At 39.7% G+C, this 144179-nt stretch overlaps 5 protein-coding genes and 1 long non-coding RNA gene across 21 annotated transcripts; 2 read left to right on the top strand and 4 right to left on the bottom strand.

The window, feature by feature from the left end:
• Nucleotides 1-10521: 10521 nt before the first annotated feature.
• rce1a (Ras converting CAAX endopeptidase 1a) lies at nt 10522-24784 on the bottom strand. 2 transcript variants are annotated; one of them, XM_046380709.1, is made up of 9 exons: nt 24687-24784; nt 24370-24601; nt 22575-22677; nt 22313-22396; nt 19481-19559; nt 19061-19228; nt 17421-17492; nt 17230-17292; nt 10522-16225 (listed from the first exon to the last, which is right to left on the bottom strand). In XM_046380709.1, exons 2-9 carry the CDS (start codon nt 24549-24551, stop codon nt 15996-15998), a joined length of 981 nt encoding a protein of 326 aa, XP_046236665.1. In that variant the 5' UTR covers nt 24552-24601; nt 24687-24784; the 3' UTR covers nt 10522-15995. The 2 variants fall into 2 exon arrangements, with proteins under 2 accessions (XP_046236665.1, XP_046236664.1); XM_046380708.1 differs by lacking the exon at nt 24687-24784 and having other exon boundaries at nt 24370-24680.
• Nucleotides 24785-30530: 5746 nt separating this feature from the next.
• peli3 (pellino E3 ubiquitin protein ligase family member 3) lies at nt 30531-59882 on the top strand. 2 transcript variants are annotated; one of them, XM_046380371.1, is made up of 7 exons: nt 30531-30806; nt 42538-42735; nt 47789-47918; nt 51078-51179; nt 54263-54487; nt 56508-56696; nt 58739-59882. In XM_046380371.1, the coding sequence occupies exons 2-7, from the start codon at nt 42563-42565 to the stop codon at nt 59336-59338; spliced, it is 1419 nt and encodes a 472-aa protein (XP_046236327.1). In that variant the 5' UTR covers nt 30531-30806; nt 42538-42562; the 3' UTR covers nt 59339-59882. The 2 variants fall into 2 exon arrangements, with proteins under 2 accessions (XP_046236327.1, XP_046236326.1); XM_046380370.1 differs by having other exon boundaries at nt 30532-30806; nt 42535-42735.
• Nucleotides 59883-66254: 6372 nt separating this feature from the next.
• On the bottom strand, nt 66255-77739 carry rab1ba (zRAB1B, member RAS oncogene family a). Its single transcript, XM_046380372.1, has 6 exons — nt 77394-77739; nt 74162-74234; nt 73982-74077; nt 71262-71357; nt 70519-70650; nt 66255-69542 (listed from the first exon to the last, which is right to left on the bottom strand). Exons 1-6 carry the CDS (start codon nt 77405-77407, stop codon nt 69348-69350), a joined length of 606 nt encoding a protein of 201 aa, XP_046236328.1. The 5' UTR covers nt 77408-77739; the 3' UTR covers nt 66255-69347.
• A 145-nt stretch (nt 77740-77884) lies between these two features.
• On the bottom strand, nt 77885-97039 carry si:ch73-40a2.1 (tyrosine-protein kinase receptor UFO). The gene is made up of 15 exons (XM_046380369.1): nt 96800-97039; nt 96298-96359; nt 95175-95793; nt 92351-92506; nt 91663-91995; nt 90929-91118; nt 89010-89095; nt 88263-88376; nt 86746-86826; nt 86567-86659; nt 85113-85234; nt 81127-81236; nt 80664-80823; nt 80346-80482; nt 77885-79339 (listed from the first exon to the last, which is right to left on the bottom strand). The coding sequence occupies exons 1-15, from the start codon at nt 96930-96932 to the stop codon at nt 79015-79017; spliced, it is 2721 nt and encodes a 906-aa protein (XP_046236325.1). The 5' UTR covers nt 96933-97039; the 3' UTR covers nt 77885-79014.
• LOC124054405 lies at nt 81668-85016 on the top strand. Its single transcript, XR_006842371.1, has 2 exons — nt 81668-82947; nt 84077-85016. It is a non-coding gene; the product is annotated as an uncharacterized LOC124054405 (long non-coding RNA).
• Nucleotides 97040-101765: 4726 nt separating the features above from the next.
• ehbp1l1a (EH domain binding protein 1-like 1a) lies at nt 101766-142915 on the bottom strand. 14 transcript variants are annotated; one of them, XM_046380354.1, is made up of 33 exons: nt 142559-142902; nt 134521-134578; nt 134220-134315; nt 134047-134100; nt 133621-133799; nt 133359-133501; nt 132607-132666; nt 131876-132109; nt 129547-129711; nt 128763-128963; nt 128457-128624; nt 127393-127608; nt 127130-127189; nt 126931-127036; nt 119947-124149; nt 119791-119856; nt 119414-119608; nt 115328-118527; nt 115186-115240; nt 114447-114653; nt 113581-114129; nt 111112-113127; nt 110689-110869; nt 110425-110591; nt 110244-110292; nt 109609-110121; nt 109470-109521; nt 109232-109269; nt 108929-109040; nt 107189-107288; nt 106356-106429; nt 105110-105224; nt 101766-103665 (listed from the first exon to the last, which is right to left on the bottom strand). In XM_046380354.1, exons 1-33 carry the CDS (start codon nt 142660-142662, stop codon nt 103572-103574), a joined length of 13830 nt encoding a protein of 4609 aa, XP_046236310.1. In that variant the 5' UTR covers nt 142663-142902; the 3' UTR covers nt 101766-103571. The 14 variants fall into 14 exon arrangements, with proteins under 14 accessions (XP_046236310.1, XP_046236311.1, XP_046236312.1 ...); XM_046380355.1 differs by having other exon boundaries at nt 115186-115237; XM_046380356.1 differs by having other exon boundaries at nt 128481-128624.
• Nucleotides 142916-144179: the final 1264 nt, after the last annotated feature.

Below are 144179 nucleotides of genomic sequence, written 5' to 3'. Positions count from 1 at the left end.
CATCTGTCGGCGGAAGCTACAACAGCAGGATTCACAATGAATGGGAATGTGAAATATGAAGTTTATTATACTGCAAGAACATCCATCAGCTGAAGGACAAAAGTTCTCTGTGCTTACTTGGAATATCACATGTAGTTTGCAGCCAACCATGATTGAATATGTAACAGGAAAATTCAAAGGGCTGTTGGGGACATCTTCTGTCCAGTGAAAAATGAGCAATATTTACATATTTATAGCATTTTTAAATGTGGGAGTATGAGGTGTAATCTTAAGAATTTTAACAATTCATTGATATATTTTATAGAAAAAACATGTCAGACTCAAGAGCAGAGAATTTTTATATGTCTTAAAAATAACTTAAAGGGATGTTAGTAACTAGTAACTTGCCTTTATGATGAGTTATAATTTCTGGCTGATAGGCAGTGTATCAGTTTAAATCAATGTTGGAGTATGGAAACAAAACATCACAAAAAAGCAGACTGATGTTCTTTGCAACTATACAAATTCAATTAAAAATCAAACAAGCTCACTCTGTCAAAATGAATCAGCATCTCATAGCTCCAAATACATTTATTGTTAATTATTATTACTCATTAAGTACCCGAACTGCTCTCGAACGTCACTGACTTCCTCCTCTGCTCCCATCACGATTACCATGGCTGATAGATGACACTGTCACTTGAAAGTAAACAAATATCTTTTTGGTGCACTTGCTTAAAATGACTGATGGAAGATTTTGGTGCATACGAGCAGGTCAAAATATCTCAACATCTACTTCATAAATTAGTAAAACATTTTGTTCAGACATTTCCCATGGTTCTTCTCTCTTGAGCCACAATGATCTATATTGTAGATGTTCTTTCTCTCTGCCATGGTTGTGGTTTTGCAAATAGCTCTACTCCTCTTCTCTCCCTTGATGATCAAATGGCTACAGGTACTGGGAAAAGAGTCCGCGACATGCTTGGAAGGCTCCCACTCAAAGGCCTCTTGCAAGTAATCTTTCCATCTGTCAGCCTGTCAACTCCATCAACACAACATACTTGGCAGTCTCAGAAAACAGATCATCCATCTGTACATCCATTTTCTATACCACTTATCCGTCAGGGTCAAGGAGCTGGTCCTATCAGATAACAGATCACGTCCCCCCTAAAAACCTTGCTTTCACTCTGCAATTCTGTTAATGGGCATGACTCAGTCAGAGATCGGCACTCTGGCATCATTTCTGTATGCTTACATTTCTCCACTACAGAGCAAAAAAATCAATGAATTCACTTCTTTGTCATGTGTTTGTAGAACTACAAACACATGACAAAGAAGTGAATTATTATTTATGTGTAGAATAGCAACTTTGCTATTCTACACTTTGATACATAAATATATGTATCTTATTGTTGTGTGATTACTTACATAATCTTTATTTAACAAGGCAAGGCCAATAAGCCCATAAGTCCATCCATTCATCCATTTTCTTTACAACTTTACCTGTTCTAGGGTCGCGGGCGAGCTGGAGCCTATCCCAGCTGATAACAGGCAAGAGGTGGTGTACACCCTGGACTGGTCGCCAGTCTATTGCAGAGCCAACACACAAAGACAGACAATCACACACTCACACCTAGGGACAATGCAGAGCAGCCAGTTAATCTATTATGTATGTTTTTGGAACTGTGAGGGGAAGCCAGAGTACCCAGAGAAAACCAACACAGGCACAGGGAGAACATGCAAACTGAGAGGTGACGATGCTAACCGCTGTATCACCGTGCCGTCCGTCCATAGGACCAATTCTTATTTCCAATTGTGTCATAGAAAATGGCAAAGCCTCTCAAGGAAAGGGGATAAGATACTAAAAAACAAAATTTAGATGTTTCTAACACACCAACTCCTAAATATGGAATTTTTCATCATAAAAAACCCCAAATAAGGCTTTAAAATAACATAAACCAACCACAATAGATGTTCTAATACCTTTACTGGTCAAATAAATCAGTATTCATTCAGACTCCAAACCTGAATGTTTTCTTTCAGCCCTGCAGCCTTAATGAAACAGTGATGAAAACCAAGGTTACATAATAAAACCCTGAAAACACAAATCCCCATATGTCCAAGCTACAGACCTCATTTCTGCAACAAGTACCTGTCGTTCCACACTCTAATGAATTCAAGGGTCTGTGTATGACACTCAGAATGAGGTATGAGATGTATGGATGTTCTCTTCCTGTTCCAATCACTGATCGTCCTTCCACTTCATTTTCAACCAGAAGGATTTTTTTTCCATTTCAATGAACATGTGACATCCTTATTTATGTGAGAGGTTGGAGGCTTGTTATCCAACAGGAGTAAACAAACTCATAGAAGAAGACCTCCACACTATCTAATTTCAATTTAAAATCACAGGGAGAGACAAAGTCACCTATAGATCACTTGAATTTTTAATGACTTGTTTTGTCGTATTCTATGGTGACTCGAGATTTATTCTCAAATGTTTTTTTGTTTTAATGTGTGTTTATTAAGTTGAACTTTGGTTGTCATTGAGAAAAAAAAATAGAACATAATCCATTCATCCCTTTTCTATACCGCTTATCCTTCAGGGTCGTAGGGGGCTGGAGCCTATCCCAGCTGACTACGGATGGGAGGGTAAATAGAACATTAAATTATATTCTAAAATTTTAGTATGTCTCTAGAGTTGCTCTAATCAGCATTTTGTACAAACAATGCATATGAAGTGATTTTGCGTAATGTTAAAAGCGTTGCTTGTACTGACAAAGTCACAGAAAATTATCACTAACTAGCAGAGTTATCCTCTGCTCTGTGTGGATTTTTAGGTCCTTTCAGCTCATTGTACTGGTTTTATGGCCAACAATATTATTGAAAAGCTCTGATAAAGCCACTGTACTCTATACCTGCCCAGCTAAAGATCCAAAAGTGTTTACCAGTGAATTTGCCTGGCCATTGACAAAATGATTTACTTAGACTGATTGCACTTTTATTGTGATTTTGGATGGACTCTGGATTTTGTCTGTTCTTACTGCTAATCAATATTGTGTTATTTTGATAGTAATTTGATAAATTATGCTGAAATATATTAAATATTGGAGTGTGCAAAATAATTATTTTAAGATGTAGTTTACAAAGACAAATTTTTTGTCATACAGTGCATCAATTCCAACCTTAGAACTCCATGCACATTTATAAATAAAGTAGTGTGAGGTGGATCTCTAATAAAGCTTCTATCATCCTTTCATTGTGTTGCTTTAGTTTAGGAAACTTTAGCGCAGTGGGCTAAGACACAGAGGACGAGGTAAGCCTCGTCTTCGTGTATATATGCTTAGTGCCTCCTGGGATCATTGGAATTACACATTTTGGTTAGTTCTTCAGTTGTTTGACCTACCCTAGATCACAAGTTAGCAGCCCCAACAATCTGAGCCGCAGGAATTCATCAGAGGCACTTCCTGTCAGGAAGGCGAATGAACCCCAGTGGAAAGGGTCAAAGTCATCATTGCACCAGAGCAAAGATTCTCTCTAAATAAAAGCAGCGTGAATACATGTCATTCGTTCCAAGCCACTTGACTGTGTTATTTTAGGAACATTTCATGAGATGTTTGCTTTGCTAATGCAACATGGCACCTCAGTCTACAAAATAATACATATGCATCTATGCCAAAGTAAAGGAAATGTCCACAGTCATACTCTCAGAGTGTCGTGTATCACCAGGCCATGATATTCAGTGCATTTCAGGAACTGAATAAATTAATTTTAGGTTATTTAATTATGTAAAGTAATTAAGTCGGAATTTGCTCTGACAATTAGTTTGTCATTTTAAATGAAAAACAAAACATACAAATTGATAAATTCAAACAGGGTATAATAATCAAATTGAAACATTTCAAAGACAAAAACAGCAAAGAATAAACACAGAGACAACAGTAACATGTTTCAGTTCAAAATGTATTAAAGTAATGCAGTGCATCAGTGACAGTTCGGTTTCAGTAGACTCCAGATCAGTCTTTTTAAAATATCCAAAAGGTAGCACAAACCAAAGGTCTGGCTCCTCTGTCAAGAACCAACCATCCAAAAAAAAGTGAATCCACTCCAGATTTCACAGACAACAGAAATAGTAAATCCAAAACGAGGAAATAAAAGAAAAAACTGAAAAAAGTTCAAATAGTATTTACAATATTTACAAATCTACTCGCTGAACTGCCCTTGGTTGTTTGTAGAGTCGGGGTGGCGAGCTAATCAGTTGTTAATGGAGTTAGTCAATCAATTTCTTCCTGGCAGCTCTGACAAGCAAATATATTCGCTGGCAAGAATGGGAAGAAAATCCAAAGGCTTCAGGACTGATTGACTACACTGCGAATATGCTGACTTTACATAATGTCAAACTTGCGAACTAACCACACAATCACAGCGAAACACAGACATTAGCCTCACGCTCTTCCAACAAAGCAGCAGCTCCTTTCTCAAACTCTATCTTCCTTCAGGATATCCACCATTTCAAAAATTGGTTTGTTGTAAATGGGGCAAAAGGTGACTGACTCATGGCTGAGGGTGGGTCTGGCTTGGCTTCTGACAAAGATGGCGTACTGTAAAGAAGTGTTCCAAACCAGTCAGGAAGGTCCTAAATGCGCAAAAGGGACCAGAGTCTCACTTTTTCTCACTTGTCAGACATTGATATGCTTAGCTGAACAGCCAGTGATTTGTCAGAGTGATGCTCAATTGGCCCAAAAACTTCTGACAGCAGCTGACTAGTGCCAATGGTGTGGGACAGGATGCATAAACAAAGGCCGCAGACGTTCACCAATGGCCCGACATTGGACAACAGCTGAGCAACGGCCTGGTTTGTCAAGGCCTTAACACAACACAAATTACATTTGGGTATATTTATACTCTCAGTTTACAGAAGGCAAACAAACTTGGGGTTTCCAAACTACTATGGGAGAGTTCCTGTAAGAAATAAATAAGGTTCACGGCCCATGTCCTTCCTTCTCGCCTTGTTTTCTCCACTCATAGCTGTTAATCACGAACACAGAAGAGAACTAAGGAGCCTAATCCAAGCAGGCACACATTCTTTCAGCATAGTTTTCATCCTGCAGAGAGGAGTTATGACTATACACACACAAACAAGGGCCGTGTGAATGCTGTGTACCCTCTGGCCCAGTCTAATGAAACTGTGACCTAAGAGATGACTGCACTCATTTTTTTCTTCCTTTCCTCCTCTCTCTTTCACTCCCAACACACACTTTTACAACTCCAAGTGCTCAGCATGCTCTACAGTGTGTCCTGGATGCAGGAATTATCAGTTTTCACAGCAGATAGAATAACAAGCCTTAACATGGCTTGCCCTGAGATTGCACTGGTATGTAGTCATAAAGAGAGAGGGCTATACTCACATGTTAGATAGAGCCAGTGTGTATATTTGTGTCTATATGCACATGCTGAGATGGCGATAGACGGGTATTAATCAGAAGTCCATAGGTTAGCCAAACAGTGCTCATAGCCTGCCAAGTGGCTGCTATCACATGGCTCAGTTCCATTTATTTATTGAAATTTGGAGACGAGAATGACGCTATCACCAGAGAGCCACATATGTTGTGTGCAGTGAGAGAAGAGATAACATGAGGAGAGGACAGCTGAGGTGTTTCATTACAGAGAAAACACAGAGGGACAGAGATGCAGTGCAGATACAACACCTCTGTCGGATGATTTAGACCACCTAAGGTTTAGCCAATAATGACAGGTACTGCAGGATGGATTATCAAGACAGTGTTTATTGTCTGTGACCATATGAGGAACAGCAAATACGTTATTAAGATATGATATGGATTTCTTTAAAAAAAAAAAAACATCTACTGAAATTGAAATTATATATGTGTATACATGTGTGTATGTGTGTCAAACACAAAATTTCTATTTTATTATTTCTTAGAAGTCAGAGTCAAAAGCACAATAATTGAAGTTTAAAACCGCCTCTTTAAGAACAGGATAGAACAGGTAGAATAGGAATCAGAGCCTTTAGTTATCAAGATCCTTTCCTTTGGAATCATCTTCCAGTTCAGGGAGGAGGACACCCTCTCTACATGAGAGAGAGTAGACTTAAAACCTTCCTTCTTGATAATGCTTATAGTTACCGCTGGCCCCTACTAATGCTGCTATAGGCATAGACTGCTGGGGGATCTCCCATGATGCACTGAGCCTCTCTCTCCTCCTCTAACTCTCCTTCCACACATATTCATGTCCCATTAATGCATGGCACTAACTTGACTTTTTCCCTGGAGTCTTTGTGCTTTCTCGTCTCTCAGGTTCCCATGCATCGTGCCTGGACCTCCTGCTGTGGTCCTGACTACTGTTATTATTACTTAGTCATATTTCTACATTATTATTACTATTATTATTATTACTACTTCCATCATTATTATTACTGTTGACATAGTTTTTTTTTTTATATCTTTCCAGTATTCTGTTACTATTGCTATTGCTATGCATCTATGTTTGTGTGCCCCCCATTCTTCTTCATGCTTCTTTCTCTCTCTCTCTCTCTCTCTCTCTCTCTCTGTCTCATACCCCAGCCGGTCAAGGCAGATGACTGCCCATATAGAGCCGGGGTCTGCTGCAAGGTTTTTGCCTTCTAAAAGGAAAGTGCTTGCTTATGGGGGTTTTGTTGGGTCTGGTGGTTTGGTTTGGTCCAGACCTACTCTAATTGGAAAGTGTCATGAAACAACTTCTTTATGATTCGCAATATAAATAAACTGAACTGAATTGAACTGAAGTGATGTTTCATATTTTATTCAGTCATTCGTGCATGCATCTACAAAATTTCCTACAAACATACCATCAGACAGTACTCTGAACAGAAGCTCTTTATATTTTAAGATAATCAAAAGATACTTTTTTTATCTAGTCTTTCAAATAAAAAAATCATTGTCGGAGCCCTTTCTAGTCACTGCTTAATGAGATGAAATTGGTAATCACTGTTTTCTTAACTTGACTTTTCTCTCTGTGGTCTGTTGGGACCCTCGAGGGCATTTTAATTAGCTCCCTTTTAAATTTACCTTAAACTGTTTTCAACTGAAGGTGAGTAATTGTGACATAGAGATGGAAGCAAGAAGGAGATGGGGGGGAAAAGATATGGAGACTGCAGAGAGGAAATGGATGAGGAAGAAAAGGAGAAACTTCCTGGTGTGGAAAGTTAGAGGAAAAGCTAGAGGGTAAGAGAAGAAAAAGGAACAGCAGTAAATCAAGACAGTGCTGAAGGAAATATATTCACACACACAAAAACAGAGAAGATAAAGTTACAGTTGTCATGAATGTGTGTCCAGATTCATATAGTGCATACAGAGAGCTTCATCACAACAACAATGGTGCAACAACAATCACCTGAAGCTCAATATCGTCAAAACCACTGAGCTTGTGGTGCACTACAATGCTTCAAATATAGATGTTGCCACAAAGAAGCTATAAATTCTATAACATGGATGCTTCATATACATCTCTAAACCAGCAGCACAGAAGATTCAGTTCAATTCAATTCAGTTTATTTATATAGCGCCAATTCACAACAAAAGTTATCTCATGAGCAGGTCTAGACCAAACTTAAACTTTAATTAAGTTGTAATATAGAGAACCCAACATTCTCTTTGAGCAAGCATTTGGCGACAGTGGCGAGGAAAAACTGCCTTTTAGAAGGCAGAAACCTCGGAGCAGACCCCGGCTCTAGATGGGCGGCCATCTGCCTTGACCGGTTGGGTTGAGAGAGAGAGAGAGAGAGAGAGAGAGAGAGAGAGGGAAAGTTTAAAGGTCGACACCCAAGATTGTTGTCACTAACAATGTCAAAATGAAGTTGACCTTTGACCTCCTGAATGAAAATTTTCATCACTTCATCATTTTATCCTACAACACATTAGTGAGAAATTTCACCATAATTAGTGTATGAATCCTATGTTTTGTGAGATTACAACTACCTTTAACCATCACATTGAATGCAATTAGTTATCTTTGAGTCCAAGTGGGCAACCTCAAGATGTCCACACAGCTTTCAGGAAAAACATATATTTATTCTCCAGTAAGCTGCCCTCTAAGTGGATCCCTATAGAAAGCTTCCGACAAAGACTACTCCCCACAAACCCTACGGACCATCACAGGATAAATGCCCTTCACATTTTACATTTACATTTACATTTCCTCTGCCTTTGGGAGATGCATCTGAATTTTAATGCAGAGAAACTGAACACAGCAAGATGCTCTTTTACTGTTTTCTCACTCTCAACTCTCTCAACTGTCAATCACAAGTTTTTGTTCTCAGAAAAGAGTAAGTTTTAAAAATCCAGCAGTATTGAAAGAAGAAGAATAAACTGGTACACCTGGAAGTTGAAATGTGACAAGAACTGTGAAGTTCAAGCCATTCAAACAAACCAGCAATGTGTTAGAAAAGCCAGGCTACATTTGACAGTGAAGTCAGATGCTGTGTAACTGACATTACTGGGCCAGTTCATTGATTTTCTGACTTTTCTATTGTGCTATTGTTAGACTATATTTTAGTATCACAGATGTACATTTAAATAGTTTTATGACTAAAGTGACACTTCAGAAAGTTAACTATCTCAGTAGGAGACAATTGTTTGTCGACAGTCAGGTCTTCTAATGATGATTTCTTATAATAAAATTACTCAAGAGAATCTTGAGAAATGAAGTTATCTTCCATTTGCCATTAACCTGTTAGTGATGGTGTGGGTACTGACAATTTTACTTGTGGAATACCAAACTAGAAGATTGTCAGAGAATTGCTGACATTTATGCTTTCCAGAGGCTGAGCTCTATGACCTTTCCTGCAACCCACAGGACAAAATTCAAGGATTCAAGGATTCAAGGAGCTTTATTGTCATTTCACACAAGTAGAAACATGAGGTTGAACGAAATTAGTTTCCCTGGCCCCAGTAACCAATACATAACTACTATAAATATAAAACAGGACTAGAATGAAAGAATAAATAATAATAGAATAGAAAATATAATAGAATAAAAAAAATATATAAACAATGTCAGGGATGACAACAATATTTACAGCGGTATTGTGCAAATGACAGAGTAGTGCAAAGTTCTTGTGCAAGATGGCTGCATTGTGCAATGTTCCATGGGTGATGTGTGTGTGTGTGTGGTGTGGTGGGGTGAGGATGGGGTAGCAGCAGGGGCTACAGAGGACCTCCAGAGTTCAACAGTCTCACAGCTTCTGGGAAGAAGCTGTTCCTCAGTCTGGTGGTCCTGCTCTTGATGCTCCGCAGCCTCCTGCCTGAGGGGAGAGGGGCAAACAGTTTGTGTGAGGGGTGGGTGGGGTCCTTCATGATGCAGGAGGCCCTTTTCCTGCACCTGGAGGTGTAAATGTCTGTGGTGGTGGACAGGCTGTGTCCCACAGTCTTCTGTGCAGCTTTCACCACCCTCTGCAGAGACTTTTTCTCTGCTGCAGAGCAGCTGCCGTGCCGCACGGCGATGCAGGAGCACAGGACGCTCTCCACCACACATCTGTAGAAGGATGTCAGGACTGAGCTCCCCAGTCCGGCACGCCTCAGCCTCCTGAGGAAGTAGAGGCGCTGGTGTGCCTTCCTGATGAGGCAGGAAGTGTTGTTGCTCCAGCTGAGGTCATCCGTTATGTGGACGCCCAGGTACCTGAAGCTGGAGACCACTTCCACCGCTGTCCCTCCGATGTACAGGGGAGGACGAGGGAGATGTCTTCCCCTTCTGAAGTCCACGGTCATCTCCTTGGTCTTTTTCACGTTGATGCAGAGGTTGTTCTCTCTGCACCAACCCTGCAGGCGTTCCACCTCCTGCCTGTAGTCAGACTCGTCACTGTTGGCGATGCGTCCAACCACAGCTGTATCATCCGCAAACTTCACGATCAGGCAGCTCGGATGTTGTGCTGAGCAGTCGTGTGTTAGCAGAGTGAACAGGAGGGGGCTCAGCACACAGCCCTGGGGGGAGCCGGTGCTGAGGGTGATGGGGGAGGGGGAGATGTCGTGGATCTTTACGGACTGCGGCCTGTCCGTCAGGAAGTCCAGGACCCAATTGCAGAGGGTGGAGCTCAGTCCGAGAGCACTGAGTTTGTGGATCAGTGTCTGTGGAATGATTAGCAAAACAAAAACTAAAAGGAAAAAAGAAATTACAGAGCCGGGAAGGAGGTAATATCCTGAGAAAAAACTGCTGAAACTGAAGCCGTAAATTTATGAGAATAAAACATGGATACTCACACTGAAGTAGTAATTTTACGAGAAAAAAAAATATTTTCTCCTCTCCTCAAATTTATGACTTTATAATCTATATCTGAGCTTTTATTTCAGAAATGTATCACTTTAATCTTAGGAAATGTTTGAACCCAGTTCACAGTATGGATATATGTAGCTGATGTGCAGCTGTGCAGCCTATGTCACATAGTTGCTGCTGATAGTCGGCTGGGTGAAGGAGGGGGGGCAAACCCTGCAACATCTCGACAGGCAGACATCAATGTAATGAGGTATCAATTACAGCACAGACGCGAGGCCATGTATAAAACAACATTTATTTACAAATAGATTGCAGAGTGATTCCAAAGTTTCTGTAAAAGATTGTCATACTAAAACACAGTTCTGTAGTCTCTAACTTGAACTGTACAAGTGTGACAGTGAGCATAAAATACATGCACATATCTGAACACTCTGTTCCTCACCAAAATAGATCTGATTACAAAATATAGTGCTCAATATAAACATTTGCAGAGTTCTGTTTTGCCAGCTGACTCACTATTCGTATTTCACAAGTTCTGATAAATGCAATAGAATGGAAATTATTATATTCCTCTGGGTGTTGTGTATTAAAATAACAGAGCTGGTAAAACTTAGCAAAAATAGATTCTGCAGTCTATGTTGATGCTGCTCTCTGCATATCATTATGGATGTGCATGTTCTGCAACTTCAACAGCAAATAGTGAGCTGTCATTGGGAAACACTGGAGGCGGGGGAATAGTTTTTCTTTTTACAGCAGTAAAGGCAAAACTCATTTCACCTTGATTGTGTCTGAGGTCAAGCCAGTGACTGAAAAGTTTAAGATGAGGCAAAGATTAAAAAAAAGAAAAACAAAGCAAAAAAGTCATTAGATTTATCATTATAAGAAGGGGACAAAGGAGGAAAGCTTGGTATGTGCCTTTTTCATAGAAAAAAAACATTAAGCTATTCGCATTAGTTGCTTAGGGACAGCTTGAGCAAAGGGCTAAATGGATAAGACAAAAGGTAAAGGGCACAGAGGGCACCCTCGATATGTGTGGTTTGTAACAGGAAAAGATGCTGTTTCTACATGACATTAAGCATAGTTTGGTATTTCTGTACTGCAATTTCTTTAAACTTATTGGCTAAAACATACACTGATACCGATACACTGTACCCTTATATTCTTTAGATCAGCCTGGGCAGTTTGTCTCGTTCTATAGCATATGAGGAGTTCCTGTCTCGGCTACTGACATCACAAGCCTTGTCACAGTTAAATGGAACTTTAACTAACATTTTAGTTCACCGCTGACATCCACCACCCATCAGACAAACTAATATTAACTTCCCTCTGCAGATACAAATCCAAGACAAACATTCACTATGAGGAAATGTGTCCACGACATCTTAGTGTCTCGTTTAACCAACTGCAATAAGAATTTTCTTCAGGTCCTCAAAAATATTCCTATAAAGCTATACCAGGGACAAAACACATCAGCTAAGTGACTTAATAGTGATCAATGTCAGTATTATATTTTAGAACTTGTCTGTAATTAACGTTACATTTATTCATTTCATTGTTTCTATAAAGTCAAATGTCATTTTAACCCAACCCTGACCATATAATTTGAAAGCTAAACATAAACTATACCATAACCAGCTTTATCTTAAAGCCAAGCGTAAAGCCACAAAAACTCTCCACAACAGGACGTGCTGCTCTATAAGATGACCCACTCTTGTCTTAACATGTGAATAGAATTTATCCATCTGAAACTATAGTAGAGCAGTAAAATACTGATAATTTACAGGCAGCAGCATGAGAGGCTCTGAGAGAACAATGTGGCAGGCGGAAGGAGGTAAAACTTCTCAACAGTGAACTAACATCAGTGAGTCTCACCACAGGCTTCCTCTGCTCTGCATCAATCTCCTCTATTGGGCATAATTGTGTAGAAGCTAAAGGAAAAATAAGTTAGAGTGACTTAACTCTCCAGAGACTAATGACTCATGTCAACAGAACTGAGAGCAGCTCTGCCTCTGTCAAAGTGCTCTGACGCCCTCTGCTGGCAGCTTCAGGTAGGTGAGGTACAACTCCAATCACTTGTCCAAGTTCACTTGCCTGCCAGCAGTTTGTAAACTAGCCAGAATACACAGCACCTACACAGAATCTACTACTTTACGTGCTCAGTCAGATAAAATGGAGCCCCAAACTTTCCCACATTTAGGATTTATTGCTGAAGACTCAAGCAGCCCACTTCTTCACAGTATGCGTATAGCTTTTAGTGTTTTTGACATTCTGAAGTCCGCTTTGAATATCAACAGCCGTAACCTATAAATAACTTCAACAAGTGGTTTGAGAGGTTAACTGATCAATCAGTCAGTCTAATGAAGAAATGAGCATCTATTTCTGTAGTTCAGTTGTTTCACAGCAAGAACACTGACTAGTCAATCACTCTATAAAAGAAATTCAAAGAAAAAGCTCTAGAGGACAAGAATGTTACAAGATTTCACAGAAGTCAAATGCAAGCAACTCTAACTATTGGTCTTAAACAAAAAAAGAGCACCTAAGGAAAACATTTTTCTTTATTACAACTTGAGTCCATGAGTGATCCATTTTCTGAAGTTGAACTAAATGTTCTCTAAGTCTTCTCTCTTGCTTTTAGGAATTAAGAACAGGTGGATAATCAAGGATTTTTTTTTTCTTAACAAAAAAAAAAAAAAAAAAAAAAAGATTATCCTTGTTGAAGGTAAGTCTGTTTGCTGCCTTAAAAAAAAAACACAAGTACTTTACAGAACCATCACCACCTCAACCGGCTTAGGCCAAGTGAGGCATCAGAGGCACCACGAGAGAACGGAACATTAACACTACTATGTAATTAAAATGTAATTAAAGGATTGGCTATGCTGGTTTTATACTAAATAACTCTTTCACACTTCATCGTTTGAAAAAGTGACAGCCCTTATTGAAGATATCAAAGACCAGTGCAAATGGTTGTTAGTTCAACTAAAACAGCAACAAGTCTTTGCCCCCAGTTTGCTTATGGACTTTTCTTTCTGGTTTTGGCTACAATAAATTTAAACATGTTTAAAACTGCTGTAGCGTCCGGGACGCATCACAGCAAAGTCAAGACAAATCTTGGTAGCGCACAAAACTTGATTGTGTTTCTAAGACAGCGATAAGTGGTTTAAATGACTTGGTTAATCTGTGTGTGACTGATGATTGCTTGTATTAAAATAAATGCAATTTTCTCTTAAGCAGGTCATATGCTGGTGGCCAATTTCACCTGGTATGATTCGTCACTGTCTTGTCATTTCTTATACAAAGTCTGTGTACAGGTGTGAACAAAGTGACTTTTCCTGTCTCTGTGCTGTGGATATACAAGTAGCAGCATGCAATGTAGAGGCTGGAGCTTTCTTGCCTCTGTTAAAACACCTGAGTGTCGGGGTTTTGCGCTCCCTTCAAATAAAGGCAATATATAACTGAAGAGAGTGGGAGCAGTAGGCATATCACACCTTTTAAATCTACAGATGAGACAGCTTACGAAATCATAAAACCAAATTTTAATAGGACTGGCTGAGAGACTGCGAGCTCCTGCAGGGCAACATGTTTAGAGTGGATACACTGGAGAAACTGTTAGAAAGCGGCATATGAAACAAAGCTTAGATGCCATTCTAAAACCTCAAAGTAAACATCCAGAAAAACAGCGGGAGGATGATAACATATAACAATCTTCAGCTTTAAGACTGAAACACACACTGAGTGAAGACACAAGTGCAGATGCATCAGTCTATAATCCCTCAAATTCAGAAGTTGTAGCGTCAGAAAATATGGCCCATGAAAATCTACAGCTGTGAATTACATTAGACAATACGGACACAGACAGGTGCAGGCTCACACGTGCACACTAAAACGCAAGAAGAAGAAGAAGAAGAAGAGCTCTTTCTTGTTCTTCAAAGGGGGAACTTCAAACAAGAGCAGACTGATGGTTTTTCTCAACTGTCATGCTAGTTCAGGACTAAAGGACACCAGATTACACCTTACTTACACTTACAAGCATGGACAACCAGTCATTTGTGTTTGCGCACTTACACAGAGTATGTTTTAGGCATTGTGAATGGTGCCCCCACCTCACCCAACCTATCCCATCATCAACCATCACCAACGAAGCTACCAGCAATGAAATATGCAGAGATATATAAATAACCATTCACATGTCATACAAAATATCGACTGATTGCATCAGTTTCTTGACAACAGCCGAGTCCTTGTGTCTAAATTCATAAAATGAAAGACATTCAGCTTATGTGTCACTTGTTAAAAATAAGCCCATAACATTAAAAACAACCGGAGGTGGTGTTGATTGCATTGCTTTGACCATTTTATGTCATGGTATATTTTTCCTGTTTCATCATCACGCTAACTGTACTCCAGTTAAGCTACAACAGAGTTATTTGCAACTGAACAGTCCCAGACAGAAAAGGCTAACAATGTCAACATCTCTACAAGCCTCCATAGACCAGAATGCAATGCAGTCATAGCACATGTTGAGTTTTTAGCAAGATGACTCTCAACGACGTCTCCACTGGAAAAACGGTTTCTCCAACAACCCACTCTGCTGAAAGCAACAATTTCCATATCTTAGTAGGCCAAGGCTCAAAGGCATTGGAGGATAATCCTGCTTTATTACAACTTGGTTGAATTCTGTATTTGAATTCTGTAAATCTAACCAGGCATACCCCCACCTCTTTCGGACTCAGTGCTGCCAAAGTTTAGATCTGACCCCAGCCCTGTACAGCAACTGTTAGCTCACCAGGCTACTGTGACAAATTATATTTGAAAACTACAAAACTTGAATCCAAACCCCAAGCTTTACCCAACAAAATGGCCCCAACCTCAACCCAAACCCCACACTTGATCAAGACCAGTTTTGGCCATCATTTCTAATGCTGATGAGAAACAGTGAAATGACCGAGATGTGGACAAAGCAAGAGTTTATCCTGATTATTTAAACCAATTCATTGGAGGTTAAAGTGAAAGTGAGAGCAAACAAAAAGGGATGTTTCCAACAGACAATTTGGGTTATAATATTACTGTTTCCCTTCTAAGTCTGAATAATCAGGGGTTTGTTGAAAACCTGCCTAACTGGACTTATTTGTGATGCCACTTTGTTTCCAGATCCCTGCCATTAATGTATTATTACTGAATTAAAAAAAAAAACAAAAAAACAAAGAAAATTAAATAACTGCTAAAATAACACAAATAAGACTAAAGTTGTAATAAATCAGAATTGTCCTGGAGGCAGACTGAGTGGAAAATGAGTACACCAAAAAGGTACAATATGACCCTTCATCACAAATTGATGAAATCTATCAGAGTAAGAGAACATGAGGAGAAATTGTCCTTCAGTGTCAGTAAAACTCTAAAACCACTTGTAGAGTGGTCGCATGGGATTACAGCAGCTGTCCTACAACTGGACCATCTTGGGTTCGCTGCCTGCAACATCAAACCCTGCCTACTCAAAATGAGTGAGTCTGTGTAAGAGCATCAGCTGATGAACTGAAATATGTCATGTAAATGACTGACATATCAGACATCCATAGACCAAAAACGGCTACAGATTTCCACCTCTCTCTATGGCAACTTAGCCAACATGGCTGTTAGTGCTGTGGGTCCAAACTGGACCTGACCTGAACTCTAACTTGACAAAGAAAACACCTTCAGCTGTTTCACCAGTGAAAGGAAACTGAGGAAACAGAGTGAACGTGTGAGAGCAAGGATCAGGAGAGGCAGAGGGAGCTGGGGCTGGACGTGAGAGTGCAGACTGGCGTGAGGAGGCCATAGAAGGAGGGATCAGTGAAGGGGAATAGGAAAAGGAGGAAGAGGACAACTCCCAGCACATAGGATGAAAGAACAGTTATGCGATGGGGGTGCTCCAATGCTGTGCTGATGGCAGGGAAACCCATGTAGTTACAGAAGGAATGGCAGAGCACCGGCCCCATCAGGTGACCTGCAGGCCAGAGGAAGAGGAAACGTTAAAGTTGGACCACTTTGTCCCAAACCATTTGATACAGGATGTTCAGTTCGGCAAATGCCTTTTTAAGGCTCTGTGTGACCGGTAAGCCTAATTAATATTGAATTAGTTTGGCAAAAATTAACTGTAAAAATGTATTAACCGCGTAAGTGTACATATGGTAGGAACAAACAATAGTTAGAAGATCCTCTGATGCCCTTTAGACCATTTGTTCGGGAGCATCATGGGTTTGAGTTACAGCGACAGAGTGAACACTGTAAGGAGTGGCGTACTGGATGAAAGCTACGTTCTGACGTTGCTGAATCAAAGTTGGGAATGTCTCCGGAAACTCAAGCAAATACTCTTAACCATTTATGATGGTATCACACTGATGCTTCTTTTGGAGGTGGGGTGATTTTATCATAACCTGTGCTGGTCACGGATTCTAATCCCATTTAGAGCTGGTATATGGCTAATGCCCCACCCCCATCCCAGTAATAATTATAATTGCAATTGCCTAGTGTTTTTCTGTGAACTCATTTAAATCCAAAGCAACACCCTTGTATTTTAACATGTATCAAAGTCAGTTTTTCCTCTGGAAAACTACTTGTCCTCCTACTCTCCTCCCGATTTCTTAGAACCCTGATTCCCACAAAGTTGGGACACTGTGTGAAACACAAATAAAACAAAATGTGAACATTTTGTAATCTTTTCTGACATATACTCCATTGACAACAACAACAACACCATTTTTTCATGTGTCACTTCATCCACTTCACTGATTTTTGTTTGTTTTTGCTCAGGCCTTGACAAGGCTTGTTGGTAAACACAGTTTGTTTGCACATGACTGAATCCTGTATTTATTTACATTTCACGCAGTATCCCAGAATTCTGGGAATCTCAGTAGATCTGAAATGGTGCACCAACAGCCTTCTTCTGAAAAGTTTATTTTTTCTGTTTTGACAAACAGAAACTACATGAAAGCAATGAAAGCACCTCACCTGTTCTGATGAAAATGAAGGCAGTGTAAGCCCCAAACACTGCTGTATAGGAGAACTGGAACACTGTTACAGAGCAGAGAAACATGGCTCATTGTCAGCCTTCTACTGTTTTTCCAACACTCACAGTGTCATACAGTCACTGTGTATTCTGAACCTGTGGCCCATGGAAACACACTCACACCAGCTCTCACCTGCAGAGAGGAAGATTCCCGACAGCGTGCCCTGTCTGAACCTCAGCAGCTCGATCACATGGTGGAAGTGAGCTGCAAGGGACGCAACAAGATTGTTGTGGAATTTACACCAGCTTAGAGCTTTGTCCTTATGTCACTTGGATTCAGAACAAAATGTAAGAACAAAATAACATCACAAAATACCAAAACAGGAAAATAAGTGCTGTTTTACACCATAATGTTCTTCTAAAGTACAGTTGCTTGGGTCGTCATGTAATGCTACGAGATGTATGAACACCATCTGTTTCTTAGCATCCTTGCTATCATTTGGTAATTTGGCACAAACAAGCATAACTGTGATGTTTTATATTTTGTACATTACTTTGGAAACTAAGCTGCTTTGTTTTACACTTTTGCTTGTCTGGTATATCCTGCTGAGACTGTCTAAAGAGCATCAGGTAAACTGCATTAACATAAATAGATGCATTGTAAAATAAATCCGTAATGATAAAACCAACACTGAATGTCATGGAATAACGCAAAACCCTACAAAACATGCAGAGCTGATGGTAATGAGTACAAAAACACAGGCAGGCATCGCATGACCACAGTAGTGGTTATCGTCACAGCCCTAGCTGCTACCGCAACCTGGACTTGTATTTTTACTGTTCCTGGCAGTCACTGGTTTCAATTCATTCACATGTACACTACATACATATAGAAATAAACCAAAGTCTGTTGGGTCTGCGTTCACCTGAAGAATGCGCATCCTATATTCACTCTCTTTCAGCTCTACTTCTGGTCTCAAACTCCTTAGCTGCTAAATGCTACTCTGTGTTCACCATCTAGTCATACAGATTAATACACACTGGGATTATTAGACAAAAGAAAACAGCTTCCTGTTGCTAGAAACAGTAAAGTGGCTAAAAACCTAGAGAACTGCAGATTTATTTTACCACACAAGTAGACAACACACATAAAAGGCAGGTGACTTGTGGGACTTCAAGCTTGTCAGCACAAGTCAGTTTTAATTTATGCAGTGAAAATCATAAGAAAAGTTATCTCTAAACAAAGGAGGTCTAGACCATACTCTTTTAATATAGAGAGACCTAACAATCCCCCATGAGAAAACACAGGCCTCAGTCTCATTCCGCGTCTTTGCGATGGAACTAGAATGCCAACCAAGAACTTGGTTACATCAGCAAATTAATGCACATAATTTCAGCGCAACTATCACATATGTGGTTGGAACCTTCAACTGTCCATATACTTTATGGTAATCTAGTGCAGTAAAATTATAATTCACAACAAAAGCCAGTTTCACGAGTCTCTTAATTCATTTTCATATTATGTGAAAATTAATGGCAGCTTGCAACGGAAGGAAAAATGCTTCCAGGAATCTAAAACTGTCCAGCAAAGATCTGGTAGAAAATATGCAACTTGCAGTTAAGCTGCTAAAACTTGTACTGACTGGTATGGTCCTTCCTTTGTCTCATAGATGCTAATTATAACACAAACTACACATTAATTCTACGCTACGCATTCTTTTCTGGATTCACTTGAGCAGTACTATTAAGTATCATTATGAATACACTAAAGTGCCTCCTTAGAGTTTTAAGGTGGATAGCCTGAAGATAAAATGTGACACTGGCAGAACTCACCCACTCCAAAGAAGAGAGGGCAGGTGAAGATGGCAGTGGAAGGACCAGCACAGGGCATCAACATGGGCAGCATGCAGGCCCTGAACACCAACTCCTCTGTTAATGGCGCCACCACCTGATTCCTCAACCAGCGCATGTCACTGAAACACAACGTCCAGAACCATGGGTCTGCAGGAAGACAGACACAGGAGTAGGTCATTTCATCTGCTGTAGAGAAAGCTTTTCATCAGAGGTTGTCTTACACCAAAATAATGTGAATTTTGAGTTGTGGTGGAAATACAACAAACTGTAACTTAAGTTAAAACCTATGAAAAAGATCCCTTTCAGGACATCCTTGATATCCCCAATATCCTAAAAGGAAATCCCCGATGTCCTAAAAATCAAGAGAGAGGATGAAATCCAGCAAGTTGGTTGTCTCACCAAAGGCCACCCGAATACCATCCATGAAGGTCCAGGGACAGTCCATAGCCAACTGCATGAGAGGGCCCAGAAACAGGACCTGAAGCACAGAACCACACACATACAAGATAGGTTCGAAATTCAGGCAAAGGCTTTGATTTGGTTGACATGGCTTTTTTCAAGTAATGACATACAGTATAACCAGGATTACCACCTCAACGACTGTTCGAGAGCTTTGTCACATGGTCCAACAAAAATCACATGAAGCTCAGTATCATCCAAACCAATAAGCTTACGGTGGACTACAGTGGTTCAAATATGGATGCTGCTGTAAAGAGACTTCAAATTCTAAAACATGGACGCTTCAATCAGCATAGTTTCAAGGTGGACACCCAAAATTAGTGTCACCAGTTCAGCTGAATAAATGTGAAATATGATAACCATTTCCTATTATGTTCCTGAATTACGGTGTTGAATAATGGACAAAAAAACCTTATGATGAAACACTGAATCACTATATAATTTTTTTTCCAATTAGACATTTATGTGAAATTTCATCATTATCCGTACATGAATTCTTGTAATGTTATGTTATGGTTAAAAACGCATTTTGTGACATCACAATAACCTTACCCACTAAATTCATCATTAGTTCATCTTTGAGTCTTAGTGGACATTTGTGCCAAATTTGATGAAATTCCCTCAAGATGCTCCTGCAATACTCCGCTCACGAGAACAGGATGGACGGACAAGCGCAAAACATAATGCCTCCAGCCATGCATGTATGTTTCTCTCTCTCTCTCTCTCTCTCATCCTCTCTGTCCTGTCTACCTCTTCTTTCCCCCCTTCACCCAGCCTACTATCAGCAGGATGGTTCTCCCTTGCAAGCCAGGTCCTGCTCAAGGTTTCTCCCTGTTAAAAGGGAGTTTTTCCTTGCCACTGTCTGCTTGCTCGGGGGTTCAGGCTCTGGGTCTCTGCAAAGCATCTAGAGATAACTTTGATTGTATAAGGTGCTATATAAATAAACTGAAATTGAATTGAATTATGTTGTCACTGTTTGGCAAAATGAAGGCAACTGACCACATATAGGGCTGCAAGTAAGAACTATTTTTAATGACTGATTAATCTGCCAAAACTTTTCACAATTATTTGATTAATACTAAAGTCTTTATAATTCTATAGTGGTCTATAGTGGATGGGTGAAAAAAATCTGTGGAAAATATCGAAACAATGTTACCCATAGCAATTCCCTAGCAGCAGAAATGAAAAGAACATCTACCCAATAAGAGAGCATCTCATAATAAGGTCAGGATCTAATGATAATTAATGTTCTGCTTGCTTCTGCACATCCAAAAGGTTAGACACAAAGATCAGGTTCAGATAGTGAAAGTCTGAGTAAACCAGCTGTTCTCCTGATAAAGTTTAATCCTGTCTTTGAAGTTTGGCTCACAGAGCTAAATTTCATCATTTTTGCAAATGTAAGTTAATAAATTAGTTTAGAAGGATTTGAAATGAAGAAATGTGTGGACTGAGCTGAGGAACTATGGTTAATGTCTTTTCCAGATACAAGGAACAAGATGACATCATCTAGCAGGCAAGAAAGACAGAAATCCTTTAAGTCACACTGTTCAAATATATAACTATGAAATACAAATTCTGGGCTACTGAAGAAACATGGTGCTGCAGAGAAAGAAGAGAAACCTGCTCCCTTTGTAGATAAATAAATAATAAAAAGCTCATTCCAAGGTGATGTAAACAAAACAATTTATTCTCGGGTGATTATATGAAAATGTAATTGTGAATAGATCCCCCTAAATCCTACACATTGGACCTTTAAGTAAGAAAGGACTTATTTGAGTGGGTAGTGAGTTCATGATTTCTGTATACATGCAGATTTAGATGAACTCAGAGATCTGCACACACTTGGCACATAATGTACAAAAGGTGCAAGAGGTATTGGTGATACAGCCACTGATACGTGTATGCTTTTGGGATTGAGACTCTTCGCCTCACTGAAAATCGCCAAAAATCAATTCTAAAGCGGACTTGCAGCCAGAGGACGGCGACTAGGATGAGGGCAATGTGATGTCATCTGTTTAAACCAGTGAGAAGCCTAGCTGCTGCGTTCTGAACTAGTTGGAGGCAAGAAAGGGACTTGTGGAAGATGTCAGACAGGAGAGAGCTGCAGTAGTCTTAGCTGGAGAAGATGAAGGCATGGATCAGCTTTTCCAGGTCAGACTGTGGGAGAAGTGGTTTGGTTCTTGAAATTGTAAGCAACTGGATGAAGCAAGTTTGGACGATTTTTTTAATGTGTCTGAGTCGAAAATAATGCCTAGATTACTGGCAGTGATTTTTGGATTGGTGGAGAATGGGCCGAGGCTGATTGAGGTCTGAGATGTGGGGGGCTAAATAATAAGATCTCTGTTTTTGAATTGTTAAGTTGTAGTAAGTTTTGGCCCATCCAACAGTTGATATCACTAAGGCAGTCGACGGCAGCAGCTACGCTTCTCGGGTGGGTTTCAGGGGAAGGTATATCTGTGTGTCAACAGCGTAGCAGTGAAAAGACACATTGTGTCTAAGAATAAATGACTGACTTATAACTCTGAAGGGAATGCAATTTGCAGGAACTAGTGACTAAGAGCTTTAGAGCACCTTAACTGCATCCATGAGCTGTCCGTCACAGTCACAGTACAAAAACTGGCATCTTGATGTTTTTAGGACACCTGTACTGTCTCTTTCACCTCATACAGTATCTTGCCCCAACGCTTATTCTTATAATTTGAAAAAAAGGACTAATTTCAGTCCAGAAAATTGAATCATCATTATCATCATCACAAAATATTTGTTTCTTACCATGGTCAGAAGCAGAGGAAGTATGATGGCAGGAATGAGGCCTTCAAATCGCATCCCCATGAGAGCCAGTAATGATGGGCCAGTCTGACACACAAACACACACAGATAAGTCAGAAGCTAGACTGTTTAATAATACAACAGCTAATGTGTCAGACAGCAGTGTGATAGCATAAATACAGGTAAAAGTGTAGAAGTTTAATTTTCAGGTGTTAAAAGGTATTGTGAGGCAGAATGGTCAGTGGTTTCCAAGCTGTGGACTCACCTTGACACCTGTGAATTCTCTCCATGCCCACACAAACACAGGCGACAGGCCAGACACGATCAGCACACTGGTGAAGCGTCTCTTTATCACAGTGGGGTGATCCCTGAGAAGTTGAGAATAACTGCACTATAATCAACAACCGCAAACACAACTCAGGTTGCCACAGCAAAGTGAGCGGCAATAACTTAAAAAATAATTTAACCATACCAACATTCTGTTCATAAGCACAGGGTTACACCAAATACCATTTAAAAAAAGAATCTTAATAGTTTTACTGCTTTTTTGCTTTAAACCACCACATAACTCCTTGTTATTGTTATGCTACACTGGTTTTTGTACAAATCAGTACAATCAGTTTTTTTTAAACTAACCCTATTTGCAAGTGCAAGGTCGTCTGTGGTCTAAATTCCTTATGAACATCGAGCATTTAGATGATATCCAGGGTTTCATGTCGGTAAATTCAAGAAAAGCACAGAAATCACTAATCCTGCATAAATTTGGCACAGAAAACGCAGGTGTGTGTGTGTGTGTGTGTGCATGTACTGCACATCTGTAGGGCTTTATTTAACAAGCCTTCAATTTCCCCATAATTTCTCAGAATATTTCTAAATAGAACTCTGCCATCTGAATTATACATAAAAATTCAGCTGGCAGATTATCAATGTAATAAATTTTGATTAACTGTTTGTTACCTTGAGAATATCTTATTCAACACACAACAGGTCATCTAAACAGGCAAACGTGAAATTTGTTTACAATTAAGCAATAATTAAAAAATAGTTTTATTATATAACATGAACCAGAGAAAATATTACGAAACCACAGACCTGTAAAATAAAATACTCCAAATTTATTGGACCATTTAACTAAATTAATAATACAAGTCAGATCTAGTATTATTAGCCAATCTTGTAGCCGTACAGTGTTTTTCAGTAAAAGTGCACTGCCTCGTCTAAGATAAAGATCGTCTCCACTAAAGTCAGACATAATAAGTACTTTTTTATAAAATACATTAGGCCTGTTACGCTTGAGTGAAAACAAGCTGTGTCGCAACATTGCACAACAAAGTCGTCAATTCACTTCAACAAAAAGGAAAAAAAGCAAAAGTTTCTGTGTTCTTGCAAGTTGGAAAAGAAATCAAGACAAACGCCCAGTCGGTCACACTCAGGTACTGATTTGTGAGAAAACAGGTGCTAAGCAAATCTGCTTCCTAAGAGAAACTCTGATGACATTTGTTGTTTTAATTTTCATTGTGATTACCTGAGTCAGATAGTTTTGTTCCAAGGTGAAAAGCACTGATTGGTTTGGTTTCTCTGAATTAACAATGAAGCTGCCATAGCCTGCGCTCAGTGAGCAATTACATAGACAGGTAGGGGTTGGGGGGCCCACAACAAATTTCCCGTTTAGGCCCCCCCGGTATGTTAGTCCGGCTATGGTTATGCTATGTTGCTATGCTATGTCGAGGAATTAGTAGATACACTACAGGTCAAATAGTGGCGCGATTAGTGTCATTAAACACAATATGAGAAGTAGAGGGAACATGAACTTTATTTAATTATTAACATTGTTATTCTGTCACATATGTAATGTTCGTGACTGTAATGTAATATGTAATTGTTATATGTAATGTGTAATGTAATGTAACCTAAACGTCCATTGAGTGTCTACCCACAGACTGGTGGATGGGTCAATAATGTATGGCTGAACGCTGTTTAACGGAATCGCGTAGTAAAGAACAACAAAGCTAGGTTGTGCTTAACGAGAGCGTACGTATTACACCGTTACTTTGGTTTACCTCGGCAGGTCACTCCTCCACACGTATAAACTCCCAACATAAGAACAAGCCAGCAGCAGACAGGACAGCACTGACACCCAGCATAAACCATCTGGTAGCACGACGTCGCCATTGCTGTGTTTCATCTCTACTGTCAGAAGGTTTGGTGATAAATCCTCCTCCTCTGCCACAACGACTGCCATTTGACACTTATCCAAACAACGGCTCGGTACCGGGACGTTTGCTGGACCATCTAACAAGATAAAACATAAATCAACATGAGGTGTGAAGTTGTCAATAATCTCCTTTCTTTAAATGGGCTAATGTTGCTAGCTTACGTGCTAGCTTCTACGGCGCTGTAAATCGACGTCATCGTACGTTGCCCTATTTGTCTTCTTCCTTTAAGTTTTAAGGAAACTGATATTCTTATTGTGACAATATTGCCATCTTGTGGAGCTTATTGTCCTCACAGATGACTAATTGAACAAAATCAAACATTGATGGCCTGCTATAATTTAAATAAACTAACCCGAACCTGTCCATAAATTCCTCTAAGTGTTACCATTATTATCCTTTATTGTACAGACCCCAAGGGGGTTTTATGCATTGAAATCACCCACTTAAATCACCGGGGCACCTATTTGCTCCATATCCCCCTCCAACTCACTCACTTAATTTGTAAATAAGAAGTGTAAAAGTTTGTTTGCCCAACCATATTTTCCTCATAACTTTATTACAATGCATTCTAATGTAGACTAAACTTTCACCCTCTGGTACTTTGCATTTGGTCATAAATATCCCCCTTTATTTTGTTCATGTCTGAACATTAGTTACCTTCAATTTAGGAGAATGTACCTCTAAACATAAATGTCCTGCACTCTAATTTGGAATGCGGTCTAATTTGGAATTAGTGTGGTGCTCACCAGTTTCCATTACTATGTATTTATAGCCCTAATACTTTACCAGTTAAATTTTATCCACTATATGGACAAACATATTGAGAGACCAGACCATTACACCGACAGGGACTTCCATGACCTTGCATTCTAAATACATACAGCTATAAAAACTTCCACTCTTCTGGGAAGGCTTTCCACAAGATTTTGGAGTGTTTCAGTGGGAATGTTTGCCCATTCATGCAGTAGAGCATTTATGAATTCAGGCAATAATATTGAACTAAAAGACCTGACTCAAAATCTCTGTTCCAGTTCATCCCAAAGGTGTTGGATGGGGTTGAGGTCAGGGCTCTGTGTGGGCCAGTCAAGTTCTTCCACACCAAACTCATCCAACCATGTCTTTATGGAGCTTTGCTTTGTGCACTGGGGCACAGTCATGCTGGAATAGAAAAGGGCCTTGCCCAACTGTTGCCACAAAGTTGGAAGCATAGCATTGTCCAAAATGTCTTGGTATGCTGAAGCATCAAGATTTCCCTTCACTGGAAGTCAGGGGCCGGACCCAACTGCTGAAAAACAGTTCCATCCTAATCATTTTTGTCTATATAGAGTATTTTTCATAAGCAAATATTGATTCCTTTGAAAACTGCTTTCTTGTTTAACTTTCTTTGTCATTGTTTTTATTAGAATATAAACTAGTTTTATGTTCTTTTTGTCCATGGTTTTATTACTGTTTTTTTCCTATGTTTTGTAATCAGCATCAACTGATGATGATGATGGGAGGGAATTGTTTGAATCTCCGTGTTTTTATGGTGAACAAATGAAACCTTGACTCCCTTAGAACAATCGGCACATTTTATATATGATTTAAAATATTTGAATTCTTGGAGTAACCGCGGCATCAACTTTGTCATAGATCTTATGAATTAATTAATCTCACAAAAATTCTCTTAAATTCACAAAACACGTAATTTATCTCATTCCAGTCAAAATGCAGCCTGCATTCCCATACGCATGCTGCCATACTATTTAGTATGCCAGAGGAAGATTTAGTAAGTCTCAATTCATACTATGTGAAATCCAGTACCACAAAAATACCAGGATGTCCTAATGCATCCAGCTGCATTTTACAGTATGCAAACCAACATGCTTTTCTGGCTCTTCTGACCAACAAGCCTCAGTGCTGACTGAGTTCACACAGATAAAAGCTCTCTGACAGATGACAGAGGCTGAAATGACAGATTATTAATGTAAGTGCTACATATTTTTGTAACGTGTGTAAACATAATCCATAAATACATTGAGTCTAACTAAATACATTGAGTCTAACTAAGTGCAATTGCTTGTATTAGCAAGAGGGTCACAGTTCAAGGCACAATATTACAGCAAAGTGATATTTTCCAACTGTATGCATACTGCATGCATAAGTACTTTGTACTTTGTAAGAGGTGTTGCATTATATACTCAAAGTAAAGAGAAAAAGCATGCAAAATAGAATGCAGCAAAAGAAAACAAAAGATGTAGTTTGATGATGTTTGGGACCATATAAGTACACATCCACCCGTCCATTTTCCTATGCTTACCCACAGTTGGGTTGCAGTGAAAACAAGCTAAGCAGGGTGTACAAAACATCCCAGTCCCCAGCAACATTTTCCAACTTCTCCTGGGGATTTCTAGGAGTTCCCAGGCCAGATGAGATATGTAGGCCATTAAACAAGTTCTGGGCCATCCCAGGGGTTTCTTCCTAAGACCTGGAAGGGGAGCTTGCTAGCGAGTGTCTCGGATGCTGGCCTTGACTTTAGGGAAAACCCAAAAAATCTATTTGGGGTCACTGGTCCTAGGGAGATGGATTGTCACCCTTCTGATGGGGAGGAGGTACACACGGTGCAACTGGACAAACTACATATAGTTGGGCTCACTTCAACCCATATCAGTGGTTCTGGAAATAGACTCCTGAAGACGGAATGGACTCACTTCATGCCAAGACCTGGTAAACCCAAACAAGTAGTGAGGATGAACCAGCAACATCTGGCAGAGGCCCCTGTATATCATATCTTCCATTCCCACCTCCAGGAGAATTCTTGCAGATCCAGGAGACACGGGGTCCAAATGGGCCATGTTCAAAGACTCCACTGTAGAGGCACCAAAGAGCTATGGTGAGAAGCGCATTGGTGTCTGCTGCGGTGGTAAACGAAGAACTCGGTATTGGAAACCAATGACCAAGGTAATAACAATAACAAATGTCCATTCTTTTGTAGACATTTACTGTAGAAGTGCTACATATTATAGTTTTAAGTCAATTATTTACATGGATTGATTGAAAAGTACAGATGGATGATAAAATAAAATGAATGAAGGTTGAATTGGATTCAGTTGCTTTAGTCTCAGGGTCCTGGTGTTGTTCATGTTGGCTCACTGTCATACGTTGACTTGACCAACTGGAACTCTTGAATACAGGACATGTGAAGAAAAGAAAGACCATCACAATATGCAGTAGCTACTACCACAAGGCTGTCTTCTGTAGGTCCACAGATAAAAAGCACATTTGGAAAGACACTCTGATTCTTATAGACATTAAAGAGACATGAGACAAAAACTGATTAAATAAACTTAATATCGTTTCCTGGACATGACATGAAAGAGCACTTTCAGGACTTTTCATCCATATTGACTTAAATTTAAATTGAAAGCTCATCACATTTGAAGCAGCTTTAAACATTTACATAAGAATTACATTTTAATCTTATTACTTTTTAATTTAGTTATGCTATCCTTTTCATTACTAATACTCATAACAGAATATTTGATGAGAGTATAAAATGTATTTGTCTCTGTATGTATATAAATGTAAAATGTCATATTCATAAAGATTAAACTAAGTTTTTCTTCTTTTTTTTTTAGATTGGCTCGAACATAACATTGAGATATATCCATACACAGATTCACAGATATCCATAGATAGCTCTGTACATACTCTATGTTTCCTTACTCGAATCCAGGGTCTAAGAATACTGTACATGGTACAGATTGTAAAGTCCATTGAGACATTGTGATTTCTAGTTTTGAGCTATATAAGTAAAACAGACTTGACTTGAGCAAATATGCACTTAACAGACTTCACAATAGAGGTGAGAAATAAAATAAGAAATCAGAGAAACTTACATTTTTGTTTGTGCAGAACCCATTCTTTCAGCAGATGGCGCCAAAGTGATGAATGTTCAAATCCTATACACACAGTGGCATTCATTATGACTTAGTGATATATCTCATCAAAGGTAATAATCTGTATTTTCTGTTGTACTTTTTTCTATTGTAGGAGCGTGGTGAGTTCTTTCTTTCGACATAAATCACTGTTAGGAATCTTTGGACAGTAGTTGGTTGATGTTGAGTATTAAGCCTCAGATCCATGGCCTGGCCATATTCACATGCCAAAATATGCTGACTGGTATTATATAGAGTGCCTATAAAAATATTCACCCCCTTGGGTGTTTTCCCCTTTATTGCTTTTATAAATAGAATGATAGTCAATATAATTGAACTTTTTTTGACAAATATTTACAACCCCCTCCCCCCCGAACTATTCAATGTCAAAGAGAAAACAGATTTCTACAAGGTAATGTCTCAATCAGGCTTGCACATCTGGACACAGCAATTTTACTCCATTCTTCTTTGCAAAACTGCTCAAGCTCTGTTAGGTTGCATGGTTATTAGGTGTGAACAACTCTTTTCAAGTCCAGCCACAAATTCTGTATTGGATTGAGATCGGGGCTTTGACTCGGCCACTCCACATCATTCACCTCCTTGTCTTTCTTTGTGTGGCTTTCACTGTATGTTTCTGGTCATTTTCTTGTTGGAAAATAAACCTCTCCCAAGCTGAAGTTCTCTTGCAGACTGAATTAGATTGTCCTCCAGAATTTCCCCATATTTTACTGCATCGATTTGAACCTCTACCTTTACAAGCCCTCCTGGGCTTGCTGCTAAGTAGCATCATCACAGTATGATGCTGCCATCACCATGCTTCACCGTGGGGGTGGTGTGTTTGTGGTGTGATGATGTGCAGTGTTTAGTGTCAACCAAGCATAGCCTCTAGTCTGATGGCCAAAAAGCCCACTTTTGGTCTCATCGGGTCAAAGAACCTTCTTCCAGTAGATGTTGGATTCTCGCCTTCGGGCGAACTCCAGTTGAGAAATGAGTGTTCTTCAGCAGTAGCTTTCTCCTGTAAAGCTTTATTTGGTGAAGAACTCAGGCAACAATTGCTGTATGCAGAGTCTCTCCCATCTCAGCTGCTGAAGCTTTTAACTCCTTCAGAGTAATCATAGGTGTCTCAGTGGCTTCCCTCACTAGTCTCCTTGCACAGTCACTCAGCGAGGACAGCATACTCTAGGCAGATTTACACATGTGCCATATTCCTTCCATTTATTCATGGTGTAATTGTAGCCAGGAATACTGATAAAGCAGTGACACAGGTGTCTTATACTACAATTGTAGGACTCAGGTAATCTGGTTTCTCTAACTGTGGTGGTACTAGAACCAATTAGCTGGACCTCTGCTGAATCAGGTCAGTTACTTGAAGGGTGTGTGTGTGTGTGTGGGGGGGGGGGGGGTATTTATGAAACTTACTCACTTATTTTACATTATGTGTTTTTAATTGATTAATTGAGATATCTTTGTGGGAATCTGTATTCAGAAAATGCCAAATTATACTGGCTATGATTCCATTTATAAAAGCAGTAAAACAGGAAAACATCCAAGGGGGTAAATACTTTTTATAACAAACATACACAAATACAAAGTTCGCTCAAAGCCACAAATGTTGCAAAATAGACACAGTAAAAACACTGCCGCTGCCGCTGTGACATCAGTGTACCAAAACCTAAAGTTTTTCCTATCAGTGGCTCTGAAATGTTAAACATCAGTAAATTATTTAATAAATCCATTAGCCAGATTATAAATAATTTATATAGGATACCTTTCATTTTTTTTTATTTATTTATTTTTTTTAAATGATGAAAAGGCATCTCATGTTCCAGCCAAGAAGGGGTGAAGGACTTTTCCAGTACAGGTAGTAGCACAAGTAGTACAAAGGGGATATTGTATAAAGACATAACATAAGGCAACACATTTAAGAACACATTTTACCACTATCACTTAAAGGCAACACAGTATTCGTGTGGCAAGATTCTTTTTCTTGCGAAGCCAGAGAGAGAGGGAGAGAGGGGGAGAGAAGGAGAGAGGGGGGGGGGGGGAGAGAGAGAAAGAGAGAGAGAGAGAGACGTAGGCGTGACATCGGGCTTTCTGCTGTTATATCCGGGAGGAGTGAACGTGTCTCAGTCTCCGGTTTAACGTGAACGGAGGAGAGGCGATGCCACCGCTCCCGCTGCCCTGTGCTTCTTCTTCTTCTTCTTCACATCTATTCTTCGTCTTTACGCTTCCCAGGCCGTACGGGGATTGACAGAACCCACACACAGGCACACACACACACACACACACGCACACACACACCCAGAGGAGGATTTACACACAGATCCGAGCCAGTCCCGGACCTCCATTGGCAAACATCAGCGGGTACGGGCCTGTTTATCTGATTTCTCCCATCACCTGTTTTTATTCCAGCAGCTCCATCCACCAAAGAGCAGATGGTAGGAGACGCCAGCTGGTCTGCTGTTTGCTTTGCCTTTCTTCTAGAGAAATGAAGGAGGTTAAGGTCACCTTTTTTTTTATTTGTGGATTGTTGACTTTTTCAGCTGTATTCAAGCTGGCGTAAATCTTTATGAGGTAATTTGACTTGTAAGTGATGTCAGACTGCCAGGTGATGTAAATTAGGGCTTTAGCTGGGGGTTTCTAGCGGATTCTGTCGAAGCGGCTATGAGTCTTTTTATTATTTACCTCTACATCACTGCTGCTGCTGCTGCTGCGTGGTTACGAAGGGGGATGTGAGTTTGTGCGTAAGGAGGGTGTGTATGCGTGCTGATATCTCTCCTATATGTAACCTGGTGTGTGTTGTCTGTGCGGCGGAATCCCCTGTGTACAAACCCTGCCTGCATGCGTTTTAAATGGCACAATAGACTGGTTATGTCGCCTAAAAACAATTAATATAACAGATTTTTTTTTGCGTGGACACCGATTTCTCCTTTTCACGTTGTCAAGTGAAGCCTGTTTATGTCCAAATCCGATCAGTTGACTACAACATCATGACTTAATAGAGAGTAAAAGAAGTACGCGTCCATCCACACAGCATGGCCCTGGAAAGGAAAAAAAAAACGCAATCTGCTGCAATCCGCACAGTCAGAGCAGGAATAAGAAAATGAGATAGAGGCCATGTTTGAATCACCCTTGACCACAAATGAAGGCTTTCTGGCGCATTAACAATTTCATGTAATATTTCCCTGCTTCTAGATGGTTCTAGGATGCTTTCAGGAGGAAAGGGGTTTGGTGGGATGGTTAGGGGAATTAGTTCAAAATGGCTCACAACACAAAAAAAGTAGTAGCAGTGGTTGTATGTTAACCATGCAATCCAGGCAAAAGTGTTATAGTTTCCAGAGCAATGAGTCATAATTGAAGCTTGCTGGGAAATGAAATTAAAATTAGGCTGATGCTGGTTGTATATACGTGAAGCCAAAATATGTAACACCAGATGGTAAAGTCAGCGTTGTCCACCTCTGCATTAATGGATCAGTTTGTTAATTTATATTTAATTTAGAGATCATTTGTGTACTGCTTGTGTATAAGATACTGTTGGTCTTAGGTGATTTCTTATGACAGTTTAGAATCTGACTCAGAAATGGTTTGAAGGGTCTGTGTAACTTATGAAAGGAGAAATAACACAACATCTCACATGCTGAAGTTTGATATTTTGTGCACAGGTGGTCTGCCAGTCCTTCTTATTAACTGCTGTGGAGAACAGGTGAGTCCAAATGCCGTGCATAAAAGATGTCAGATGATAAAGAGCAAGAAAGCCCACATGGGATGAAGGTTTGGGTTGATGGATGAGTCTCATCCACAGGACCCAAATCTAAATGTTGTGGCTGACTAGCATCAGCAGGTTTGGGTCCGCTGGGGTGCGTGGTTCAGACCCCATGGATCAGACCTGTTTCATCACATCCCACAAATGCTCAACTGGATTGAGATCTAGGTCGAACTCTGTAAAGAAAAAAGATGTTCCATATCATTCACTTGGTTTTTGAGTCACACATGAAATGTCATTTAATATACATATTTTAATCCAAACTATGATATTTTCCTAAACTTAACCAAGTATTTTTATTCTCTAAATTTAACCAGGTAGATATTTTGCTAAAACCTAATCAAACTACAGCCATTTCATAACACTAATCACATGTTTATTGTTGTTATCATGGTGATGCCTATCGACGATGATGATGATGAAGGTCACCTGAATATGGATCTATTCTCCACATAAGTTAAGGGGAAGAACTGGTATATCACCTGCGTGCAAAATTGGATTATGCGCTACACACAGTTTGAAAGTTTGAAGTTGTGTTATTTGTACGCAGAATGAAGAGGCCAGTTTGAAAAACTTGTGTTAAGTTGCAACAGAATGCAAACATTTTCCATTCAATACGCTCAGGTGTTTTGATGCTGCTCTTTCTTGTTCTGGTATTACCAATAGCTTATGATGGTTAATGTTAGCTGATGTTATGATGCATATAGCTGTGTAACTGATATTATCACAACCATAGCTCTTCTGTGCTTCTGATACGCTGCTTCTGACTGCTGACTTAAAAGGTAGTTATATAACTGTTTCTCACCCAACATATTGTGTTTATTCTTGAGTTCTAAAAAACATGTTGAAAGCGTTTCACTTCCTCACTAACATTTCAAAACCTTTACATCTGTAGTTTGCTAGCTAGCAGTCTTCTTTTCTGTCCTTAATTGTGATTTTTCTCTGTATTTCAGCCATCAAGTGTAGATCATTGGAATGGTCCAAATCATAAATTGTGTTATATATATTCTTGACACAGTTAAGGAAAAAGGAATTCACACTTACAAGAATCAGAAGAATCAGCTTTATTGACAGTATATATATTTTTACATATATTCTGTATTTGACCCATCCTTAGTTGAACACACACATGCAACACCCGGCAAATTACATGCAGTGAAACACACACAGGAGCAGTGGGCAGCATCAAGCGCCCGGGGAGCATATTGGGGGGGGGGGGTAAGTGCCTTGCTCAAGGGCACATCAGCTGGCTAATGGAGTGGGGGGGGGGCATTTTTTTTCGCATTAATTACTCCACCACACCCAAATTTTTCCTGCCCGTCTGGTGGGGGAATCGAACCGGTGACCCTCCGATCACAAGCCGCTTCTCCAACCTCTAGGCCACGGCTGCCCCACTTGAAAAACTTTTAGCATTGCAATTAGTGATGGTTATTTGTATTTACAGTAAATCACTAATGCTATCTGTAGCTGTTGCAGTAGCTTAAGTTGCACTAGTTATAAGACCAACAGTAGTCACTGTAGACTCTTTAGCAGTAATAGTGTCAGCGATATTAACAGTACTACATTTCTGGTAGTAGCAGTAGAAGGCTGGTGACCCTTGCATTAGTAGTAATCAATAGCTACTTAAGAGTATCAAGGGGGATCAAGGGGATCAAACTGGCTATTTTATATATGACTGCAACAAATGATTACTTTCATTATGGAGTATTTTGGCCATTAATCAATAGATTGTTTGGTTGGTGGATTCTTTTGATAAAAAATTGTTTGTTGTTGTTGGAATGATGAAATGGTTTTACATTAAATATGGCTTAAATAGTATTTAACTTAGTTATCACTTATTTTTCATCGTTTAAGTTATGCTCGTAACTGCTGGCTAGTTTAATTTATAAGGTAACTAAGTAACTTTTTCATAAATGATGATAATGACAGACAAAAATGCAAAATGGCCCCCAGATGTATTGAAATTATCCTTTAATAATGGCATAAAGCAAAACTCATATCAGGCTAGAATTTAAGATTTGCTCTTTTGTTTTGTTATGGCACGCAACAGCACTGCCAAATGTCAACACTGCAACTCACTTTCAAATTTAATTCAAGAATTTTGAGGATTTGGAGTGGAGACACTATTGATCTAACACCAGTAACCAATTAATCTTTACCCCTGTATCTTATTTCCTGGAATTGCATAGTTGGAAAATGTTGATTTATTTCGATTTATCGCAATTACAAACACAATTGCAAACAAGCTGATAAGCAATACTGCCGGACAAAAGCCTTCCATTATGCCAGGATAATGCTGCCCTAGTTTGTGCTTTTAGATAACATGCTGGCCTTCTAGGAGCAAAAGAGGCGTGGCATGTAACACAACAGCACATGTGACGGCATGTGTCCCATCCTGTCATCTTCACATAGTTCAACTCAAAGAAAATTTAATGGGTTTCATTTCTTTTCTTTGATAAGTGACCATGGTATACACCCTTTGAGGTGTCCTGATAATGATCAACTGGTTTTTTACCGCCGCTACTTAAAGGCGGAACAACAATACCTTGATTCCCTGTTCGTACCTTTTATACAGAATGGCAAGGCCAACATTCTCACCTGAAGCAGGTTGTGTAAAAGGTGCTACTGTCTCTCTGTCTGAGCATTTCCCATTCTCTGTCATCCAGGTCATCTTGCGTAGAAGAGCTTAAGTCGGTGAAATGTCCAGTTGTCCCAACTTAAGCTCTTCACTGCATTTCCCATTCTTGTTCTTCTTGTTCTTTTTCTTCATGTTCTACTGCCTTTGTGCATCTCAGACAGCCAGGCTATTTAGGATCAGACAGAACTGCAGGACACATCTGTCACAGCATAGCGGCAGTCAGACACACACACTAATGCCGTATATGTCTGCTATTAGCTGCATAATACTAGATGGATTTATATGCATGTACAGAAACCTTTAGATTATGCAATGAGCAAACAGATTTAATTTGATTAATTACATGTGTGAATGCAGTGCAGTGAACGATCACAGGTACCTGTAAATCAGAATGTAAAAAAATCACAGCAGTAATTATAGTAATATTAGTTTAGATTATAATTAACATAATTGTTACTTCACAAAAACATGTACATCTATGTCAGTCTTACTTACACGTTTTTATTTTTCTGTCACCTTTGCATAGATGTAGATAGGCAAGCACTATGTTGGGTGATGTCCACATTCCTATTCTATTCAGGCCAATCTGATTGGTCAGCACCAGACCTTGAGACCTTGTAGCTGTGGTCTGAAATGGAGTTAGATTTCTCCCGTCAATATGTTGTTGATTTTTAAAAAATAAATGAATTGAGTGGCACAAAATGTAAGCAAAAAGAGAAAAGTGACAGAAATGGAAGGAGTGCAGGCTGGATTTGGTTGTGGGGGAGTTTGACATAACTTTTCATAACACGGCCTTGTAGGATTTGTACAGTATAAAGTGTTACATAATGTGGAGCAGACATACTCTCTGCTTCTGTCATGCCTTGAAATATGAAAACATAAACACACAAGCTGTGTATGATTCACTGTTTGATGCTGTTATATATTTGATTAAAATACATATTGTTTCATAGAATTCAATCAATCAATCACACTGAGTGATCACTATCTCAGTTCCACCAAGAACCCATGTGGAAAGAGAAGTGAAAAACCTTTATTTAAACAGGTTGAAGATGAGAAATAATGTGATGAGTTTTGTCATGAGGCCATAAGTCACTGCAGAGTTAATTTGTCAGCTGGAGTATATTTAGCTCTCTGATCATTTGTGTCTTAAAGAGACAAATTTGACTCTTCCTTTCTTTCTATATTTCATCTTTCTTTCTCTCCCACACACTACACACACACACACACACACACACACACACACACTTGCCCTTCCTGCAGTAGGCGGTTAGGGAGAGTGAATGCTGGGAGTGAAGGAAAGAGAAGCCAGAAAAAGAAAAGAGGACCACAAATGTCCAAGAAAAACAGGATGGAGAGGGAACGCTGAACTACAGTATCAAAACCAATAATGGTATCATGGTATACACATTTTGCATGCACTGTTTACCTTCTAAAATGGTCATGCCACCTAGAAAATGAGGACCAACAAATGTAATACAAAATAAGTCAAAGAGTATGGTATTTGACAACCGAAGCTGGTATACTGTAATACTGTTGAATGCCTTTTTTTGGTGCTCATATTCACTGTTTTTGTCATTTTCTATGCCAAAAAAAATCCAGACTCCATCATGACATCTCAATTTGAGTTGGTCGAATTCTGGATAGCAAAGACCTTTCACTTTTTCACAAGGACCGTTGTTTTGTTGTGCTTTGCAGTGCTTTCGACTGTATGGCGAGACCAGAGAGCACTGACAAGATAACGTTTACGCCGTAAGATGTCATGCTCACTAGATATTTTGTTCAGTATTCTTAAATGCTGCAATAATGCGTTTTTATTAACCCCTTGGGGGCAGCAGAATAAGATAAACACAATATTTAAATGTGATGAGCTTAGATTATAAAGCTGATATGTGCTAGCAAACATCTGCTAACACCCGACAGTTACAGAGCAATGGCTTTATGTCCTCCTGACGAATGTAATTCCAATAGTCACTCTAATTTTAGCTCTCTTTTTGGTCTCAACCAACCACTGAGAAAAATATCAAGCTATCAGATCTTCACAAGCTAAATGGTCCACTATGTTCACCAACTAGCCTCCAACTTGTGTCTGTCTGTTTTCTGGTGCTGGACAGGTAGTGTACGGTGGACTTTTAGAGCTTTTTCTCTGAAAACAGTTGCCTATTGCTGCTGGAAATAAGACTGATGAAGAAGACTGATTTTAGAACAGTGCAAAAGTCATATATATATATATATCATAATATGAGAAATGTTTGTGAGCAAGCTTTACCTAAATGGTCTGTGCATATTTATTATTGCTAAGTTGACAGCAGAGATCATCATAGTTAGAAACCTTTATGGGTAAATAACCAAGCTGCTGTATTTTACAAAGTGGGAATGAGAACATGTTGGCACAAAATGGTGCTGTATTGTAATGCTGCGATACAGTAGGTTCTCAGTCATCCAGGTCATGGTAGATAAAGTGCCAGAAGTGAAGCCAACCGGATTTCTTTCAGGTTGTCGACAACGGTTTTGGTGGGTCAGTTTTGTGTGGTTTACAGGGCAGAGTTATTTGCATTGTGTAGTGTTGTGTAATATTGTGTCTGAGTGTGTGAGCCTGAGCACCATCAGCAGCAGCAGAAGTACCAGTTCCTTTGGACCGCATTCCCTTTATCTGTTTCTCTTTATTATTCCGTCCTTCCTTTGTCTTCCTTTGTCTGACAGCTTTTCTTTGTTTCACTCCTCTCTCTCGCACAGTCTTGCTCTCTCTCTCTCTCTCTCTCTCTCTCTCTCTCTCTGTCCCTCTGTTTCTCCACCCCCAGGATGTGGCTGTGGGTTGATTAGAAAATGTGTGGCACAGAACAGGCAATCCATCACCCCGCCAAAGCTTGCCACTTCCGCGCATGCGCTTGCTGACACGTATACCCAAATACACACGCATGCACCCTCCACCTCATTTTCCTCTTGCTCATTTCCCTCCTCTCTTCAGATCCATTCAAGCTTTGGTGTGTGTTTTTCTTTTTCAACAGACCTGCATCATCTCACAACGGCCCCATCTTTCATTTCTTTTCTTCACCTCTCCTTGCCCTTCAAACCCATTCCTCCTCCTCTTTCTTTTCTTCTTCCTCTGATTCCCACCTCCCACTCCTCCTACTTGTTTGCATCCACTCATCCACCCATGGCAGTCATGCCTCTTTGGCTTTTATAGATTATTCTGATGGTAGTTTTGCTCAGATCATTTACAGTACAGAGACTGAGAAGAGGGGTGGGGATTGTTTATAGTGAAATATTTATTAACCTCTCACATGATCGGACAGGAGGTTCATCATTTCTGCAGTTGTTCTGTGGTGATATCTACTTTGTTAAAGCCAACAAATCATTTTATATTGAAAAACATTCATGGCCGCGGACCATTTAAGGTCTTTTTTTCACCCTCTGTCTACTATGAATTAGTAGAAATACTCAGAGACTCTGAGGATTGTTTGTTTTATACCTGTATGGGTTCTCTTGTGAAACATTAACATGTATTTATATGAACCTCAGACACTGTTAGATGATCCGACAAGCACAGAGTTTAGAGAATACTGAGGCACAAGCAGCAAATGTTTAAGCTACGTGAGTAGAGACCGAAACACACCTCACTGTTAATTCCTTTCTAGTCACAGGATTGTAACTGTACTTTTTATCAAAGAAAGTGTCAGATTAATGATAAATTTAACCTTCTGTCTTCATTTACAGTTGAATTATCAAGGCTATAAGAAATTATAAAGGGACTGGGGGACTTTATAAACTAGTTACCAACCCAAGGCCGGATAAGATGAGACAGGCCTTTATTTTTCAGCTACATGACCAATCCAGATTAAATACATTTTCTTCATCAACAACAACAATCCCTGGAAGAATTTTACTATACAGCATTTTTAAAGTGTTTGCGCATTTTGAGGTTGATGGAAATGTCAAAATTTTAAGAAGAAAAATTCGTCCTCAGTTTTTACACTCACTTGAGGTGTTTTTGTTTGCTTAATGGAAGATGAAATGTGTTTTCTGAATAAGTTCAGACACAGTGAACATTTAACTGATAAGCTGTTCTAAGATCAGTTGTTATTCTCCAAACCAGTTGATTGAAACATCCCTAACTTGCATAGTATTGTATTTTTATTTTGTTTTTGGGATATCAAATACACTTCACGATTGAATGGAAACACAGCTAATGGACTCCATACAGTGTGATTTTAAACTGTAAAAACAAAAGGGCACCTGGATTGGGAATTAGTTTTGCAAGAGAAAAGAATTTTCCCAATACTGAGCAGACCTACAGCACCCTGTAAGTCTCCCACAATCCATGTGGCAGAAGAAGCCGATATGTTTCTTCCTCTTGCTTTTATTCTCTCCTGTCTCCCTACATTTGCTTCTGTCCACCCAGCCTCCCCTGAGTCCACTCTGTCTCCACCTCCACAGCACTACCAATATCCAGTCAGGGCAACAGAGAGCCTGGGTAATGAAATGGCCTCTGGGTGCCTGAATCTGCCTTCTGCTATCCGTCATCTGGTTGTGAGGAGGCATTCTCCTCATCTGGCCCCATCAGATGGCCAAATTTGAGTCACATCTAATTATGACCTTGTAATTCACTTGCTGGTATTGTAGTCAATATGGGTTAGCTTGTGTGAATGATGATCTACAGTAAAAGGACTTTTCCTTAATGCTTACGCAGAAAAATCCAACAGGAAGGAAAAGAAAAGCACCCAAATTTGGGATAATATTGTCAGTATTATGTTCACATTCCCAGGATGATTATCTAATCTGCTCAAATGGATAACAAAGCATGTAGGGCTTTGTCATGGTTTTGCACTGCTTACTTTCCATCGTGTAGGTGGTCTCGCCCACTTTTGATTAGTAATATGCTTGAGCATCAAGAACTGGCTTAGAACCTGTGTGCAGAGACAGAAATTGAGCTTTGTTTGACTTGAGTAAAACAAATGTCAAAATATCTACATAGTGACTCATGCTGTATGTGGTAGAAATGATCCCACTCTTTTTAGCTTAATGTTCATATTTCCTCTACTCTCTCACCAGTTAATTAAATGCTTGTCATTGACATTTTGTTGGTGTATTATGGATTTCTATTATCAAAAAATTGCATGTTGAGTCCAATGTATTTTAATGCCAAGCCCTTAGTATAATTTGACAGTACTGCAACCGAAAGCTTTGAAATGCCATTGTAATAAAGCTCTTGTAGGAATGAAATGCAGTAACAGTGAACCTCTCTGTTTGGAGGCTGCTGCTCAGGGAAAAGGCTGCACGCCTCCTGGGCTTCGTTAAGAATCTTGGATACGACAGTTTGTCAATTGATGGTTATCTGGTTGTTAACTGTAAGAGCCTGAGAAGGGGACATGCTCTCTTGTTTTCAGCACTCCTTCCTGAGCTTAATATAACTCACCAGTAGTCACAAAGCGTAATTCATCACCATGAGTAAAATGGCGGTGCCCAACACATGCATCATAAAGTATTAACAGGGTTCATAGATGCAGGTATCAGTTTATCTACCTCTGTGGAAAGAGCTGGATCACTTGTGAACATCTAATCCTATTAGGATGGCCTGGCTATTCTGCAATGGCCCTGGGTAAGCAAACAAAAAACACTTCAGTCAGAGAAAGAGAATGACAATGACCAGAAGAGCCAACGTCACAAAAACCACACCCAAACTGTGCTGTAGTAATAACACTATCACATGGATATGGATGCAAAGGTAGAGAACTGTAAATGAAAGGCTTTGTATTCACTGATATATCAACAAGGCCAGTATCAGCATTTAATCCGTAACACTAACCCATTGCGACCTTTGTGCACCAAATAAAATCAAGGACTGAATCAGTGCTGTTACCAGGCTTCTTTACTGCTATCAGGTAAATGTGTATCAGTAGCTGTTTTGCTGTTTGAAAGACAGTATGTGGATTGTGTTTAGTATTTTAGAAAGACAGAGTGGGCATTCTACCAGCCAACAAGCATTTTAGTCTGAACTGTTCCATAATTTTCCATTTTCATCTTGATCTTCTCTCCATCTTCACCCTCCTCTCTTCCTCTTTGCACTGACAACCACACACAAACATATTTTTTTTCTGAAAAATGACATATAATTTGATAATAAATAAGGCAAGCATAAGATTTTTGATGTAAATACATGTCAGAGGAGTTTGGAGAGAAGTCATTTTGAATACAGTATATCAGTACACTACTTAGTAGACTAAAATCATTGTACCTGTCCACTTTCTCACCTGTTTCCCTTCTCTCTCTCACCCCTGTTCTGACTCCATCCTACTCTCTCCTCTCTCTGTCCTCATTTCATTTTAATTTAATTCAAAGTTGCTTTATTAATCCCAAGCTGGGAAATTACTTCTCTGCATTTAACCCATCACTGATTGAAACACACACCCATGCAACATGCAGTGAAACACACAGGAGCAGTGGGCTGCATCAAGCGCCCAGGGAGCATATTGGGGGTTAAGGGCCTTGATCAAGGGCACATCAGCCGGCTAATGGGGGGTGGGGACATTATCACTCCACCACACTCAAATTTTTCCTGCCCGTCCAGTGCAGGAACCAGTACCCTTCTGATCACAAGCCGCTTCTCCAACCTTCTCCAACTGCTTCTCCAACCTCTACGCCACGACTGCCCCCTCATATCTTTGTCTTCACGTAGTCAAGCAAAAGAAAAACATGACAACCAACCAGAGTATTTATAATATAATATGAGGGAGGAAGATTCTAACTAAATACTGTGTTGCTTGTTGACGTAAAACATATCGCTGTCTGTGCACCAACATGGGAAAATCAACAGACTTCAAATTTAAAAGCTTTGGTCTACTGATATGATAGTATGTATGAACTCATTTGGGACATGTTTGAAAGCTGAGGGTCCCACACTGCTGGTTTATGTAAGGCAATTGGCCATTTGTAGCTAATTAGTTTTCACCTGGCATTTCTGTGTAAATTTGACTTCTCACTTTTTTGCAGTCTGTTTATTTTCCCCACAAACTGCATAGATGTTACCTGTAGCTAGATAGCTACAACAGTATGTGTGGTGTGTCTGTAAAACAGCTCCAAATTCTTTTTGTCTCTCATCTCGATATGTTATGAAGTGGCATTATAAAGCCCTGGGATACATGACAATGTTAGAAACTTCTTAAAAGAAGTGGACGTAGCCACCATGACATCACCTATATTTTTGTGGACTTTCGTTTTGAGTTTGGCTTTTCTACTCTCGCCATCTTTGTTTTTTTTGGATCAAATAATCATATTTGGATGAGTGAGTGGAACCGTAAAAGAGCAAGGGATAGATCTGACCAAGAACACAAGGACCGCGCATTCTAGCATCGGCTAGAATGCGCAGCAACTAACTAACTAGCAACTAACTTGGTTAGCAAGGTGCATCTATAATTCACATTAACTGTGATAGAAATTTGGATGCATATTTTGGCAAGTAAAAACCATGCTTAAAATGCACTTAGCCTACAGGAAACAGTCGAATAATTAGTGTTTTTAGTCTTTAGTATGAATAAGTAGTGGTTGAAATAACTCCACCCAAAAGCATGTCCTCCTTTATGATCTAATTTACTCTAAATGGAACCATAATTTACAAAATGAAATTCTTCTTCAGTAACAACATATTTTCTGATTCCCTGTTTTTCTGACCCCTCTATCCCTCCTCCCTCCAGCAGTGACCCTCAGTTGTGGCTGGTGGGCATGGTTTTGGAGGGAAGCTCAGAGGCCCTGTGTCCCCCCCCATCTCTGGAGCTGCGCCCATCCTGCAACAAGAGCCAGCCCTCACCTCCTCTGGGCTCAAGCTCACAACCCCACGAAGGAGTCTTCCCTGAGGACAAGGAGCCTGTCAAGTATGGCGAGCTCATCGTCTTAGGGTGAGATAGAGAGGTGCCATCCCTGCAGATGTACAATATTTTGTCCATATATGTTTGCCTTTGGTTATGCATGAGAATGTGTGACTGTGGCTAATAGTTCTTCACTGGTCCACAGCTTCCCAATTATCTGCAATCTGATCGGGTCCTGTTCTGGAGTTGACCAAGGAGGTGTGCTTTGAGCAACCTCTGGCAGGGTAGGATGGAACAGAGACACAAGCAGTGATCATAGTTCTTCTTGTTGAACAGTCGATGAGAGGATCATGTTGTTTTAACCATGGGATGCCTTAAATTCAGGGTCATAGCAGCCTTAATGATTTTGAGGGAATTAGATTTGTGATGGTTTCTGGAGAGAGAAATAAGTACAAGGGGAGAGTGCAGAGAAGTGGAGAGGGTAACTGCTCTAAATAAAAACCACACTGTTGTGCAACTCCTTGGTACAATAAGTTATCTTCTGCCCTGGAATCAACTAAAGCTAGAAGAGAAAGAAATAACTGTAGGGAAGAGAGAGTTGCGGGAATCTGAACGTGTGGGGTGGAGGTAGAACTAGGATTAGTTTGGTGCCCCCATGCCTACTGATGATTCTGGGATTTTGACCCAACTGGACAGGCTGCCAAAAAGTGTCCCTTCAGACCACAGTAGATGCATTCACCTTGTGCAGAAAAGAGTGTGAGGGGTGGTCCGATCAGTTGGTAATACCAGATAGCTGGAGTGAAGGAAGGGAAGGCCAAGAGTGAGCAGAGGCTGAGAAGAAACAAACTTCTCTCTGTTTATCTAAACAGATGGCAAGGGAAGCAAAGGAGTTTAGATTAAGGTTGTCATCTCAGGTTGCCAGTTCATCTTTCAGTTATTCACTCAATCCTTTCAGAAAGACCCCCTTCAGAGCTTCAGAGCTCAGAGCAGATCTTTGTAGCATGAGTCCACAGTGTAGGTCCAAAACTCTATTGAGTATTCAGCAACAGTCCTGTTCCACTGTCTAAGACTCAGTAAGCGGTTAGAAACGTCACCAAAGTGATCAGGGTGATCAAAAACAGTCTGCTGGACATCTGAACCAGGAAATGCAGGCAGCAAGGCAAGATGGAGAACCTGGGACACAAGAAAAAGAATGTTAGGATCGCAAATAGAAAAAACCTAGAAAATTGCAAATGGCCTGAATGTCTGCTACATACATGGCTGTACAATCTGGCAATGTCTGAAGGAATGAGCCAGGGTTTAAATACTGGAGTCTTGTGGAGTTTACTGAGGGGAATGTGCTGCAGCTGTGTAGATGGACTGACAGGAGGAAAATGGGTCAACCCTGCCCAGCTCTGCTCAGACATAAACACATTCACATGGAGAGGAAAGACAAAACACAGACACCAGGCAAAACAAGGAGAAGACAGGGACAAATATACAACCCCAACAAATTTACACTGCTCAAAAAAATAAAGGGAACATTTCAACAACACAATGTAACTCCAAGTCAATCACACTTCTGTGAAATCAAATTGTCCACTTAGGAAGCAACACTGATTGACAATTTCACATGCTGTTGTGTAAATGGAATAGACAACAGGTGGAAATTATAGGCAATTAGCAAGACACCCCCAAGGCAGTGTCTCCCAAGGCCGTAGGAGGGCAACAACCCAGCAGCAGGATTGCTACCTCCGCCTTTGTGCAAGGAGGAACGGGAGGAGCACTGCCAGAGCCCTGCAAAATGACCTCCAGCAGGCCACAAATGTGCATGTGAAACAGACTCCATAAGGGTGGTATGAGGGCCCGACGTCCACAGGTGGGGGTTGTGCTTACAGCCCAACACCATTTCCGGATGTTTGGCATTTGCCAGAGAACACCAAGATTGGCAAATTCACCACTGGTGCCCTGTGCTCACAGAGCAGGTTCACACTGAGCACATGTGACAGACGTGACAGAGTCTGGAGGCGCCGTGGAGAACGTTCTGCTGCCTGCAACATCCTCCAGCATGGCCGGTTTGGCAGTGGGTCAGTAACGGTGTGGGGTGGCATTTCTTTGGGGGGGCCGCACAGCCCTCCATGTGCTCGCCAGAGGTAGCCTGACTGCTATTATGTACCAAGATGAGATTCTCAGACCCCTTGTGAGACCATATGCTGGTGTGGTTGGCCCTGGGTTCCTCCTAATGCAAGACAATGCTAGACCTCATGTGGCTGGAGTGTGTCAGCAGTTCCTGCAAGACGAAGGCATTGATGCTATGGACTGGCCCGTCCGTTCCCCAGACCTGAATCCAATTGAGCACATCTGGGACATCAAGTCTCGCTCCATCCACCAACACCACTTTGCACCACAGACTGTCCAGGAGTTGGCGGATGCTTTAGTCCAAGTCTGGGAGGAGATCCCTCAGGAGACCATCCGCCACCTCATCAGGAGCATGCCCAGGCATTGTAGGGAGGTCATACAGGCACGTGGAGGCCACACACACGACTGAGCCTCATTTTGACTTGTTGTAAGGACAATACATCAAAGTTGGATCAGCCTATAGTGTGTTTTTCCACTTTAATTTTGAGTGTGACTCCAAATCCAGACCTCCATGGGTTGAATAAATTTGATTTCCATTGATAATTTTTGTATGATTTTGTTGTCAGCAGATTCAACTATGTAAAGAACAAAGTATTTAATAAAAATATTTCATTCATTCAGATTTAGGATGTGTTATTGTTATTATTATTATTGTGATCCCTTTATTTTTTGAGCAGTGTATATCTGTAGAGAGAGAGAAAGTGAGAGAAAGAGGGAGATAAATTGAATCACTCTGTACTAAGCAATACACTGAATGCTGCTGGGTGTGATAATCTAGATATGAATGTAAATTTATCAGATCCATGATGCTATGGTGTGCCACAGGAATTAATCAAAGGACTCTTATTCCCAATTTATGTGAATGATATGAAACCTGCTGATTATTGTGATCTTTTTCTGTATGATGGAAATTTTTGTTTGTTAGTGACTTATGCATTATTGGCATAGGAAACGTGACTCATCAAGAAATGTCCAAATTAAGTGTATAGCTAGTAGACAATATACTTTCTTTTTACCTCAAAAAGTAAACTTGCTGACACCAGATTTGTCACTGATGTTACAATAATAGACCACACATTAAGTAACTCAGTTAGGTGGGTGGTTAGATCCAAATTAATTTGGCAACTCTATGTATCAAATGTTGTCCCAAAGTCTGTGTAAAATTTCTGAATAGGAAAAATATTCCACAATGAAGTATTAACCCTGCATGTAATTTTTGTTGGCATGTTTTTGGACAGCAGGTTCACTTACAGATAAATACAAAATAGTGGTACTACTGTTCAAAGTTCAAAATAAGATAATATGTATATTATATCTTTGCTAACAGTACCCTAGCATGGGCTGAGCAGTTTGTCTGGTTGTCTTGATTTAAGCCAGGTCATGACCATTATGGAAATAAGTTATTTTAATTGTAAATGTTTTTATTCTTTGTCATACCTCAGTTTTATGTCTGACACCTATATAATAAGGACTTTAGAGTGTATTCCTTTTTTCTTTTTGTCACCACATCGTCTCATCTCATCTTCCTCCACTTTTCTGAATCCGGGTCACAGGGGCAGCAGGCTCAACAGGGAAGCCCAGACTGTTAATTCCCCTGCCACTTCCAACAGTTTCCCAGGCCTCCCTCCATCATGTCCTGGATCTGCCCCGGATCTCCTCCTGGATGGACATGCCTTAAGTAACCCCCCAGCGTGATGTCTAGGAAGCATCCTAACCAGGTGCCCAAACCACCGCAGCTGGCTCCTCTCGATACGAACGAGCAGCCTGACCACCCTGCAGAGGAAACTCATTTCAGGCCGCTTGTATCCACGTTCTTTCTGTCACTACCCACAGCTCATGACCATAGGTGAGGGTTGGAATGTACCGGTAAATCGAGAGCTTCGCCTTCTGGCTCAACTCTCTCTTCACCATGACAGACCAGTACAGCATCTGCATCACAGCAGGTGCTGCTCTGATTCACCTCTCAATCTCCTGCTCCATTTTATGCTCACGTGTGAACAAGACCTCGAGATACTTAAACTCAGCAACTTTCCTCCAACCCGAAGTGGGCAATCCACCCTTTTCTGGCTGAGAACCGTGGCCTTGGATTTAGAGGTGCTGCTTTTCTTCCCAGCCTCTATATGTGGAACACACCCTCTGGTCCTCTTTTTTGAAAATGGGGACTGCCTCCTCAGTTTTCCACTCCAAGGGCACTGCCCTCGATGACCACACAATGACACAATGAAAGACATTCCATGTCCCAACAGCTAGCTTCACCAACCGCGGATCGAACCGCCAAGGTCTCTGCCTTTGTCTGTCACCCAGTCCACACTGGACCGGTCCCCTTTGACTCCTCCTGCAGGTGGTGGGCCCACTGGAGGACAGACCCATGACCTTGCTTTGGGCTGGGCCCAGCCGGGCCCCATAGGTGAAAGCGTTCACAAACAGGCCTCTTCCTCGGGCCATTTCCCAAGGTCTGGCACCAGGGCGGGGTCCAGGCAGGGTACACTTGTCCTTGGCTTTGCTTTCATAGAGGTCTATGTGAACTGTGCTTTGTCTCACCCTTCGACCAAGAATAGTTTGTCTTGGGAGATCCTACCATAGGCAAACATCCCTTGACGACATAGCTCCTGGGATCATAACGGCACTCAAACCCATTTCGAAAAGGTGGCAGTTCATGGAGTCTCTCAACATCATTTCACTTAATTTAATTTGATTTGTTTTGAACCGTCAGTTACTCTATGCCCTTCAATGAAATAGTAAACTATGACTATAGTGACTATAGTCACTATATAGTGTATAAATTTGACCATTAAAATTGGACGCAGTTTGGCTGATTGGAAATAGTGACCTATTACCAACTCATGAGATCTTTATTCTTTGCTGTTTTAAAAACAAGGAGACTGAATGAAAGAGACATCCACATGCTTAAATCTGTGCAAAAAGTGGAAACAGTATTGCTGAAGAAATACAAAATTAATTTCTTATCAATTTATTTATTTATCATTATTACAACTAAATAGATTTTTTTTCTTAAATTTCACAGGCACAATGGGTCACTGGCTAGTGGGGATAAGGGTCGCAGAAGAAGTCGTCTGGCCCTCTATAAGAGACCTAAAGCCAACGGTGTCAAACCTGATGTTATCCATAATGTTTCAACTCCTCTGGTGTCAAAGGTAAGAAGTGCGGATAATTACTGTTTAGTTTTGTCATTCAATTAGAAGTGGATGTCAGATGCTGTCCCTGACCCAAGCAGAAAGGAACCTATGAGTCTATGTAGGGCGGCACGGTGGTGCAGTGGTTAGCACTGTCGCCTCATAGCAAGAGGGTTCCAGGTTCGAATCCCGGTCTGGGCCCTTCTATGTGGAGTTTGCATGTTCTCCCTGTGCCTGCGTGGGTTTTCTCCGGGTTCTCCGGCTTCCTCCCACAATACCAAAAACATGCACATTAGGTTAATTGGCTACTCTAAATTGCCCCCTATGTACTAGATAAAAGATATAAAGTATTTATAAAGTGACAGTTTCTTCTGTAACAACAGCACATCAATTTGAAAACTGGAAGTATATTAGGAAATATATTAAAGAAATTAACACAGTGGTAAACTAAATGATAGATAGATAGATAGATAGATACTTTATTGATCCTGCAGGAAATTCAAGTAAACAGTAGTAATAATAGTAGTTTTAATAAATTCACTTTTAACATCATCTTGTAAGTTGAGTACTGTTGAAGTATTCATTGCAGGTGTCTGCAAATGAGAAATAAACATTGATTTTAATTTTACATTTCTCTAATGGTTGGTGGCCCAGTGCTGTTTAAATAATGTGAAGATGAACTCACCAAACTGTTTATTTTAATGTATTCTCTTGTCTAAACTCTTTTATTTTCAAAGTGAAAATTGTTAATTAAAAGATAATGAAAGTGATGAGTTAGAATAAGCAGCCACTGGCAGTTTGAACCACCACAATATTAAAATCAAAAATCAACCTTGAAAACTCATATTAGCAGGATCATCTTTGTGATTATATTTTCTTTTATCTACATAAAAAAATAAAATGGTTTGCCAAGCATCATCAGTAGATAAAATTTGATTAATTTATTTATCCAGTATATCTGCAGATGATCATATATCTGAAGCACTAATAATGTTCCCATCAGCCTTACCTGTACTTTGTGTTTAGTGCTGTTTACCAAATGTTAGCATGATAACTGACTTGCTGATATATCAGTTAGCTCAGCCAACAATTCAGTTTCAGTCTGTAAGGGGCTCACACAGATCACAAACTACAAACCTGAAGCCCCCTACTCCATTAATGATCTGTGCCTCTTTAACCCTCTGAAGTCATGTATACTTGTCAGTTGTTGACTATTTTTGATTCTAATTTTATATTTCAACTTAGAATTTTTTTTTATCTTGCCATTTTGGAATCATTTTTCATCAGCACAAGCTCACAAGTGTGATTTACTGTTGTTTTTTTCATTTTGACATACTGTATTGACACACTGGACCTAAAATCACACAAAACTCTAAAATCCGACTGGGGAAAATGCGCTGAAATGCGCTGAATGAAGTGCGCTCAATGCGCTGGTGTTTACTGCGTCTTCTTGCATAAAATGCGCGCCCCAAACGCGCACCAAACGTGATGGCAATGGTCATGAAAAAAACAGTGCGTATATTTTTTATCATAACTCGGGTTTTACTTGACATATTAACAAAATTTAAAAACTGGTATATAGTTTGAAGTGCCCACTTTCGACACAAAAAAAACTGAGATTCAGCGAGGCTGCGTCTTGCAGCTACGTCGTCTTAAAGTGGTCTTGTGATAAGGACGCGCCGGCGCGTCTGTCGACTCCTGAGGGTTAATGAAATGAATGAGTCATCATCGTTTTGAAAGACAATGGGACACTTGTGATGGCTCCAGCCCACAAGCTTTACATCAACAACTTCAGAAGGTGTATACGCCTCCCCACAACTGCCCCCCTCAACCACAGCCACCACTACTGGCCCCCACCCCTCTACTACTCTCCATTCTGGAAAGGGACGTTAACAAGCTTTACCAAAGGCAGAACCCCTGCAAAGCACACCTGACTCTGTCTCATGATCTATCTTGAAGCACTGTGCTGATCAGCTGTCATTTATATTTCTCTGGAGACAGGCCACATGCTGCTTCAATAGCTCCATCATCAACCATCCATCCATCCATTTTCTATACCGCTTTATCCGTCAGGGTCGCGGGGGAGCTGGAGCCTATCCCAGCTGACTACGGGCGAGAGGCGGGGTACACCCTGGACTGGTCGCCAGTCAATCGCAGGACCAACACACAAAGACAGACAACCACACACTCTCACACTCACACCTAGGGGCAATTTGTAGTAGCCAATTAACCTAATGTGCATGTTTTTGGTATTGTGGGAGGAAGCCGGAGTACCCGGAGAAAACCCACACAGGCACAGGGAGAACATGCAAACTCCACATAGAAGGGCCCAGACCGGGATTCGAACCTGGAACCCTCTTGCTATGAGGCGACAGTGCTAACCACTGCACCACCGCGCCGCCCTCCATCATCAGACACCCATGCCAGGACACTGTTTGTAGACTTCAGCTCTGTCTCTTTTCCCAAATGAGTGTGTCTGCAGCCAAGCACACCCTGACTTCTTCTCAGACACTAGGCAGCACATGAAGCTGCCGCAGCTGAAGAAGTTTAGCCCGGTGAAGACAGTGATGGTGCATTTCTACACCATCCTCATCTGTTACATCACCGTCAGGTACACTGCTTCCTCTGCCAAGGTCAAGGACAGACTGCAGTGTACCATTGCTATCGCTGGAATCAGCCATCTCTCCACTAACTGTGTTCCTCCAGGACCCAAAGGCGTGCACATAAGATTGTGGTCAACCCCGCCCAACCAAATACAAACTCTCTGAGATGCTTCCTTCAGATAGAAGGCTGTGCTTCTGCTCCAGCAGGACCAAAACACCACAAAAACACTTCCTTCCTGACTGCAGCTGGCCTCATCAACAAAACCAGAGATGCCCACTGACACTAATTCTCACCCTGATCTTCTTAAAGCACTGCTGTCTTGTTCTTAAAATGTATTGTAAATACGGTCTGAATTACCATTTATATTGTAAAAAAAACAAACAAATAGTACCTTGACATCATTACGATCTCTCTATTATAACAATGCATCTGCTGATAAAATGATATCAGCCTTTATAAATTATAAATGGCATTGTCCATCCAGAACAGGAAATGTCATCTGGGTACATTTTTCTAAAGGCCAGACCTTCAGCTCTCCTTGTCACGTGACCCTGATAATGTCTTTTCCATTGGCAGGCACTCAGCAACAAAAGCCAGCACAGCATCTCCTACACACTGTCACGGAGCCACTCTGTCATTGTGGAGTACACCCATGACACCAACACAGACATGTTTCAGGTCAGTGTTTGCACACACACACTCACATGTACATACACATGCCATGCACACTCAGCATTTTAACTGTGTGACCTACCACAGAGATAGGATGTGAAAAGGCATACCGACTGCAAAAACATTAAGAAAAAAAAAAAAATCAAAAGTACCATAAATATATAAGAGAACCAAGCCAAGCTAATTGTGGCCAGTAACCACATCCACATTTAAATTAGTACTGGTTTAAATGTGACAGCTAATAAGATAAACAGCTGTTGTTATCCTAAAAATACTAGCAGTAATTATCAGCAACTGAACCATGTTCATGTCAATCATTTAAACACAGGCCTTTCTATATTGTGAAAGTAGATCATAGTCATGTTATATTTTTGTGTTCTGGCTGCATCTAGTTTCTTCCATCTACATCACAAGCCTTTAAAAAAATACTGTTAAAGTAGCCGTATACAAGAGAAACAATAATACCAGAAGCACTGGAGCTGTAGGTAATGATAATGATGCATCGTGGGAGATTCCCTTGGCAGTCTAAGCCTATAGCAGCATAACTAGGGGCCAGCCTAGGCCTGCCCTAACTATAAGCTTTATCAAAGAGGAAAGTTTTAAATCTACTCTTAAACGTAGAGAGGGTGTCTGTCTTCCGGACCGAAGCCAGAAGATGGTTCCACAGTAGAGGAGCTCTGGTTCCTGATCTACTTTTGAAGACTCTAGGAACCACAAGTAACCCCACATCTTAGGAACATAAAGCTCTGGTGGGATAATAGGGTAGTGTCAACTCTTTAAGATATGATGGCATCTGGCCGTTCAGAATTATATAACAAAGCATTAGTTCAACATTTTGGAAATTACACTTATTTGATCTCTTGCCAAGAGATAGATGAGAAGAAAGATACCAATCCCATGTTCATGTAGTAAATATGAAGTTACAGCCAGTAGTATGGTATGGTGTATGGTGAACGAGCTTGGCTAGCTCTCTCCATAGGTAACAAATTCCAACTATTAACAGCTTTACTAACATGTTAAATCTCACTTGTTTAATCCTTACCAAAAAAGTGTAAAAATGTCAGTCAGCCAGATTATTTCTTGGCAGTATTCAGGCAACCTGCCAAGACTCGAGGAATTAATGGTCCTTACTGTCAATCTGTAGTAGGCTATTTTCACGTTAAAATGTCTATAAACAACTTAACTGAAATTTGTAATGTTATTCAAGCTAATCGCGGGTCTCCTTTGATTGCCTGTTGCTATAACTTCCAGGAGAGAGCCAGAGAATAAGGATTTTTTCTTTTCTCTGAACATTTCTCACCTGAGTCATGTCAGATAGATGGGGTTGTTTGTTAATGAAGACAACATCTCCCATGATCCTATGCTATCTATGAGATGTTTTTAGTGAGAGACCCCTGGTGGCAGAAATTACATTGTGTGTAGTAAAAGATATTTTTCAAAGATTTCAGTTTGGAGTAATAAAGGACCTGCATGTCCCCAGTAACTGAGATTTTATGGATTCAATGTCCAGTCTGAAACACAAAGTGAGCATTTGTCTCCGCTGTATGCCTGAAATATGTAGTTTTCTATTGTAAGATCACAGGATTATAATTACTGTGTGGGCAATTACTTGATTATTCAAATTTCTGTTTGTTTTTGAATTAAATGAGATATATTTTTTTAATGGGTGTGCTTTGGAAGTGCTGATGGGTACATTTTTGTACTTTGGCCAGAGCCAAGCAAGCTGTTTCTTCCAGCCTAAGCTAGGCTAACCATGTCCTATCTCTGTACTGAATGCACTGCTATAAGACTGATATGTCTTCTCAACTGTCTTCATGAAGAAAACCAATAAGTGCATTTCCCAAAATGGTGAACTACTCCTTTAAGGTGTCTTTCAGATTTTAATAATTTGTAAAAAAAAAAAAAAAAAAAAGTAACTGTGACAGCAACCTGTGAAGTTAAAGAACAAAACACAGCAGGCACATATGCACATTTCTGTGTGAGTGCAAAGGTAACTGTGCAGATTTGCAGATTTGTCGAGAATACCACGTCAGCAAAAGAGAGAGCAGCGCAGTGAGGGCCTCAGAGAGAAACAGAGGGAGGGAATCAAGAAATATCAGCAAGAAGGAGGGAGACAAAAGACCGAGGAGATGAAATGTACTAGGGAAGATGAGTCAGACTTGTCTGCTCTCACTAGCTCAGCAGCAGTCTTTTCCCAACCACATTCACTCATCATCAAGGAGAACCATACAAAGCAATGACTCCAGCAGACAGAATCAACAGGATTCCAGTCCAGTCATCCACATATCTGGTCAGACCAACTTTACAACACACTTTCCTCACTTTCCTCTAGTGGTATCTGACCATAAAGGTAGTTTTAGTGTTTTTGTCCACATGTGGACATACATTTGTATCAGAGACAGATAGATGTTGGATATCTGTCTCCACCCAGGTACACCCAGAAGTGAATGTATTTCATATTGTTCTGCATAATACTGGATGGCACTGCTTCTTTCACTGCTTCCTTCACATGTAAATTCACTCTTTGGAAGTAGGGGCAGTTGGGCAGGTAGGGACACTCTGTGGCAGGGAGGCCATATTTTCTTGGGAAATGCTTGGTTAGTTGTTACAACAGGTCAGTGGCAGTAAATCTGTTTTTTGCTTTGTTGTTTTTCATTCATTGCATGTCATTAACTGCTTGGAGGTGACGTTTTAGCCATGTCTAAATAAAAAGGAACAAAATTACACTCTTTACTAATAATTACTTTTAAAGTAATTTATAACAACAACCATAAACAATAATAAAATAAGAATTCTTCTTTTATTATTCCTAAAAATATTAACAACGCATGTAATGTACTTAGTAAATAAAAAATAAAAATACGAGAAAAATACAGCTACAGCTCTAAACACCAGCAGAGTGATGTAGATGGCAGTAACTACTGTAAAAAATAAAACCAAATCTTTTTGATTTGACTATTTACCACTGTGCAAGTGTGAAAATATGATTTCTGTTGTTTAGGTGAGCCAACCTATTAAGTACAAACAATATTATGCTTAAGTATTGTTCATTATTGAAGATATTGATCCCTCTCTCTCGGTTCTCTCAGATTGGCCGGTCCACAGAAAGCATGATCGACTTTGTAGTGACGGACACAGCAGGCAGCAGCAGTGGCCAGAGTGGCGGTGCTGCAGGGGAGGGTGGTGGCGGAGGCCAGTCAGCCCAGAGCACCATCTCCCGCTACGCCTGCCGTATTATGTGTGAACGGAGTGCGCCCTACACGGCCCGCATCTACGCCGCTGGCTTCGACTCCTCCAAGAACATCTTCCTGGGGGTGAGTGATCTCCTTTGTGATTGCCAGGCTTCTTCTGGTAGTCTACATAGGGATTGGTAACCATGACAACCACGGTGAAAGTGACAGCAGGGACAGTGCTGTGCCACCCACGGGTGACATCATAGCTGTGAGGATGGGTGTTTGCACATTTAGCACATGTGACCTGGCCTGAGGAAGCATGGGAGGGGAAGCAGCAGTGTTCTCCACGTGTGGGTGTGTGTGTGTGTGTGTGTGGTAGGGAGTTGTTGGTGGTGTTAGTCATGTGTGTTATGAAAGTGCTGGGGCTGTAATGTAGTTCTTCTGGTCGCATGTTTGTGTCCAAAGCTATTGGAGAGATATGTGTCTGGTTACATAACCAGTCAGTGAACATGCTACATATTATAACATTCAATAAATCAGTATTGGAGCTTTTAATTTACTTTCCTAGTTTTACTTTTCAGTTATGGTTATATTGTACTTGACTTTGAGGTCTACACAGAAGAAAATAACACCGGAGTATCCCAGCACACCAAAATCAAGTTGTCCTAATGGCATAAATGATTTATAGAAACTAACTTTATTGATGCCGAGGAGGAAAATTGGATTGGTTGCCCAAACACAGGTCAAACTGGTCACAACAGACAACTTTTGCCTAAACTGTTGGCTTGTATACGACCTGTTCTCTTGTTTCTCACCATCTCTCACATTTGGAGTTATATTTAATCTCCCTCCCAGGTCTTTCATGTGTACAATACTGTCATAAGCAGTCTAGGCTACTAAAATAAAACCCAAAGTGTAATTAACCATAGTTTTCATGTTCATTAATGCTGCACAGTACATACACAATCGAGCCACCAGCAGTCCTCGTCTGCATGCTGTCTTACTGTATCTCCAGCTACAGGCAATTTATTAAAGTTAACCCTGAGCTTAGCCCATTTGAATATTGAAATGGAACATAAAACATGTCATTTTTTTCCAAATTAACCAACCATTATTATTTTTCCCCTCTGCTGTACATTTATTTTTCCATCCCCAGTCAGCAGAGCCTTCTTTAAAATATTTTAAAGATTTGAAGGCTTTCAAACCACTGCAGATTCTGCTAGGTTGAGGCGGTCTAAAACGTGACATCTGGGTACACAAAGCCATGCAAACCAATAATAGCCCTTTCTTATGACAGCATGACTTCAACCCATGCAAGATTCATCAGGACCCCCGACAACCAGGTCAGCAGTCAGACAGATAACGTCAGCAGCCAGTTCTGAACACACACAAACACACTCGCACACACACATGCGCGCACATACATCACGACTGAGACTTGTATAAGTCTCCCCTCAGCCATCAGGACTACATTTACAATTTAAATGTGGTTCACCTCCGAACTGTATGCAGTACACATAACATTGTCATTGCGTCATTGATAAAAAATGATATAAAGGATGACCTTAATTTAGTAATCCTTAAGATTTCCTTTACATGAGACCCCATATTTGATGCTGTGTATGGTCAGCATGATTTCATTATAGCCATTTACTACATTTGCACTCTGTATTTACATCTTTCATTTGGAGTATCAAATCAAAATAAGGAGTCTTATGGTTACACTGGATATTTAGGTGCTGAATGTTCCAGTGTTTTTACCAAGCTGGTCTCTAACTGTGTCTGCCTGGTGTTCAGTGTTTTTGTTTTGTTTTGTGCTTTTTGTTTTTAAATGAAGAAATTTGCTGTTTCATTCCATGAGAGCTAATTTGTGTTCATAATACATCCTTGCTGTCTCTCAGGGATGAGTTTATTCAGAGGCGTGGGTGTATCTCTGTGTTTAGTCACTACAGTAGTCATTCTGTACTGTGCTAAATATAGCAGCAAAGAAAAGCAGCGTTGGCTGTTTTTCTAGCCAGCCACCTCTGACATCCACCTCCACTATCATCCCTCTGTGCCTCCTCATCATTCCCCTCACTTTAAGTCTGCCGGTTCTGTGTGTGTGTTTGTGTGTGTGTGTGTGTGTGTGTGTGTGTGTGTGTGTGGGCGGAGCGGTTTTCAGGAGCGGGCTGCCAAATGGAGGACATCGGATGGCTTGATGGATGGGCTGACCACCAATGGGGTACTGGTGATGCACCCAGCAGGGGAATTTGTGTCTGAGCCGGCTCCGGGTGTCTGGAGGGAAATCTCAGTCTGTGGAAACGTCTTTGCCCTGAGGGAAACTCGCTCAGCTCAACAAAGGGGAAAACTGGTAAGATGAATGGGGGTTATGGGAAAATTAGTCCAATGTTTATTTTTAGATCAGTGTCCCTTTTCCTTATTGGTGCTTTTTTAATTTTGAACTAAAATAATCACTAATACCAAAATAAACATTTTATTTATTGTTGCTTTAGTAAAATGTAGCGTGTTTTTTAATGAAACCCCCCTCTCTTGACAATGGAGTCCTTATTTTCTACACAACTAAGTTCCAGTCTACTTTGGAGTGTATTTCCTTGCTAGGCCAGGACATGCACATGAATTGGAATGCCAGAAAAGAAAGGAGAAGAAAAAATAATAATGCAAATATAATGAACAATTTTTTTTCATTCACCTCAAAGAACTTATTCTCAATCAGTCTGTGGAGGCAAACAATAGCCAGAAAGCAAACAATACACAAAAATAACCAAGAGGTAGCTAGCATCAGTAAAGCAGTCACCACCACCTGTCAGAAAGAAGATGATGGCAATAATGGCAAAGAAGTTTTGCATGTATTTTTGTAGGAGAGCATGCATGCGAGCATATGTTAATTCAATTCAAGTTATTTATATAGCACCAAATCACGATGAAAGTTATCTCAAAAGTTATCTCGACACTTTCCAAATGTCAGCAAAGAGCAGGTCTTTACCATACTCGTAAATCTAGCCTTGAATATAGAGACTCATCTTTCAGTATATTTCATTGATATGAATAAAGCAGATATGAGAAGGGCCCTATCCGTTTCCATATTTCTGTGGGTGTATCTGCAGCTAGCTGATGATTTTTAAACATTTTTTTTTAAATCAATTTGCACCCCTTCATATTTTCTGTCTTGGCTTGAGACATCTTTCGTACTGTGGGATTCCCAGTCACCACCCACGGCTGAAATGACTGGTCTGATCATTTAAGAGTCTGAAATTGTATTGATGGGTTGACATCTAGTCATGGTAATATGTGTGTGTGTGTGTGTGGTTTCTGGAAACAGAATAATAATAAAAATATAAAGAATAAGAATACAACACAATCTGCAATGTCATTATCGCAATTAGCTGTGAGACTACAGTGTTGCTCACACTAAATGTCTCATAATACTGTCAAGCAAAAACCCGTTTCGGGACTTAACGAGGTTAACAACTACAACTGCAACTGAGTTCAGCAGTCTTCACGGGATGTACCACTTTAAGAGAGGGACTGGAACATACCACTCTTACGATGGGAGGAAATAGTCTAATATGGATTGTCCTTTGTAACAACACAGTTACCATTAACATGTGGATATCTTCACATGATAAAAAATTTGATCACACCTTTTATTTTGGAAACATTCACCTTCAAGTTCTTGGCTACCTTTATGATTAGAAATCAACCCGCTAATGTGTTGTCAAACACAAAGTTAAGCAGCTTAACAGACAAGGAGTGGGACATACAGTCAGCTGTGGAAAGTGATGTCAATCACTTGCCTCCACCTGACACAGGGGCTTTTGTCAACCCAACCTGATAGGTAGAGTAGAGCTTTAAGCAATAAAAAGAATCCTTACAAGAGTGACAGATGCCTCTAGCTACTGAAATACAAGCACATCCATGGAAGTGAGTGGAAGAGTTTGGTGGCCATTTCCATAGTAACTGATTAAAAAAATCTCTGGGAACACATCAAAAAAAGACAAATAATAATGTTTTAGAATATTCCTGTTAATAGATGATGGAAACACAAACTGATTTACATTGTATTTGGTTTAAAAAATGTTTAATCCTTACCTGACCGATTTGCAGACATACTGCTGGTCATGGTCTTTACAGGAAGCCACTTACAATTGAAGGGTGTCAACTGTGTGAACCATATCAAGTTGAGCACAGGACCATTGTGTGGCTGTTTGGAGAGGGAATGCCAGAATATTCCCTTGTATAGGCTGTACCAGTCCAGTGCCAAGTGTTCCCAGTTCAATAAACCCCACCAGTATATAAATAAATTACCATTTCCTCTGTCCTGACAGCCCACTGCTGAAAACGGATATCTTCTTATCTTTCCCCTGCTACTTTTCCATCTCTTCTCCTTTCAAGGTTGAAAATGAGTCAAACACGCTCCAGGACGGTTCTCTGATTGATCTGTGTGGGGCTACCCTGCTGTGGAGGACCCCTGCCGGACTGCGTCATACCCCCACCCTAAAACAGCTGGAGTCCCTTCGCCAGGAACTGAATGCCGCCCGGCCCCAGTGTCCTGTGGGCTTCAACACCCTTGCCTTCCCCAGTCTGGCCCAGCGTGAGATTGTTGACAAGAAACAGCCCTGGGTCTACGTCAATTGTGGCCATGTACATGGCTACCACAACTGGGGCTACCGCAAGGACAAGGGTCCTGCTGGGCCTGGAGGTACAGCACCAGCCAGCACTGGGGAGAGGGAGTGCCCTATGTGCCGGCGAGTGGGCCCCTATGTGCCGCTGTGGCTGGGCTGCGAGGGAGGATTGTACCTAGATGCCGGGCCGCCCACTCACGCTTTCTGCCCCTGCGGCCATGTATGTTCAGAAAAGACAGTGGTGGGGTGGAGCCAGATCCCGTTACCCCATGGCACCCATGCCTTCCATGCTGCTTGTCCTTTCTGTGGTACCTGGTTGACAGGGGAGCAAGGCCACATCAAACTCATCTTCCAGGGGCCGGTCGACTGAAGCTCCAAACTGGGAGCCACTCAGCGGAAAATGATGGTCGACTTGACAGAGATGGATATGCTGAATAAAGACTGCTAGAACAAAAATCTGAACACTCAAGTGTGGGATCAAAGAGAAGGCACTGATGACAAATATAAGAAAAAGACTGTTGACATGATGCAATAGTATATTGCCAAGGCTGCAAATGGAATGTGAGGTGTATGGAGAATATGTAAATAAACTGTGTTGAAATGAACTCACATGTCCTGACCATTTGTTCTCCTTTTTAAGCAGGGGCTTAATCTCAAACATAACGTATTCACCAAGTTTGTTTCTGATATCTCAGAGTATGATGGCATCTCTGAAAAAGAAGGGGCAAGAAACAAGAGAATCAGACATGTTGGAGGCCAACTTCAGTGTTAGACCGTACATAAGATAAATAAAATGGGGTTCCACTCGAAGAAAAACAGCTTCATAGACCTTGCAACTCTGCACATCAAACAGTCTGATTGATTTATCCAACTCCCTGTTGGTAGGCAGATTCAAAACAGGAACATTTTTGTGTACAGTTGGTATTAGTATATTAGTAAGTCTGTGCAGCTGTAAGAATTTTCTTGGGTGTTTTTTTTTGCCTGCATGCAGGTGGAGAAGCAAGTTCTCTGACCAGTTCAATGTGATGCCGTTGCATATGCACACCATTTTCTCAGACATCACAAGTGCACTCAAATGATTTTGATAATCTGTTGGCTAGTTTATAGATTGGCTGACTGGCCCTTGTTTCTTGACCCATAAGACTTTTTGTAGTACTGTCCCTGTGTTCCTGTGTCTTAGCAATAGACTTACTTAAGTATACTTAACAACTATAATGTAATTATACTGGTATAAACATAATTATCCTCTGTACCTGCACAGCCTCAACATTCTGGGAGGCTTCTTTGTCTGTTCCATATGTGTTAACACTCTAGGTTTGCATGTTGCTGGACGAATAATGACACCTCAGTCTATGAGAAGCTTTCTCTCTCTGTAGTTTCAGCCAGCATGCAGACTACACTGTGGTAAGCTGCAGACTCCACAGAATGTCTCTAAGCCTTGCTCCCAGTTTGCAGCGCCCCCATTGTGCTAAAAATAGCTCAAGGTCACCACGCAACCCTGTGCCTTCCCACCAGGAGAGAGAGGGGAGGAGTGAGACAGAGAGGAGAGCGACAGGGCAGCTTTGTCATCAGGAGAGCTACACATCACCTGTTCAACACCTAAAGAAATGCTGAATAAACAGTGACAAAGCCTTCACTTTGTCCAGATTCAAGAACCACAGAAGGATGTTCCACATGCAACACCTTTACATTTATCTTCAATTTAACAGTTAAATGTAGGGACTTTGGGTTGCATGAGCAGATAGTGCTTTTATCTTACTATGTAATATCACTGCTGAAAAAGTCTCACTGCATGGTGGAAGCAGAGGACAGCTGCAATTCCACCCAGAGCTGCTGCAGGGTTTTTATATCCATACCAGAGCCTGATTCTGAACAACTGGCTTTGTCAGATATCCTTTAATTTGATTGACATAGTGATGCCTGCACATACAAATGATCTCCTTGGTGTGAGTGGTTATTTAAAGGTCTCCATTGAGAGGAACAGGGATACTCATCAAGGCAGAGGAGGTCTACAGTATGTCAGCCAGGGAAATTGATGTTGGGGAGGGACTTCCCTTTTGACAATTAGAAACATTATTGGGTGAGATTGATCCTAAAAGTTTTGGTGGCTCCCCTGACCTTTCCTCTAGTCCCACATCCAGGACAAAAATTGAATTTGCTCACAAGAAATATTGATATGTAGTGGAACTTGACATCAGAGTTTCTGTTTATCCTCGAAACTCTGCTTTCAAAACTGCCTTTGCTTATGCCACCACTAAGAGTCACTAAAATCTCCAAATTTGATACCTTTGCTTTGAAGGAGCAATCGAGTTGAATTGAGTTAATGAGACAGATTTTAAAAAGAACAGTCAAAATGGAAAGGCCGACATACCCCGACAAGCTCCAAAAATGCTGAGGCCTGTGCTTCCCATTTCATTAAACCCCTGCTTGGTAAGCACACACATCTTTCACATTCCACATTGTCACTTTCTTTGGAACACGGCCATGTTTAGATCTCATTGGCCTCCTCTACAAAACTGTTGCTGGACAATTATATATCACTTTAAGAAGTATAGCTATTTCTGGCTGTGCTTTATGAATAGAAAATATTTTTAATTAAAACTACTCACTAGGAGATCTGTGAATTACTCAGAGAAACTAGATTAATTTTAAGAGAAACTAGAAACTAGATTAGGCAGAAACAACACTGCCAAAGTAGTGACATGTAGTTGACGTAAAGATCACAATGTCCATCATGTATTTTTGTCTAACACAATACATATGTATTTCTTTGTGTGTGTGTGTGTCATATTAGCACTGTTGTCACTGTACTGCTACAGGGTGAATAGTGGAATTCACACAAGCATGTAAGACATGAAGAACCTGCAGCACAGGCCTGTCAGGGAATGTCTGTGGGGCACAGACTTCAGGCGGTCAATAACTGAAAACAATTTTCAGCTAAATGTTCAGTATAAATGAATAGCAATGGCAAAGTTGTTTTCTTTTTAATATTTTATATTGGATTTTCTTACATTAATCTGACAAATTAATAAGGGGCCCTCCACAGGTTTAGCATTTAAAGCATTGGTAAGTACTCACAGACAACACTACTCAAGTCAGAGAAAACAACCATGATGATGTTATACTGATGACATAGTTTATCTTGGCTTGGGCTTTAAAGTTACATTTTATAGCTTTTGTACCATTTGTATAGTCTCTTTTATTTTTTTTTATATATATAAATATATATATGTTGTTATATTTGTTCATATATGTATGCTAACTTGTCTAACTATGTCCCCTAACTTTATAAATTGGTGGTGTGACCCTTTAATTCAATTAAATTCAATTCAGTTTATGTATATAGTACCAATTAACAACAGACATTATCTCGCAACACTTTCCAGTTAGAACAGGTCTAGACCAAACTCTTTAATTAAATTTTGTAAAACAGAGAACCCAACATTCCCCCATGAGCAAGCACTTGGTGAAAGTGGTTTGAAAAAACTGCCTTTTAGAAGGCAGAAACCTTGGAGCAGAGCCTGGTGGGCGGCCATCTGCCTTGACCGGTTGGACTGGGTCAAAGTAGTAGCTGTAGTCATAGTAGTAATAGCATTAGAATAAATCATGATTAAACAGGTTTCAAGCAGGACCACAGCAGCAGGTCCAACCACAATCCATGAGAACCTGCGAGACAAGAAGGCACAAGGACTACAGGGAAGAAGTTGAGTTAGTAACATGCATTAACAGGACATAAATGTGTGCAGAAGAAGAGGGAGAGGAAGAGAGAGCTCAGTGCATTGTGGCAGATCCCCCAGCAGTCTAAACCTATAGCAGCATTAGTAGGGCCTAGCCTAGGCCCTAACTATAAGCGTTATCAAACAGGAAAGTTTTAAGTCTACTCTTAAACGTAGAGAGGGTGTCCGCCTCCCGGACCGAAACCGGAAGATGGTTCCACAGTAGAGGAACTTGATAACAAAAGGTTCTGGTTCCCGATCTACTTTTGAAGAACCACAAGTAACCCTGCATCTTGATGCAACGTAAAGGTCTAGTGGGATAATAGCGTGCTATCAACTCTTTAAGATATGATGGTGTCTGGCCGTTCAGGCATTTATATGTGAGAAGAATTTTAAACTCTATCCTGGATTTTACATGAAGACAATGTAGAGAAGCCAGTACGGGAGAAATATGATCTCTAATGCTGGTTCTTGAGAGTAATTGTGCAGCAACGTTCTGGATTAGCTGGAGAGTTTTTAGAGACTTATTGGGGCAACTTGACAAAAGGGAGTAATAATTATTCAGCCTGGAAGTATTAAATGCATGGACTAATTTTTCTGCATCTTTCTGCCTCAGAATGTGCCTAATTTTTGCAATATTGCAGAACAATAACTTCGGTTTTGTCTGAATGTAGATGTAGAAAATTGCAAGCCTTTAAGTCATTATGTCTCTAAGACATACCTGAAGGTTGGCTAGCTGATTTTATTTCATCTGGTTTCATTGACGAGTATAATTGTGTGTCATCTGCATAACAGTGAAAATGTATGGAGTGTTTCTTAATAATATCACTGATATCCCTTATGATTAACCAAAAAATGCATCTGACTTGTAGAGACAAAGAACATCATATTAATTTGAAAATGTTTGAAACACACGCTGATCATTTAAGTACTGACTCTTTGTATAATTACATTTGAGATTTGAAATTTGACATTTACAGTCTAAGCCAAAAGCAAGAAAATTCTGTAACTTTTTTCAGATTCCACCTAAAATATTTATCTTCTGTTATTCTTATTTTTCCTTAATCTCAGTCAGACAAGTTTGATTTCTGATGTCAAACAGCTTGGGCTATACATATGTTACAGCATACAGTATATAGCATATACACTGACTAGGCAATGAAAAAGCTTACCCTTGAGATTTATTCATATTCTTAAAGTCAAACATTAATTTCAGTCCCTCTCCACTGCAATTTTTGTACAGTCTCTCATCCTTCAGGAACCCTTTATATGTGTATTAAGTAACAACAACAAAGTCATTCTCATGTTAATGTTGATTTTTTTTTCATCATTTTATTATATAGATATTTATAATATGTACAGAAAAAACATGATCAAACTCAGCAGGGTGACAGCACCAAAGTGAACAAGCCAACAGAAAAAAAGGACAGAAGGTGACTGACCAACAAGCCTCTGCCAGGAGCCTTTTCCTAACAAACATCTAGTGAGTGCCTTTATTAAGCCACTAAACAGCGATGAACAAGTGTGCAAATGACATGGAAAATACCCCCCTTTAACCCAAATGAATACAAAAAGTGAACAAAAGAAGAAAAGTCAAGTGTTGTTTCTTCAGAATCACATTCATAAGCAAAATCCCCACCCAACATCAGAATCCCCACCCAACCCAGTGTCCCCTCATACTTCAAAGGACTAGACAACACAGTATAGTATTCAATGAATACATTAAAATCAGTAGAATATCAAGACTTACTGAAAGAAAGATTTTTTTTTTAAAGAAAAAAGGAAATCAGTCATCAAACTGCAAAACATCCAGTATATGTGTGTGTATGTGTGCGTGTGTGCGTGTGTGTGTGTGTGTGTGTGTGTGTGAGTGACTGGAGTAAGTTTTGAATGACTGCTTGTTCTGCATCTACTCAGTGAGACTGGCGTGATGCTGGGTGTCCAACTTGTGTCCAAAAAGTTCAGGAATGTTACAAGTGACCCCCCCACACACAAACTCACTCATACACACATGCACTGCGTGTGCACACACACACTGCTGCTTCCTTCCCTTCCCTTCCCCTTAAGGTCAGATTCCAGTCCTATACAGCAGACTATAGCATTTTTGTTTAGCTCAACGGGCCTGAAAAACACAAGGCTAAAAATACGTGTAAAATAATGCCACCACACATACAACTGCTGTCCAAGTGATGCCAGTGTGATCATAGTAGCCAATGTGACAGCTGTGCGTCACCCTGATTACTCCAGAGTTGAAGCTTTCAGCAATGATGCTTTGCTTCTCAACATAATGTGGACTCATCTATCCTGTCATCTATTTTCAGTTTTCGGGGGCTTAAAGTCCATTCCTGCAGCTGTATTCTCAATGTGGCGCCTCAGAGCCTGAGACAGAGCTGTACCTGAAAGGCTTTCTGTTTGTGTGCAAAGAGCACCAGGGCTGTAACCAAAGGCTGGGTGAGATCCTCTTTTCTGAGTAGAAGGGCCAGTCAGGGAGGATCCTGACAAATTCATCAAGCTGCCGTGACATGGTTGGCTGGAGGGGAGAGTTGGGAGTTCATATCCGGTTAATTAACTAAGACCAGTCAGTCCCTGAACCTCCAGACGCCCCCAAATGCAAGTGATCAAACTGAAAACAAGACCACAGATAATGAAGACAAATAAAACAGTGATTACTTAGAAGGTCCTAATGCTACTCTAGTACAGTATGTTCATCCTTTATAGACCTATACAACATCACAAATTTTCCAATTCCTTGTATAACATGGCAAAAAGTTAAGACTGATGAGGTCCCATATTTTTACATGAGTGTAGAGGCCCCTCTAAGAAGGGCAGGGGGGATCCTCACATTCCTTCCACTTTCCCTGTAAATACCACTGAGACCTAACACGGCTATGAGAAGCAGAGAGCCGCTTACTGTACCCTTACTGTGCGGCAGGCAACCTGGGTCTGATGCAAGCAGATCATCAAACCTGCACATTAATGTCATACAGCAGTGAAGGTAAACTGCCTGCTCCAGTTTGTTTCTCTCAAGTAATAAGCGCTGGGCACAAAACCTCAGTGCATTCTTGCAGAGCTTTCAGACATGGCAGTGTTTATTATGTGACCAAAGTTCCTTGATTTAGTTGAATATGATCGGCAGGCAATAAATGGTAAATGTACTGTACTTATATAGCGATTTTCTAGCTGTACTGACCACTAAAAGCACTTACATTACCCTTTCACAGCACATGCTGGCCATCAGAAAGCCATGATCTAACCATTCGCACATAATCACACACCAAGGACACAGCATCAGGAGCAACTTGGGGTTCAGTGGCTTGCTCAACGACACTTTAACATGCAGATCTGCAGACCAGAGGAGCCAGGGGATTGAGCCAACAACCTTCTGATAAGTGGACGACCTGCTCTACCTCCTGAGCCACACACTGTGTATAATAACAGCTTTCTCTGTCCAAGGTGTTTGATGGTGAAAATGCATGAGATGCAAAAAAAACATTAAGTGGACCTTAAACAAAAAATTGTTTTTTGGATTTTTTTTTTCTTGGCTTTGAAATTTCAAGATTTCATGCAAAGTGTTGAAGACTATATTTTATTTACACAAAGCTCTTGGTTGGTTTCTGTTCCAAAACAGTATCACATCAGCAAAAGTGCCAAAATTGCCACTTAGATTTAACTGAAATGCTACCCAGTCCTACATGTAACTGTTTTACATTTGAGACTTTGGCATTAATAATAAAACACAATAAATACATGTACTATGATAAAATAATCTTAACTCAAGGTGCATTTACTGGCCTTTTCCCAGAGGAAAGGACAGTGAAGGCTGTGAAAATGGACCTTGAGTTCAAATTATTTTGAAGCCAAAAATGAAATGAAATAAATCTCATGCTCAAATACAAGTAAACTTTGAAAAAGTGTTACAGGTCATTAAGGATGAATGAATCAATGAATCTGTTATTGTCCATGTGTTCACAGAATTTTGGACATGTCTCCAATAATGTAGAATAGTTTGTATACCGAGACCTTTGTGATTATTGTAAAGGACTCAAATGTAAAAAAAAAAAAAGGATTGGCACAAACTGGAACACTGAAGGAACCAGAAATATGGGGACACAAAAGACAGGTGTGACTCAAGTGTCTAACTGGGACACAACTACGTTTGACAAACAGGGTGATCTCAGGGAAGGAACAGCAGCTTTTGTAAAACCCCACCCCCTCCAGCCAACAGACACATCCACACCACATCTCTGCCTCAGTTTCATCTGCAAACAAGCAAGACTAAAACCTACCTGTCACGTACTGAACATGAGAGTTAAGCTAATTGTACAAGTTGTCTCTATTAGAAGTATCGAGGAGAAAAAAAAAACCCAATAAAACCACAAGAACAATAAAACAGTAACAATAAGACCAATGCTGGATATTGCCATTTGCTTCTGTTCGTCTGAGTCACTCCCCTATCACTTTTGTCATGCCTTGTCACCTGTGTTCAGTGTCATGTGCTGTTTGACTGTAACATTTATTGTCATTCCAAGACATCACCATGCTAAATATTACAGCTTTTTGTCACTTCATTTTACATATGAAATTTGAAGACTAAAAACAAAACAAAAAAAATAACTAACACATATATTGCAGTTCTCACAACCGCCTCCTCCATCCCAGCCCTGATGTCTACATGTGGAATCTGCTGACCAGACTAAACCAGGAGTTTAGTCAAAAAATCCTCTAGTGAATACTTACATCAAAACTAACTACAATGTGTCTTTCGCCTGATTATCGGTTCAGACAAGGGGCCTGGTGACGGCAGAATTTAAAACAATGACATTTTGAGCTAAATCAACTTATTTCAATTGAACCTAAGTCTTAATAATGCTCCTCCATAGTTCAACTTCAATTATTTTTTTGACACATGGACATGCACTGACCAATCACATACCATCTAGGGAGTTCTGACTTTTATGGGAACAAAGAGTCAAGAGCCCAAAATGGACCAATCCATATGTTAGTTGTGTCATACCATCCAGGAGTTGATGGTACAGTGGTAGTCATACCTTGAGAAATCTGAGTTAACTTTACATTAGTGACTGAGCTAGCTGGATTGCTAACTGTAAGTGGTTAGATCTTGGCCCTCCAATCCTAGTAGCTTGCCAACTAGCTCCACAAGTAGTCACTAATGTACCAAGTCTGTTTCGTGAGAATGAAAAATACAGCTTTTTTGCTTTGCCACTTTCTGATATGACCAGGCACAAAAGGCTTCAGTATGCTTCATGGTGGTAATGAGGAAGGAACAGCATCTGACAACTGTGGTGACTTGAGTCTGACAATCATGTCACTTTAAGCAGCAACTGGCTACATGCGAAAGCAAACTCTTTCCTTTCATTCTTCACACATCTACTTCTCTAATCTGCATAAAGTGCCTCCTTGCATGTTTGAAGCATACTGAGGCCATAACAGTGTGTTCAGATAGAACACAAAGTGAATTTCAGAGCTTGCAAAACTGTATACAGAGTCGACGGAAAGACTTGAGGGAGCATGAATAGCCCAGGACAGCCGAAGACATGCCTGCACAAATTGATCAGAAAATGTTAACTTATCCTTGGCCTTTACAATCTGCATGACAATCAAACAGAGACAGGAGGAATAAGGAGAGAGACTGGAGGGAAATACAAACTTTGGGTTCTGAGATCAGTCAGAGTTGAACACTTTTACACACAAACTGTCAGTGCATCCATTTCTAGCTAGCTTAAAGCTATTGTCAATACAGCTTGTACATTGACTGTTTGGGGTAAAACTCATGTGAATGACATAATGCAAAATATTCCCTTTGCTTTCTGTCTGAACACACCTTAAGAGAGTGAGAGTGGAAGCCGAGGAGGAGGATAGACAGAGGGAGAGGAGGCTCACTGGAGGGTAATTCCCTGGATCTTCATCAATAAATGGCAATGATGAGTCACTACTAGCAGGTTGTTGCTATTCAGAAACACTTCCTACTGTGTAATGAGCATCTACAGTGTGACTCAAGCACACTTCACCTGTGTGTGTGTGTGTGTGCAGATAAATAAGTCTGGAGCTGGGGCGAGGTGTGGAGTTTGCCATAAGATGAGATCAGCAAAAACAGACTCAGCCTGATGTGTTTAGTGTTTAGCCAAAAGGCTTAAATCTCTTTAACCTCTGCCAACCCATTACAATGTGTATGTGTACGTGTACGTGTGTGTGTGTGTGTGTGTGTGTGTGTGTGTAGTGATAAGCTCACTGGTATCTAAACCTAATCTCACACTGCCTCCATTACACTCTAAAATCAATACCAATCTTCCTCCATATCTGTTTTCTCTCTGTCCTCTTGGCAAAAAGTAAAAGTTGCCTTGGTGTCTGTTTCCATCCCTCCCTCACACACTGGTTGCCATCCTCTCAGTTGTTTGGTGGGTGTATCAGCCCGAATTAACCCTCGCAAAGTGCTGATCTTAACATTCTTACAGCTTACTTCTGTTTTTGAGCATTGGCCAACAATCCCTGGATCTCCAGGCAGGCTGATAGAGAGGGAAATGGGTGTGAGTTACAGGGTGTTATGGAGGAAGGTGAGGCGTGGGATGGCTGACATAATAGAAGGGAATACAGTAGGGGAAGAAAGTGGAGGCGAAGGTCGGGACAATGGGAATGAGGAAGCCTTTAACAGCAGCCCCCTCCAGACTGCCTGACAGGAGTGCTCTCAATTTTTAAGTTGGGCTTGTCGCCACCAGCTGTGGCCCCAGGGCCCATGCGTTTCTTGATCTCCGCGGCCATGGTCATGAAAGCCTGCTCTACGTTGGTGGCGTTCTTGGCGCTCGTCTCCAGAAAGGGGATGGCCAAAGAGTCAGCAAACTCCTGCCAGAAAAACAAGAGGAAACCCACAGTGAGATATATAGAGATCTAACACAGCTTGTTGAGTTTGAAGTCTGTGTGATACCGACAGCAGGACAAACAACATAAATTTAGATAAATTCTGTTCATTATGGATGCTGGTTAGGATGTTAGGGTAACATCTACTTTGAGGCAAACCACTGCAGGAGCAGGTTTAAGAGTAAAGAGCCTGACTGAAATACTCTCTGTACTCAACATTAGTTCAATTTAATTAAAAATGTACACTTTATTTATGAAAACCTGTGTATTATTTTACTCGTTTCTCCAACCAGTAAAATTCAGGTAAAAGATTTCTTGCCATTTTCTCCTCCTTTTAAAGATGTTCCAATGTTTAAACTGGCTCGGAATGACTTTGTCAGACTTTTGTTAGTAAACAGCGCTCATTTTGGAAGTGCTGCAGTTTTTTTGGAATCAGGGTTGACTGTATTTTTGATCTCTGTTAAGCTCTTGTACATTAAACTCAGTACTCCCTGCACAGATGTCTCACATTAAAGTCACAATGCATTTGGATGGTGACAGATTTATTAGGTCTAACAAAAATCCAAACTCTTATGCCTCTCGTGCAGCTCATTACACTTTTATGTGGCACATGTGTAAACTAAGGATGTTCCAAACACTCTTAGCTTCTACAGTGAAACAGTGAAATGCACTGCTTAAGCTTGTATCTCACAGTTAGCTAGTTAGCTAACACTGAATAGTACTTATTAAGCCTATGGCATTTCCTGTACCAATGATCCCATTTCATCAGTGGAACTGTAATTTACTGTAATGTGCTGATAAAGTCTGATGTACATTCCACAACACAAAATCAATCAGCAAAACAGAGCAAAAGCTTATTAAATTTTCATCACTGAGTATTGCTGAAGTTACCAATGACTTATCGAACAGTATAGAGTGAATGGTCTATGTTGTTATTCAGTGCACATAAAGCAGTCATTACCTTGGCTGTTGTGTAGTCCACTACTTTCTTAGTGGTCAAGTCACACTTGTTGCCCACCAGAAGCTTGTTAACATTTTCACTGGCATAGCGGTCAATTTCCTGAAGCCACTGCTTGACATTGTTATAGGACTCCTACATAAACAAGAAAACGAGCATAAGAAACAGTGGACAGAACTGTAGGTGAGTTTACAGGTTTTATAACACCCTTGTGACTGGGCAGTGAAGGCCAGTTCAAGGAAATCACAGAATATTATTCACACCTGCACAATCTAATGAAATCCAATACAAAGGCACTGCTTTAAATATTCCTAAGGGTTCCAATGTTTAATACTTGTTGAGACTGTGTCAAGGCAACTGCAATAAATTATAGCTTTTTTTTTATTTTCATCACTTTTTCTCCCTAATTCTCCTAATACATTTTTACAGCCTAGTACAACTTTCTAAAATCTGAAATCACATTCAAATGAACATTGTGGTCATTAATTAAATCTGTAAGTAACCCTGACAGCAGAAAGACTGCATTGTTTGTCAGTGCAGCAAAGTATCCTGCTGCAAATGATAAAATAAATGTTATTCTCCCATGAAAAGCTGTACCAGTCTCACATTCTGAGGGTTAAACAGGTACTAAACCTCACAACATTTTCAGTACTGAATTCATACTCAGCAAAGTAAAAAAAGAACACAGTCATAAAATTAAAGATTGATTTCCTATTCCGATGAACCAGTCCACACTGACAACCCACCTGATCTGTCACATCATATACAACTATGATGCCATGGGCTCCACGGTAGTAACTAGAAGTGATGGTGCGAAACCTCTCTTGACCTGCAGTGTCCCACTGGGAGAGACATGGACAGAGTAAGAAAACAGCAAAGGATAAAAGATAATAATTAAAACAACAGTTTTAATCACGCAATTTCATCAATAATCTGAATAAATTAATGAATGCCTCTTAACAATTCCTTCCTCAAAACCCTTGCAACAACCACAACATGTGCTGTGCATTTGACCTTGAGGAATAATGGGATGAAGCCATACTAACTGGAGCAATAAGTAGTTATAACATGAAGTGTATTTTACTTCAACGTAAGCTGGACTACAGTAAGACACATTTACTTTGATTAAATTCAGCTCATATCTGTTTATTGTGGATGCTGCTTAGGATGTTAGGGTCACTTCTACTTTGAGGTAAACCAGTGCAGGAGCATGTTGAAGAGTGGAGAGCCTGCCTGAAAATACTCACTACTCAACATTAGTTCAGTTCAATTTAAAATGTACTCCTGTGAATTATTTCACTTATTTCCCCAACCAATAAAATTCAGGAAAAAGCCTTCTGGCCTCATTCCTCTTCTTCTTAAAGATGAGCCATGGTTTAGATCAACAGAATTTTAAATAAAAAAGAAAACAAGAAAAGGTGCGTGTATTCCTTCAGTTCCTCACTGATGAAGGATATCTCTCATGATCCAGGGTCATAATAGTGTATTGTAAGTTATTCTCTTCCCTGCCCGGAGGTGGTGCTGTTTGTTTGTTTCTGCCTTCTTTTCTGTTTTCAGAGCTACAGAAAGACACTGCTCATTGGTGGGGACGAAACTGACGCCCCTTTAAAAATGGCGCTGTCCGGGTCTGCTGTGGAGATCCTTTTTCTGCCTGGCTCCCGACGTGACCCTGCTGATTGTGGTTTATGTGTGATGTTTGTACTGCTTCAAGCTTGAGCTTTTGTAAATATTGTAAATAGTCCTGTTCTAACAAGCAGTCCAGCATAACGGTAGGGGTGGGAAGCCCGTTTAATTTGTTCTCTGTTCTCCTGTTTTTTTGATGAAGCAATTCAGGTCAGAGAATTGTACTTTCTTTTGTTTTATTTTGTAAACAAGGTAAACTAGGTTATTTTTATTTGTTATTTTGGGCTATGTTTATTTGTTGTAAGAAAAATAAATTCACTTCATTTTGGACTGCATTCTGATATGAACTGGTCATTCCTTGGGAGCTGGGAAAAAGGGGGAGTTCATTTATGCTACGCTCAGGTTCCCCCTAGGCCCGGGGCTAACATATTGCAGTACTCAGAATCACTTTGCAAAACCTTTAACAGTAAACATCGCTCATTTGCAAATTACTGCATTCTGTTTTTATTTATATTTTGTAGGTGTTGCAACTATTTTGCAGTATTTTTAATCTCACTTAATCTAAATCAACACCTCCTGGACAGATGTATCACATCAAAAGACTTCAAGAGGATCATAACAACTCCTTCTTCTTTTCATGTGGAAAATATGTGGGACCATTGCGAGTTTAACTGACGATAGCTTAAGAGCTGTCAAAAGAATTGCGAAAATAAAAAAGGTTTAAAATTTGAGGAAGAAAACAAAGGGAAAAACTGAAAGCAACAAAGGGGTGAGTATTACATAACCTTGTTGTTTTTAAAATTAGTAATGTGTTTAATATGTTGAACTCTTAATTAACGAATCTGATAGAGTGCAGCTAATTTGACTAGTTTGATTGTGACAGTTAGGAGTGTGCATGTTATCAGGCAGCACACACAACCTGATCAACTCAACTTCAAGACAATCTAAGCCATGCTTAATGAAACACTTTCACACCAAGTCCGACTTTTCTTCGACCAAAACCATATCAAAATAAACCATAAATTTTTACATACAGCAATTTGCTCATACTGTTGCCTAGGCGAGTTCCCACAAGTATATATGAGCACTGCTAAGGAAGTGGTGCTAAATACAAGTGCTAGACACTTTCAGGGGTTGAAGGCAGTGCTGTCTAATGTGACTGATCAAGCAAATCAAACAATGCATTCAAAAATTAAAAAGATCACAAAGATTATAAAAAAAGATCTCAATACTCATAACAGAGTATTATTATCATAACAGAGTAAGTGGTCTGACATGTTGGATTTCATTTTGCCTCAAACGTGTATAAGAAAGAGTCCATTTGCTTCACTTGCATACCAAACTGCTCACAGAAATGACATAGTTTCAGTTATATGATGTAGTATAGTTGACTTTTTCTAAAACTGTTTATCTGAAATGTTCTAGTTTGTACATAAACTGGAAACACAAAGAAGAACCTAGTGCCAGAGCATCACAAAGTTCTTGAAAGCTTTGAAGATGAGAAAGCAGATGGTTGTTAGATATCTGCAGCGGGAAGCGGCTATAAACTGCCAGATTACACAACTGCAGTAACTCCACTTACAATCGGGTGTTTTTATAAAAGCAATGAAATAGAGCTACATTGTCCACAATTCTTTAAATTTTTATGTATGCATGCATGAGGCAGATTTATGTCTTTGAGGTGTTCATTTAACTAAAACAGGATGTACTTGGTATGAACGCACAATGCGCACACACCTTTCATGTGTTTTGAAAAGAATTATCGGATCTAAGCCCTCGTTCAGGTGGGAGTTAGACTGTTCTGTCTGTGTGTGTGTGTGTATGTTTATGAGCGAACACTCACAATCTGCAGTTTAATGGTCTTTCCATCCAGTTCAATAGTGCGGATCTTAAAGTCCACTCCAATGGTGCTGATGTAGCTCTCTGTGTAGGTGTCATCCTGGAGAGAGCCAGGCAGACAGAGACATTTAAAGGGTGACAGTAATAAAATAACATGTCTAGAGGGTGAGACAGAGCTACTTACAGCAAAACGCAGCAGAAGACAGGACTTTCCTACTCCAGAGTCTCCAATGAGCAAGAGCTTGAAAAGATAGTCGCTGGAAGAGAAACAGTTCCGGTCAGAAAGGGGTTCTGCTCTGTAGTGTGATGAGCTTCTTAAATGTAAGGATTTGATACTTTTCATTGGTATTTATGATAATAAATGTATAGTAAATGAGATTGTACATGAGTGAGTAAATGAGTCTTGGACTGCTGGTTGAAGAAAAGGAGAAATGTGAGGGCATCACTGGGAAAAACGTTCTTTCAACAGTTTTTTCAGTTTAATTTATTTATAGCAACAGTTTAAAAAAGTTATCTCTTGACACTTAGCAAAGAGAGGCTCTAGACCATACTCTTTAATACATTCCTCCATCAACAAGCACTTTGCAAAGTGGCAAGAAAAAAGTGCTATTTTTATTGACATCACGTGACACCTGACTTGATGATTAATCATAAAAATAATGATTGCATTAATCAGTAATGACAATAATTGTTACTTGCATAGATGAGTCCAGTGCAATGCAAAAAGAGGACAAAATTCAGATCAAACTAGGCAATACTGATCAAACGAATGAATATTCTGTCACTGCGTTGCCCATTTCTAGCCTCAGATCTTTACAGAAACATATTTTAATGCACTGTTCAGCTGAAATACAAGAACGTTACGATAAGGCCATGAAAATGGATCACGAAGCCAAAACCAAGCACAGCCCAACTTGCTGTCAAGTCATTTACTACCCGGCGCATTTAGGTTGTATTCAGGTCCAGTGTGTCCAGATGCATCCTCTGTTGGAAGCCGTCTGTGTACACCTTTGGTGCTCTTATGAGTATTTGTGCCAACAGCACAGTGTATGCGGGATTGAGTCTAAATACACTTAAGTGTGTGTGTTGCTGGTAATGTAGGAATATTTAACCCAGTGAAACAATTCTTGGTTCCAGGTAGCATTCCTGCACAAACTGTACAGAATGCACATGAGAGGAATTGGAGAGTTAATAAGGGTCACTGGTTTAATCTAGCCCCAAAATTAAGGCTGGTGTGATTTAAAACTTTTTGACTTTAGTGCCCATACCTGACCCTGAGCACCGATAACTAAACAACACATTTTAAACCTTAGTTTGAAAAATATGAACGGGTTTTTCTGTTTAAGTTGGATATTGAGTCTTGCTACCCACAAAGTGACAGAACACCATTCCCCACCCTCCACCCCACCACTGAGAGGAAAACAACATCACATGAATTTGACACACAGCAAAGACAGCTGTAGCGAATTGCCCAATGCTACTGCTATTCTTGTTTCATAGAAAACTGAGACCCGTCATGTATCACAGTCTGACACTTGATCAGCTGACAACATCTGACAGACACTGAATGCAGCAGCACTGTTGCAATCAGCCCAGTTCACATTTCTACACGGCAACAACTTGTTTTGATGTGGACCGATACTGAATGCCACGAACTAGTCAATCATTATCATTCATTGTAACAAGCAATCCAAAGCCAATTTTGAGCGCACAGACATGAAATAGCTAAAAAATAGTAATTTTGAAAACAAGGAGGCTTCGACATGACTGCAGGGGCCGAGGATTAAACTCTCTAAAACAAAAAGTTGACTTCTTCCTGATACCTTACTTTTTCTAAAAAACTCTTTCTTCATTTAACAAAAGAAACCTTAACTGAATGTACTGTTCATATGCAGCGATGTCAGACATGTTGGTATCTGTATCAGGCATCAGACTGGCTACAGTGTCTTAATAATGTACCACTTTCTAATAAGAAACCATTTATAAGGGGTTTATAACGTCTTTCTTAATAGTCAGTATAAAATCTACAAATATTTTAGAAATGAGTTAAAAGCCATTATTAAGAATTGGGCTACCAAGCCAGTTTGACTGCTATCCAGTCTGCAGTTAAACATGTTAGATAGCCATTAAAAGGTTTTTCATAACAACCCATTTAGTCTGCAGATGATAATGTTAATAGTGATCCAGATTAGCTACACCCTTTACAAGGGGTGCAACCTCTAGATTTATACAAGCTTTACTTACCAGAAAGAGGTACCAACTGTTTCAATATGGCTAATCAGTCCCAAATACACTTCCCACGTCAACTAAGATGTAGTGTATAATTGCAGGCAACAATAAGGCATATTTAACCAGAGTCAAGATTACACAGTATGAGTAAACAGGCGGGGAGATAAAGACTGTCTGCTAAGGGTGCGGTTAACTAAGCTAGTTAGACAGTTCCATAAGGATTCAAAGGGCTGGAAGCGGCTGACACTGAGACGTTTCACCACCTAACGAGGGATTCGGTGACAAGCAGGTGTCCTCTCATTGCGGAACTGCAGGTCAGTCGTCCAACATCTGCTACATGTGGTATCATCTAACGATAGCAACGACACGTTCCAAGAAGAGTTAATTTTGTCATTTTATCTGCGAAATTACATTGTATGTGTGCAAAACAGAATTCGAGATCAGGGCCTGGCAACCATATGATATTTTGTTATATATCTACAAATAAATGGTACGGAAATAGTCCACTTTCCTCTGGTAACGTCACATAGAGGATACAATTTCTAAAAGCTAACATTAACAAAATGAAAACATATTTCCTATTCATTAAAACGTATAATTCCTCTATTGCATAGGGGAAATTTAAAGCGCTGAACGTCTGAATTCTGTACTCAATTGTGCATGTACGGCATGTACCTGCGCGAAACGCTATAAAGACGACAACTTATAGGAATGTGTCCTTAAGGGAAAAAAACAACAGGCTGGGCTGCCTTTCGAGGCTTCAAGTCAGCCATCTCACATATGTTACCACATTACTACATAGAACGTTACTGTCAAGCTAACGCTATTCGTTTCCGTTTCAGATTCAAGCGTGAACCAGAACAACGTTTTGTAGTCTAGTTTTTTTCACAGTGGATTTATTTGTCCCGTGGAAGGTCGCGTGCCATAGCCAACACGGTGAGGCACGAGCAAGCTGTCAGCTGACGTTATGAGACGTTCGCGAGACTGTCACATTAAAGGAGCTGTCCGCACCCTGTTCAGGGGAGCCAGCTAGCTGATGTTTGACTGTAGTTTTTAAGACAAGGCAATTAGCCTAGCATTATGGTTATGTTACACTATAAACCAAATTACATACAATTATAATTTGTACCAGAACACAACAGTAACCACCTTACAGTGGAGAATGTAAATCAAATGTTAAAACTCACTATTCAGGATTCATGGTTTCACTCTGGATGTGTTTTTCTGTCGGCGACTTGACTCTTCCTTCCTACTCCGGTCAAAAAAGATGACTTGTAGGTCCGGGTATCCGAGGCACTTAGATGGCTGTTTACCGTCTTGGTTTCTGTCTCTTTGTCGTTCCACTGTATTCGACCTTTATTGCTTCATATATACTCGATTCTAGCGGACATATCCTTGTTTCGCCAAGTTAAACTGTTCTAACAGACTCCTTTTTTCTGCCTTTCTATGTCCGTTGCTTGCTAGAGGTTCAAAATGGCTGCGCAGGTGCGGTAGTGACGTAACTTGACGTATGGTGACGTGTCGCTACTCAGAATTCCGGACAAGTCTAGCATTAGCGCAGTGGTGGGATTTGTAGTTTATTGTTAAAATAGTTTAAAAAAACAACTACATACAGGCAGACTATCATTCCTACGGAAATCATGGGAGACTCAGTTGAAAACAACAATTGACAAGGAAACATGGGAGGAAATCTTACTTTTATCTTCAAAAATATCCATATGTAACAGATTCTGAGAAATGCAGTATAATATCTTACAAAATGTCTATATATCTCCATATAAGTACAGTCAATATACAACAGGAGCTTCTCCAAACTGCCCAAAATGTAAGACTATTTTAGGTACAAGATTTCACTGCTTCTGGAAATGTGAAAAGATTCAGCGGTTTTGGCAAACTGTATGTACTGAGGTTAGTGTGATAATTAATCTAATCTAATCCAATGTTATCTCTGCTGGGGTGTATCCCTGAATCATTAAGATCACATAAGAACACTGTACATTTACAAGATTTGGTATTAAGTGTCAGAAAGACCTTCTTACAGCAAAGTTTGACAAAGTGTTAGGATACCTGGGAACTCAGAGTGCAACTACTTGAAATGGTAGACCTAATAAGGACTTTTGTGATTATTGCTGTGGCTGTAGTGTGAATTTGCTGCATATTTACATATTTACATACATATATATTTCTTGAATTTGAATCAATCTTCACATTCACTCAACAGTCCAGCTAAATATCATTTATGGCAGAAAAACAAAATGTTGGCAATGACACAAAAGATTGGTTGGTCAACATTATGAGATACTGTGTCAAAATTAACATTGCACTTGGGATACTTGAGTTAAAATGTTTTGGTTTTGGTTTTTTTGAATGAAAATTACGTTAGAGTTTTGAATTATCTTAACATTTTGATTTACCGCATAATTATAGTAATTGTGACATCACAACATAAAACTTTGACCTATCCATTGATTGACTTATCCAATTATTTAAATTTTCATAGTTTTGATCTCAAAGAATTTGAATATATTTCTGGTTTTCCCCCTTTTCTGACATAAATGGACAGATTGTAGCCTGTGGAATATTGGCCTTTACTTGTAACAGTATTTTCCAGTAATACGTCATATATATTTTTACATAGTGCAGTATTCAGTAAAATGTTTTACTTTATGTCCTCTTGCTCTTCATTAACTCCTATTTAGCAAAGGGTGGCTTCTAAATACAAAACATCTCTGTCTCTCTCTCTGACACACACACGGTTTATAAGAGGTCCTCTTATATCTTGTAACAAATAAAAACTGTCTTTTTTTTTTAATGATTATCCTCCTTAACTACTGAGCCTCTAATAAATCTAAGGTACCCATCCTCTACTTCCACATCCACATCTCTGGCTGCAGCAGCACCCACAGGAGTAGGCAAGTAGACATTTTTCAGTCTTCCCTCAGAGTCTGTCTGTGGATCCTGAGAGGCAGCCACAGTAGCAGAAACTTCCAGGACTTGGTTGATGTAGCTGGCCTCCTGGCTGGCCTCCAGCACAGGAAGCTCCGACAGAAGACCTTTCAGTGTCTCGCCCAGTTCCCTGAAGCCAGGCCTGCGGGTTGGCTCCTTATCCCAGCAGCTGAGCATGATTTCATAACTGTGTTTGGGGTGAGACGGTCAAGGCAGGGTGATGTATGTATATATTGTATACAAGATATACAAGAATATTGTCTATAGCAATGGCTTAAAACAAGGTCATTTCTAATTGTGACCCATTGTAACAGAGCTCATATCTCTGTGAGCTGTAAGTGGTTCAAACTGATATTAATAGTGAAACTTTCCCTCGTAAACTATTTAGCTTAAAAAACTTTTTGTTGGAAATGATGAAAATATTGAATCTTTCAAGAGAAACCAGAAATTGTTAGAAAAAAGTCTATTAGCAGAGCATTAACTAAAACTAACTAACTAAAACTGGTTGTCTGTCTTTGTGTGTTGGCCCTGCGATTGACTGGCGACCAGTCCAGGGTGTACCCCGCCTCTCGCCCGTAGTCAGCTGGGATAGGCTCCAGCTCCCTCACGACCCTGACGGATAAGCGGTATAGAAAATGGATGGGTGGATGGATCTTTAATTTCAGACTGGATTAGAAAGCTTGGCTGTATTTGAGTTGAAATGCTTGAAAAAAATGTAACCTGTGTAGATGCTACTGGCTACCACACTACTGAAAAATGTAGTTACTACTTGTAGCACCACTTCTGTCAAACACTGAAGACTGTGCATTGTCATGCTGCAGCATGAGGTGATGGCATGACAAAGGGCCTCAGTTTCTCTTCACAGTATTTATGTTCATTCAAATTGTCATCAATAAAAGGTACCCCAGACAACACCCACAAGATCTGTCATTTTCCCAGTAAAGTGTAAACTGAGATTCATCCTTGAGGAGAATGCAAATACCATGAAGTCTTACTATCATAAATAAGCATATAAAATGTTCAAATAGTGTAATTATATCACATTATGTAAAACAATGGAAAGAATAATTTAAGCTTAGTTTAAAAAAACAATCTGTCCTCCTGTTTTGTTGCTCTGCCCTCAGGTACCCTGAGTTTGATTAATCTTTCAAAATCTCTCATCATAATATAGAATGACAACTACAGTAACTCACAGTTTGTGGTCACAGTCCTCAGGTGGTTTGAGCCTTTTTCCCAACTGTAACAGGTCCAGTACCTCGTGGTTGTGAACTCCTGGATAAGGGGTCCTTCCCCGCGATGCAATCTCCCACATGGTTACCCCGAATGACCACTGAAATGACAGGGACAGGAAATCATATTACTCATATTAAATCATATACTCAATGTACAAATGGAAAAAAGGAATTAGAATCTAATCTCTGATTTCAAAACCCTTCATCATGTGGCCATCTTAACAGAAGCCTGAAACCGATCCATGGACAGGTTGATGTTCAAGAGAAGGCTGAACTCACAACATCGCTTTTGGTGGTGTAGACAGACTCAGACAGGCTCTCTATGGCCATCCACTTGATTGGCACACGGATAGTTACTCTCTGACGATAATAATTGCTGCTGTAGATTTTCTTGGACAGACCAAAGTCAGCCACACAAACCCTTAGGTCATCACCCAACCTGTGTATTAAAAAGGTTTTTAAAAGTGCAGTTGAATAATCAGCACATGCAAGGCATTCTTTCTGGAGTTAGATCAAATAACAAAATCAGAGTTCTGACGCACATGTTTTATATTTTCTGCCACACACACACTGTCTCCTCTGAGGCCCTCAGTATGCTTTATTGAAATCTTAAACAGCTTCCTTCCCAGATACAAGCCATGGTTGAATACCAATAGCCGAGGACAGAGACACAGTCATATATGAACAAGGAGTCCTTGATTTCAGGCTCCCCCCTCTCACTGTCTCCCTCTGATGGACTCACATGCAGTTGCGTGCAGCCAGGTCTCTATGCAGGAACCCCCGTGTGCTCAGGTAGTCCATCCCTGCTGCAATATCAATCATGAAGCGCAGGAGACTCTGATCGGGTACAAACTGGAAGAGAGTAGGAATAGGTGTATTCTGTGTTTATTTTAAATTCAGTCTTTTTTTTAATTAAATTTTAGTGAACATGCTGTAAGAAATTTCTGTAATTTCTATGGTTTCTGACTGTACATAATGAATATTATAGTTAATGTTGATATTGGCTTGTGCTGCACAAAGAAGGTTTGAAAGAGGACCACATGAGACCATTTGATGACAGAAACAGAGGAGAACCATCGCTGTCCATGTTTCCCACTCTCAGAGGAAAATCTCTGTTAACTTATTTGCAACATTATTTGGCACTACACTGAGTCTGGTTCTGCTCGAGGTTTCTGCCTGTTAAAAGGAAGTTTTTCCTCGCCACTGTCGCCAAGTGCTTACTCAGTGTGGGGTTTTGCCCTGAGACCTGTTTTTCTCTGATTCTCTTCTTTTTGGTTGTTTTGTTGTTGTTGTTGTTGTTTAAACACCTGTAAAGTGTCTTGAGATAACTGTGTTACGAATTGGCACTTTAAATAAAACTGAATTGAACTGAATTGAATTCAACATATAGCTGCAGTGGGGGACATTTAATCTTTATGTTATTGTATGTAATAGTATTCTGTGGCATTTTGAAGCTTGATAGATCGATAATTTAGCCTGAGCATTATGGTATTTGCATTTAGGCTTAAGTAAGCTGAGTTTATTAACCATGGTGTACCATGTGATGTGTGGGTAGTGGTATAAATTAATGACACAACCAGACATAGTTAGTTAAAGCTGTGCTTATTGCTTTCGGACACAGTCTTAATTACTTTTTCTCTTTTTTGCTTTCCATAACATTACATTTTAATGGAATTTTCTTTGTCTTTTAGGTGCTAGCAACAGCAGCTGACATTGAAAGAACACAGCCGCTTCCTGACTCTCTGAGACTAATTCTCTTAAGTAGTGTATGCTGGACATATTTTAGTAGCAATTTAAAAGTTTAAACCATATGTTCATCTATGTTAAGGTGAAGTGCTCACAACAACGCACTGTAAACTGAGCATTGAGGCTTTATAACAACTTTAATCTGGCTTACCAGGAGCAAGCATCTTGCGTACAGAATTGATATGTGCCTGAAGTAAAATTCAGGTGTAGTTTTTGTTTTTAGACAGACAAGAAACATTATTTTTTGTGGAAACCATAGTGATAGGGACAGCTTTGCTTTTTTTGTCACAAGGTTGCATGAGTTACCAATCACTGCTGATTTAGCAAAATTTACAGCAGCTAACTGGGACAACTATTTTAATATTTTAAACCAAACAAACCTGCCAAAAGTATTTTCCCACAACAAAATACTTAACAACTGAGTATTTAAAATAATTCACCTTGTTACAGAATGCCATTATTGCTACATACTGGAGTCTTGAGATGGTCTGTGCAGTGGTGTGGTATGTAAAAGGCTGGCCTTGATAGCACAATTGAATCGTAATGAAAAATATTTAACAGACAAATTTTCGTTTCATGTTTTTCACATTGGAGGGGCAAGTGATTAATTTGTTTTGCATTACCTTATGGATTCTGCCCCCCATTAATTTATTCTTTTCATGTGTATTTGTGATTTCAGATGTTTCATTGGAATCAACCCAACCAAGACAGCAAAGCTGGTCAGCCAAAGAAGTGGAAAGGTGCATTAAAGGAACTCAGTCAACCGCCATGTCTAGACTCTCCTCGAGTAGTTAATGGACTTTGAAAAGCTTTAACTGTAAGTCATATGCTAACTATGACTCTGTATTTTTCTCTGAATGGGCACTGTCCCCAATCTAATATTCATAAGTTCATAACTCAAGAATTTCCCTCCAGGGATTAATAAAGGAATTCTGATCTGATCTGATAAAGGTTGCAGTTGAAAGTTGGATTATTCTAACATTAAATGGTTAGTTTGCATCTTTTGAAGTGGGGTACTTATGCATAGTCAGTATAGTACCTACAGTAGGTGGCAGTGCTCAGTATGCTTGAGAAACAGCAGTGCCTGTATAGGAAGCTAAGTAATGTACTGTTGTGGACCTGGTCAGCAACAAAATATATTTTAGTTACCAAAAAAAAAGTAAATCTAACTTCTTAAATCTAACTTTATATTCAACAATATATATACACAGTATTGTCACTGTTTCACCTTGCTGTAAGACAGTTCTTTCGGTGGAGAAACTGAAGCAGTTAAATCCATCTATGCTATCTTCAAAGCCTCCACATCCCTCTGTCATAACAGCTGGAGTTATTGATCTACCACTTCCATGATCATTTTTTGTGTTACTGCTTAATACTGTTTTTAGGGTTAGGGTTTTAAAGAGTTAGTCTGGATTTGAATTAACATGTTGAAACCCCAAAGTCACACAGTAATACAAACAAACTGATTGAGACAGCAGTAGATCAACATCTCCCATGTTCTGATTTTAGCATGCAGCATTCTTGCATTGCATTGGTATTAACTGGAGGCCATACACTGTAAGTGATACACTGTCCATGAATAAGCACCTCATACCACTTCAGAAAACCCACCTAACTCTTGTAAGTTTTTATTGCAACTCTGACTAACTTGACTTCCACTTATTGCTGACAAATGTGCAAATTATCCTAACATATTCAAATTATTGTCATCTTTCCCATAATGAGTAGAGCTCAAGCTGTTATTGTAAGAACTTAGGGTTAACAGCATGTCTGGTCTCATTTCAAACATTTGACAATACTTTGCAAAACTGCTAATGTAAAAGCAAAAATTAACTGTAAAAATATTTTCCAGCATTTCCAGCAACATATTGTATTGTTAGGGTGATACTGTTACAGCCATATGTATTCCTTTGTGCTCTGCTTCTGTCTTCTCTACCTCTGACCAGGTGTTCTGCCTCCTAATTGTTCAATGAGGTGCACCATAAAGCACCTTTGCCAGCATCTAAATGGGGGCTTCTGGAGAGGAGAATACTGATATTGATGCCTCTCAGTCTGGGATTTATTACACACTGTTGTGTTTGAACTTACTGTCTCCAATAGAGTTAATTTAGTATCTTGGTTGGTTGGTTTTTCAATGTGATTAAATCCCATGGATTTGAATGTTTGAGAGGGGCCTTTTCTGTGGTCATTCTGGGTTAGTGTCGGGAGTGTTGTTCAGTCCATAAGGCCACCACAAGTGAGGGGCATAACAATATTAACAACTAATTTTAGCTAACTGTTGCCATAAAGTTGGAAGTGTAGCATTGTCCAGAATGTCTTGGTATGCTGATACATGCGTTTCCTTTCACTGGAAGAAAAGGGCCTAGCCCCACTGTTATTAGCTCCAGTCATATAGAGGTTACATTTGCAAAAATGCATTTCATATAAGAGAGGCCCTCTACTTAATGGATTAAATGGTTAACAGCATGATAACTTTCAACAGTTGTAAAATCCTCTTTGGTAGTATTATAAATGCAGCATTTTGTTGGTCTCTGGCTGGCAATAAAACTCTAGCTAGCCTTACCATTAATGTGTGGAGACTATGGAGCGTCCAGTATAGAAAAGGTAAATTACTGGAGGAATGTGAATGTGCTCAGTAAATTTTATGATTTTCATATATCTTGAAATTTGGCCTGACAGTGAGGAAATGAAGAAAAGAGGGATCACTAAAACATTTGGATTCTTTCATATTGGATTTTTAAAGTTATTTATAAAAAAAATCATTGCATCTGTCCAGTAGTTGTACAACAGAAAGAATGGCCAAGGTTATAAATAAAGACCATAGTTGTAATAAACCATAATTATTCTGTATGCTGTTTATCATAAAAGAAACTACTCTCAAACAAATCTATTAAGGAAGTCAATGTGTCCTTGTGTATATCTGTCTAAGTAAGCGAGTGCTGAGACTGCAACAAGTACATATGTGTGGTGACTGCATCTTACCATAGGAACATCACCATAACGAGTATCAATGAGGAAGCGGCGCAGGTCTCCATGTTTCATGTAGGGTAGGATGACCAAAGGAACAGGCACAGGAGACTCCTGCTCTCTCTGAAAAGTGACCCCTGCAGGACAAAAGCATACATGTTTCACAAGGTTGCTACTGCTGCAGTAGTGGAGAAGTAGTTGGAGTGAGTCTTTGGGCACAATAATATTAAATTTACTGTAGTTTCCAGACATCTGATTGAGATCATACAGGTAGCAACAGTGCCAGGTCAGAAAATGGATTTTCTGTCAAGTGATTTAATAATGAGAAAGGCTTCATTTTTGAATCCGATTAGTTATTTAATTTCTTGAATTTGGATGATGGTCAGGATGATATAATTTGTCTGTTCCTTTCAAAACCGTTGCACATTACTGTTGAAAAATAAGTTTTTGCTAACAATGCTAGAGTTAAAGTTTAGATTTGGACAAAAAACAACACGGTTAGAGTTGGGGAATGATCATGGATCATGTTAAAATAAATGCTATATGGACCTTCAGCATGATACAACAACAAATGTGGTTAAAGTTATGAAACAATTATGGCCATGCTTTTGAAAAAAACGTTGACTTAGGTCTAGGATGATAGGTTAAGACATGTGGAGCTTGTTCCTACACACTGAATGAAGTCAACTGATGTTCTTCACACATCTGATCAGGATGCCTCCTGATTATCTCCCCTGTGGAGATAATTTCAAGCACATCAAAAAGGGAGGAGAGCCAGGGCAGAACGGAAATACGCTCAGGGGACTGCATATTATAGTGGCATATTCCAGCTGGCCTAGGAAAGCATCTGAATCTTTCAGAAAGAGCTATACTGCTATACTGCCATTGTGACCCCAAACTTTGGCAGAAAATAGATCGGTGAATGGATCTCATCAGATGTGGCAGAAGTACTGACAAGGGATCAGTGGATCCCTAACCCTGGCAATAGATCAAGGAAGACATTGACACTGGACACCAGAGACCATCCTGAGCAGAAACAGGGGTTAACATGTCCTATATACCACCTGTCATCATGTTACAAAGGTCCACAATTAGAGCTGTGGCTAAGGAACCCCACTGAACCCCAAATTGCTCCCAATGGCTCTCACATTTGAGTGTGAGAGCTTGTGTGATTGAGAATCAACAGTCAGTTGAACAGGTTCTGTGCACATTTACCTCATTACTTTGGTTTGTCAGTGTATATGGATTAGCCCAATGGGATCTCAACTAGCCAAACCAAGAGTGCATTACCTGACACTTGATAAGATAATATAAGGTGTACAGTTTTCAGATTTGCAGCATCTTTGAAGAGGATTCTGGGATAATGCAGACAGCAAAGGACACACTTCTTACACACATTTCTTAAGGAACATGTTACAATCTGTGAAGCGGTTAAGCATCTGAGTAGTGAAGTATGTGGTGTATCTTACCAAGCAACCTGACCACATTTTCATGATCAAAGTTCTGCATGATCTCTGCCTCGCTCAAAAACTCATGTAAGTCTGCCTGGCTGTGGATTCCAACTAGATGTGTAGGGCAGAGAAAAATGACAAAAGTAAGAAGGAGCAGAGTATAATGTTTGATCGAGTGTTTGAGTTTTAGCACATACCTCTCATGGTCTTCACAGCCACCTTGATGTGCACCTCTTCATTTGTGGTAAAGACCCCTTCATAGACTGAGCCAAACTCTCCTGTAAAACAAGAAAAAAGGCTGAATAGGAAAACTCATTTGTGTTCACAGGTGAAATATTTTCAAATAGCGGATATCTTTCTTAAAAAATTTAACTTTTCGGTTATTTTTTAAACAATTGGTTTGACATATTTGACAGTGCTTTTAAGCATACTTGAAGTCCGACTGCTGATTTAACATAACCTTATTAAAGGTAAAGTGCATGACAGTGGAAATAATGAACTCCTTTGCTAAACATTATACTCACTGGTTATATTATCATGTAATAAAATAAGCAGTTCGGTTCAACATTCAGTTTAGCTGTTCTGCATCTGTTCCTACCCTTGATTAAACCTTAATCCTGAAAGCTGACTACATCTCAGAAGTTTTTGGTCATGCTCAGGCCATGGTCCTATAGGACAGCAAAGTCAGTTGCTTTTTTTCCAGTATTTTGGGTCAAACTGACATATCAGAGCAACATTTGGATGCATTTCCATGACAATTTGGAACTGATATTTTGGGTTCCCAGATGATGGGACCGTGGCCTAGAGGTTGGAAAATCGGCCTGTGTCCAGAGGGTTCCCGGTTTGATTCCCCCACTGGACTGGCAGGAAAAATTTCAGTGTGGTGGAATGATTAATCCCCCCCACATCCCCATTAGCCAGCACTCCCTGGGCGCCTGACAGTGGCAGTGTGTGTTCACTGCATGTTAATTTTTGGGTGTTGCATGTGTGTTCAACATGATTGTGATGGGTTAAATGCAGAGGAAATTTCAGTGTATGTAAAAATATATATACTGTCAATAATAAAAGTTGATTGATTCTGCTTTCCATTTCACTTTTTTTTCCAGTTTTATTTATATAGCACCTTATACAATCAAAATTGTCTCTAGGTGCTTCACAGAGACCCAGAGCCTGAACCCCCGAGCAAGCAGACAGTGGCAAGGAAAAACTCCCTTTTAACAGGAAGAAACCTTGAGCAGGACCCGGCTTGCAATCCTGCTGATAGTTGGCCGGGTGAAGGGAGGGAAGAAGAGGTAGACAGGACAGAGAGGATGAAAGAGAGAGAGAGAGAGAGAGAGAGAAAGAAACATACATGTAATAAATATCATACATTACAAAGGACAAACATGACAGGTTGTTATAATTGGAATTCTGAAAGACTATGTATTGTATGTATTTGTTTATTAGCTGATATGTTGTTTAAGTTAGTTATAATAGCACTGCATAGAAGAACAACATGGGCAGTAGACATTGGCCTAGTCAGAGGTCTAGTAGATCTCGATGGAGAGATACCTGCAGAAAGATACAGAGAGAGAAAGAAAGGGAGGGAGAGACACAAAACTACGAGGAGAACTATTCAACAACAACTCTGATGTATTCTAATGAATCTGCACAATGAGGTCTTGTGCTGTGAGGCTAAGACAGGATCATTGTTGATGAGGAGTCATGAACCGACCTCTGCCAAGCTCCTTTCCCAGGGTGAGCTTGTTTCTCTCTACCAGGATGTCCTTAAGACTGGCCAGCAGCCTGCCACTGAGTCCCTCCAACAACTGGGCCACACCTTCTGTCTCTGAAACAAGTAGCAAATCATTTGTGTATCCTATACTTTGTGTGACACTCCAAATATAAGAGCATAAAATTGGTTTGCACAAGTAAAATTATAGTATAGTCACCTACTATATGTTGTGTACAACAACTTGAGATAAATTTGTAATGGAAGTACAGTAACAATTTGCTTTTCATAGCAGCAGTGCATTTTAATTGCATTAGGATCTGGTTGGTGATCATTTTAAGGTGAATTGACTACATAGTAGGAATGGTGTGTAGAAGTATTGCGCTTAGTAAATATTATTAAATAAATATTTGCTTCCTGATGCTACTCGGCACCACCTCAAAGGAAGAAAATAATAAATAATCATTCATTCACACCTAGGGGCAATGTAGAATAGCCAATTAACCTAATGTGCATGTCTTTGGGATTGTGGGAGGAAGTCGGAGTACCCGGAGTAAACCCACGCAGGCACAGGGAGAACATGCAAACTCCACATAGAAGGGCCCAGACCGGGATTCGAACCTGGAACCCTCTTGCTATGAGGCAACAGTGCTAACCACTGCACCACCATGCCAACCGTTGGAAGGTCAGAGACGATCAAAAAAGAAGTCAAAGTTTTGATCTGCTGCTGTTCAGGGATATGACACTCACCACTGGTCTGCTGGGATGAAGTCTCCAACTCCTGTGGACGTCGGTAGGAAAATTCAACGGTCATTGGCAAAAGACCCCGGTCAGACCTAAAAGGCAATTATAATTTTATTTATTATTATCAATAAATTTGGCCTGATCAGTAAGATCTAAATATTCAGAACATTAATTAAACTTAAATACTTATACTTAAAATAGAAAATAACTTGTGTTGCTGTCTAACACTATTATAAACTTGAGTCATAATTTGTATTTGAGTGTCATTATGTGATTTTTGTGTGCTGTTCTCCCTCCTTACCACAGGGTGATGCTGTCAACCAACCCGATGGTGCATTCATGCTGAAACTGTGACTGTGCTGTGCTGATTAGTGCTTAGTGAAAGCAGATTGACCTCTTCTCTACATATTGTAGTACGCACTGTTTATGTATTATTTCTTTGATTTCCTTTTCTTCTGTTTATAGGCGCTGCTCAAGCTTGATATATAAATTTAAAAAAATTGCTGATAATAATAACCATAAATAAACTTATTGCCACAAATTTGTTGCTTGACAAATAATAGATGGAAATCAAAAGAGCTAGGAAATAAATGTTGCATTAGCATAAAGAATAAAGTCTTCTGAAATAAATGGGTAGTCATTTGAAAAATGAGCTTTTAACCTATTTATTTATTTACTGAAATATATTGACACTCATCCATATTTATTTATATTTATAGCCTCATTTAGTAAGCTATATCAGTGTTGTGATAGTTTTTGTAAAGTGTTATCAAAATTATAATTTTATAAATATTTTTTGTCTCATAATGTTATTCCAAACTCCTATCAGAACATTATCTAGGTAGCATACATTTTGTTATGAAGTGCTTGTAAATGTTTAAATATTTAAGAAGCGCAGGACATAATTTTTCAAATTTTGAATTTTTCTGGCAGCAGTTGGGGGTGGGGGGGGGGTCAGATTTGGGCTTTACTGATGATGACTCCATGGCTACAGCCTTGCTTTATGCTGTGCTCAGGTTTTCCCTAGGCTGGGCATAATCTTGGTGGGCAACAAAGTCAGAAAATGCTACACAAAACCCTCTCATTGCAAACTTCTTTTCTTGTTTTGATCCCTTTCAGCAAAATATTGTTTCACTTCCTACATGGTTTTCCTAGTATTCTGCACAATTAGTGAAGCTCCCACATGTGTGTACTCTGACAGTTATTGCAATGTTAATAAAAGCAAACTGTGGTCACGTTTCTCTCTAGAAACAATCAGAGATCCATGCACAGCCTAAGGGTGTTTTTTAACAAAATTGTTAAAATAGATCATATATGAATATTTTCAAAATTTAGAAATGAAGACTGGTAAACAGTTAAAGTCTTTGGAGATAAATCTATATGTAGCAACCATTTTTTGAATTCAGTCACAATCTATCTCTCAGCTCAGGCTAGCCAACCTGACACATGAAAATCCAATGGGAAATGGCAGCTGCCACTAATGCCACTAACACATAGGCTACTACCCAAAGTTAGTTACATTTATACTTATTGGAACTGATTAATTATTTTTGCCTGTCCAATGTACAGTCAACAGGAAGCATGTGTTAACAGCATGTTGTGTGTATGTTGTGTATAGCGGTGAGCTGTTACTCCAAAGAAACCTTTGATGCAGGATTTAAGTATTGTTTCCCAGCCATAGGGGATTCAATTAGATTAGATTAGAGAGACTGTGCACCTTTTGTGATTTATTTTCTTTCAAAAATTAAACCTTAATACCATGGTGCATTTGCAGACCCATCAATCTGCCGCTCACACTGAAACTCTAAATGCAAACTGGACTGACCTGAGAGAGAATCATGAGAGTTCAGCATTTTCCACACAAATTCACTAGCAGTAACTTTAAAGTAGAAGGATGAAGGAACAGAAGAAGAAGGTCCCTCTACCTGAGTATGGAATATTTGGGTCGCAGGAAACACATAGCAATCGGGATTACAGCCATGAGTAGCAGGCTGCCAAATAAAACACCAACTGTTAGCCATGCTGCAAATCGACCTTGGCTCTGAGGAGCTGGTAGTGCTTCATGGTGTGAGATGTTTAAGGCTGGAGTCACGGTCACCACAGGAGGAACTTTCCCTGTAAGTAAACAACAGTGTTTCATGTGGTTCAGAAATTAACAGCACTTTTGACATGATGTTAACCTTGAACTCAATCAAGAGCTGAAAACATACAGTGAATATTGGACTTACACTGATGACAAGCAACGACAACAAGAAATGTATGCTAACGTTGCTCTGTGCTAATGTATCTTTAAAAAGCATACTGGCTCACTTCTAGCACTCCCAATCTGAATCTCCCAAATTCAATTGTGAACTGTGAGCAAGCATCTAAAACCTTTACTTAACAGCACCAAACTGGCCAGAAGTGGCAACCACAGGGTGCTAACATGTAGTGTAACAGTAGCACATACAAAGAAAAGTCATAAAGTCAGCAAACAGACTCATCTATCTAAAGTTTGTTAACATCAGTTAATGTTAGTATCATAAGCTGCTGGTAATAAAAGATTAAGTAAGGCAAAGTAAGCTTTGAAAACCAGAATTTTACTCCAAGAACTATCCCAAGTAGTTCTCCCACTTATTCTGGACTAATATGTTGACATTATCTAGACAACTTTACATACATCTATGAATAGTAACAGTGGCAGTGGATGTTGGTGGCGCCCCCTGCAGGGTGGATATATCATTCCAGGCTTGCACTGACAGTCTGTAGTCGCGATGCGGATTCAGTCCCGTGATGCTGACTGATGTGCTGATCAGCCCATCTGAGTCCGTAAGAACAGCCACATCTTCCCCACACAAACCCCACCGACTTCCAACCTCAGCTTCCTTCTCACACTTGAGACGATACTTCACTTGTGGTCTGCCTCCCCAGTCGTGAGGCGGATCCCACGTAACTATCAGCACAGAGTCATTATGATGACGGACTGTTAGATTCACAGGGGCGGAGGGTGGCTCTGTGGGGGACAACACAGAGAAGTGAAAACCTTAAATGAAAGTGTCTAGGTTTAGGATGAAATCAAAGGAAAAAAAAATGATCTAAAGTCCCTTAGTGCTTTTGAGATTATAGCATCTTAAAAACCACCCTGATTGCTGACACCTGAAAATTTTCAACTTTGACACCCCCACACCCGTGTAATTTTTTGCTTGTGTCATTTTTCTGTGTAGCTGACATACAGAGAAATGACACAAGCAAAATATTACACGGGTGTGGGGGTGTCAAAGTTGAAAATTTTCAGGTAGGGGTTTAAATGCCTAGTTTTATAATGTGATAACACCTTTATTTCCAATATCTTGCTCATTATTTCTTACTGGTGCATCCAAGGTCATTAGGGTCAGCTGGTAGGCGGCTAAAACCATGGAGACAGTCACACCTCTCCGATCCCCCTCCATGTGTCTTGCTATTCGGTGGGCATGGCCGGCATCCTCCACTCTCATTGGCTGGTTTGTAGTAGCCCATCCTACATGCTGGAGAAACAGAAACAATGATACCAGTGGTATTTGTCAAAACAATGAAAACAAAAGACCAATTTGAAGATGTTGACTGTTAATCTGCCACCATTGCTGATGAAAATCTAGCTGACATGGCTTGGGTAGAAATGTTCACAGTTAGGGTCACATGTCACATTTATTCACCTTTTTGAATTTCCTTCCTGGTTTTCTAACTCTGGGTTTGAACCTTTTGGAACAATTAACAAGTGCACAGCTCAAAAAAAGTATAACAAATGTCTTGTTGTTTTCAGACATTTTAATGCAGAAATTCTGCATATTATTACTTTGATATTTGATGATGGGACTCAAGGAGATTCAGCAATCAGCTCAGCAGTCTTTCTCTGGATTCGTTCAAACGCACTAAGATAAGAACTCTACTTTACTGAGATTCTTGCATGGCCACCCTGGCAAAAATAAAAAACAGAAGCTGTGATTACAACACACACAGAGGGGGTATGACTTCATTCTCTGTGCAGGATGCCATTAGTTCACTATATTTTTACATACCAAACAGTTCTTTGCTTCTATATTAGCATTCAAAATCTCATATATTAAACCTTTAATGTGGTTAGAATGTTTTCTTGGTTCTAACATACAGTATTCTTTTGTTATTGTTGGATTGTTCAGTTTTACTATTTGTCCAGCTACTGGCAGTTGGCTCATTTTGTTGTCTTACACATTCAGACACAAATGTTAAGAGAACTACATAACCAGAAAATGAATCCTAAAGTTTTGAGGACCCCTTGGACCTTTCATGTATCACCACCATTAGCCAGGCTGGATTGCTATACGAGGAAAGTAGGCAACTTTTGGTGATGGACTTCCCACCACTATTGTGCAATATGGACTGAAACCAGCCCTGCATTGTTAGCTAATTTTGTGGGCCACATATTGTGCTCACATGTTGTACGTTTGTAAATATGGTTGGGTTATTCAAATTATTCCAAATATATTGACACACACAAGAAACAAGGCCAGGTTTAGGTTCAGGTTATGGCTCTCACTCTCCCTGATTGATAAGCTATGACATTCTTTAATTTAATTTCTGTCTTAATAACATTTCTGTACTTAGACAAAACTGTCAGTATGTTGTTTTGAAAAGTGCTCTTGTGTCATGGGGAGGTGAACAATGTAACAGCCTGGCAACACTCTATTTTTGAATACAGAAAACATGAAACTGTGAATGATATCTCTTGAGCAATGCACAGGAAATATGTAAATGTAAAAATAAACCAGTAGATAAAATTGAGAAGGAAGAAGATTATGAGAAAGAGGATGTGAAAGACGTGGTTAGTTCATGAGAAAAGCCACATAATTTGTAGGCCCAAGAATCCTAGACTATTTTTGCTGAGATGCTTATTGTGAAATGTTTGCATCAACAGATGACTTGCTGGAAAACACAACTGTGATCTGTTCAGTTGTCTCTTCTTTCCAACAAAGAAACAGAAATCGACCAAAAATAAAATGTTATCTGGGTCATCTTAAGCAATTCAACCAGATTGAATTTTTGTCGCACATTGAGAAAATGTTCCAGGGCAGCTTATTCTTTCTCACTGCTATTTTTTGAGTCCCCTCCGATGTTTAGATGAATAGAGCAAACAAGAGTTATTTAACATTTTGCAACCTGAATTCAACATTTTAGGAACTAAAAGAAAATATATACATGTGAACATGCCCCTTACAGTATCCAAAGACAACTCAAGAGGTGTTTAACGGACATTTTAATGGTGTGTCATATCCACCAGAGATGTGTAAGAGCTGTGAAAGTGATAACAGAACCGCATGCACCTGCAAGGCCTTAAAATATCTTAAACTAGAACAGAACTTAGAAATGATCATTGGTCAAGAGGAGAATAAATAATCAAATAACATTTATAAAAGGCAATGGAGGTGCAAAGCTTAGAAATTACATTCAGATGAAGTAAGATTACTTCATAAACAGAAGTTTATTAAACTGAATTTATGAGTAGTCACTAAATTTATGAGTAGGCACAGGTCCTTGTGTGAAAAATGACTGATTTGGTTTTCTTGTCTGAAGGTAAAATGTTCACTTTCTAAGGAGGAGTCTTTAGTTACAGAAAGATTAACAGAAAAATGACAATACTGCACTGTACTGACCTCTATTTTTGAAAATTTTGTTTACTTGTTAACCGTTGATTATCTGTTATGTGATTATCTCATTTGTTGTCGTTGTCCAACTATAAAAAAAAGTGATATACACATCAACTTCCAATTTCAGCCAGTCCCTGGAATCATACTTTATTTACTTTTTTCTTTGTTTTTTAATTAGAGCTATGTATCAAATATTATTCCAAATATATTGATATAAATATTGTTGATTATTATTACACATTATATAATTTAGAAAGTTTTAGAATTTTATTAGTATTAGCTTATATTTTTTGGCATAAATAACAGTTGTTGGACCTGTGAAACATATATTCTGAGTATTATGGTCCTGAAGTACAAGTTGAAACTCAAATCAGTGAGGTTTGATTCAAAATTTAAGCTTCTTGCCAGCCGTGATTGATCCAAAAGGATTTACCGAAACTGATCAGTCAAGAATAAGAAGAACTTCAAAGTTATTCATGTGAAAAATATCTAAAAAATATGAAATAACTGAGAAAGCATCTGATTTCTGTACCTTGACAGGTGTCATCTATAACTTGATGCCCAGGTCCACAGGTACATCCCCCCTGCAGTGCACTCCATACTCCATCCATACTGCACTCTCTTATAGGCGGAGAAACCTCAACAGCTCCCTGCACACAAGAACCCTTCAGGTGACCCGACCCGGCCCCTGTCCCCTTAAACAAGGTCAGGTGAGCCATAATGTCAGGACACCTCCTGTAGTACAGTCTGATAGATGTTATCAGCACACATGTTCCTGAGTAGGAGAAGGCAAGATGGAAGCCTCTGAGGCTGGCAGAGCCCAGGCTCAGAGCCAGGCTGTGGTTCAGGTAGCTGGATATTTGGTTTGGTGGGACTGTGTTAGCAAATGGCTTAGAGGTCTGGAGGTCCAGGACTTTCTCACTATTTTGAAACCTTGCAATGGGTGTGTCTGAGTCAAAAAAGTGAACTTGTAGTGGACTGAGCTGACCAGATGGCTCCTCTTCTTGGGCAAATGCAATATCCATCAGTAGATGGTGGGCATCTCTACGCTCCATCCACTGGCTTAAAACTGTTCTTTTTCTGCTTCCTTTACAAGCTTGGAGCACAGGCACCATACTCATTGTACCCAGTCTCAGCTGGATGTCTTCCCACTGGGACGGAAAAGAGGTAAAGAGAAAAGCTGCAGAGTAGAACTACAGGTACATGCATACATCCTGATGAAACCTCCAGGACTGAGCTCATGGCAAAGTATACTTTAAACCATCAAGCTACACATAATATGATACACTGCACATCAGCTGGTCATGTCGTTCATATATTGAGATTGTTAAATAAATTTTGGTACTGGTATTTAAAAAAAAAAAAACATTACACAAAATGTGTGTTACACACAGCTTCCAAACAAAAAGTCTAAATCTCAAACAAAAATCTCAATTTTTCAAAAATTGAAGCCATTGAAATTGGCTGAAAATGTCAAAGTGCAGAAATAAATGAATCCTATGCTAATAATATACCAGTTTATACAGTGATCACGTTTTCTTTGTATACAGTTATTATTCAGTGATTAATTCAATAGTATTTTTAAAGTGTATGATGCAGATGTTGTATTGAAATAAAAGTTCAATTTACACCCATCACTTAACAACCCAACTTACTTCTGTGGGTGGGTCAGAACTCCATCTCAGTGTGGTCTGTTTGTCAGAATGGAAAACCTCCTCTAAACACAGAAGAGGAGAGAAAGTCTATACAGTGTCACTGTGTTGAATGTTACACTTTGTAACACTTTCCCTCTTGACTGACTGAACAAGAAATACAACAACAACCCATTTACAGCAGCAAAGAGAAATTGTACACCTACAGATTAGAACAATGCACTTCATCATTCAGTATGAGGCAGCTTTTGAGTGAATTCCTTAATATTGTGTTTTCAACTATGTTCTTTTCATCAAGGAGGCTTCACTTTCACAATGTTATTACTACTTTATTTACTCTGCCACTGCATTGCTACTTAACAAGACTGTAGATATGTCATCAAACATTATCAGACTATTAAAGAACACAAAACTGTTCAGAGATATTCTTAAAAATGAATGCAAGGCAAAGTGTTTCCTACTGTGACTGTTAAAGGATTAGTTGTAAACCTTTTTGATCACTCACCCTCCTGGGTTTCATAGAAAATGTCACAACCAGTCTCCCAGATCCAGATCCATAACAGAATTAAAGTAAGCCAGACACACCGCAGTACAGTGTGACACACAAACATGTTTTCAGCTTGTAGAAGTCTGACCATAACAGCCTGTAAGTCAGTTCCTGAAAGTGTCAGTATGAGTGACGCCTGTGTTAGATCTACTTCTGATTTGGCTCAAAGGAATGCTGTAATTAAACTGCTGAAGGGAGCCCTCATCCTCCGGAAATTACGCCTACATCCTTTGGATCTACTGAGTTCCTGCATTTATGTGCTCCTTTTAAGAACACACTAAAACAACATAATCCCACTAAAGTACACTAGCATTAAAAAAAACAACACATCAAACAATTATTTTTTAAAAAAACGTACAAAATAGGAACTGGGCCGATAACAATAATTAGTAACCAAGGAGACTGATAGCCATATTTGGAACTAGAATAACCAGTGATGGAATGTACAATCCTCCAGCCCACCACCTACAGGAGTCAAAGGGGGTCTGGATGCAGTGCAGTGTGCAGTGTGGATCGGGCGGCAGACAAAGGCAGGGACCTTGGCAGCCCCATCCCTTGGTTGGTGAAGTTAGCTGTTTTGGACATGGAACGTCACCTCACTGGTGGGGAAGGAGACTGAGCTTGTGTGAGAGGCTGAGAGATACTGGATAGATATAGTCGGGCTCACCTCTACACACAGCTCTGGTCTCTCAGAAGTCTCTTGAGAAGGGCTGGACTATTCTCTTTTCTGGAGTTGCCTTGGGAGAGAGGTGGAGGGCAGGAGTGGACTTACTTATAGCCCACGGCTCTGCCTGCATGTTGGAGTTTACCCTAGTGAACGAAACCCTTTCGGATCATGACACAATGGGTCATGACTGTTGTTTGTGCTTGTGCTTATGTGCTTATGCTTAAATTTATTGTATGGGTTGCTCTCAACAATCTAGTTTCCAGAAACAGCTGTCAAAAAGTTCTGATAAACCCACTGCACAAAAACAACAAGCAGACATAGTGAGAGATTAGCAGATGACTACATACTATACTATACATACTATACAACTATACACTAAAACATAGTAGAATGTGTTCCTCCAAATATTGCCATTTTAGAATATTAAACATCTGTAAATGTCATTTTAAAGAATTCATAGTTTATAAATTTACAACAGAGCTGACGTTAAACCAGGTAAAGGGAGCAATAAACTCAAACATAAGATTAGAATTTATCTGGTAATTCAAATCTTGGTTTACAATCCGTCTTAATTGGTATAACAATTCAGAGGTATTGCAGTATTTTCTGCATTTTGTTACACTTTTTTTCCAGACTCCAAAATCCCTCTAATTCAGCATTGGGTAAGGTTGTCTTGCTTCCTCTTCCTTTCTTTAGAAATGTTGACATTTGATTTTTTTTCTTTGCTTTTGCATCTATTCTAAGAAAAAAAAAGCTGACACTTTGTAAAACCATTAAAGTACATGTGCCAGTGGGACAAGAGAGGACGAAGTTAAGTTACAGAAAAATAAACTGAGTTTTGTTTTGATGTTTGTTGCTAGTTTGAAGGGAAGTTTAAATTGCTTGAGCTTTGCAGGAAATAAATTCATTTATTTCTGTTATGTTTGTAGATGCAGTGTCTAGCATCAGTTTATTACAATCCACAGCTTTCAGGGACATTTCTCATATTATCTGTAACCTGTAACACTTCCAGGCCTCAGCCCTAAAAGTTTATTATCACATCCTATATAAACTGCATAGGTGATTTTCATTTTACTCCCAACATTAAATGACATGGCTGCTCGCTTTGCAGCGCTTTTAGCCTCAGTGCTCTCATCAGCATTGTTAATTTGTTTTCTATTTATGCTATAGAATATAAGTTAGGAGAATTTAGTACATTACTCTTGTTTTTAAATCTTTACACTGTCTTTGTTATCTATAGCAGTGGTTTTCAAATTGGGAACTGGGGAGCCCCAGGTTTTGTTCCCTGTGAAGTGCAACTGCAGCAGCTACATACGAAGTCAAGATGTGTTGCTGCTCGGCATGATGACATATGATCTATTTCTTATTGGATACCCAGAAAGGTTTTCTACACATCATTTTAAATGAACACTCAAATAGTGTTCTCAAAGTTTGAATATGAAGAAAATTTAAAGATTATGCTACAAATCATAATGAACATGCAATGCTTAGATGATTACTTCCTCTGTCAGTTTAAATCTCATAACATGTTGCAAAACATTCAACCCATCAGAAAGAGTCACTGTCACATGTTGAAGCCACAGTCTGGGCGATGACATAGTGGTTAAGGACTGAAGACTGAAGAAGGACTGTTGGCCAGCATCCTCTTCTTACCCAAATTAAACTGATTATTTCTAAAACAGAAAAGAAATTCATATTTCAAGGCAAAAGAAACAAAGAATGAATCATTATTTGGAAATGAACAAATGATCATTACAATGAACTGCAAACAATGAAAACAATGTCTTATGTTGGTTAGATTTTACAAGTTGAAAAAGTTAACACCCTTTAATACTGACTATTGTACAGGATATTTGTTTGTGATGTCATGATCTGCTGTCCATAAGTCACTGATTTTTCTGTTTTCCCCTGAATGCTTCATCCTTCAGCTTATTATCACCTCAATCAGCCTCACTGCTCTCACCTGTTCTCCACACAGGTTACAAAGGCAACCCCTGCCCATCTCTCATTGTCAGATTGTCCCTCTGCTCTGCATGACACTCCAGCTCAGTATACCAGTTTGCCTTGCCAGTTGTTACCCTGCCTGCTTCCGTTTTTGCCTCCTGCCTTGTGTTTCTGTAAAGTAGACTCTGATTTTTTTTCCCTTCGTTTTTTGAAGAAGGTGTTTTTTGTTGTGACTTTATTTTTTTCTGAAGAGGTTTTTGTTCTTGGACTTTTTGTTGATGTTTTTGAAAGAAGGATTTTTTTCGTTGTGGTTAAAGTTTTTCTGAAATGGTTTCTTTTGTTATTTAACCTTTCAGTGGACTCCATTGACCAGCCCTGCTCCCTGGTGGACATTACTGCCTCAGCAAAACCTCCTGAATTAACTAATAAAGTTTTTTGCTCCTTACTGACCTAGTCCTGTGTGTTGCATTTGGGTCCACATACTCCTGGGTTTCATGTGATCTGGAAAGTTGAAAATGAAAAACATACAGATGAATTACACTAGCATGGATACTATACTGTGGGTAACAAATGCATATTAACATCCATATATAAAAAAAAAACCAAAAAAAAAAACAACTTTTTGCTCTGCCAGTCATCAGATACCCTGCTGGCATAATAAGTCGGTCAAAGGAGGAGATAGAGGCCAATGACATCAATACAAGGAAGCTCCTCACAATGCATGGAGGGTTTCAGCCCAAGTTCAGCAAACACCCTGAGGCTGTACACTAAGTGGAACGAGGGAGGCTGAGGAAGAGGGAGTGTCGGAGCCACTGTCCAGGATGAAACAACAAAGACCTGAGAATACATCACAAAGATGCCCTCCACTGCTAAATGATTACAGGAACAGCATTCATAGAACACCATAAGCAAGTGGCTGGCATAGTATACAGAAGCATCTGCACTGAGTATGTGCTGGAAGTCCCAAGGTCAGAATGGAAGACACTTTCCAAGGTGGGCCAAGTCACGTGGCCTACCACTTCATGGCTGAGTTGCTGTCATGGCTTCCACTTTGTTATAATACCATTGACAATTGACTTGTTGCATAGGTGGAATCCTATCACAGTACCACGCTGGAATTCACTGAGCTCCTGAGAGCAGCCCATTCTTTCACAAATGTTTGTAGAAGCAATCTGCATGCCTAGGTGCTTGATTTTATACACCTGTGGCCACTGAAGTGATTGGAGCACCTGAATTCAATTATTTGGATGGGTTAGTGAATACTTTTGGCAATATAGTGTAAATCCTTCTCTCTAAATAACAACGTGGGGATACCACAAGGGTCTATTCTTGGGCCTTTGCTTTTAGTCTCTTCATTAATGATTTGCCATTAAACAGCTCTGGTGCAACAATTATATGCAGATGATGATGCTACATACATGTCTGCCAAAACACCAGGCTGTTGCTGTCCTGTCTTCATGTATGGTTAGTCTGTTTGGGACTATTGGGTTTTGTTCAAGAGTGGCTCACTCAGAATCATGTACTGCTAAATCTCAAAAAAACAGTTTCCATGTGTTTTTCAATCAAGAAAACTAACCAGCGGCATTTCAAAGTAAACATACAAAATCAGGAATTTTGTTCAATTTCAGAATTAAAATACCTTGGAGTTGTATTAGATCGACAACTTAAATTTAGTCATCACATAAATAAGATTTATAAGATAAATAAAATCTTAACTGTTTTAAATTAATCTCTTAATCTTATGAGCTTTGAAAGCTTCACTGACCTTTGCTTTTTTTTGCTTTTTTTCTATATATTGTAAATTCGTTTATATTGTATCTTCGATGTATATATATATATATATATATATATATTTATTTTTTATTTTTTTTACTATATTTTGTTTTAAAAGCCCAACCAGGGACTGGAGTGGTAAATTAGCCAAATGCTATATACTCTATATGCAAAACATCAGCTGTACTATATGTAGTCTATGTTCACTGCATTGTCCCTGATAAATAAATAAAAAATAGAATAGAAAACACACCATCCCAGAAAGGGATTTTTTTAGTTTTGTGTGTGTGTACACTCAATTTTAAAAGCAGATTTTTTATGTAGTGGAGATTGCGAGCCAGGCAACATCATCAGAATGGGCAAAATTGAATTCCCACAGAAACACTTCCCAGAAGAGTGGAAACTGTTATAGCTACAAATCATGCAATATCATTAAAGTCCCTGCTGGTTTAATGGTCAGGTGTACTTTTGTCTATACAGTGTATCATGCAATACATTTAATCATTTTGTACTTTATTAAATAAAACTGCACAAGGTATGTAAAGGCATTCAAATGTTTTGTATTTTCCATCAAATAGTGCAAATGTAACATAAAACCCACAAATAAAAGCTTTCCAACTGCAATTGCTTTGACATGCTGCAACTTCTTCACGCAAATGGTGGTCAGAACTGCTACAACAAGCTGTGATGGCAACATGAGAACTACAAACGTTTACACACAAAGAAAAAAATAAAACCTCTCAGGCAGAGAAATGTCACTGTCACAGATCATCCTTGCACTGAAAATGCAAAACATTGCAGTGCAAAAACATGGAGGGAACATCCTTTAGATGGAAGTGCAATTCACTTTTATCAAATGTTAACATTGATTGTAACAAAGATTTGGATTTTTTCATGCTTTTATCATATCACCTTTCATTTCAGAAAAAAATACATTTGTATATTCTAAAAGTTATTTTCCACAATATTGAAATATTATGGCCCAAGGGCAGGGTTACTTGAATACTTAAATAAGTGACAAGAATAACTGACTGTGTTTCATAAACTTTGGTTAAAACACATATCAGTAAAGTAAACAGATCTTTGTAACTGTTTCTCCGGCTGATACTGAATGTCAAATGAATAAATAGTCACTTTAGATGAATAGAATAAATTTAGAAGACTGATCTGTTCCACGACGACGGCTGCTTTTCTGAGACTACAACAGATTTATATTTTCAAATGGACCTATATATTAAAAAAAAAAAAAGTCAAACAACAAACAGGGCTTGATGATTAAATTCAGTTCCAATGCACTCACAACGATCTGTAAATCCACTAACAGGGTTGAATGAATCTGCCCAAAACTTAATAAGTAAACAGTAAGGCAACTGTGGTGACACTTTGCATGTTCAGAAAGAGTAGTTTCCTCAAGGGTTAGAACATGCAGTGTTTGTGTTTGTCGTCATCATTGGCTTTAGACGTGACCACAAACAATTCATAACCTACCATATAGTGGGTTTTTTTTAACCCTGTTCAAGTAATTCTTTAAGCCTAGACTTAACAAAACTTGCTCAAACTGGAAAATATCCAAATACATAATCTGGTCATGTAACATTTATGGAAAGCACTGACAAATGATGCATTCCTGCTCATATGGCTATAGATCCAAAAACATTCATCTGGGTGTATGTTTAATCTGGGTAAATGTATTTTATTGTTCACTTTGGAGGACATGTTGGGATGGTTTTCTTACCCTGAAATGTGTGATGCTCATCACAAGATTCTGAATCACTGTAATTCATAATGTAGTGCACTAGATATTGGTTATCAGCAGGACCAATCCAAGCATGTCAGTACTGCTGTCGCCCCTGAAGAACCAACACTGGTCAAACCTTTCATGTTCTATTTTTGGCAGCCCATATCTGACCCAACATTTCCAGTCTCACACGCTTTCCATACACAATGAGTAATAACATTCCAAGCAGCTCTGAGGCACTGATTCTTCTTGCTAAGTCAAAATTCCTTGGTGCTGAGCATGCGGTAATGTTTGGTAAATGAACAATGATTTGAATTTGTTTAAAAAAAAAAAAAATGCACTTCAATTTCCTTGATCACTGTTCATAAAATGAAGCCTAGTGCCACATTAAAGACATGCATGAAAGCAGAAAACATCTCAGTCCCTAATGGACATACACTGCCATGTCATACTGGATCAGTGTGTCCTCTTGCTGTACCCTCCTTGGATCAGCTGTGTTGATGGCTTAAATGTCCTCTTACTGCTGACTTAAAACCACACCCATCAATCTGACAGCAGATGAAAGAGGACCCACTGTCCCATTCTTGGTTTCGTGAAGGCCGAAAGAATCACTGCATCAGACACTTCTCTTTCTGCTGTCTTGCATACTTTCTCCTCCGCTGCTCCAGGCCTCGTTCCAGACGCTCATCTTCCTCCAGAGCTCTGAAGACAAGGAGAAAGGAGGAGAGTCACAGGTTTTCTATAGGTGGTGTTTCAGATACAGTTACTGCAGCTAAACCAGCTGCTTAGTGAAGGCAGAACTTCAGCAACCAGACTCCTCTGCCAGTAACTAAAATAGATGCTTTCAGCCACAGTATTGCTGTGGGCAACAAAGCAATGTGATGTGTGAGCTGTACAAAATGCTGTACGTTTGTTTTCTCTGCGCTCACGGTAATTGACTTTTCAGTGAAACAGGAGACATTTTGTGTGCAACAGTTAAACTTTTACTGTTTACCTGCTGTCGACAAGAAGGCACACACACAAGACGCACAACATTCTGTATGACGTAAAACATAAAGCAGTTTTTAGGAAGTTTTAGAGAGTTTGTACAACAGAAGGAAGTGGAATTGAATTGTCTGTTATTATATAAAGTCCTTATACCTTCCCATCGTTATTCACAGAGTAATGGAAGAATGGTAAATATCATTAATTCACAATATGGCTTGATCATGTATAATCAATATATGTGGAGTTGTAATGTGGTGTGGTGGAGGTGATATCAACATGAGAAGTCTTCACTGAACTATAAATCAGAACCTGGGAGGTGCGTATGTAGACAGGTATAAATCCAGCTTTAGAGGTAGGAGATATTATGCTAATCAGTGCCTGGATCTGTGTGTGATCATTACATACATTTGTATTTAAACTAAACTGACAGCTGAGTTTCAGTGACCTCCTGTGTTCCTGTTAGTTTTGACTTTATTTCAGTCTTTATTGTAGAAACTATGTCAATTTTACAATTTTAATCATTTCATGTGTGTGTTTGTAATGTGTAAAGTGAAAGAACCTCAAAAATAAAATGTATCATTATTACTAAGAAAAATTAAACTAATGTGTTTGCAGTAGTGACCGCATATTCAGCCCATTCGTGTGATCCAGGACTGATAAAACCAACATGTTTTTCTTTATAATTATAATTTATGATTGTCCCTCGACCGTGGCGGATAAGCGGAATAGAAAATGGATGGATGGATGGATGGATGGATGGATGTATTGTCCCTCTGTGCATTTAATGTGACCTCCTTTTCCTCAGGTACTACAGTCAGTAAATGAAAGCAGTCTATCTGCTAAAAACTCTTAAATGATGGATGGCAGCTGGTTGACCAACCTCACACTCTACAATACACTGTGGTTACACTAGCACTGAATAAACTAATTCATAAATAATACATAAAAATACAAAAAAATATAATTAAAATAACAAAAAAAAATAAATGCATCTCATCTCAGTATAAACCTAAGGCATTATTTTTATCATGTGTGTTCATGTTGACAGATGTACCACAAGCATAAGAAACAAGTATAAAGTATAAAGTAACATATAAAGTATAAAGAAACAGACACAGACTTTTCTAACCCTTCAAACAACACAGCATGTGTGTCTCACCCTCTCTCCTTGGCATCCATATTGTGGACTAGTTCATCCCTCTGGTTGACCAGTGAAACAAGCTCCTGAAGCAGCAGCTGCTCTCTGTGTTTATGGACTGGAGTCTTCTGCCAATCTGCACCACAAAGACAACATCACATCACAATTTAAAGCTGTACAGTTAAGAGAAAAATCATCATTAGCTTTGTTTTGTTAATTGCCGGCATCACAACGATTTATTGTGCCAGTTTTGGGAGAAAATAATTTTACTGCACTATGATATGTTCCCTGTGGAGTTTTAGACCTCCAGTCGTGCTAAGGAGCTGGTTTTCTTTGAGTAGATCAGTGCTTTGTTTATCTTGTGCACACATATGAGGAGGCACATGCATGTGAGTGCATGCAGGTGACGCCGTACACAAAGTAGTGTCAAACTATTCCACTGCTGAACAGGTGGGGATACCAGGTCAAAATATGCTGCAACATGCCAACAATGAGGCCAACAAGAGAAAGAATGCAAGATGTGGAATTTAAAACATTTTAAAAATCGGATTTGCAAATGTTTTATGAGGAAGAAAATACACTTGACATGTTAGCTAGACCTCAAGGATACAAACAGTGTGTTTACTGAAAATGGGATTGACGGTGAACCAGCAGCTAATAAATACTGTATGTTGTTGATGATGCAGCTGCAGGGATGGAATACTGGTGCTGTACTGTAACAGATAATTAGTGTAAACTTGAAGTTTCTGCTAGTTAATATTTAATCTGCCCTTGCATTTATGAAAAAGCTCATATAAGCCTTTGCACTCTAATATACACAAACAAATGAAAATAAAAACGGTCATTAAACTGTCCACTAAACAATCCATTATAACAAAAATTATGACATGTTTTTACTAAAGCTCCTAACCTTTTCAAGCTTTTAAAAAAAATATTTTCATCAACATTCTCCCTTTTTTCAAAGTAAATAGGATTTGTCATGGAGTAGCAGTGCTACCTGTGGTGGGATATATTAAACATGCGTAACCAACTGCAGAATGCCGCAAAACAACCATATATTGTATGTCTGGGGTCTTGTGCACATCAAATTGATTTTATGGAAGGGATACTCCACCCAGCAATGCTCTGAGTATCAAACACTCATCCACTTTAACTGGCAGTCTCACAAGACAAGTTTGTGAGTTTCTCTTTGTTCACCGGAATGCTATAAGATCAAGACACAACAAAGTGTTTTTAAAGCAGTACATGTTTAGCAACAAGGTCATACCTTCAAATGCCATCATGTCCCTTAACTCTTTGTTTAACAGCTCAAATCTTCTTTCCAAGTCTTGTTCCTCCAGCCTGTCAATTACAAGAGGTGCATTGCAGAATGTGTAAAATCTGTGCTTATGGAAGAGAGTTAGTTTGAAGACTGGAGGTGGATGTTCCATTTCTTTAATTACTACTGTATCTGACCAAAAGCAAAAAAAAAATCTTATCTCAATGTTCAACCTATTTCGGGAGTTTTTAATACCATCTCATGGTCTCCTCAGTTGTCACGGAGACAGCTCAGTTCCCACCACATCGCATGTCACAAATGAGGAGGCATCTCTATGTCAACTGAGAAAACACCGACCACTTACTCACACACTTACTGTGTATGTCAGTAACATATCTTTTACTTTTAGCTAGTCAAGTGTCTTCAGTTTCAAGATAGTCAGTTGCATGTCCATAATTAAGGCAACAGGAATAAATATTAATATATTTACATAATTTCTGTGCATTTTTACATATAAACCTTGCAAAGTTTGGCTTTAAGGGGGTCTGTCTCTTAAAAGCATTGTGAATACTGAGATTTTTTTTTTTATTATTTTTACTCTGATCTTAGAAACAATTTCAGCACAAGGTCCTTTCTGCAGCTGTTCTAAAGCTTTTTATTGCATCATATGATCTTCCTTACATGAATGAAATGGCCTTAAAGTTCTCAGAAAAATATATAGAGAAATCTGTAAATTGTAAAAAAAACAAAAACAAAACTTTTGTCAAGAATCAACACTGTACTGTACATTCTAATGTTTACATTATGTACATGATTCTAGCAGTGTGTTGTGGATGTCTTACAGCAGCTGCAGATGATCCTGCCTCCTGATTAAAGCATTCTTCTTGTTGACCAGTGTAAACCATTCCTGAATTAACCTCTCCTCCTCCACCTTGTCATTGCCTGCAGGAGAGAATCATGTTGATGTGAGTCCTCTGTTAGTTACAGTACTTCTATTTCTTTCACAAATTGAGATAATGAAGTTTCAGAGTGAATAATAAATCAGAACTGCTACAATGGCTAAAATGTATCATCAGTCGACAGAACTGTTACACTACACTCCCTATAAAATGTATTCAGCCCCTTGGATATTTTGACCTTTTATTGCTTTTATAAAATGAATCATAATTGGTCTTTTTTGAGAAAAATGTACAAACAAAAAACATCTTTAATGCCAAAGTGAAAACAGATTTCTACAAAGTAATGTCAATTAATTAAAAATATATAACGTAAAATAAGTGACTGCCGTTTTAAGCGACTAACCTAACGCAGCAGAGGTCCAGCCAGTTGGTGCTAGTAATCTCACAGATAGTGAAATGGAGATCATCTGAGTGCAATGAATGTGTCTAAAGTGACTGTAGTATAAACCTGTGTCTGGAAGGTCCAGTCACTGGTTCATCAGTATTTCTGCAAAAAAAAACTTCCAAGTCACTGAACAACCCCTGAAGGTGAATTAAATCCATTATTACGAAAGAAGAAATATGGCGCATGTGTAAATCTGCCTAGAGTATACCATCCTCACAAACTGAGTGGTCATACAAGAAGGAGACTAGTGAGGGAGGCCACCAAGGCTGCAGGAAATCACAGCAGACTAGACGCTATGTTTGACACCAAACACTGCACATCACCACAAACACACCATCCTCCACAGTGAAGCATGGTGATGGCAGCATCATGCTGTGGGGATGCTTCTCAGCAGCAGGCCCTTGAGGGCTTGTAAAGGTACAGGGTAAAATTAATGCAGCAAAATATAGGGAAATCCTGGACAATCTGTTTCAGTCTGCAAGAGGACTATGACTAGGGAGAGAATTTATGTTCCCGCAAGACAATGACCCTATGCATACAGCGAAAGTTACACAAAAATGGTTGAAATACAACAAAGTGAATGTTCTGGAGTGGCCAAGTCATAGCGCAGATGTCACTTCAATAGAGAACTTGTAGCTGGACTTGAAGAGGACTGTTCACACACAATCCCTGCACAACCTGACAGAGCTTGAGCAAAGAAAAATGGAGTATAATTGCAAATGCCCAGATGTGCAAGCCTGACTGAGACCTGTCCACACTGACTCAATGCTGGGATCGTGGCCAAAGGTGCATCTACTAAATACTGACTTTACGGGGGTGAATATATAGAGGTTTTTTGTAATTTTTTGTCAAAAAAAGTCAATTTATATTGATTGTTATTCTGTTTATAAAAGCAAAAAAAGAGGGGGGGGGTATTCAAGGGGGTGACTAGTTTTTATTGGCACTGTATGAAGGAGGAATTGCAGTGATATAATACAAGCATTTTCTTCTCATAGTCCAAAATGAGTAATTGGCGCCTTCAAATTATTCCCTAAAAATACTAATTTTCTTCATGAAATGTAACAATTTGTGAGATACAGATTGACCAGTATATATAATAATTTGTTTAATAATATAAGCACTCTGTTCCTTCAGAATATTAATTGGTAACCCACAATTTCATCTGCTTTTCATTTATTGCACATCTGTAGCCAGGAAGCACAGTTTCAAAATTTCTGAGAAATTCTGTTGCATCTTACCTGTTTCCATTAGTTGTCTGAGCTTCCTCTCCACCACACCTGCTCTGTTATCAACATGGTTTTGTTCTGCCTCCAGGGCTTCCATCTGATTCAGCACATACTGACTGGGGTCCTGGATACACACAAACACATTTACCTTGAAAAATCACCTATCGCTTCAATTGATTGCATAGAAAAGATAAAAAAGGTATACATTTAATAAATCGGCAGAATATAAGGTTCTTACAATTTTGACCTCAGCTCTAATTCAGAAACGGCTCTAGGTATTCAACCCTACAATGAAACAAATGGTGGTTAACTGACCTGGCCTTCTTGTCTTCCTTCTTCCCCCTCTGTCCTCTCTGTCATACAAAGAAAAAAGAACTGAACCACTAGTATAAACATTGCAATGCTTAACAATATTTCAGCAATGGAGAAACATTTCAAAGTATCAAGTAGAAATAAAGATGAGGACACAAATCCAAAATTATAAAAAGAGAATATATTAAGTCAGTGCTGAGATTTGTTGACAGCAAAAAAGCCATTTATGAGAACAACAAACCAGTTTCTGACTTCCTCCGGTTTACTGCACCTTCTTCTTGCCCTGCAGCAACCTGTAGACAAAAAGGTATCTTATGTAGATGAGATATGTAAAAGAGAAAAAGGTGATGAGAAGTAAGGGATAAATTGAAAATACATACCACTGATATGTCTCCTTCATCTACCGACCCACTTCTCCGCTGTGACCTACGCTTCTTGACCAGATCGGCATCTTTGACATGGGAGAAACCTGACTTGGACATGAAATGAGTCCTTGGTGGTGCCACTGGTAATTGAGCGCCCCCTGCCCCAGAAACCTGCAACCGTTTGTTTCTGGGAGGTGGAACAACATCCCTATTGGATTTACTGTCAATCTCTGCTGTGCCAGAACCCCCATTTGTCTCAAGACTTATACCCTCCTCCTGGAGCCTCTGAGCACAGTAGCGAACAGTTGCCTCTGGGTCCTCTTGGCTCTCCCGGTCCCCTGCTACTGCATAGCTGGACTCACTGCTATTCTTCTCTATATGAAGCACACTGAGCTCCTGGCCTGTGAAATGGGTGCGGATTTGGCTGAGGTAAGTCATGACAATGAGGCGGTCAGGCACTGCTAGCATGACCATGTCCGAAGGCTCCATTAGCCTGGAAATTCCAAGTTCTGCAAAGCCATCAAAGGCCTGTAAAAAATAGTAGGATGGATGCCTCAAATTAGGAATTACCAGCTAACACATGAAAGTTTAAAATGTTACAAATATGTTATGTTAACTATTTAATCAACAGACAACCATTTGTTAATCACCCTTTTGTTGTTGAGCTTGATGTCATACGGGTCAAGCATTTCATAGTTACTAAGAAAGAAAAAAGAAGGAAGAAGACAAAGTAAACACAAAAAGAAGTGTACACATTCAGGGATTAAAGGGAGGAATAAAATATTTTTTTTAACTTTATCTGTAGAACAAACATTGTCAACTGTCTCTTACATCTTTTCTGGGTGAAAGTGATGTAAAATGGCACAAAAGGCGAGACCATTCCTCCAGGAGGTACTGAAGTTGGTAATCTTTACTCCTTTGTGACCCTGTGTGATTTCCTGACACCATTCCAGGAGAGACTGACTGGATCTCACTAAACTGGGACCAGCCAAAAGAGTCTAGAATACACACAGTAACAATATTGGGAAAAGATTGTGGCATACAGTAAATCACATTTATTACTACCATTACAAACATTACTAGACTATAACATACTTCTGGAGAGACAGCCCCATCTATAGGTCTTTTCTGAGGTGTTGGTGGGTCCTTGACTTGGTGACTTGTTATTGACTGATCAGCTTGTGATTTGACATCTTTGTAAGAACCACTCAAACGGTTCTTGCCACAAGGCACAGATACAGGCTGATCTGAAAATTCTTCTCCTCTCTTCCTTTGCCTGTAAAGACACACATGAAAAAGCAAACGGAGTGGTAAATTACGATAATTCTTTCGAAAACGTGTTTTTCATGAACAACAAAAAAAAACTTGACTGATGATTTTGCATACCATGGTTCAAATGATAAACACGTTAGAGATGCTCATAATGCAAAACATACACAGATCTCATACACACATAACCCCCCCAACACACACACACACACACACACACACAACGTAATGTGTGCTGATTAATCTTACCTTTCTTCCTTTAAAGAATCACCAGCTACATCTACAGACACAAAGCCAAAATCCAATTCTTCATCCCCCACTTCCTTTCTTGACTTTGTTTCCAATGGTTCACTGTGTTTATCATTCTCTACATGCAGCCAGTCATCCTGAGAAAACGCAATGGGACCAAGAGATCTATGGACCTCTGCTTCCAGGACTTTTTCAAAGTCAGCCTGCTCAGACAATGGCTCCGCGGCCTTCTTTAAGTCATCAGTAACACCAAGTTTATCTGTAAAGGTCCAGCCCTCAATGATTTCATCTAGTCCTTTCTCAGTATCTGCCTGTGGAAATTCTTCTGCCATCGCTGCTAAAACTTCGCGTTCCAGTTCTGACGAAAAATCATCTTCTCGTTGGATTGTGACAAAACCTCCGTCAGAGATCACACTTGAATCCAGTGATGCTGTGCCTTCCTTTGGGCTCTCATTTGGGCTCCTCGGAGAGGATTTAATTTCTAGCTGGAATAAGTTGTCTACAGGTGGTGTACTATCTGAAAAAGTTGCACTGAGACGTTTCTTGACCCGAGGTAATGGAACGGGCAAGTTTGACTGTTCATTCTGTTGGACGGGTTCCAGAGCAATTGTGTCAGCTACTGTGCCTGGTAGGTGAGGGGGTGGTGAGCTGGAAATTGTAATTTCATCTGGGAACAAACCACTGAGACGTTTCTTTACTCTTGGTTTTGGTACAGGCAAACTTGAAGGTCTTAGTGTCTGCTCTGAAGTATCACCATATTCTGCTTGAACACTGCTCTCAACAATCAATCTGCTTCTCCTCAGCTTCACAGGAGGCATTTTCTCTGCGTCTGGCATCTCTGATGCATCCTTTGATGGAAAAGATGTAGCACTGGTTTTATCAACAGTTGTGTCAGCAGGTAGATTTGACTCCTTGTTTGTGACATTTAAATTTTGTGTTGCAATTCTCTCGTCACTGCCAATTTTGGCTGATTTACTTGAAGGCAATCTCTTGCCACGTTGTGGAAGACGTATCTTCTTGATGATTGAGAGAGGAGAAGTTTGATCAGCACGAAATAGCTCTGTATTTGGGGTGACGCTTTCATTTTCTTTTGTTTCTGAAGAAGGAATTACATGAGAGGAGGACTGGACAGACATATTTATGCCTTTCTTGGGCCACTCTAAAGAACAAGATGTTTGTTCTGTCTCCTTTGAGCTAACCAATTCTGTGTCTGCCTGTGCATTACCAACAAAATGGATGGTTGTTTGGCCTTTTCTTTGTACAGATTGTGATGGGATCATTTCAGTGGCTGTTTGATGGCTTTTATCAATGCTCTGTAAAAGTTCAAGAGAATGTGAGCTATAACAGCTTTTCTGACGAGACTGAGGAGGAATATTACCAGAAGCTTTCACAGAAGAACCTACTTGAGCTTTTAAATTCTGTTGGTCATTAGTTTTTGAAACAGATGTGTCTCTATTGAGGCTGTCTTTTCTCCTCAGAGGCTTGCAAGGGCCAGTCCTCTGTGGCGCTTCAGGTGGCAAAATACCATCAATTCTTTTCATACGAAGCAGAGAGACAACATCTATAGATACAGGCACAGATTCGGGATCCCCTTTTTGTCCTTGCTCACCAGTGGATGGTGTAACTTGAAAACCAACACTTTCTTGGCCATGTTGATTCTCAGGTCCACCTTTCCGTTCAGAATGAACTGAAACAAATTCAGGTTTTACTGGCAAACATTCATCTTCTTGTTTAAGGTCTGGTGTTAAACTATCCTTCTTTCTGAGTGGCCGTAATGGAACAGTGTCTTTTGCTTGATCACACCCTTGTTTTTGAGGTTCTGGCACTTTTTTCTTGGGCTTTCTGCCTCGTTGAGGGGCAGAAATGTCAGCTTGTGACCCAACTGGACTGATGTGCTGAAAATCTGAGGGCTTATCCACGAGTATCTCTCTATTTGCACTGACATCCATCAGGGGCTCATTTGATACAGACTGCGGCGAAGTGGTAGAAATTCCCTCCATGCTTGTTTGTTGGAGACTTAAGGAAAAGAAAGGACAAGCTTCAAAATTTGCTTTGCTTTACTATGTCATTTAGTTGTACCATGCTCCTTATCTCCAATAAACTACTAATCTGCTCCAAGAAAAAGACAGCAACCAAATCTTATTAGACAATGTAAAACAAAACTGACCTACTCTTTCAATCTTCTTCTTTACCTGTGTACATGCACACTGTAATGTAAGGACAAAAGGACAAAACTAACGGCAGTTTACAACACCTGTATAAAACGCTACCAAAAACGCAACATTACCATTCCACATTACAATGCCAATCCTTGCAGCAATTACAAATATTTGACTATCACAGATCCCAAAGTAGTTAAGTGCTCATAAGCAAAACAAGAGACAATGTTATCACCAAAAATGCAGCACATGTACACCGCCACACCGTGCAATCAAACACTTAACTGGATCATTGTCCCCCAGCACTCACCCCTTTTCCGACTGCGAAGAAGTTGACAGTGTTCTAACCTCATCCTGTTCTGTTTCAGTCTGGTGTCTTGCTGACAAACATTCAGTGTACACTGATGGTTGATCAGAGTCCTGCCCTGTCAATGATCTTTCCTTAGTATGCCATTCATCAAGGGTGGCCTGTTCCTCCACTTGTTCAGTACTGTCCTTTGATATTTCAGTGATATCTGCCTCTGTCAGTGGTGGCCATTTCTTCATGCTTGCACAAGCCAAAATCCTAACATCACTGTCGGCAGCTGGTAATATAGACACTGATGGACCACCTACCAAGTCCCACATGTAAGGTTCAGCACTTGTTGGATATTCAGTGTTATGTTTAGTGGAAATGTCTTCAGACTGGCCCTCTATCTTCTGTATAGGAGAAATGTTGTCCACAACATATGGAAAAAGCTCATGTGAAGGGGCCAGACTCTTGATTTTCAGATCCATGGAAGAGAGAGCGACTGGTTGACGATCCACTTCAGTTAAAGCAGAGCTAGAGGGCCCCAAAATGGATGCTACTGTTTCATAACTGTGAGACATGGATGCTAGAGTAAGTGAGTGAAACCTGGAACCATGCACAACAATGGTTTCAATAAACATGATGCTAATTGTAGAAACTAGTGAGTATTGGGGAAAGTAAAATACATCCTCATTCTAATTTGGTCCAAATTTTAGTTTACTCCTAACTTTGAAATGTCAACATCTGATTTTAGAAATAGAATGAGTTTGGTAAATGATGAAGTGGACCAAGAAATAACACAGTCTCCATTTCAATGTTACCAATAACTGTTAGACACTACGCTGCATGCATCACACTATTAATTTTTAGACCAATCTTACACTTACCCTTTGTGGAAAACACCCACAATAGCCTTTACTAATCCTGAGGTGTCTTCCTCTTTTGATGATAAAGAGGATTCTGTCTGCTTTTCTGTTATTGTCCCCTCTGCCTCCAATACTTCCCAACCCAAGACTCCCACTGGCTCTGATATTTCCTGCTGATTCTTCATTGTTTGGGTTTCCTCCGCTGGCATCCTTGTTATTTGTGATTTGCTGAAGGTCCAAATATAAAGGATTTTAAGGCGTGATCCAAAGATACACATGCATCAGTAAAATAAAAAATAAACTCAGCTTTCACAGAGATGCTGAACTTTACCATGCACCGTATTTCCAAGTTGCAAATTCTACCATTTATTGGTCCAAACACTCCATGTTAGGCAAGCACTAAACTGACCCCATCCATCCATTTTCTATACCGCTTAACCATCAGCCTATCCCAGCTGACTACAGGCGAGAGGCGTGGTACACTCTGGTCACCAGTCCAGACAGACACACACATACACACTCACACCTAGGGGCAATGTAGAGTAGCCAATTTTTGTGGGAGGAGGCTGGAGTACCCGGAGTAAACCCACGCAGGCACAGGGAGAACATGCAAACTCCACACAGAAGGGCCCAGACCGGGATTCGAACCTGGAACCCTCTTGCTGTGAGGTGACATTGATAACTACTGCACCACCGTGTCGCCCTAAACTGATCCCTTTCACAGCAAACAATGCAATGGGCACTGGACTCTTCTACTTACCCTCTATCTACACAAACGTCTATGTGTTGCTCTGCGTCACCTTTGAATTTGCCTGCTGTGACAAACACAGTAAAGTATATGAACTGGAATAAGACACAAAAAAGTGAATGTTACCTCAATCTTAACACTGTAAATGTCTCACCATGTACAAATTCTTTGCTGAGCCTCTCAACAGAAGTGGGGGGAACCCCAGGAATTCTTTCATCTTTGGGACATGACTGAATTGACAGTGTGTGAGATAACTCTTGTGATGTAGGCTTCCCAGTAGAACAAAGGAATGGAATAGCCATTGTTTCAGTCTCTCTTGGATTCAACCGTGAAATGCTGGGAAATCCAGGTGTCCAAGTCAAATGTGGACATAATGGAGCCATTGCTACCATGCATTTTATTTCTTCCCGTGTATGTTTATGTTTTGCTTGAAGTTTTGAAATAAGAAAAAGCTTGTTATTCTGCAGCTTCTCGAAAAGGGATTTGCTGTGTGTTGTCTTGGTAGGAATATTTTGACATTCAGCACTAAGCATCCTGGCAGATGGAAAACCTGGGACACATGAAACACATGGAGCAGATGTATATAAACTGGCCATGTTTGGTGGTCTGTTTACAACTTGAGCGGAGGGAAAACCACATACTCTGGCCTCTTTTGGGCAGGATGTCACTAACGTCACCATGCTTTTCATGCCGTAGCAATATAGCTGGTCCTGTCCAGCAAGTGGCATTATTATTTCTGCCCTCTTCTCCTGGGTCTTTATCATGATTGATTTTGTATTAATTTGCCACCCTGTGCTTGAGGTTGTACTCATGGATGCAAATCCTTTGACACTTGAAGCACTAGAGCAGCAATGTACAAAATGTATTATACTGGGTTCACTCCTGGATTTGTTTTGAGGTGCAGAGGGGAACCCAGGGATCCTGGATGCTTCTGGGCATGCTGGTGCTAAGGCCAGCATTGTCTTCACAGTTCCTCTGTCATGATTGGGACTGTCGATTACAAAAGCTGTTTCCTTTGATGGCTTATCATAAAAAGTGTTTGGATCAAAAAGCCACTGGAATTTCGAGGCCTCTTTAAAGGATGCAAATCCAGGTAAAGTGGAAATGCTGGAGCAAACAGGTACAAGACTTATCATTTTGTATCGGGGAACAGATGGGAAGCCTGGAATCTTTGATGCTTGTGGACAAGAAGGAACCAAAGAATGCGTGTTGTTTGGTTTGCCTACGTTAATTGGTGTGCTGTTAATCCTAAACTGAATGTTCTTTTGGGGTTTGTATATCAAGGAACCTATTTCAGCAACCCATCCTTCTTCATTGTGCTCTTCAACTGATGAAAACCCAGGTATGACAGAAATTAGGGGACACAAAGGAAGGAGGTTAACTATATTTAGGCCATAACACGCTATTTTGGGGTTTGGAATAGATGGGAAACCAGGAATACTTGACTTTTTAGGACAGGATGGTACACAAGAAACCATATTCTTCATTACCTCTTTGTTGCCATGTGATGTGTCAAAAACTACTCCTTTCTTTGGTGGTCTATTCAACAATAACCTCTTTTCTGTTACCCATCTTATACTCATATCCCCATTAACTGATGCGAAACCAGGTATTTTAGAAACTTGAGAGCACAATGTAAGAAGGCTGGTAATATCTGGTGCACAGCACAAAGTAGGGGGATTTGGATGAGAAGGAAATCCTGATGTCCGTGCCTCTTTTGGGCAGGAAGATACAAGAGAGACCATTGCTTTCATTGGTCTTTTATCTCTTTCACATCTGTCAATCAATGGCACTTGCTTTTCTTTCATTCTTGGTTCAAATAATGGCTCTTTGCTCATTGTCCACTCTTCTGAATTATAAGATGATTGAAATCCTGGTATGCATGATACTTTTGAGCACAAGCTTGAAAGACTGACCATGTTTGTCATGTCAGCAACATTTACCATTCTGGATTTTGGAACAGAGGGAAACCCAGAGATGATTGATTCTTGTGGGCAGCTTGCTGCAAGAGAAACGATTCCTTTCATGTCTTTATACATCTTATTATTCTCAAGTAGTAAGACAGATTCTTTCTTAATTTGCTTCTCCCATAACGGCTTATGATCAGTGTTCCAGTCTTTATTGTCAGCTTCCTGTACTGAAGGAAAACCAGCCATACTAAAGGTGACTGGGCAAGTTGGAAGGAGACTGACTCCACTAAACCCACTGTAGTTTACTGTAGGTTCCAAAGCAGATGAGAATCCCATACTTTCAAAATAAGAGGTATTGGAATAAGAGCTTGAAAGGCCCATTATATCTGATTCATAATGTGGTACTGTAGAATGTTCCGGGCAAGTTGGTAACAAAGCTCCCATTAATTTCATTTCATCATCTTTTGGTGACACAGTCATGTCAAGTTCAGTTTTCATTGGCTCGTCTAAAAGTGGTTGTTCCTGTAATAGCCACAATCTGTTATTAGCTTCACTGGCAGATTGAGAACCAGGAAAATTGGATACACTTGGACATCTGGGATAAATATTCACCATATTTGGTTCATAAAAAATTAAACTATAATGTGGTACAGATGGGAACCATGGATTTCTGGGTCCTCTGGGGCAAGATGGTACCAGTAAAAGCATTTCCATCTTGTTCTTATCACCATCCTTTGGTTCATATGACTGTAATATTCTCTTCAACTTTGATTGTTTCTCCCAGATTGGCATTTGATCTATTAGCCAATGTGCTTCTCTTTCACTCACTTTAGACGGCATACCTGCAATGCTTGTCTCTTTGGGACAGGCTTCCAAGAAAGTGGACTGTTTGTACTCAGTTTCTACTCTATCTGCCTGTACTTCTAAATGCAGAGCACTGGTTATAACTTCATTATTATCTGATGGCTTATCCAACGTAGAGTCAATGTCCAGTGGTAGGCATTCATCTGTTTGTTTAGCAGGAGCAGTAAGTTCAAATATGCTGCTAACTGTAGGGCATATTGGCAGCAGATCTGCCATTCCAGCTTTTGTCGTTGTCTTTGTTTCATCATCCATGTCTAACACCGTGGAAGAGAGACTTGAGATCATCGCAGAACCAGATAATGGGACCACAGTGACTGTTTCTTTTATCATTTTCATTTCTTCCTCCGCTGTGTTTCTCGTTGTCTCTGGAGCCACCTTTGGTAGCTCCACCCACAGAATGGTCTTGTCTGTGGGACATTTTACTGGAGTCGACTTTGGTAGCTCTTCCCATAATATGGATCTGTTTGTAGGATGTTTTTTTAACTGCTGTTCAGCCTTATTTATTTGGGTATGGGATGGGGGTTCTGCTGCACCAGCAATGATTGGACATGATGGCTGTAGTGGAGCCATGTTTTCATGTCTAAAGAGAAGGTAGATACAAAGTTATAGTCAAAGTTTATTGTTGGAAGATGCAAAATAAAAATAAGATTGTACCAGAGCATTCACGCAACTAGCAGTGTAATTTAAAGCAACCAGTGCGTTACAGTGTAATTACAACAAATTTAAATAATATGGCCATAAATATGGCCATTTTCATTTTTACAGCCCCATATTTTTCTCTCATGCATGCAATTTCCACAGATGCTATTTACTTCTAATTTACTCTAGTCTGTATTAAAACAACCGTCCACTCTTGCAAACCTTGCACTCTTGCAAACAAAACATCACGCCACAACATTTGCAAGGGTTAATTTTACAACTACTTGATTATGTTATTACTTGATGAAAAAAAATGTGCAACAGAAGCATTCTGTATCTCCACAATACACATAATGCTGTTGAGCTGTATCTTTCAATGCAAATAATCCTAATGTTGTTCTACACCTCTGTGTTGATTTGATTTGATTTGAGTTGAAGTTATTACCTGCAAAGTTATATCATACTTCCGCAAATAATGACCAGCTCTTTTACTTGCCTTGAATGCAGAGGGTACCAGGCCTTTACTGGAAGCAGGCTTATGTTAATGACATGCCTCTATTTCCAGTTCCCTCTGTTTGATAAATTTGTTTGGTCATATTTTAGTATGAAACTCCCCTGTTTAAGTTTCGTGACTGCATTACGCTCATAAGACCTTAACACCCGCAGTGACTGAAATGCAACACTTAAGATGAGAAATCAGAGTAAGTGTTCAATAAATTAAGTGCACCTCAAGAGGATATTATAAAGTAAAACGCAACACACATCGCTACACCTAGATCAAACTGACAAGATGACAGATGGCTAATATTAGCCTCTCACACACTTACCCATTCTCAAAGCATCTAACACACCCATGATCCACATTGTCACATTGAACTGACAAAGTTTCATTTGACTCTTCTGAGGGCATGAAACCATGATCATCCACAGCAGTATTTGCTTTTTTGTCAAAAGTATTTCTCTTCTCTCCCTTCTCATACATTGATATCTGTGTTTCTTGAGTATACCTATGACCCAAGGGGCTGAAACAATGACAAGGGAGAAAAAAACCTGCATAAATATGGCTAACTTGAAGCTAGAAAAAGTATGACAAACAAAACAAATGCAAATTTTACCATAAATTAGTCAGTCAGACAGTGTTAAGATAAAGCACTGTGAAACTGCATCACATCACTGCATCACTGCAAAGATAAACGCAACCCACCTCTTCCTAACACTCAAGAATAGTGGCATGTCAGGAATGGAGTGCCACATTCTGCAATGCAACTTTCTGAAAATAGAATCAGAAGGCATATGTTTCAAAAAGTAACCCACTGACATCACAGAGAGAATTCCATCTCCAACTCTCCAGCTCACTCACCCTTGTTCTAGAACAGCTATTTCTTCAGCCTCGATTGGTATCCAAAAGCCATGCTCACTTTTGTGCATCTCCAAAGGTGAACATGTATCAGATTTGGTTTTATTTGTGTCAAGATCTAATATGGCTGAACTGGCCCCATCCCATGATATCGTTGTCCCATAAACTCTACAAGATGGCTGGTCCACTTGGATTTCAGAATTTGATCCTAGCAAGTCTTGGATAATAGGCTTGAGAGGACAAGTTGATGACTCAGTTATCTTTCTTTGTTGTACGTCCACTGGTATGTCTTGGCTAGGGAATGTAAACTGCATGGATCTCTTGTCGACAGACACCTTACAAAATGAATGTTCTTCCAGTGACAGCTGTTGACTCCTCAGGTTTTCTTTTTTCTTCCTAGTTGTTTCTGTTCCTGACTTTACCAGCAGTGGCCACCCCTGTACTGAATGGTGTACATGTGTAGATGCTACCCCAGGAACAGAACCTTTCTTTGGGCAGGATGACAAAATATTTACCATATTTGGAAACTGGTCAGGTAGAGTAACTGCTATGAAGCTAGAGCTGGGAGCAATGTTTAGACAATAAGATTCAAGATGAAGAACTGTCTTCATTATAGCTGTGTGAGAAGAACCATACTTTTCGTAAAATGGACAAAAGCCTTGTGCTTTTATTGTCACCACTGGCCAGCCCTCCACTTTAGAATCCGAAATAACTGAGACTCTAGAAGGGAAACCAATTATATTTGACTGTCTGGGACAAGAAGTCAGCGACTGTACCATGCCTACATTTTCTTCTTTAATGGCATCATCAGCTTGGGGTAGTGGAGCAGATGGAAATCCAGGGTTCAGAGCTTGTCGTGGACATGATGAAAGCATACTCAGCATTATTTCTTTGTCCCTATATGACATTTCCACACTTTTTAAATCTTGGTGAACAACTCCTTGCCTTCTATTAAATGGGTTTTCCCAAACTGCATCCCTATACAAATACCAGTCATCATATTCTTTTACATTTTTCTTTGCAGGTAGACCTGGAATTTTACTGTGTTTTGGAAAAGTTCCAAAATATTTTATCATACTGGGGGCCTCTTTCAACAATGGTTCCACTGGTGTCTCTCCTACCTTAGACGGAATTCCAGGAATATATGAGTGTTTCGGACATGGTGGTAACACTGATACCATTATTCTAACCACTGCCTTTTCTCTAAAATACATTTTATGGTCATGTATTACTGACAGTCTTCCTGTGTTTATTAATGGTCTTTCCCATTCTGGCCTTTTATCTACAGTCCACTCTGCTTCATCAAACTCACTGTGGAATCTAGAAGGTATTCCACAAAGTCTGGAATAACCTGGACAAGTAGGTACTAGACTGACCATACTTGGTTCATCTGCCAACTTCTGACATAGTACTGATGGAAAGCCTGGCAAATAGACTGTCTGTGAGCATGTGGGCAATATGGATACCATATTTACTACCGTATCACAATCAAGATAAAATATGTTAATATCCTGTAAACGTAATGTAACTCCAGGCTTCTGCCTGGGGAGTTGCAGTGACTTTCTTTCTATTAACCACTCTAATGGTTTGATGGTGTCTCTAAGTGCCATTCCAGGAACTCTTGATTCCTTTGTACAACTAGGCAATAAATTCACCATAGTTGGACCATCAGCTAATGTTGGTGTCAGAACAGAGGGAAATCCAGGTATGCTAGCATTCTCAGGACAAGAGGGTAATATTGATCTCATAATTTCAACCATGTTCTTATCAAAGAATAAAACTGGATTTAGAATTTTTGCTTCCCTTTTGATAAATCGACTCTCCCACTGTAAAGTTTGATAAGGAAACCATTCATTGCCACTGGACGAACACAGCTTTTGTACAGTCTTTGAAGGCAAACCAGAGACTCTACTTAGTTTGGGGCATGAGGGCATTAGATTAACCGTACTAGGTTCTTGCTGTGGAGCACAAGGTAAGCCAAAAACTTTGGCTTTTTGTGGGCAACTTATCAACTTATTTACCATATCTTCAAGGATTTCTAAGTCTTTTGATATCCAATGAGCAATGCAAGTTTGTTTTGTCTTCTCTGGTCTCTTTTTGATTAATCGTGTCAAGGCATGCCAATCTCTGTTGTCTGAATTCTTTTGATCTTGAGATGGCATACCAGGAATTTGGGTCTGTTTAGGGCACGTAGGTACAAGACTGACAATACTCGGTAATAGCTTCTGAAGTCCTGTGGGCATATCCACAAGGCATGTTCTCATAGGATATGGAGACAACGTTGTCGCCGTACTGAACATTTCTCTTTTGTCAAGATCCTGGGCAACAATTGGGAAAGTATCTTTAGTCAACACTTTATCTATACTCAGAGGCTTCTCCATCAGATGCGTTATATACAAATTCTCGCTTTGACAACTAATGAGCTCCTTAGAAGGCAAACCAATGACTTGGGTTTTTCTTGGGCAGGTAGGCAGGAAATCTATCATCCTAGGATCTTGGCTTGATTCAGATGGAACATCAGGGGCACTAGGGAGTTCTTTTCGTGACACAGAGAGAAAAGGTATTGTTGCCTTCCAGGGATTAAATGGTGACATATCACTGATATGTTTTATATGTTCTTCATCTTCATGTGACATTTCCTGAATCAAAACAAGATTGCTATTCAATGGTCTAACGGCGGTTAATTCCCTCAAAATATGCCAGCTATCATTACATGCCATAGCACTTTGTCTAAATGGCATGCCTGCAATCATTGTCTGCTTAGGGCATGTAGGGAGAAAACGGGCCATACTTGGTGTATTAGGAGACTGTAATGATGCTGAAGGAAATCCTGGAATACTAGCCTTTCTAGGACATGTTGGCAACATGGCCATCATGATTTTAATCATATTAGAATCACTGACCGCTTGTTCCTGAACACAAGACATATGAGAAACAAACACTTCTTTTTTCGGCAACTGTTTCTTCCACAGAGAACGTCTGTCCCAAAAACTCTTTACATATCCAGTCACTGAACCAGCAGATGCTAACCCTTGAATCCTACAAGTTTTGGGATATGTTGGTAAAAGTTGAGCCATATTTGGTTCACTTTTCAAAGCAGATGGGAACCCAGGAATGCTGGCAGACCTGGAGCAGGACGGTGTTAAGTGCACCATTTTTGCAATTCCTGTGCCACCTTCATCAAAGGAAGTAACATAATCTGAATACAAGAGCAATGGAAAGCTGGTGCTGGGTAACTTCTGAAACAGTAACATCGTATCATCAGGCCAAGCTATAACTTGCGACTGATGTAAACATGGTATTCCAGGAGTCTTGGAATGTTGTGGAAAACTTGATAGTAACCTAATCATATGTGGCTCACTTTGTGTTACTTCAGTCTGAGCTTCAGGCTGTAAGGTGGATTTTAAATGAGAAACAGAACTCCCTCTTGGACACAATGGACCAAGTTCCACTTTAGATATATATACCTGGTTTTCCTCTATACCGGCTGCAGAGCTTGATAGAACAAGTTCCTGTCTAACTCTCTTATCTCTTTCACACAACAGTCTTTTATCCACAGACCAAGCCAAATTTCCAGATCTCTCTTTCTGCGTACACTGTTCTGCATCCAAACCATGTACAACAAAGCTTTTTGTGGAAGACGATGCAAAATTCATTTCAGATTCTTCTATTTGTTTTGATAAATTGTCGAGTGTGGCTTGCTGTGCTGTGACAAACCCATAATGAGAATCCAATCTTGAAGTGACCCGGTCTGAGGCAGTGGGGCTGCATATGATTTTCTCATCCATGATAGGTAATGTAACAGCAGGACTGATTTTTTGAGCTTCTCTTTGTGGCTTCTCCCTCTGTGAGTTTTTTGCAATGGGCCAGTTGGAAGTAGGTTGTGGTTTGATAGGAGGAAGGGGGTTATGTTGAACAGGCTCTGGCTGAGCTACTGGATTCCCTAACTGAATGGACATCTTGGAAAAGTGACTTCTTGGTTTAAGCAAATCTTCCTTGACTGAAGCAGATGTTTGATCCTGAAAATCAAGGCTTTGCTTATTTGAAGACGTGAAGGGAGGAAATGTTGGCTGGACGTGGGGCAATGTCCTTGCCGGCTTTGATTCTGTTTGATCCATTTGTGTTTTTGGCGTCTCAAAATATTTTTGTCGTGGGGCTACAGGCATTCTGGCACTAAGGGGCAGAAGTGAGGTCATACTCTCAGGTCTAAGGGACAAACAAATGAAGATCAGAGTTATGACGCAAGGAAAATCTCCACCGCAGTAAAGCAGTCCATAGCCAGGCCATATTTGCAGAATTTTACTGAAGAGCACACATGCAAAAGAGCAACTACAAAAATTATATACTGTACAACAGGAGGTTTAAACCATACAGATTCGCCAACCGAACAAGCATTTTGTGATAAATCACAGAAGTAATGACCTGGTCCTGCCAAGCAGCAAGAGCCCTTTATAATAATATACTTAATAATGCACTGAAACAACATTGCCAGCTCAGGCATTTGCAACATGGAATCGACTACGTTGTTTTTCCAATGTAAAAAAGAATCTTCTTTTTAAATCCCAAATGCACGGCAAATTCACACAAAGCTGAACAGGCAGCGTTACAGCAATTTTTTCCAGTGCCAATCGTTGCCACAATAAAATAAAAATATAAATAAAAAGGGCTTTTTAAGGATTTTTGATATGTAGGAGAGATTTTTCTCACAAGGCTTAGGAAGACACAACTTGCATTTGAATAAAATAGCATCCTGTTAATTTCTGACTTTGAGTGCAACAGTTCTCAATGTAACAAACAGAGCTGTCAGTGTAACCTAGAACTCTTTCAAATATTCCCAAAAGCCCTTTCAAGTCAAACAAATAGAGAGTTTGTTTGTTTGAGAGATCTGTTTAAAACCAAAGATAGTAATCTTTGCCTAACTGGTTAATGGCAAATGCAGACCAAACATGCTATGCCATATTTGCTATTTTGATGTTGTTATGACCCTTGTGTAGACATTGTAAAAAAGTGATTGTCTTTTATTATCATTATTAAAAGTTAGCCTGATCTCACCTTAAATGTTTTCTGAATGTTTTCTGATATTTTAATGTACTGTCAAGCTGCAATATGAGGCTGCCATAAAAAAACGGACTAATTGAGGCTGGGGATGGGCGATTCACATGCACTAAATTATATACTCACATGCACTAACATGCTAAGTCACATAGACTGACACGCCCACGCAGCCAGTCCAGCTACCAAAACAGAACACAGATTCAGATTACAACACACTTCTTTGCTCAAGGACACCATTAGTCCACTATATCTTTACGCAGCAAATATTTGTTCACTGTTATAATAACGTTTAAAATCTCATATAACCATTTGAAGAATAATGCATATATCCAAAATAAGCTTGTGACTTATTCTTGCAAGTAACTCATTCAAATAGCAAGATGGACATCCCTGTGGAGTCCTCCATTTTGCTAAATAGTCTCATTTTCTGTCCACTTACTTTTGAAAATGATATTTGGCTTACTCGTAAACCACTCATTCACTACTACTGTGCAGTCACCAGGTAAACAAAGGGTGAACAAAGGTAACTGCGGGTGTCCATGGTAATACATTAATTTACACAAGGTGGGAAACCAAAACAAATCTCTTGAAACTAAATAAAAATACAGAATGTAATTATGAACATAGTGCAGGGAGTGATTTGATTCATTGACCATAAAAAAAATTTTGCTTGGTTTAACTTTCACTAAACAAATTTTATAATGAGCTGTGAGCTTGTGACCAAATATAAGTATGGAGCAGATCACAATGTCATATACACTGTGCAAATATTTTTTTTCCCTGTACAGCAACAACAGCAAACGTTGTTGGTAGTAACATTAGTGCAGTGAATTAGTATAAACAAAATTACATCACTGTAGGAAACATTTCCCCCTAAATGCCCTAACATTGTCAAATATACAAAGTGACAATGTGCTTTGCAATTACAAGCATTTTTGTTGTTGTTTGACAATGTATATTTCCTTTGTTCCACTAACCAGCATAATCAAAATCAGTTATCAAGATCTTACAAAGTTATCAAGATGTTACAAGCAAGACAAAGGAAAGTCTCATTGTTCAGTGAAATGACATCACTTGCCATTGACTTAAATCTCACACATGTTTCTCACACATGTTCATAACTATTGAAATATAGCAACATTCAGCAATCTTAATAACCTAAATCACTGCAGGGGCTCTTGGATAGGATGGATGCCCCCATATTTTTTCAAATCAAACAGAGGTCCTTATTTTCAGCCCACCAGTCTGGAACCTGTAACCCGGAATGTCAAGCTGAAGACTAACATAGGTGTCATATTTAAATCTTGTCTGAATGTTTAATTTTATATCAAGAAACTTTCATAATTGTTCCCTTTTCCATTTTACTTATTACCTTTCAGGCACCACGTAATGAAGGACCAAGCGCATTTCCGATGCAAAGCCCCATCAGCACATTTACTTTATGGAAAGCTCAGATGTTTTAATGTTGACACTAGTTTTAAGAGAAAGTTTTATTCTTGCTTTATTGAATCTGTTTTAGCCTTCTTTTTTATTTGTTGGTCTAGATCACTTACTTTAGAAATATGAATAGATTAGTAGGTATTCTTAGATATTGCTGCAAAACTGTAGGAAAAAAATCTAAATGACCCCCCTAAAGTGTATAAAGTCAGAGTCACACAATGGCCCAGTCAGTCCTGGCCGACCCCAATCCTCCTTTGTTCAGTGCATTCAGGTTGGTCACAGATATAATCTGCAGAACCAATGCACCAATCATTGGTCCCTGCTGTTACTAGGATGTTTAAAAGCATAATGTAATTCCTTGTTTTTTGTGTACATGTTTGCATGCTGAATGGTATTGGAGTATCTAAGGGTGCGTTATTTCTTGAATGCATGCCACTCCAAATATTAAAAAACACCAAACCTAATAAAAGGCAGTCTTTCGTATTTACTTACCCTGTCGATGCCTTGACAACCTCGATTCTAAAATGTGCATCTCTCTTCTGTTCTGTAGCCCTGGATGGCTCTGGTCTCCGGCTGACTGGGCCTCTGGGATCTGGGGCTGAACAACATATAGAAATGTAAATTTAGCCACATAGTCATTGCATATAAGTATCACTTACTCCACTACACTGTAGTTTGTATTCTCACTCACTTGCAGATGTTGTGCACTGGTTATCCTCTTCACTCAATGTGCTCAACTGTCTTTTGAATTCTAAAATGAAAGAAAAGTAAAGACAAGATTATGCATAATACTCTGAAAGTGGATGTTCATATACTACCACACCTGCACAGAAGATAAAGTATACTGTATGTTTTTACCAGAGCGGAATCAAGTGTCCTCAGCTGAATAAAAACAACAAACGCGGGAGACATTTGCTGATATATTGATGGGGTTTGACCTTTTTTATTCTGTACCTGTATCTTGTTCACTGGGGGACACTAGTGCAGTTTGGGATATATGAGGCTGAGGAGGAGGAGGAGGTCCACAGAGTACAAGAGTAGAGGCAGGGAAAGAAGAAGGTGAAGGGGTCTTTACTGTAGGGGAGACCTGGGGTCTCCAGGAAGAAACTAATCCAGGCCCTCCGAGGGGATTCTGCTCCACAGAATGACCAGTGGACAGTGAGAAAGATGCTGACAGACAGGAAACAGAGCGGGACAGAGGGATGATGGGAAGCAGGAGATGAGAGAGGAATGAGGGTGTAGAAGCTGGAACATCAATGACCCAAGACTTTCAAAAAATCAGTTTAAGAGGAATTTTCAGTGTTTCAGTACACATACATAGAAAGACTAGACATTGTTGAGACTCATGTTTGCTCACATGCAGAATGTAAAACAATTACATTTTTTAATTTTTGTTTTAACAATTTAAAACAATTTCATCTATGAAAATATAAAATAGAAAATACAGGTAGGGGGTCTGAGTGTTATTATACTGTGGTTGTATGACTAAGATTTATACTATAATTAAGTTCCTTTCTATTTCCATAATGGGGTTCGTGTCAAAGTGGGCTTTAGTGTCAACAAATCCTGGAAAAAGACCAACTCCACCTAACAGTCTGTCTCTCATGTTTTGTTACTCTGTCTGTTGCTTTCTACTAAGACAAAAATCATTAGAAACACCCCACGAATATATAGAATCATTTTTTAAAAAGGCTCAATAATTTTCTTAAGCAGCTGGTCACTGCCATTTTTATAAAGGAAATTTTCAGCATCATTTGGTGCTACAGAGAGTATTTGTGGCAGCAACGCTACTATGCATGGGACTGAGTCAAAATACCCCAACAAAACACAGAAGAGCACGATAAATCAGGTGTGGATACACACACAGGTTCTTCTAAATGGTGAATCAGTAAGGATAAATCAAAGCTGTATATTAGTAAGTCAAATGTTAGGCAGGAGTAGAGCCACTGGATTCAGACAAGAACAGAGAAGATTAATAAAAAGGACACAAGAGGGCAGCAGTGAGGCAGGGAGAATACCAGGCATGGGTTTACAAGCATTACATGGCATCTCTAGTCTCTGCTTTTTCTGCAGCACTTCAGGTTGTCCAGGATCACTGGTAGAGAGATGCAGAAACTTAGGAGAGAGGACAGGCTGTGCAAGAGGGGCCTGAAATTTGGGAGGCCTCCATTCACTCTGCCAGGAAGCTGGAAAGAAAAGAGTAGAAAGAAAAAACGTGGAGGGATAGAAGGAGAAACACAAGTAAAGGCATAGCAACAGATGTATGAACTGAAAGATGAGATCTAGCTGCTGACAGGATAACACATCTCCTCCTGTCCATGTACCTGTCTCAGGAGCAGATGGCAGACTGGTGGGTCTGATCAGGGCAGAGCCCGGCTCCCTCACAGAAGTGAGGTGAGATATGGGCTGTATGGAAGCAGAAGGCAGTGGAGGAGGGAAGAAGCTGAGAGGAGCTGAAGATGAGGAGGAGGAGGGGGTAGAAGAAGAGGATGGAACACTTTGTGCTTTCCCGGCACTGGAACAGACTGAGAGTGAAAAATGTACAGAATAAAAGAAGAGAAAAAGAGAGTAGTGATGGTGGGATGAAAGCAACCTAAGACTAAAGTTGCACCAAAACTGCAATTTGAAATATTGCAGTTTTCGAGAGTCTTGATATTAACATGCTGTAGACAACTAAAAGAATACCTGGTGACCATCACAAGCCCCTAAGAAAAAGTGTTGCAAGCACAACTGGGACTAATCAATTCCAAGAGTTGGCCAAATAACAATAAATAAACACCTGACTGTTGTCTTGTGAACATCTCATCTCTCTGCATGCTGGTATTCTTAAAAATTGGGCCAAAGATTTCCTTAAGGAAGGAAAAAGTACTGAGTAATTCTTACTTTGGCTTTTCAGAAGTTTTCAAGTAAGTAGTTATCTTCATAGGTTCTGGCCATAACAATTTGCAGACTGTAAACAGTAGTTGGAATCTCCAAATGATAGCTTTATGGTTCATTAATTGTTGCAAGCTTGTTACATTAAAAGCTATAAACTGAGACCACAGAGCAGCCATAGTACAGCAAATCAGTTTGAAACTAATGACAATTTTGAATTGAATTATGCAATACCTGAAGTGGGAGGAGGGAGAGATGGATCAGAGGGTGAGGAGGAGAGAGAAGAGGTGGAAAGGGCTTTAGAAGGGGTGAAGATAGAGAAAGTCTGGGCTTCCAAGCCCTCAGCAGGAGAGAAGCCACTGTGGAAGCTATGGGGCCTTCGAGGAGCTGTAATGGGCACTAAAATACAGCAAAGTACATGTAGGAAGTGGCAGAAAAGGAGGAGGAAAGGAACAAATGGGAGGACAAACCAAAAGACAGAAATATTATGAGAAATAGAAATACAAAATGATGACAGCCAAGCAAACTGCAAATGAGAAAATATATACATAAAACCAGGACAAAGATTTTAGAAACCTGCAATTAAACCTGACTCACCTGACGTAAATGAGTTTGTAACCCTCCAATAATAACATATGAACAGCTCTGTAGTCACACAGGATATTTTTTGAAGATAAGAAAAGCCTTACATTTTTTAGCCTTAGATTTAAGGCTAAGGCTTACAGTTTTTAGCCTTAGTTTATCATTTTGGCTAATATGTATATTGGAAACAAATGGATACCATTCCCATGTTTGTGTGTCAAGTGCAGAGCTGTTATCAGGATGCAGTTAGCCTAGCTTAGAATAAACACTAAAAGCAGGGTGAGACTGTTAGCCCACAGAAATGTAAACATAACAGTTATTGAGTTCTTCAGTATTTCTTCACAAACAACAATTTATCCATCAGCACAGCACCTCTTTGCTGTGTTTTTGCATATGGAGTAGATAACCAGATGCAATCAGTGAGCACAGATTATGGTTTTGGTATTTGTACAAGACAAGATTTCCGTAAGCTCTATGCTACACTTAACTGTTGTTGGGCAAGAAATAGTTGGAGCACTTAACTCCCTTTTAAACCACAAATTGTTGTTTTCACATTTCTGTTTGTGTACAAGTGGTTGATAATTGAACTTTGGCCAGAGCCAGGCTAAAGAATTAAATGAAATGTAATTTTAATTTAATTTTTTTAATTGATTTATTTTTTTAATTTAAGGCTATATTTGAAAGTACCCTCAGAATAAAACCTACTAAATTAAAACAATCTAGAAAAAATGTGCTCTTCAATCTTGTTTTTTTTGTTTTTTGTTTTTTTTTTTAACAAATTTTAATATGCTGGAGAGTAAATCGGAAAGACTCAACTTACAGTTAACTTATACAGTAATTCTGAACAGTGCTGCAGTTCTATGCTTTGTATGGTTAGAGATAAAAGAGGGAAAAAGGATGAGGAACGTATAAGCAAACCAACAGGCTACCAGCCTCTGTTAATATACAGCATAGTTTAAATGTAGTAAAGCCTTCCTTTGCAAACCACAGCGTAGAAAACAACAAAGTGTATGAGTACAGAGTCTGCCAGAGCAATCCATTTAACTAGACTTCACTGGTTTGACAACAGCCTTGTCTAGATGTAGATGGAGGAAAACCAGAAGCACTTCTGCACACAAATTTACTGTGACTACAGACTACTGCTATGCAATTGGAACAATTAATTTAAGAAGTTTGTTGAGACTGTTGGAGAAAATTATTATAATCCTGGGTAAGGTTCACAGATTCACAATGAGGGCATTCAGTTCAGTTCATTCATTTTCATTCCCTTGTTGTGGCTGTACTTACCGACACACCAGGAGGTGCTTCGCACCAATTAAAAATCTATATTGTATTACATAACTCCAGATCGCTTTTTTTATAGCTGTGGGCTTGTTCTGTTTACTTAACTCCAAGAACTTTCAGTGGGTGTATATGCTTAACAACTGGAGTGAAAAATGCAGAGGTGTTACAGTCAGACAGATTTTAAGCCTGGTCAAAGCCTGGTGTAGACACTCTAAACCCAACTCCAACCCTGATCCTGAAAGACCTGTTACAGTAGGTCAAAATGTATCTGCTTGTATCTTTAAAGTTTACAATAATCTTGTAGTTAAACCACAGGAAAGCGAGTTTTTATCTTGTTGGTCCGTTTACATACACTGACATTTGCATAACAATTTGAAAAAACTGCGCAACATGCAAGAAACATAGTGAATAGATATGGCCGGTTTTACAATACAGGGATTTTTTTTATCAATTTTTGCTAAAATCTATTGCTACCAGTGCAAGAGAAAGTCACCACAGATACCACATTTAAAAAAGTATACTGCGAAATACAGAGATTTATCTAGCAGTGTGAACTCGTTTGGCAAGGACTTGAATGAAACAGAGATTCATTTATGTGAGAAAGGTCCCACCTTCAGGGTTTAAAAATGACAAATCTACTGAAATAATCTGACCCTAAACAGACCATACAGGATGAAGAATATCTGTTGACCAATACCTGATCCGGCACTGGGCTGGAAGATTTTGGGAAGTGCAGGAGGGTGAGCACGTGCAAAGGCTGGCAATGAATAGGCATAAGGGGAGGGCCGAGCCTGCTTGGTAGCACTTGCTGGTTGTGGACGTAAAAGGAATGAAACAGAGGGGTCTGGGCGTTCAGGCAGAGGAACACAGAATGGGACCGAGATGGTGGAAGAAATGCCAGAGGACGTTTTCCAATCCATCTCTGAGGTTACTGGTCGAAAGATAAGAGATGAGACAAATGGATGGAAAGAGTGAAGAGGAAAGATGTGAAGCAAAAAGAATGAATTGTAACTGAAAGGAAATGAAAAGTCAAGGGTTAAACAGAAGCAGTAAAATACAGAGTGAAGGTGTACAACAAAAATAGAGATGAGGTTTGGCAGCATAGTGGAAGTGAAAAGAGGAATCCGATAAAAGAGTGGATTTTTGAAAAGGGGAGTGATAGTACAGAGATGTTTTTTCAAATAACAAAACTCAGTAATCCTAACAATACCTGATACCTGAAAAAATACCTGAAAATCACAATAATTGGAGGCTTTGACCTAAAAAACTCATTTTTTTTTCATGTCAACTATGTTAAGCTACTCATGAATTCAAAATATAAGTAGGAATAACTAAATGCAAGATCATAAATATCATATATACTTAACAAAGTGGTCAATCAAGACCAGACACCAAAGTGGAAGAGTAAATGGGCGAATAGAAAGTTACCTGTGGTGCCTGATTCAATTGCAGGCCTCCAAGCCAGATCATGTACTCTTGTTTCAGAAGCTGTTAGAGGAAGAAAAGAAACAGCAGAGTGACACAAGCAAGAAAGAGGAAACAAGACAGGAATCAGCAGTTTGAGAAACAGTTTGAAGAGAATTAATAACGTGGGAAGAGACATCTGCCCGTCTGCCTGACTCCTCACATCAAATACAATTTTGAGTTTGTCAAGGGGCTCAAAAGACCATGGCAGGTCTGTGGAGTCTTTTCTAGAATATATTATTATCATGTAACTGTAATAAGCATGCCCTAGGTCTTGATGTATCACTGACATGCCTATCTCTTGCATCACATAAAATTCAAAATGACCAAAAATGAAAGAAAAATATCAAACGGCATATTAGCCAGGCCACACATGTGATCCTTTCTTTATCGAACTCTGCTGTGCTCAATTGCAGCTCCGCTCTCCTTTAAGACAACCAACAGTGATTTTGCTCATAAATGTGAGTCAAAATTAGGGTGTGTATGAATGTAAAGATTTATTTGGGTATACCTCACAGCTCTGTCTTTTTCATTAATAAAGAGTAGAGGACAAAACATCCAGCCCACAGCTTCTCATTTCACTGACTATGCAAGACTTGCAATCATTTCCGCAAGCCACTACTTTCAACTAAAAGCTCAGATTAGGATTTCTTTTCAGACTGCACGTTATTTGGCTTAAACACCCTAGTGATCCTCAAGTGTGACTCCAACCTTACCAGTAACGTGAGCAGCTTGCCCAAAGTAGCTGACCTTCCTGTCCTCACCAGCCTCTTCATCACTGTCATTAAAGTCATCCAGATTTCCAATGTCGCTCGGCTTCATGCTCATTAGACTGGCCAAACTCTGCATGTCTTCATCTCTGTGGAGAGTAGAAAATTAGATGTCTAAGAAGCTACTGCTTTAAAATCTGGGCTACAGCTCTGAGAACTTACTGCTTTCTGTAAATTATACTGATGTGCTGCTGTGCCGATAACTTACGTAGCCTTGCCCTCTTTAAGAAAGATACAAGACAAGTTCACTTTCAGCGTGGCTTCCACCACTTTGACAGACAGCGGTTTGAGCTGAAGTGTGACATCATACTGGGCCGGCGTGGCACTGGCAAACTTCTTCATATTGACATCAGCTGATGCCAGCACCTTCCTACGGCCTTTTGTCTCCTGAAGGAAGTAAAGTTATAACACAGACAATGTCTTTCTTCCTGAGAATATATGAAGAGTTAATTTGTTAAAACAGATTAAAGTCAATCTTAAAATGAATAAACCAACACCGGTTTGTTTAACATTCCCCGGCACGCACACTTAACAACATGATTTAGGAAAATAAATCAAAACTTAGTTTTTCCAATTGAAAGTGAATTAAATGAAATCATAACAAAGGATAACACAGCAGATACAGCAAACTCACATTTTCAATGACAAAAGTCCAGTCCTTGTCTTCAAACTCTTCTGCAGTAGGTTCCTGTTGACAGAATTAATGCCTTTAGCCATACCATTGGTCATCAAGATCTACAACTAAATCATACATTTCCCATCTGTAATCTAATTAATTTAACAGACGCAACTACGTAGACTTCATACCTTGAAGAGAGTGACAGTGATGTCTAAACTCTCTGGAACCTGCCAAACAACCATGCCTCTGTAGGGGTTTTTAATCCCTGGGTGCCAGCTGTGGAGCTGACAGGAAAGATCACAGAAACAAGGGATTCAGTCTCCAAACTGCAGAGCATACTTTAAATAGAGGCTCAAACTAAAGTTCATTCTATTAGAATCATCAAACACTTTAGCCATTTTTAGTACAAGAGCCCCCTAAGGACAGCTGTTTATCTTGGATGCCTTCAAACCAATCTCATCTCTTTCTTCCTATTTGCTTTCCTATTACCTTTGTGCTGTGACGTCTGTTTCTCCTGATCCACACGACTCTCAGTTTGTCTGGTTGCCTGTGAGCACAGCACAATAATAAAACATTTAGTGTTTCTGTCAGGCCAATATATGTGTGCATCATGACGAGAGGAATAGTGCCATCTGTTTAAGTACCAGAGCATACCTATGACACGCATGAATGTGGGCACATGCATGGTTCTGGTTTGATTTTATGGTTGTGTAACCACTGTTCCTTGGTTCCAAAGATTACATACATACATACAGTCATCTGTATCTTCACCTATATCTTCATCTCTATCTTTGTGGATCCCCTGTTTACTGCCAAAACAGCTCTGACCTGTCAGGGGAAGGGACATGGGACCTCTGGGGGGTATTTTGCGGTCACTGGCATCAGAATAATGGATCATTTGGGTCCTGTGTGTTGAAAGAGAAGCCTCCAGGTGGATGGCCACACCTGACAGGAAGGTGGATTCAGCTTATTCCAGTGCAACCCACAGATTCTCAATCAGGTTGAGATGTGGACATATGAAGTAAACCCATCCAGTGGTGACAATGAACAGGAGACATCCAAATGCACCCCCACATTAGAACAAACACATGCAACTGTGATGTCACACAGGAGCACATGTCCAGTTGTGATTTCACAACGGATGGAACCCATCAAGTCGTGATGTCACCATAGAACAAATATATATATGTACAATACTAATATCACAGTGAAAAGAACGCATCCAATTGTAACATCACAGTGAAACAAGCATATCCAATTGTGATGTCATGGTAAATGGGAACAAACACGTCCAATTGTCCGGTCCGTTCCGGTCGCAGCAGAAGGCCGTCTCCACTGAGTCTGGTTCTGCTCGAGGTTTCTGCCTGTTAAAAGGAAGTTTTTCCTCGCCACTGTCGCCAAATGCTTACTCAGTGTGGGGTTTTGCCCTGGGACCTGTTTCTCTCTGATTCTCTTCTTTTTATGAATGTGTTGTTGACACACCTGTAAAGTGTCTTGAGGTAACTGTAATTGTCACTTTAAATAAAATTGAATTGAATTAAATTGAATTAAATTGAATTAAATTGAATTGAATTGAATCGAATTGAATCGAATTGAACTGAATTGAATCAATTGTGATGTCACAGTGGAACAAACTCTCAAATAGTGATATCACAGTGAACAGAAGACATCCCATTATGAAGTCACAATGGACTGAATACATCCAATTGTGATGTCATAGTGGAAGAAATACATCCAATTGTGACGTGTCTCAGTGGAAGAAAATCATCAAATTGTGATGTCACAATGGAAGTGAACCCATCTAGTAGTGATGTTAAAGTGAACACAACGTATCCAATTGCGGTTTCACAGTGGATAGAACAATAATGTTAATCCAATAATGATATCGCAGTGAACAGAAGACATAAAACTGTAATGTCACAGCGGAAGAAACATCCAACTGTAATCTCACACAGAACTCAACACATACAATTATGATGTCACAATGAAAGGAACACATCCATTTGTCATGTCATAGTGACACATCCACCTGGAATGTCACACAGAACAGAACACATCCAATATTGATGTCACAGTGGATGGAACACATACAATTTTGATGTGGGACAAATTCATCAAATGGTGATGTCCACTCTGGTCTCTCTCAGGAGGATCAGCAAGGTGATTACCATTAATCCTGAATGTGAATGTGAATGTCTGAACCAAATTTCTTTGACAGTTGTTGAGGTTGTTGTTCACTCACAACCACATATGTCAACCTCATGAAGACAGTGACAGTCACTTTGGTAACAGAATGAGCCACACTTCCATCCCTAGAACCCTTTGAATGGAACTCTTCAACATATGTTTCATTCAGTTTTTAGAAATTTTTTCTTCGTGTATGTGTCATCTTACTATTGTTTCATGGCTGCATCAACACATTATTAACACAGCAATCAGTAAATGATCAAATAATTACATGTCTATAAATTTTATAACGTGGTCTGAGGACAAGCTCGGGACCAGGAGATTATGTTCGTCAAAAGCAAGGTAAAAAGCACAAGGCTTATAAACAAGTCCATCTGTGTTCTTTAAAAACGCTGAAGTGAAGACTTCTGCCAAGAGAAAATGAAAATCTTGTGACTTTGTAAGAACTCCCCGCCTAAGATAAACAGCTGTGATTGGATGTGTGCTTGTGTGTGCGTGCGCGTGCGTGTGTGTGTGTGTGTGTAAGAGAGAGAGAGAGGGGGGAGAGGGAAAGATAGATACGAATAGTGGGGGACCCCTAAATGACTTCAGAGGCTAAAACTTCAGTTAAATTATCCCGTAAGGCTTAAAAGCAGCAGCTTGTCTGGTGAACACACTTAAAAAGAACATACCTAAGATGTGGATGATGCTATTGCAAACAGCATGAGCATGGCTGGAAAGAATGGTCACATTTACGTTTGACAAAATTTCCCAGCACAGGACAAAGGTAGTGATGTCACCTTTCTGTTGTGACTGTTGTATATATATATATATATATATATATATTCATTCTCCATTTCCAAACACCAGTGCATCAGTGTTTCTACTGGACAAATGAGCATGTGTGCTTGATCTAAGTTGAGCAAAGAGCTGGAGAAAACAGGAAATGCATGTTTGAATTTGTTTGGGCTTCAGTAGAGAAGAATGGGAAACAGAGTACACAACTGCAGTTTCCCAGTCTTCTGACCCACACCTAATGCTTTTCTAATGAGTGTATGTGGTCTGCAGGCAGTCACCAGTTCTCCTCTTATTAACTTTTTTTTTCCAGAGCTTTCAGCTACATCTCACAATCTTCATCAGCAGATGGAATGATGCTGCTATGGAATGATTATGTCAGTTATCATGGAGTGATGACAACAGGGCAAACTCTGTGCACAGAGGGAAGACCATGAGATACAGCTGAAAGCTTTGGAAAAAAAAATCTAGAAGGTGACCTAAAGCTACATCTTTGTTTATTTCATAATTTCATCTTTTTACATCATTTTACAGCTCGGTTTTTATTTTCATAATTTGGGTTATAATTTCAGTCTACAATGATAAATCTCCTTCATCTTTGACCCTGGCCACATGTGGAGTGATAAATATATGGTGCAGTACAGTGACCAGGAAAATCATACATTACATTAAATGCTGGAGCAGCTGAGAATGAGGGGATAGGTCACCCACCAGCCTGAAGGGCGATGGTTTGAATCGCAGCTGTCTTTGTGTGAATGGTTATTGCTCCTCATGAGCTGTGGCTTGAAGTGTAAATCACTTTGAGTTGCCTGTAGGCTAGAACAGCTCTTTATAGATACAGTCCATTTACCATTTGGATCAGGATTGCATTTAAACAGACTGTAATATTACTTTTTCAACAGATTTCCCACCCCTAGCATGAATAAACCAAGCAAACTTCTGGCACTTTCACTCCCAAAAGTACTGAATTAATATTATCAGTATTGGCCCTCAGATATCCATACAGCGTGCATGACCCTTAAAATACGACGAGGACACTGACGAGGAGTGAGAGTGAAAGAGAGGAAACAGAAATAGATGTCTGTCACGTTGAACTTCACACGGGCTCAACAGAAATCCTACACCTGCTGCACTGTTTGTCATGGATATGATCTTGTGCTGTTGCAACAAGATGGCCAACAAATATATGGTAGTACCTGGAGATCTGGTAAGTAAAGTTTCTCTAGAGAGAATAATTGTCATTCAAATAACACACTCACAACAGACCTGGACGCTGCAAATAGCTGAAGTTAGTTTTCATTGGTTTAAAGTATGAAGTGTGTGAGCTTTACCATATGAGGGAATTTGGGATGGTCTGAGGGAAGTCGTTGATCATACAACTTGTAAATAGTTTTTACAGTTTCCTAAACTCTAATACTTCAATGTAGGTGGTGTTTGCTAATCAGTGCAGCCCATCTAGCTGATCCACATTTCACACATTCTTGTCATAGACTGTAGAAACCACAACCATACTGTCTGTGATGTCGCCCATAGGTTATCCGTGAGTTTTGCTTCTTGCTAAACTTTAAAGCCTCTACACACCCACATAGGTCACTTATTGGCCTTCTTTGAAGGACTGTGGGGTTTTTTTACAGACAGATTAGATGACATCTCTACCTCACACACTATAGTGAAGCAATTTAATTCGATTCCAAATGAGGCTGCCTAATCATTCATGTCATTGAGACCACTGCGTCTGCACAGTGGGTAATCATGCAGAAGGACCATGCAAATAACTGAATCTGGTTTATCCTTTCTGCAATGCAAGGTAATGTACTCCTTCAGCACACTTCCTTATCCAATCAAATACATGCAATTGCATGTTCATCCCTGTTAACACTAATGAACATTAATTCTGCAATTTCCCAGCCTGGGATCAATAAAGTATATCTATCTATCTATCTGAACGAAAGCAACATGGTGACACTTATGAACACTCCCCACCACCACTGCCATAGTTAGTGTAACATGTCGGTCGTAACACAATTAACCTGCATTAATAAGCTTAGTTAGTAACCTTCTTTTTTATAAGGCAACTAGTAAGACATGACATTTCTGTGTAAACAATGTCCATAAGTAATTTAAATGTGTGCATTCATAAAGTAAAATAGGGGCAGACCAGCATGGGAAGCAAGCATTTAACCAACTAATATGAATGTACATCCCTAATATGAATGTAGCCAACAACTTTATTAATGTTATCAGTGTAGTAAGTTTGATTATCAGTGGTCTGAATGTTGTTCCACAGTCTTTCACTCCCAAATTTCCATCCACATCATATCATATTCATTCTCGCCACAGATGATAATGCAAGAAAATCATCTACCTAACCATTTACACATACTGTAACAAAATGACACATGATAACTGGAGTCCAGGCTGGAGCGCTCTGTGTTCTGTACTTCACAACATCATGTGATGCTGCATAGAGGCAGATTAGATGACATCTCTACCTCACACACTATAGTGAAGCAATTTAATTCGATTCCAAAAGAGGCACATACACTGATATGGTCCTCAAGGTCTGTGCTTGCCATTAAGCCCTGGGACTCAGTGTTACTTTATTTGTGTTAGTGTTACTTCTGCTAAATCCAATCACTGCACACAATTATGGAAGCCCATTTCTGTCAAGAAAAGAAAAAGAAAGACTGATTAAAATTATAAAAATTATTGTATAAAGAAAGACACTTAAGTAAAATCTGGACATCCTAAATCAAAATTCTGACTCACTGAAAATTAAGATATACTAAGGAATAATTAGAAGATAGCAAATCAAAATATGGAAACATTATGAAGCGTTATGGTGTAGTCAGGCTTTATTAATAAGTCCAAATTTGAATACTCTAAGTAAAAATTAATAAATGTAATATTTGATTAAGCAATTATTATTTCATACTGAATAATAAATTTGTCTTTTATGTGTAAATCATGATAGCAAGTCAATTTTGTCTTTAAATTGTAAATTGTAAAAATGATTAGGAGATTCTGAGTCAATTTCGTGTGCATAATCTGGGCACAAAGTAAGATGCAAAGAGGTTGTATTTGGTCCCAATCAGTGACGTCTAGCTTTAAAAATGCTAGGTGCACCTGCAAACCATAAGGGCATCTTCCCATTAAAAGCTCATGCATTTACACATGAGGCCCCAGCAAATTAATTTCATCTCATCTTGTCTTCCTCCGCTTATCCGAATCCAGGTCACAGGGGAGGCACCCTCAGCTGGGAATCCCAGACCGTCCTCTCCCCAGCCACTTCCACCAGCTCATCCAGGAGGATACCAAGGCGTTTCCCAGGCCAGACAAGAGATATAATCCCTCCATTGTGTCCTGGGTCTCCTCCCGGATGGACATGCCCAAAACAACTCCCCAGGGAGACGTCCAGGAGGCATCCTAACCAGGTGCCCGAACCACCTCAACTGGCTCCTCTCGATATGAAGGAGCAGTGGCTCTACTCTGTGCCCCTCCCGGATGTCCAAGCTCCTCAACCCTATCTCTAAGGCTGAGCCCGACCACCCTGCAGAGGAAACTCATTTCGGCCGCTTGCATCTGCAATCTTATTCTTTCGGTCACTACCCACAGTTCATGACCATAGGTGAGGGTTGGAACGTAGACTGACCGGTAAATTGAGAGCTTCGCCTTCCTTCACCACGACAGACCGGTACAGCGTCCGCATTACAGTGGTCGCTGTCAATCTCCCGTTCCATTCTACCCTCACTCGTGAACAAGAACCCAAGATACTTAAACTCCTCCATTTGGGGCAGCAACTCTCCTCCAAACCAGTTTCCTATACATTTTATGTGTAATATCATATATTGTCATGTGTCTAACAGTAGTGCAAGACTGTGATACGGAACAAGCAAAGTCTTTCAATTCTCACACTGTGTGGCTAGATACCCACTATGACAGGAGCCACCAGGGACAAAAACATGTTGATACTGGTTGGTGTGTATAATACTGCTTGCAGAGTACAGAACAGAGTGACAGGAAGATAAGCCACTCTACAAGCCAGGGCTGGAGGATTGGAAGCACATGCTGACTGCACCGTGAGTAATGATAATGGAATTAAAGGAACTACTGCAGTGCCAAGACTGAAGCAGTCAGACCAACAGCTCGAACACTAACAACATATGACTGTAATTGATGATTCTGATCTATGCCCTCACCTATACATTGTTGTGAGGGTATTTAGCTTCAAACCCTAAACTTTTCCATCAGTATCTTGCTGTTTAATCTGACTTTGAGCATGCTGAAAATGACAGGTTGACATACTTCATATCCGGTGTTCTCCCAGAGACTGAAAGCCAGGCTAATTATGACCAACCACTTCAGCAATCGAACAGAAAACACATTCCCTAGACCAAGGCTATGTACTGAACCTCAACACTATTTTGGCACCAAAATAAAAGCAGACCGGACCCAAAAGTTGCATGTTTTGTTGACTACACAATTTACTCCACTACCTTGGCAGGCAGTTTGTTTTGACACAGTCCCCACCCCCCAGAACAACTGCTTGACAGAACTGGGCAGATTTTATCAAATTAAATTCATTTTAAAAATGAAAGAAAATCTGACAAAAACTGTGGCAAGATATTACTCAAGTAGAGCGGTATTGGGTGGAAAAATATAGGCGAAAAAATATGGTTTTGCCCCAGGGCCCCCTAATAAGTTGACTAACACGGTGACTAGTCAGAAATTTCATGCAAGGGCGGGGTTGCACTGAGGGAGGGATTTGTATTAGACTTCATTCTAGCTACAGTCCTGGTCGTGCTGATGGAGTGGATGACGGCATCCTGTCTCCACCTGCACACTTGACAGCAGCTGTTCTTTCAGAGTTCACTCGTAATATCACTCGTGTTTTTAGCACGGTTTCAGGCTGCCCTAGTTAACTCGATGCCATTGCGCACGGTAACGTAACAGCGACATAGACTCCAAATAAAAACACCAGAGGCGGAAGTAAAAGGACGTGCTCCCTGAAGGAGCGTCACCATGTTATGATTTTAACAGAAACTCACTTGGCAGCATTATCAGCATGTGGAGTAAAGCTTTCCACTAAAACACTGTCCTTCAAAGAACAGACTCACTGTCATTTTCATTCATACCAAAAAAGCAGGAAAGTCAAAGAAAAAGGTCTCAAGTGGTTACACGAACAGCATTTTACACAGAAAGCTCAAACTTTTAGAAACCCTTTATGGTGTTCGTATTGGCCGTATCCACTGTGTCTGTGAATGTCGCGTAGCAATAATGAGAGGATAACACGCAAACCATTACTAGATTCAATTTTATTTACAAAACAATATTGGTTAGCGTATGATTTTAAGATGAACGGGGTCCGAATAATCCCTAAGCTAGGCTATTTTGCTCTGTAGTGTACGTGACTTTGCCGAAAATGATAATATTTCTGTATGGAGTTTGGCATCACTTTCTCTTTCCGATAATGCTGTCAATCCCTTTAACACTCGGTGAGAACACATTAGCATGGCAGCACACATACATTATGTCAGTGGTTAGCGGTGTTATAACATGTACTTACCACTTTTTGGTGCATTCTATCATCAGTTCTTGAAAGGAAGCAGAAAACTGGAACTTGGACGCTTTCTTTCCGACTCGCTGAAGCCGCTTCCATACCGAAGTCATGGTCGGGCTTGTCAAATAATTCTCTCTAAGGCACGATAAACCGACATTAATACGAAGGAGCTGAACAACCCCGTTAACGTTGTCCCTCCGGGAGACGTAGACGGAGAAACTCCACTTGTTTCGCGGACAGCTCCTCTTATGCAGTTTGTGACCCCGTCCTCTCCAGCATCTACTTCACAGACAGGCTGCAAAACAAACACACGCCTCAAGTTGGAGCTAGCGATAGGCAAGATGACAAGATGAACCGGAACACTGAAGAGTTTGACTTCCAAAATAAAGCTCTTCTTAAGCGTAGGCTGTCCGGAGACCGGAGTGTAATAACACTGGATGCAGCAAATAAAATACTGCAAGTTATTAAATTAAATAAATAATTCAATAAGTACGTTTATAATTTCCATGTCACCACTCTCTATCAAACGTCAGAAGATACGATAAGCATCAACTGTTAACACAGATATAAAACCAGAAGAAAAAACCTCACTTTTTTAAATTGTTAGGTATTAGAATTCCTCTTTCTCCACGTAAAATCTTTTTTTTAAGTCTATAAATAATGATTTCATATTCATATTTTATTGCTACAAAAAGTGCTCTATCATTACTGATAAGAAATACTAAAGGTTGAGTAGCGTAAACGTTAATGTTAAATTTGAAAATACATGAATATACTTGCCATGCTTGTCAAAATACTTGAATTTGTGCATAAAATGCCCATTGTATTATTGATAATGTGCTAGGGAGACATTTGAAAGAAACTTAAAGGCCGTATGATAATGTTTGAGATTGAACTGATAAAGCGGGAAATTGACTGTTAAACTTGAATTTGTTTATTATTTCATTTGGAATATAAAATAGTAATCTAATTTAAATTTAACATGTTTTTCAAAACTTCCTGTTCCTCCGCAGTTCATTGTGTCTGACTTGACAGAGTTGCGATAGATATGGCATATACAATACTGTGTTTCACCAGTCACACCTACAGTTACTTCATATTCTGCAGGATCATGTAACAACAATGGCAGTAATTCTGCAGTGGATATAAAGAGGATACAACACAACCACCTACTGTCGTTGGAGATAAAATATCATAATGCTCAACAAGTTTGCATAGCTCAGAGCCATGAGCTCCTGTGCTCCTCTGCTGCAGATGACTTATCTAACACAAAGGGATTGTAACATGTAACAGATGGGCCTACATAAACTGTCCTCAGACAAGCAACAACAGTGATTAGTTAGTTCCCATGAAGCTGTGTTTATGCGGATATTATTATGGACTGAATACAAAATAGAAATTGTGAATCTGTCAGGGAAAGTTTCCCTTTAATGAGTCCCCCTCAGCTGAAGGGACTTTTTCCAGTTTAGCCCTGAGTCTATTTATATCTGTTGCTGATACATAGAGCAGCTGGGAATATAATGTAGCCTCCGAGAAAACACACACACACACACACACACACACACACACAGATAAATACCCTGTTCACAATGTGAATGATAACAGATGACTAAAAGATTATTACATG

Source organism: Scatophagus argus, chromosome 23 (assembly GCF_020382885.2).
Source record: "Scatophagus argus isolate fScaArg1 chromosome 23, fScaArg1.pri, whole genome shotgun sequence".
In the NCBI taxonomy this organism is placed as follows: domain Eukaryota; kingdom Metazoa; phylum Chordata; class Actinopteri; family Scatophagidae; genus Scatophagus; species Scatophagus argus.
Note: the sequence above shows the minus strand (reverse complement) of the source record. Positions and strands in the feature narration are given on the sequence as shown.

Excerpts from the sequence above, each read along its gene's own strand:
- rce1a (XM_046380709.1), bottom strand. The coding sequence starts at position 24,551 with ATGGCAGTCGTTGTGGCAGAGGAGGAGGATTTATCACCAAACCTTCTG. Across the intron at positions 22,678-24,369 it reads TGGAGGAGTGACCTGCCGAG|GGATCACCCCACTGTGATAA; the intron begins GTAAACCAAAGT and ends TCAACTTCTCAG. Across the intron at positions 22,397-22,574 it reads GAGAATTCACAGGTGTCAAG|ACTGGCCCATCATTACTGGC; the intron begins GTGAGTCCACAG and ends TTTGTGTGTCAG.
- peli3 (XM_046380371.1), top strand. The coding sequence starts at position 42,563 with ATGGTTTTGGAGGGAAGCTCAGAGGCCCTGTGTCCCCCCCCATCTCTG. Across the intron at positions 54,488-56,507 it reads CCAAGAACATCTTCCTGGGG|GAGCGGGCTGCCAAATGGAG; the intron begins GTGAGTGATCTC and ends AGCGGTTTTCAG. Across the intron at positions 56,697-58,738 it reads CTCAACAAAGGGGAAAACTG|GTTGAAAATGAGTCAAACAC; the intron begins GTAAGATGAATG and ends TCTCCTTTCAAG.
- rab1ba (XM_046380372.1), bottom strand. Across the intron at positions 74,078-74,161 it reads GTCTTCTGCTGCGTTTTGCT|GATGACACCTACACAGAGAG; the intron begins GTAAGTAGCTCT and ends GGCTCTCTCCAG. Across the intron at positions 70,651-71,261 it reads TATATGATGTGACAGATCAG|GAGTCCTATAACAATGTCAA; the intron begins GTGGGTTGTCAG and ends TTGTTTATGTAG.
- si:ch73-40a2.1 (XM_046380369.1), bottom strand. The coding sequence starts at position 96,932 with ATGGTCAGACTTCTACAAGCTGAAAACATGTTTGTGTGTCACACTGTA. Across the intron at positions 92,507-95,174 it reads TATAGATGACACCTGTCAAG|CATGTAGGATGGGCTACTAC; the intron begins GTACAGAAATCA and ends CTGTTTCTCCAG. Across the intron at positions 80,483-80,663 it reads ACACCACCAAAAGCGATGTT|TGGTCATTCGGGGTAACCAT; the intron begins GTGAGTTCAGCC and ends CTGTCATTTCAG.
- ehbp1l1a (XM_046380354.1), bottom strand. The coding sequence starts at position 142,662 with ATGACTTCGGTATGGAAGCGGCTTCAGCGAGTCGGAAAGAAAGCGTCC. Across the intron at positions 128,625-128,762 it reads GCCATCTGCTCCTGAGACAG|CTTCCTGGCAGAGTGAATGG; the intron begins GTACATGGACAG and ends TTTTCTTTCCAG. Across the intron at positions 127,609-128,456 it reads TGCTTGTAAACCCATGCCTG|CATCTTTCTCACTGTCCACT; the intron begins GTATTCTCCCTG and ends CCTGTCTGTCAG.